General features: G+C 35.9%; 15 protein-coding genes, 1 long non-coding RNA gene and 2 other non-coding genes across 22 annotated transcripts; 9 read left to right on the top strand and 9 right to left on the bottom strand.

The window, feature by feature from the left end:
- Positions 1–7,638: 7,638 nt before the first annotated feature.
- LOC122312923 (germin-like protein subfamily 1 member 13) lies at positions 7,639–8,639 on the bottom strand. The gene is made up of 2 exons (XM_043127598.1): positions 8,497–8,639; positions 7,639–8,289 (listed from the first exon to the last, which is right to left on the bottom strand). The coding sequence occupies exons 1-2, from the start codon at positions 8,627–8,629 to the stop codon at positions 7,736–7,738; spliced, it is 687 nt and encodes a 228-aa protein (XP_042983532.1). The 5' UTR covers positions 8,630–8,639; the 3' UTR covers positions 7,639–7,735.
- A 16,513-nt stretch (positions 8,640–25,152) lies between these two features.
- LOC122312922 (germin-like protein subfamily 1 member 13) lies at positions 25,153–26,245 on the top strand. Its single transcript, XM_043127596.1, has 2 exons — positions 25,153–25,348; positions 25,556–26,245. The coding sequence occupies exons 1-2, from the start codon at positions 25,216–25,218 to the stop codon at positions 26,107–26,109; spliced, it is 687 nt and encodes a 228-aa protein (XP_042983530.1). The 5' UTR covers positions 25,153–25,215; the 3' UTR covers positions 26,110–26,245.
- Positions 26,246–29,378: 3,133 nt separating this feature from the next.
- On the top strand, positions 29,379–30,491 carry LOC122313243 (germin-like protein subfamily 1 member 13). Its single transcript, XM_043128071.1, has 2 exons — positions 29,379–29,596; positions 29,804–30,491. The coding sequence occupies exons 1-2, from the start codon at positions 29,380–29,382 to the stop codon at positions 30,355–30,357; spliced, it is 771 nt and encodes a 256-aa protein (XP_042984005.1). The 5' UTR covers position 29,379; the 3' UTR covers positions 30,358–30,491.
- Positions 30,492–31,424: 933 nt separating this feature from the next.
- On the bottom strand, positions 31,425–42,319 carry LOC122313242. Of its 3 annotated transcripts, none has more exons than XM_043128068.1 (16): positions 42,158–42,319; positions 41,914–42,023; positions 40,979–41,381; positions 40,670–40,847; positions 40,445–40,584; positions 39,173–40,055; positions 38,906–39,006; positions 38,568–38,712; positions 38,413–38,481; positions 38,279–38,324; positions 35,592–36,055; positions 35,330–35,409; positions 34,268–34,403; positions 33,455–33,647; positions 31,996–32,078; positions 31,425–31,883 (listed from the first exon to the last, which is right to left on the bottom strand). In XM_043128068.1, coding segments are annotated over exons 1-16 (3,159 nt in total). In that variant the 5' UTR covers positions 42,160–42,319; the 3' UTR covers positions 31,425–31,757. The 3 variants fall into 3 exon arrangements, with proteins under 3 accessions (XP_042984002.1, XP_042984003.1, XP_042984004.1); XM_043128069.1 differs by having other exon boundaries at positions 42,212–42,257; XM_043128070.1 differs by lacking the exons at positions 31,425–31,883; positions 31,996–32,078 and adding an exon at positions 32,101–32,847.
- A 2,714-nt stretch (positions 42,320–45,033) lies between these two features.
- LOC122313031 (pollen-specific leucine-rich repeat extensin-like protein 1) lies at positions 45,034–47,777 on the top strand. The gene has a single exon (XM_043127725.1). It carries the CDS (start codon positions 45,083–45,085, stop codon positions 47,438–47,440), a length of 2,358 nt encoding a protein of 785 aa, XP_042983659.1. The 5' UTR covers positions 45,034–45,082; the 3' UTR covers positions 47,441–47,777.
- Positions 47,778–51,725: 3,948 nt separating this feature from the next.
- On the top strand, positions 51,726–54,664 carry LOC122313030 (pollen-specific leucine-rich repeat extensin-like protein 3). The gene has a single exon (XM_043127724.1). It carries the CDS (start codon positions 51,780–51,782, stop codon positions 54,528–54,530), a length of 2,751 nt encoding a protein of 916 aa, XP_042983658.1. The 5' UTR covers positions 51,726–51,779; the 3' UTR covers positions 54,531–54,664.
- A 1,041-nt stretch (positions 54,665–55,705) lies between these two features.
- On the top strand, positions 55,706–62,403 carry LOC122313719. Its single transcript, XM_043128908.1, has 9 exons — positions 55,706–56,085; positions 57,317–57,514; positions 57,832–57,929; positions 59,291–59,378; positions 59,458–59,661; positions 59,741–59,997; positions 60,757–60,847; positions 60,966–61,182; positions 61,979–62,403. The coding sequence occupies exons 1-9, from the start codon at positions 55,891–55,893 to the stop codon at positions 62,185–62,187; spliced, it is 1,557 nt and encodes a 518-aa protein (XP_042984842.1). The 5' UTR covers positions 55,706–55,890; the 3' UTR covers positions 62,188–62,403.
- Positions 62,404–65,739: 3,336 nt separating this feature from the next.
- Positions 65,740–69,451, top strand: LOC122314097 (B3 domain-containing transcription factor VRN1-like). Its single transcript, XM_043129502.1, has 4 exons — positions 65,740–66,066; positions 67,759–68,449; positions 68,565–68,761; positions 68,867–69,451. The coding sequence occupies exons 1-4, from the start codon at positions 66,007–66,009 to the stop codon at positions 69,173–69,175; spliced, it is 1,257 nt and encodes a 418-aa protein (XP_042985436.1). The 5' UTR covers positions 65,740–66,006; the 3' UTR covers positions 69,176–69,451.
- A 1,825-nt stretch (positions 69,452–71,276) lies between these two features.
- TRNAD-GUC lies at positions 71,277–71,348 on the bottom strand. Its single transcript has one exon. It is a non-coding gene; the product is annotated as a tRNA-Asp (tRNA).
- A 1,508-nt stretch (positions 71,349–72,856) lies between these two features.
- On the bottom strand, positions 72,857–75,640 carry LOC122313732 (pentatricopeptide repeat-containing protein At2g15630, mitochondrial). Its single transcript, XM_043128923.1, has one exon. The coding sequence runs from the start codon at positions 75,291–75,293 to the stop codon at positions 73,353–73,355; it is 1,941 nt and encodes a 646-aa protein (XP_042984857.1). The 5' UTR covers positions 75,294–75,640; the 3' UTR covers positions 72,857–73,352.
- Positions 75,641–78,330: 2,690 nt separating this feature from the next.
- Positions 78,331–87,015, bottom strand: LOC122313578 (extra-large guanine nucleotide-binding protein 1-like). 3 transcript variants are annotated; one of them, XM_043128691.1, is made up of 9 exons: positions 85,426–87,015; positions 85,180–85,317; positions 84,984–85,088; positions 84,718–84,891; positions 84,172–84,348; positions 82,749–82,976; positions 82,350–82,513; positions 80,248–80,797; positions 78,331–79,833 (listed from the first exon to the last, which is right to left on the bottom strand). In XM_043128691.1, the coding sequence occupies exons 1-9, from the start codon at positions 86,482–86,484 to the stop codon at positions 79,657–79,659; spliced, it is 2,772 nt and encodes a 923-aa protein (XP_042984625.1). In that variant the 5' UTR covers positions 86,485–87,015; the 3' UTR covers positions 78,331–79,656. The 3 variants fall into 3 exon arrangements, with proteins under 3 accessions (XP_042984625.1, XP_042984627.1, XP_042984626.1); XM_043128693.1 differs by having other exon boundaries at positions 79,735–79,833; positions 80,592–80,797; XM_043128692.1 differs by lacking the exon at positions 78,331–79,833 and having other exon boundaries at positions 80,277–80,482; positions 80,592–80,797; positions 85,426–87,014.
- Positions 87,016–89,815: 2,800 nt separating this feature from the next.
- Positions 89,816–93,700, top strand: LOC122312791 (cold-regulated 413 plasma membrane protein 1-like). Its single transcript, XM_043127444.1, has 6 exons — positions 89,816–89,857; positions 89,948–90,022; positions 90,600–90,677; positions 92,814–92,899; positions 92,986–93,056; positions 93,326–93,700. The coding sequence occupies exons 1-6, from the start codon at positions 89,816–89,818 to the stop codon at positions 93,577–93,579; spliced, it is 606 nt and encodes a 201-aa protein (XP_042983378.1). The 3' UTR covers positions 93,580–93,700.
- Positions 93,701–94,349: 649 nt separating this feature from the next.
- Positions 94,350–100,697, bottom strand: LOC122314062 (probable CoA ligase CCL6). Its single transcript, XM_043129447.1, has 19 exons — positions 100,429–100,697; positions 99,895–99,958; positions 99,670–99,759; positions 99,513–99,569; positions 99,222–99,270; positions 98,932–99,008; positions 98,601–98,640; positions 98,416–98,510; positions 98,156–98,320; positions 97,084–97,194; positions 96,894–96,981; positions 96,731–96,797; positions 96,583–96,658; positions 96,385–96,499; positions 95,961–96,206; positions 95,671–95,810; positions 95,297–95,479; positions 95,094–95,213; positions 94,350–94,640 (listed from the first exon to the last, which is right to left on the bottom strand). Exons 1-19 carry the CDS (start codon positions 100,581–100,583, stop codon positions 94,593–94,595), a joined length of 1,986 nt encoding a protein of 661 aa, XP_042985381.1. The 5' UTR covers positions 100,584–100,697; the 3' UTR covers positions 94,350–94,592.
- TRNAI-AAU lies at positions 100,093–100,166 on the top strand. Its single transcript has one exon. It is a non-coding gene; the product is annotated as a tRNA-Ile (tRNA).
- Positions 100,698–103,546: 2,849 nt separating the features above from the next.
- LOC122313181 (RING-H2 finger protein ATL65) lies at positions 103,547–105,803 on the bottom strand. The gene has a single exon (XM_043127956.1). It carries the CDS (start codon positions 105,382–105,384, stop codon positions 104,146–104,148), a length of 1,239 nt encoding a protein of 412 aa, XP_042983890.1. The 5' UTR covers positions 105,385–105,803; the 3' UTR covers positions 103,547–104,145.
- Positions 105,804–107,489: 1,686 nt separating this feature from the next.
- LOC122313182 (CASP-like protein 5C1) lies at positions 107,490–110,357 on the top strand. Its single transcript, XM_043127957.1, has 3 exons — positions 107,490–108,475; positions 109,850–109,982; positions 110,069–110,357. The coding sequence occupies exons 1-3, from the start codon at positions 108,345–108,347 to the stop codon at positions 110,264–110,266; spliced, it is 462 nt and encodes a 153-aa protein (XP_042983891.1). The 5' UTR covers positions 107,490–108,344; the 3' UTR covers positions 110,267–110,357.
- On the bottom strand, positions 109,681–111,520 carry LOC122313183. Its single transcript, XR_006243312.1, has 2 exons — positions 110,417–111,520; positions 109,681–110,303 (listed from the first exon to the last, which is right to left on the bottom strand). It is a non-coding gene; the product is annotated as an uncharacterized LOC122313183 (long non-coding RNA).
- Positions 111,521–116,658: 5,138 nt separating this feature from the next.
- On the bottom strand, positions 116,659–118,456 carry LOC122312790 (leucine-rich repeat protein 2-like). The gene is made up of 5 exons (XM_043127443.1): positions 118,419–118,456; positions 117,731–117,802; positions 117,297–117,440; positions 117,120–117,191; positions 116,659–117,004 (listed from the first exon to the last, which is right to left on the bottom strand). The coding sequence occupies exons 1-5, from the start codon at positions 118,454–118,456 to the stop codon at positions 116,785–116,787; spliced, it is 546 nt and encodes a 181-aa protein (XP_042983377.1). The 3' UTR covers positions 116,659–116,784.
- Between the last annotated feature and the right edge of the window lie 2,763 nt (positions 118,457–121,219).

Here is a 121,219-nt window from a genome sequence, read left to right as displayed (position 1 = left end):
CTAACTTTTCTTGACTCACTTGGTCTCTTTCAAAAAAATTATGAATATATTACCAATTATTAAATAATTAACAAGTAAAAATTCATATATAATTAAGAAGAAAGCTAGGCATGGTGCATGGGTTTCAAATGGCGTTCGCATCGGTAATGATGATAATCTATATTTTATTTTCATAAGTGGCATCCAGTCTCATGTTGATCCATTCTACCCTTTACGGCCTATGATCTGCAACATCGAAGATTGAAAATAGGTTGTTAGGGTCAAACTGCGCCCTTAGCTTGATTAATGGCTAAAGCGGTACCATATACAGGCGTTGTGCGCGGAAGATATATCGTTTTAAAAATGTTAGATAAGTTTGTAAATGCCCGCTCTTTCACTCCATTTGAAAAAACAAAAGGGTATAAATATAGAATTTGTTGTAAAATAATATTGTTGTAAAATAAATTATATAACCACCTTGAGCTAGCCGACATATGCACAGTGCATAGTATCAACATAGTAACTGGCATAGTGAATGGTCGACATATGCACAGTGCATAGTGCCAGCATAGTATTGCATAGTAACTGGCATAGTGAATGGCCGACATATGCACAGTGCATAGTGCCAGCATAGTACTACATAGTAACTGGCATAGTAAATAGCCGACATATACACAGTGCATAGTGCCAGCATAGTACTGCATAGTAAGCTAGCATAATCCCCTTTGTACGCCTATATATATCGTTGAATACTTTAATAAATTTATAAGTTTCATAACTTCTCTGAACTCTATCTCTCTCTCTCCTTTTAGAAAGTTTTATAATAAATCTATCTCTCTCTTTCCTTTTCGATAGTTCTATAACACGTTATCAGCACGAAAGTTCTGACGATCTTGAAGCTAATAGTCCTCTACTTCAAGTAAGTCTTTCAATATATTTTTGTAGTTTTCAAAATGAATATGAAATATTAAACATACTTATGTTCCTGATTTATATATGTAGAAAATGTCAAATCTTACAAAATTGGAATTCGTTGCTCTTGACATTTCTGGGAAAAATTATTTATCTTGGATCCTTGATGCTGAGATCCATCTGGATGCAATGAACCTGGAAGATACAATTAAAGAAGGAAATCAAGGGTCCCTGCAAGACCGTGCTAAGGCAATGATTTTCCTTCGGCACCATCTTCATGAAGAATTAAAAACTGAGTATCTAACGGTGAAAGATCCACTTATTTTGTGGAATGATTTAAGGGAGAGATATGAACACCAGAAAACTGTAATCCTCCCAAAAGCTTGTCATGATTGGATGCACCTGAGATTGCAAGACTTCAAGAGTGTTAGTGAGTATAACTCTGCACTCTTTAAAATTAGCTCGCTATTGAAATTATGTGGTGAAAAAGTCACTGATGATGACTTGTTAGAGAAGACATATACTACTTTTCATGCCTCGAATGTGCTCCTGCAGCAGCAGTATCAAGAGCGAAAGTTCAAGAAATATTCTGAACTTATATCTTGTCTTCTATTAGCTGAGCAAAATAATGAGCTTTTATTAAGAAATCACCAGTCACGTCTTACTGGTTCTATATCATTCCCTGAAGTGAATGGTACTAGATTTACATAATTCCCAGAAGCGAATGGTGCATCTTTTCAAAGAAAAAGAGGGCGTGGACGTGGTAAGAAAAACTATAGAAGTGGAGGTCCTAGAAGTGACCACACTAAAAGGAAAAATAATAGATATACACCGTACCACCAGAAGTGGTTCAACTCAGAAAAGGGCAAAGGTCCTCAAAATAAATTTGTAAAGAAATATGAAGATGAATGCCATAGATGTGGTATGACTGGACATTGGTCTCGTACCTGTCGTACAGCTAAGCACTTAGTTGACTTATACCAATCTTCTATAAAAGAAAAAATAAAGAAATTTGAAACAAATTTTGCTGAACCATCATATGCTTTAAATTCTATAGATGGAGAAGATATTACAAGCCTTGATGTTTCTGATTTCTTTGAGGATTCTACTGTAGAGTTGATCATGGAAGTGTTCCTTTTTAATTAATGTATTTCCTTTATATTATTGTAAAATATTTTTATTCTGCAATGTTTTTTTTTTAGTAATAAAAGTTTTATATATTTTGTAGAATCATGAGTCTTATTGATGAACTTTCTATCTCCGAGATGAATAATAAAGATGTATGTCTGGTTGACAGTCCTACAACTCACACAATTCTTAAGGATAAAAAAATATTTTCAAAATCTAACATTGAGTAAAGCCTATGATCATACCATTTCCGGTTCATCGAATCTAATTGAAGGCTCCGGAAGAGCTTATATTGTGTTGCCTAATGGCACCAAATTTTGTATTAATGATGCTCTATTTTATTCACAATCCAGAAGAAATTTATTAAGTTTTAAAGATATACGTCGTAATGGTTGTCATATTGAACCATTAACGAAGACGATAAAGAGCATCTTCTCATTACTAAAATAATTTCGAGCCAGAAGCTCGTATTAGAAAAACTGTCTGCCCTCTCATCTGGATTGTATTATACAAAAATGAGAACAATTGAATCACATGTTGTAATGCACCAGAAGTGCATTGATCCCAAAATATTTATGACTTGGCATGATCGCCTTGGACATCCGGGATCAATAATGATGAGACGAATAATTGATAATTCGTATGGGCATCCCCTAAAGAATCAGAAGATTATCTTACCCAATGAATATCCATGCTCTTCATGTTCTCAAGGTAAATTGATTATCAAACCATCTATCTCAAAGGTTGTTTTTGAATCTCCATCTTTTTTACAAAGGATTCATGGAGATATATGTGGGCCTATTCAACCATCAAGTGGACCGTTCAGATATTTTATGGTTTTAATTGATGCATCAAGTCGATGGTCACATGTTTGTCTACTTTTCACTAGAAATGCTGCATTTGCTAAACTTCTTGCACAAATAATTAAGCTACGAGCACAATTCCCTGACTATCCAATTAAAACTATTCGATTGGATAATGCAGGAGAATTTACATCTCAAACTTTTGATAATTATTGCATGTCAATAGGAATAGATGTTGAACATCCAGTTGCCCACACACACACTCAAAATGGTTTAGCTGAATCATTGATTAAAAGGCTTCAGCTAATCGCTAGACCTTTACTCATGAAATCAAATCTTCCTATTTCTGCTTGGGGACATGCTATAATTCATGCAACATCATTAATTCGAGTTAGGCTATCAGCATATCACAAATATTCACCATTACAGCTTGCATTTGGTCAGCAACCAAATATTTCTTATCTTCGTATTTTTGGATGTACTGTATATGTTTCAATTGCACCTCCACAACGTACAAAGATGGGCTCTCAATGTAGACTTGGGATATATGTTGGGTTTGATTCTCCATCTATTATCAGATACCTTGAGCCTCTTACAGGGGATATGTTTAAGGCACGTTTTGAGGATTGTCATTTTGACGAATCCATTTTTCCAACATTGGGTAATGAGAAGTCGGTGCCTGAAGCACGACAGGAAATTACTTGGGAAAATAAAGCTCTTTCCCAATTTGATCCTCGTACAAAAGAATGTAATCTAGAGGTTCAAAAGATTATTCATTTGCAAAGTGTTGCAAACCAATTATCGGATGTATTTACTGACACTAAAGGTGTGGTAAAATTATATATTCCTGCTGTTAATGTTCCAGCAAGGATTGCAGTCCCTGAAGGACAAGTTGCCAAAATAGCAATAGGTGAATCTAAGATACGCCTGAAGCGTGGACGGCCTATTGGTGCTAAGGACAAAATTCCTCGAAAGAGGAAAATACAAAATGAATTTGGTACTCCTGAAGAGTCCATAACAACACAGGCCATAAGAGTAATTGATGCTCCTGAAGAGAGTCAATCTCCTGAGAAAGAACCTCCTGAAGAGGTATTTCATGAAATGTCTTCCCTTGAAGAGGGACAGGTACCTGAAAATAACGAGATCTCGATACATTTCATGAGTACAAGAGAAATTTTGAATAGAAATAAAACTGTTGTCGACAACATATTTTCATATAAAATGGCTCTTGACATTACCAGAAGTAATGAAGAAATTGAGCCAAGAACTGTCGAAGAATGTCGACGTAGAGATGACTGGCCAAAATGAAAATCAGCTATTGAAGCTGAATTAAACTCGCTAGCAAAGCGAGAGGTCTTTGGACCAATTATACAAACACCAAAGGATGTAATGCCCGTTGGATATAAATGGGTATTTATACGTAAATGTAATGAAAGCAATGAAATTGTGCGATATAAAGCACGACTTGTTGCACAAGGTTTCCTGCAGAAACCGGGGATTGATTTTGAGGAAACATACTCTCCTGTTATGGATGCAATCACATTCAGATATTTGATTAGTTTGGCAGTTATAAAAAGATTGAATATGAAATTGATGGATGTGGTCACTGCATATTTATATGGATCATTAGATCATGACATATATATGAAAATCCCTGAAGTATATAAAATGCCTGAAACTTCTAATCTGAGTACATCCAGAAGTATGTATTCTATTAAGCTTCAAAGATCTTTATATGGGTTAAAACAATCCGGACGCATGTGGTATAAACACCTTAGAGAATATCTATTGAAAGAAGGATTTGAGAATAATCCAATATGCCCATGTGTTTTTATTAAGAAATCAGATTCTGGATTTGTTATTATTGCGGTTTATGTTGATGATCTAAATCTTGTTGGAACTCCTGAAGAGATCAGAAGAACCGCTACATATTTAAAGAATGAATTTGAAATGAAAGATCTTCGCAAAACGAAATTTTGTCTCGGCCTGCAGCTCGAGCATTTGCCAAATGGAATTCTCATTCATCAGTCAAATTATACAGAGAAAGTCTTGAAACACTTTTACATGGACAAAACTCATCCCCTGAGTACTCCAATGGTTGTTCGATCACTTAATATGCAAAAGGATCCATTTCGTCCTTGTGAAGACAATGAAGAAATTCTTGGTCCTGAAATACCTTATCTCAGTGCAATTGGAGCCCTGATGTATCTTGCAAATTGCACTCGGCCTGATATTGCATTTTCAGTTAATTTACTTGCAATATATAGTTCCGCACCAACTCGAAGACATTTGAATCGCATTAAACATATCCTTCGATACCTTCGAGGTACGGTTGATATGGGATTATTTTATCAACATGGTTCAAATCCACAATTAATTGGATATGCAGATGCAGGTTATCTTTCAGATCCACACAGAGGTAGATCTCAAACTGGATATGTATTTACTTATGGAAATTCTGCTATATCATGGAGATCTGTCAAACAAACATTATCTGCTACCTCTTCAAATCACTCAAAGATCATTGCAATTCATGAAGCAAGTCGAGAATGTATTTGACTAAGATCAATGATCCAACATATTCAAGAAAAGTATGGTCTTCCAGTGATTAATGATAGCCCAACAACTTTATACGAAGATAATGCTGCTTGTATTACTCAAATTAGAGGAGGATATATCAAAGGTAATAGAACCAAACATATTTCACCTAAATTCTTTTATACTCATGAACTTCAAGAGAAAGGTGAAATTAAAATCAAGCAGATACGATCAAGTGATAATCTGGCAGATTTATTCACAAAAGTATTACCAACTGCAACATTTAAGAAGATTGTACAGAACATTGGAATGCGGAGACTTGAAGACCTTTTATCATGCACTTTTCAGGGGGAGTAATGTCTTGAAGACTTATACTGATTGTACTCTTTTTCCTTCGCTAAGGTTTTATCCCACTGGGTTTTCCTTTGCAAGGTTTTAATGAGGCAATCTTAAAGCATTTTACGGTACACATGAATATTGTACTCTTTTTCCTTCGCCATTGGTTTTTTTCCCACAGGGTTTTTCCTTGGCAAGGTTTTAACGAGGCATATTCATTATATGTGGTCATCCAAATGGGGAGTGTTGTAAAATAACATTGTTATAAAATAAATTGTATGACCACCTTGAGCTAGCCGACATATGCACAGTGTATAGTGCCAGCATAGTAACTGGTATAGTGAATGGTCGACATATGCACAGTGCATAGTGCCAGCATAGTACTACATAGTGAATGGCCAACATATGCACAGTGCATAGTGCCAGCATAGTACTGCATAGTAACTGGCATAGTAAATGGCCGACATATGCACAGTGCATAGTGCCAGCATAGTACTGCATAGTAACTAGCATAGTCCCCTTTGTACGCCTATATATATCGTTGAATTCTTTAAGAAATTTATAAGTTTCATAACTTCTCTGAACTCTATCTCTCTCTCTCTCCTTTTAGAAAGTTTTATAATAAATCTATCTCTCTCTTTCCTTTTTGATAGTTCTATAACAGAATTTACATATAAAAATTATTTTTTTATAATTTACTTTATTATTTTAAATGAATATGTAGCGCTTACACACTTTAATATTATATCTAATATTACTTAAATTTCTTATTTTTTGCCATAAAGTTGAAAAGAAATAATATTTACAATCATAGAGTATGTATGCACTGCACATTTCTTTTAAAAAATTTAGTAAATAAGAGGTTGATATGAAAAAATTAATTTTTTAATAATAAAAACTTTAATATTTTTTAAAAAGAAAGTACTGTATGGTACTTGCACAGCTCTTGACTGTGTTTAACATTATTTATTCATTTGTTCTTCCTGGAAATGTGTGAAGTCACCGCATATTATATTGTAGCTTCCGCTTACTCGAGCCATTCCCTTTTGACAGGGATTCTGTATTGTTTGATCAGTAGTTGCTCAAAGTTTTGGTCGATACTTGTACGTACCTCAAAGAATCATGAAAATTATATGCTGAATTTAAATTATTAATAGTGATTGTGATACTCAAGACTGATCAAAAGATGTTCAATGCACTGAATTCATCGTATTTTAGTAAAAAGAATTAAAACAGTAGCATTCTGTGTCGATTAAGCCATGGTAACCCTTTAGAGATGGGGCTTGGGACTCGGGAGTACGATCAAGGTTATCCATACGTAAATATGAAAGTAGCTGGATCCTAGATCAAGCCTTTGACTAATCCATTTATTTTCAAACACTGATTTAAACATTTTGATAGACCCAGAAAATCACTCAAAGGACTGCATGCAAGCAAAGTTGAAGAAGCGATGGCTGAAAAAAAAAAACTATACGAGTATTAAAAGAACCCAAAATGCATGTGGGTTTCTCGCGGAGTAGTACCACTAGTCCTGGTCCGACTACTCTGGCCGGCAATGCGTACGCCCAAGTAGTTTAGCTAAGATGGTGATGACAATGTTAATTTTTGTACGTACACATATGCAGGGATATGTGGTCTCTAGGACTATGCCCGTGTTCAACCCATTCTTTAACCAGTCTTTGAGCTGACAATAATTATTCTATTCGAACTTATTTTTCTTTGTAATTCCTTGAGAAGAATATCGCTATATAAGAAGTAAGCATATATATGAAATCGATGCCTGGAAAGCGATAAGCAAAACACTATAGTTTTCATATACGTGTGTGTGTGTGTATGCGTTGTTACCCTAAGAACCAAAAACAGAGAGAGAAAGAGAGAGAGGATAGTGCATAACTTAAATATCATCTCATTTCATTATAATTTTAATTTTTTGACGTTACAACAATCGAAACATAGGAAGTCTTAATTTATTCGAAGGAAGTCTTAATTTATTTGAACCATGCATGCAATGGATCGTTAGGGCTGTTACAAACATTTCTCTAATTGTTGTCTGACCAGAACTGCTTTTGAAGGTACCCAACCAAATTCTTGTCCACCTGGAAGGCCTTGGCGAGAACATCAGGATTGATTTTTGGGTCAGATCCAAAGATTGCCTTTGCAATGGTGATGACCCCAGGATTCTGGCTGCTCAAACCAGCAAAGGCAACTGCATTGGTGTTTCCCACATTAAACTGGAAGTGAATAAGACCAATTGGGAATACCAAGACATCTCCTGGGTATAGCGTTTTGGTGAAGAGGCGGTTACCGTCTCCATTGGACATGACAAATCCAACGTAGAGAGTACCCTCTAAGACAATGATAAATTCAGTTCCACGTGGGTGGGTATGGGGAGGATTCAAACCATATGGAGCAAAGTCAATGTGAGCCAAGGATATGCCTAGGGTGTTGAGTCCTGCTAGATTGTCCACATTCACAGCAGTGACATTCGACCCGAGAGGATTTGAGGTGTTTCTAGGAACATTTAGTCCCGAAAAGAAGAAGTCATTAGCTGTGGCAAGCTTTGGGTCATTCCAAAACTTTCCATTCACAAATACTACAAAAAGAAAAGTAGTGTATCATCGTCACAAATGGGACGTATAGACACTTCCCATAACAATTGAAAATAACATAAACGTACATATGATGCAGAAACTGAAAGTATAGTTACATTAATATATGGATTCATAACATGAGATAAACAATTGAAATGATTTCTATGTAGAACGTAATGATAATAATAGTAATGATAATGTTTACATACCAGCAGAAGCAGGATTCTTGACCGCAACACAGAAGTCCTGCAGAGGACTAGGGTCATAGGCAGAGGTGAGGGAGAAAGCCAAAGCCAAAAGGGCCACAGCTCTTACGAGGTACTTAGCTTTTATGATCTGCATGTTTGAGGCCGGATGTCTGTAGCTAGCACACTACAACAAAAAACATTTTTTGGAATGAAAATTTTCGTCTCAAAATATATAGATTTTGTCTCAAAATATAAATTTTCATCCCAAGGTCGTCCCAACATCACTGTCCCAGAAGATATATTAGGACGAAAATCACAATTTCGTCCCAAAATATATCTTTTAGAAAGATTTTGAAATTGACCTTTCGATACCGTTCGAACGATGAAATTTTTTGTCACGGTTAAAATTCGTTCCAGAATGGCGTTCGAATGCTTATCATATACCGTTCGAATGTTAATGTTTCTTTTGAATGGTTATCAAGATACGTTCAAACGATCAATAGAATTATGTTCGAACGTTAAAGGAACCAATCGAACGGTAGGAGAGATCGAACGGCGCTGATCAATGTTCGAATACTATGGTAATGACCTGCGTTTGAACATTTTTTTGAGCATCTGGTATCGTTCGAACGGTTTGCTCATTAATGTTTGAACGGTACATTATCGTTTGAACGGCATGCCCATTAATGTTCGAACGTGACACGGTCGTTCGAACGGATATTATTTTTATTAAAACCAATAATTATAAAAAAAAAAAAAAAAACTAAATAGACATCCATATTATTTGAAAAACATAAATTAGGAACTGTTTAATTACTCACAAAAGTTTTATAATAAGTGCGAAGAAATAAATAACCATGAGACTAGCATTGTTCATACATAACTAGATAATGTCATAAGCTAGATGTAAAAAACTATCAGTTGGTTGGAGGCCTGTACTGTTGCATAAGCTGTTGCATTTGGAGTTGCATATCTCTCCTGAACTCTACTTGTTCTTCTTCATGTTGTTTGAGGCGCATCTTCATGTCTCCTTGTCTCGCCAATTGAGCCTCTAACTCTTATTGTTTTGCAACCAATTCTTCAATTCTGCGATTCGCATTCTCTTGAGCTATAGAGGCAAACCCGGAAGAAGAGGAAGAGTGAGAAGGTTTTACACAGCGACCCAAACCCCTCAAATATCCTGAACGTTCACCCAGAACTTGTGTAAAAATCTCAACATCAGTATTTGAGGAATTTTGATCTGACGCAGATTCAGCACGCAGGGCAACCATTTTATCCTACACATAAGATAAAGAGTTAATATCATCATAAATATTCAAATATATTTATTTAAAACAAATTATAATACTTACATAATTTTCACGGGCATCAGGATGACTCCACTCTCCATTACGATTAGTATGTGACGCAGCATGTAATTTTGTCAGATCATAATTGGCATCTGAATCTTGCTATAATAAAGATTTGTTAAAATATAAAGTCATTATGATTCATATATTCAGTTAACTATATACAAATAAAAGAATAGCAATACCAATTTCTTAGAGAGGCGGTGGAAAGATCTTGATCCTGCATGATGAGTAATTTTCAATTTTGATCTATTTGTTTTGTTTATAGAACTTCGCTCCTGCATAAGAATTGAAAATATTAGAAAGCGAAATTAAAAATAGGACGACTAAAATAATTAAATTAATTATACCTTATATGATGGATCCTCAAACATGTCATAAAGTTTTTCCCAATCAGAAAGTTGCACATCTTGAAAATGATGTTGGCGTGCTTCTTCACTATTTTTAAACTTATTATAATGCCCATGACACCTCGCCTTATACTTGCAGAATGCATTACTCATAAGCTCTTCCACAGTTTTACGCTCCTCTCTCCGACCAAAATTTAATTCGAAATCATCCTTACAGAAAAAAATTTAGACAAAAATATTATCATTTATAATATTCTAACTTTAAAGTAAAATAAAATCATAAGTCCAATTAAATTTCGTTTATTAAACATTACCAAACAACGCTTCTTGATAAGGTCCTTAACATCTTCGAGGACTTTCTTCCATGAACTTGATGCCAAAGGTGCATAAATTCGTGTAAGAGCACCCACATGTGATGCAAGCCAAGTGCTAGTTGTCCTTCGCGTCCGGTATGTTTATCAAGAATGTTAACTTTGATCTTACCCACCTTACGATATTTTTCCAATGTCACGCATCTCGTAGTGCCTCGACCTTGACGAGATTGTACTGTGAAGTCATCATGATATATAACATTATAATCAATTTTCTATTATAATCTTAATTATTAACTTTTATGACTATTAGAATTTTACCTTGTTCTGTAGAGTCAATCTCTAATGGTGAGTCTGAAGGAGAGCTAGGAACAGGTGGAGATGGGTTGCGCACCTCCTTTCTCTTCGGAGGCATAATTTCAAAAAACTAATACAATATTCATTAAGTAAAATAGTGTTCATCATCACGTAATGTGAAAACATAATTCGTCAATCACTATCTGTATCAGTATCATTTGACAATTCAGTCTCATCTTCTGTAGATACTTCAGATGAATCAACATTTTGCTCAAGTGTCGCATCAACAATTTCAGCCTCAATATCTTCTCTATTCAATGGAATCATCTCATATTGGCTCAAATCCACAAACAAATTAAAGACGGGCTGACTCTCTTGGTATGCTTCTTGAGTAGAGGCATCATCTTCTTCTTCATCTCGCCCTTCTGCCTAAGGGATAACATCATATATATTTCTTGGAGCATATTTTTGTACTACTCGCCATTGATTTCCTAACTTCGGGTCATCTAAGTAGAATACTTGAGATGCTTGAGAAGCTAAAATAAATAGATCATCCTCGTACCATTTTCTTGATGTATTAATGCTCAAGAAATATTCATCATCACGGACTCCAATTCGAGGATTGCTTAAATCCCACCAATCACACTCAAACAGATACACTGCAAGCTCCCACAAATATTTCATTCCAATTATATCAACAATCACTCCATAGAAATCCAGATTTTCTCCATCATGACTTCCCTCAACTAGGACACCACTATTTTGTATTTTCCTATAATGATCTCGATCTATTGTGTGATACCTACTACCACGAGAAATACATACAGAATATCTTGTAGCCCGTCTCGATGGGCCACGAGCTAATGCATACAGTTCATCTGATATATCGTTTGGATTATTGGCATGCATTTGTACAACCTACATGTTAAGTAAAGCTTCTATTATATCAATAAAAAACAATCAATATTTTCTATTTGTATTGAATGAGTGTCGCATATGTAATGTCATTACCCGTTGTTCAAACCATCTCGGAAACTCCTCTTCATGTTTTTGGTCTATATCATTTACTCCTAGTTCCTTGAGCATGTTAATATGATCACTGAAATTGATGATTATCACATGTATTTTATATTCTTAGAATTTTACGAAAGTAAATGAGCGAATACTAAATTAAGAAAAGATTAATACTTACTTCAAGTAAATCTCTATCTCAGGGCAATTGTTCAGCACGTACCACTGAGTTTTCTCAAACTCTCTTCCACATAAGTCATAACCACGCACTGCACCAAGTGGACGTACTTGTTGGAAAAACACGAAAAACACATTTCGTTGTCTTGCTCTGTCAACGTCAAAGTTTCTTTCTGGCCGATCAAACCTAGTGTCAACTCCGTGGAAATATTTGGAACAGAAGGTATGCCACTCATCATCAATATATGCTTCTGCAATTGATCCTTCTGGGCGAGCCTTGTTACCAACTATTCATTTCAACTTTCTAAGAAATCGTTCAATGGGATACATCCATCTATACTGAACTGATCCTGCAAGTCGAGCCTCACGTGGCAAATGGACGGCCAGGTGAACCATGACATTGAAAAATGACGGTGGGTAAATACTTTCTAGCTTACACAATATTATGGGAATTTCCCGTTCCATTCGATCCAAAGCGTCTACATTTAATGTCCGTGCACATAAGTCTTTGAAAAATAAACCCAACTCAGTCAAAGCCACGCGCACGTCTCTAGTCAAGTACACACGGATACCAATAGGCAAGATACGCTGCAAAAGGTCATGACAATCATGACTTTTTAACCCAATTATTTTCCAGTCATTTGTTCGCACACACCTTGTCAAATTCGAGGCATAACTATCCAGTAATTTAATTTTCATTATCCACTCACAAAAAGTAGCCCTTTCATTCCTTGACAATGTATACCACCCAATCGGCATGTAAACGGATGAACCATTTTCTTGCAACTGCATTTCCGGTCTTATTCCCAACCACTTCAAATCCTTCCTTGAGTTTAATGTATCCTTCATTTTTCCTTCAATTGACATTAATGTTCCCAATACGGATTCTCATATATTTTTTTCAATATGCATAATATCAAGACTGTGCCGTAATTTTAACTTTGACCAGTATGGAAGATCAAAAAATATACTCTTCTTAGTCCAATTCAACTTAGATGTAGCTCGTTTTCTCTTTCGTTGTTTTTTACCAAATTCATTACAACCAACATCTACAAATTGTGCAAGTAAATCTTCACCAGACAAATATGGTGGAGGTTGGCCCCATTCAACAGTACCATCAAATATTTATGAATTTTCCCGCCATCTATGATCACCAGGTAGAAATCGACGATGACCTATGAAACATAATTTCCTCCCGTAAGTGAGCCATTCAGATTTAGTATGTTTGTTATAAGTTGGACATGCCATTTTCCCCTTAGTACTCCAACCTGACAAGTTTCCATAAGCTGAAAAATCATTTATTGTCCATAAAACGGCAGCATGCATCTTGAACGACTTGCCTGTTGATGAATCAAATGTGACAACCCCATTCTCCCACAAATCTTTCAATTCTACAATCAATGGCTGTTAAGTGTATGTCTATATCATTTCCCGGTGATCTCAGACCTGGAATGAGCAAACTCATCATGAAATATGGATCTTTCATACACTTCCACGGTGGTAGATTATACGGCATAAGTACGACTGGCCAAGTACTGTGACTAGTACTCATGTTCTCAAACGGATTAAATCCATATGTTGCCAACCCAAGTCTCACATTACGTGGTTCTTTTGCAAACTATGCGTGCTCCTTATCAAATTCCTTCCACACCTGGGAGTCAGCAGGATGTGATAAAATATCATCGTTTCTAACTCTGGCTGATGAGTGTCATATCATGTCTGCAGCCGTTGCACGTGACATATATAATCGTTATAATCTAGGTATCAATGGGAAGTGGCGTACTACCTTTTGCGGCACATTTTGTTTGTTAGATGTCCATCTTGATTCGTGGCATATGGGACATTCGTTCAACTACTCATTCTCTTGCCAAAATAATATGCAGTCATTCTTACATGCATGTATTACGTTGTAATCAAATCCAAGTCTTCGTTTCAATTTTTTTGCTTCATAGAAGTTACGAGGAAGTGTATTATCTGATGGCAGTGCCTCCTTAAGCAACTCGAGTAACATATTGACAGCCTTAATTGATAATCGGCACATTGATTTTATGTGAAGCAGTCTTACAGTAAATGACAACTTACTGTGTCTTCTGCATCCTAGATATAGCTCACGTTGTGACTCATTCCACAATCGTGCAAAAGTATTATAACCCCCATCATTTGAACTTGATGTGTCTGTGCCACCTTCATTCATAAACGTTCCCGCACCGATGTCACCTAACATTTCTTCCATATCCTCATCATACTCGTCTCCAACAACATTTGGTTGTACATCTTCATCGATCTCTTTTTCTTCATGTGGAGCATCGAATGAAGTTGGATATGGTTCTCCATGTAAGACCCAATCAATATAACCCTTGTCAATACCTTTCACAAACAGATGCTCTCTCACCAAGTCTATCTTATGAGAGCACAAATTCATGCATTCTTTACATGGGCATCTAATACATCCATCACTATCACATGTATCCAATGCAAACTCTAAGAATTTCTTAACACTTTCAGCATATACGTTGTAATTCTGAACCAAACGATCGCTAACTCGAATCCAACTCTTATCCATGCTGACTATCTTCATTATAAACAATCACGTGTGCATCAACAAACAAGCGTGTATCATGTATCAATCAAGAAGTATGCCACCTTACACCACGTAGTTGGTCCTATCCCATTCGGAATTGTAAGATCATAATCGCAAACCTATCCTCTATAATCTGTCACGCCCAACAAAATTTCTGCAGCATCTCCCTATAGTTCTCCAAATATGCTCGTATGGTTGTGTGCACCGACTTGTTAATCGTCGATACAACATCACTGAAACTGCATATCCGGAGAACAAGGGATAAATCTGCCAAAATCTTAATGCTGGACGTATAACAGATATAGATCGATAATTTGCGAGAATGATCTTACAATTCCAAACTGTCCACTCTGGACAATTTAAGAATTATCAATCTTTCAATTAAGGCAGATTGACAACTCTCGAACGGGTCCAAGGCTAATTTTGATGAACAAGCAATATAAGATATGCCAATATTTAACATGTATCAAAAACAATGCAACATATGTTAATTAAGTATTTATATTATTAAATAATTAGATAGTTGTTTTATATCTTTCAAAATATTTTATTAATTATAACTATTTGTATTGTAATTAACAAGCATGTTAATAATTATAACTATTTGTATTGTAATTAACATTCATTTTATTAATTATAATTTGAAATTTATATTTTAATTCAAATTCATTTGATTACTTTTAACTTTTAAGTATTTAAGTATTATTAAATCTCAATTATTTGTATTTTATTTAAAATTCATTTTATTAATTCAAACATTAAGTATTTTTGTGTTATTAAAACAAAACTATTTGTATTAACCTATAGTTGAATAATTCAACATCATAAATATTTAAGTATTATTAAATCTTAAATGATTTGTAATTTAATTCATTCTCATTTGATTACTTTAATCTTTTAAGTATTTAAGTATTATTAAATGTAGATTATAAATAATTAATTTTTAATTCAATTCCTGCATTTAAAATGTTAATTATTTTAACGCTGACCAACATAACGTTCAAATGGTGCTAGTCACCGTTCAATCTAATGACATACGTTCGAACGGCACATGAATACCGTTCGAACGGATTAATTCCAGATCACAGTCGTCTTCAACCTCCGAAAACCCCAACATTTACAGTCCAAATTACATCAAAAGACAGCAAACTATATGACGAACTCATTATAGCAAACGAAAACACTTATATGAAAACTAAAATGAGAATATATTTAAGGAGAATACCTGATTTGGAGAGATAAAGCGAAAAATCTACCCGTACCCAATGCCTAAAACTTAAATACTCTTCACCAAACGGTAAAAACAACCTCTTAATCTGAAAATATAAGAGATTGATAGAAGTTAGTAATATTTGAGAGCTGGATTGAAGAATAATGGCGTTGGTTGGAAGAAAATGAGTGTGGGAACGACTGGAAGTCGATTGGAACGAGTGCGAGATTGTGAGGTTCTGTCGTGTAAATATAGAACATTTACGTTCGAACGGTTATTTAATGAACGTTCAAACGTCAAATCGATTAGCGGAAAAAATTTCCCCCGCGAATTTAACGTTAGAACGTGAAAATATCCGTTCGAATGTTTTCTTATACGTTTGAACGGTTATATTAAACTGTTCAAACGTTAAATTATATTGTTGCTTATTGTATTTTTTTTGCACTATACTTTTAAATATAATAACTTATAAATATACTATAGTTTAGAGACATAGTAATATAACTATATAATATATAATCAAACATATATTATATAGTTTAGTAACATATATAGTATAAAATATCATATTACATCTAATATTATAGTCAAGTACATATATTAACCTATTATATATAACATATATATGGTATCATAGCATAGGGTTATATGTATCACATGCATATATATATAATGTTTATTATATTATATTATTATTATAATATTATTTAATAATAGGATATCTACTATTAATGTATATAGTGTCATCTATACTAGTATATATATATGATATTAGTTAATTTCACATATAATATATATGTTATATAAATACATGAACATAGTTTCATGTATATAGTAGTCTATATTATATTAATTATACTATATAATATAACTTATACTATATACTATATAATATTCAATAGTATAATATATTTTAATTAAATATAATATAATATATACTATATATATAAAAAATTATAAATATAATACATAGTGTTTAATAATATATAAGTGCATTAAATATATTGCATTTAATATATTTAATAGTTAAAATATATTATAATTGAATTAATTATTATATTTAATATAATTAATACCGAATATTGCATTTAAATAATATTTATTATCATGAAATTTGGATTAATTATGGATGGGTATTAATATTCAGTTAATACGTTCGAACGGTATTAACTTACCGTTCGAACGGTACTGCATATATAAGGCCCCCGACGTCACTTTCACGGAAGTTTACATCTCTATTTCCTCCATTCTAAGCCTCCAAACCGTCAATCTCCGCCGTTGAACGCCGTCTTCGCCGTCGTCAACAGTGCCCACTCAAAGCCTCTACCTCTAACTACCGGTATTTTTCATTTTTAAAGCATTTTACCGTTTAGATTTAGGTTTTTGATAGATTAATTGTTTAAGTTAGGGTAAACCGATTTATACATCAAAATAATCGGTAGATTTGTATAAATCCATGTTAGGAATGTTTATTTAGATTTCTATTGCATTTATTTTGGTGTAAAATCTAGGAAATCGAAGGATTCCATAGATTTCAATGGCCGAGTCGACTCGGCCTGGAATTCCGATCGACACGAATATCGTTCGAACGCTACTCATAGCGTTCGAACGACATAACGTAATGGTCGAACGGTCTATCTGTAACCGTTCGACCGTTACACAAATCGTTCGAACGGTTTTTTAATATTATATTTATATTAATATTTATATAATTAATATTGATATTGAGAGATATATTTATTTTTGATAATGTTGTTCATAATATCAAATATTATTAAATTGTTGTTTGTTTCAAACTACTGTAAATAGTTCTTTATTGTATTTTTCTTGTTAATGTTATATATCTAGTTTGTAATTATAAATTTCAGGTTGATTATAATGTCTACTTCTAGACCGACACGTAAGCGACGCAATCTTGGTGAAAGTAGTAGTGGTCCAGTTCGGGAGAGGACAGTTTCACTTGAGCAACCAGTGAAGATTTCTGATTTTCAGAGTCTTCTCTGGGAGGGTCATTCATAGGGCTGAGCACTGACAGAGTCAGAGTCGGTATCTGGGTCATCCGACTCCGACTCCGACTTTGTCGGAGGCCGAGTCCGACCTCCGACTCCGGCTCCGAAGGCTATATGCTCGGCTCCGGCTCCGGCTCCGGCTCCGACTTGTCAGAGCAGAGTCAGGACGGAGTCGGTGAGACCGTGGGAGGGCAGTGGCCCGTGGGCACCGTGAGATCACTGCGATGAACCAGATCTGCAACGGCATGGGAACTCGGGGCGACAGCCGTCGGAGGCTGGGGCTGCACGGCTGCGCCGTTTCGTGGGGGCTGAGTGCCGCACTGCAGTCTGCCGAGTGCTGAATGGCCAGAGACTAGAGAGAGAGAAAGAGAGACTAGAGAGAGAGAGAGAGGCACCTCAGTTACAACTCAAAATGGGATTTACGGGTTCACGGAGGGATGATGGAGGAGCTCCGGCACGGCACGGGTTCAGAATCTTCAGATGAGAGGTACGGGTTCACGGGTCAGTGAAGGTTGAGAACTTGAGATGACTCAGATGAGAGGAAACGGCAGAGGAAGAAAAGTGATCAGTGACAGCGAAGGAGGGGGGGAACCCTAATGGGTTGCACAGAAACGGCACCGTTTGGGGTTATTTTAACCCCAAACGACGCCGTTTGTTGGGGGGGTGGGGGAAGTGAAAACCCATTAATAATAGTATAACTATATATATTATATAAATATAGTTAATTAGTAAGTTAATATATAACTATATATATTATATTATATAAGTACTCCTCCAATATATTATATAAATATAGTTAATTAGTAAGTTAATATATAACTATATATATTATAGTATATAAGTATAACTATATATATTATATAAATATAGTTAATTAGTAAGTTAATATATAACTATATATATTATAGTATATAAGTATAACTATATATATTATATTATATAAGTACTCCTCAAATATATTATATAAATATAGTTAATTAGTAAGTTAATATATAACTATATATACTATAGTATATAAGTACTCCACCAATATATTATATAAGTATAGTTAATTACTAAGTTAATATATAACTATATATATTATATTATATAAGTATAACTATATATATTATATAAGTATAGTTAATTAGTAAGTTAATATATAACTATATATATTATATTATATAAGTATAACTATATTTATTATATAAGTATAGTTATAATTTATAATTTATATTTAATTTTGCTCCATTAGTTAAGTTAATATATAACTATATATATATTATATTATATAAGTATAACTATATATATTATATAATTATAGTTAATTACTATACATAGTATAGTAACTATATACTATACAAGCCCTTAATATATATATATATAGTATATATATAACTATATATTATATATTGACTTATAGTAAACTAGTAATGTAAAATATAAAATAAGTTATAGTAACTTATATAGTAACTTAGTTATGTAAATTAACTATATAAGGTATAGTAACTTATATAGTAACTTATAGTAAATTAGTAATGTAAATTAACTATATAAGGTATGGTAACTTATATAGTAACTATATTAACTTATAGTAACTTATAGTAAATTAGTAATGTAAATTAACTATATAAGGTATAGTAATTAGTAACTTATAGTGTAACTAATAACTATATTAATTTATAGTAACTTACTAACTTATAGTAAATTAGTAATGTAAATTAACTTATAGTAACTATATTAACTTATATTATTCATTATAATGTTTATAGATTATTATTTATTAGATGTTAATATATTGATAACAAATATTTTTATAAAATATGCACAATATCGGAGTCGGAGTCGGATCGGATCGGAGTCGAGACACCTCTACCTCCGACTCCGACTTCCAGGGGGGAAAAAACTCCGACTCCAACTCCGACTTGTCGGAGTCGGAGCGGAGCCGGAGCGGAGTCGGATTTTCGGATTTCTGCTCAGCCCTAGTCATTCATTGCCCTCAATATTCAATAATCGTGGTTGGGGACTTATCTTGGATGAACGGGAGGAAGCATGGGAGCCAGTCTCCTACATTGACATTGTGGCTGAGTTCTATAGAGAACTCGGCAGTTCCAGCGCAGATGATTCTAGGGCCTACAGGATCATTATCCGAGGAGTACCCATTGTATTTTCACGGGATGGACTTGCTGAGCATCTCAGTATTCCTAAGCTGCCAGATGCATATCCGAATGTGGTGCCTAGAGAGTCTGATCCTTCAGTTGAGGCAGAGACAGCTGAGAAGGAGGCATCAGTTTATACTGATGAGGTCGATACCCTTGCTGATCACGAGGTGAGGGATTTGGTTGTCGATCCAGATGCTCTACCGTATGACGGGACGAAGAGCATCAAACAGGCAGATTTATCTTCTTTCTTTAAGATATTAAATTTGAGAATTGCCAATAACATTGACTCTCGGCAGCACAAGACAAAAGTTGGCATTGATCAGACGAAATTTATGAAACCGGTCGCTCGTGGCATTCCTATCGACTTGGTGGGGTATATATTCGATAGGATTCGATCAGAATCTCGGTACATTTTGATGGATATACTACCATTCGGAGTCCTGATCACCCGATATCTACTATGTGTTGGTGTTGTGCCAGATGTTGCCGAGCGTAAACGGGAGCTGATGGGACCGATAAACAACACCACCCTCTCACGTAGCACGGGACACTCGAGACTGCATTTTCGTGCACATGTTCCAGAACCAGTTGATCCTCACAGAGATGCACAGCCGGGAGATCATGAAGTCTCAGCTGCAGCTGCTGAGACATCTACATGGGCCGAGGCATCAGTCCACAGTGTTACTCGTGAGGAGATGGCTGAGATAATGCGTGCAGCGATCAGCGATCAGACATCAGCAGTGATCGATGCAGTGCGTATGGAGATCCATTTTGCTGTGTGTGAGCTTCGTACAGAGTTTGTTGCCATGTCTATGACTGAGGTCACCATCAGTACTCGACTGACACAAATAAAGGAACGTATAGCTGCAGTCGAGGAAATGTGCAAAGACTTGGGGTCTTAATTACTTTATGATATATTTTATTTATTTATTTACTGTTTTTTGTATGGACAATATTTTGTATTTTTTAAATTCAGTATTTAAGTATGAAATAGTATTGTTTTATATTTTCTAAACTAATTCTTAATTTAGATTATTCATATTATTTAATTAACCAATTTTTTATAATTACTAGTTAATCTAAATATAATTTTGCAAAAAACTTAAAAAATTAAAACCCTGTCACCGTTCGACCGCTTCAAATAACGTTTGAACGGTAAATATGCATCATTCGAACGTTTATAATTAACCGTTCGAACGGTTTATCAATTTTCCTCCAAAATAATTTTGCCTATCGCGTCAATATTACATTTAAACGGTAACAATTAAACGTTCGAATGGTTAATTATTAACGGTCGAACGGTTAACTTATTTGGGACAAAAAATTTGGTCTCTAAGAATAGTGTTCGAACGCGTTCGAACGGTCTGGCATTAACCGTCGTTATTTTGGAATGAAATTCAAATTTCGTTTCAAAATCTCACTTTTTGGGACGATTTCCAATTCATCCCAAAGCAATTTCATCTCAAAAAATGATTTTTGTTGTAGTGGCACTTGCTCAATTTTAGGTTGTGTACTCTTGCTTGGATGAGAGGTAAGATATGTTGCATGGAAACATGTCTATTTATAGACCGAGGGGGAGTTTGCAGTATTGAACCGGTCAATATGTGCATGCTTTTTTTCTTTTCTTTTTTTTTTTTTTTTTTTTTGGGCATAGATAAGATCAACGAGACTTGGCAAGTCAATTTAATTAATTACATTAACTAATGCTTGCCGATATTGAAAACGCAACCAAATCTACCATATCAGTTAATTATGGAATGGTTAATTCATAATTTGATTTAATATAATTCGATCCATATCATCAGTTAACAATTGTTAACATTAAACATCCTTTAATTTAATTGAGTAATATTCTACACTTGTACAAAATTATTTTTTGTTAGATGGTTAGCGCGCAACTTGTATTTGATGTCATCATAGTTTGGATTTAAACCTTTGTATTTGTCCAAAACTGAATATTTTTCACATGATTAGGACAACTTATTTTTGACTAGTGATTTTATGTTTTTATGTACTGGCTAGCTAGCTAGCTTGTAGTGTTTTAATTTTGTCCAATTATTATGACTCTTTCTTCCTTACCCAGCTATGTTTTAATTTTTCTGCTGGCAAAAAAGACATGCATGGAAGGAATCAATACTATGCAATTAAGATTGTGCAATTAGAAATACAATTGAAGAAATCAAAGCTTCAAACAATATGGCTGGATGAATTTGGTGAGCATTACAGCAAGGAGGCTGTACGTAGTGTTATGCATGACTGTACGTAAAAGTTTGCACAGTAAAATATACTATATTGCTTGAACGGTATTTTCTGTGGAAGAAATTCCCGGCATTTACATATTTCTGGTGAAGAAGAAATTGCCACCCAGTATTCACCCAAGAGTCTCGTCTTAAAAGCACATTTGCGGTTATTTTTTTGGTGGTCGGAAATAAAACTTCTTGCGGCGACCATTGGTTTTTATGTCGAATATTCAATATAGTATCCGGAAAAATTACACTGGAAAAATTATGTTAGGCCAAAAGTGTAATTTTTCCAGCGACATTCTTTTGGCGCTTTCTACCGCTTTAAGTTTTTAGACGATAAGTATTTTTGGTTAGGGAGACTCGCCGCAAGTCATTATTTGCGACCAAAATGTTTTCCGGTCAGCGGAGAGCAAAGCTTGCCAAAAACAGTCATTTACAAAATAAAAAATAGCATTAAAACAAAATTCGTTAAAAAGTACACATCTATATTACATTTCAACTCAAAAAGACAATTACACAAGCGAGAAATTGAAATATATTACATCTCTATAGAACAAATTAACAACGAACAAAAAATGGCATGGCCGTCTACTAACGAATGACCATGGATCACGTGAGCCAATGATAGCCACAATATATGATCTATTGAAACGAAATTTATCTTGTTTGAACTGGTATCAGTGATGAAATTTTTTCATCTAAAATGATCAAATCTGTTTGAACACGTTAGAATGCATTCGAACGGTCTAGCTAGCACAATTTTTCTTTGGACGAAATTTTAAATTTTGAAATTGTGGGATCGACGGGTTTTGGGGATGAAATCGAGATGTAAATTTTTCTTCTCCAGTAGTGTTTAGGATGACCCTGTCCAGTCGTTCTGAGTCCAGATCAGGCCGGGCATGCATGTTCAATATTTAATGGTCGATCGATCTGATCCTTTCTCATTAAACTAAATATTCTATTATTTTAATTTGCTAGATAAAGTCTGCCCTGTTGATGCCTGCCTTGGAGGGTACTTCATTATTTATAATTTATTTGTTTATATTTCTTGGGATTTTATGGCTTTGTATAAGTAACGCTATACGTGTATATACAGCTTCCAATATGCTAATTAGGGATTCGGTATGTACTCTAGTTTTTTTTTTTTTTTTTTGTATTGTTTCTTTTCTCTGATCTTCAAGCATATGTTGTGTATTAGAGAAGGTATGGAATATTGGTCAAGAGCTTCTAATTAGTTCTACAAACATAAATTAGGTAGCTAGTCTTCTCTTTTAGCTAATCATGAGTAAACGAAACAACGATAATTTACCATCAAGCTATATAATATATATGTGTGTGATGAAAGACTTCTCTTTTAAGGGTAGTGCTAGTTGGCCACCCAGAAAGACATGATCGTGTGAGTATATTGTTGAAGAAAAATAACCACTCCCTTATCCATATGTGAGTATGCCCGGATAGTGTAATCTGATCAAGAAGTCTAATTAATTGAGTAATGTTAGATACAGTTGTGGAATAAATAAGTATCACGCAATCATTTTAAAAAATAGTAGGGTCCACTTTTAAAAAATTAATTTTTTTTAATTATTTTATATTTTGGTCTCTTATTTGCTCACTTTTTTTAATGGATTGCGCAGTGTTTATGGACTCTATAATTGTAAATATCATTTTTTTTAATTAAATGGTCAAGGGTTGCAGCAGCTAGCTAAGAAAGAAAAATGGTAGATACCATGCATGCATGTAAACCCATTGCATGATTTTTGAATAGTTAATTTCGACCCTAACAACCTATTTTGAATCTTTGAGGTTGCAGATAGGTAAAGGGAAGAGATAGGATCAACATGACCGACCAGATGGTATGCACTTCTAGAAAAACATAAATATAGATTATGATTACTATAATGTTAATGGACTATTGCAACTAGCGTACGTCATTTTGAATCCGGCCACCATATATGCCTTTGTTCTTAATTATGAACACTTATGTATAATTAACTTAATTAATAGTATTTGGTAATGTATTCATTTTATGGAAGAGAGCAAGTCATGAATGGCAGGTATCAAGAAAAGTTAAAAGTAATATCCAGAACAAGAATATACCAAACACATGCCTTTGGCACAAACGTAGTTAACTAAATATTGCTGGTTCAAACTAACAGGAAAAAAATAGTCAGTACAGATCATCACCAACAGACGATATTTAATTTTTCTATATATCATACTAGAGCGGTGCTACTTTGCCACTTGAGTAGCACCGCTCCATTTGATCGCTAGCCCATTTGGGCATTTTTATTTTTTGATTTTTTTCACATATTTTAATATTTTTAAATATTTTTAAAAATATAAAAAATATATCAATACACTAAAAATCACTTCCTTAATTATTAAGTAAAAAGAAATTGCTGAGCAGTCAAATGGAAGTCATAGTACTAGCTTTTTTCATCATAATATATACAAAAATATCTGCTCTATGAGTAAGAATATCAACTAATTGGATTTGGAGGACATGATCATATGTAACGTTAATATTTCTAGATTTTGAAGTAGATTAATTAATCAAAATTTTCCTAGAATGCTCAAAATCGTCAAAGAAGTTATTATTCATGCCCGAGAAAAAGATCAACTAATTACGGTCAACTTACATGGAGTTCATTTCCTGATCATCCATATTTTCAATTTCAAACATCGATGATCCTAACATCCATGAATAAGTACTATTAATTAGTGTTTTTTTGGTATTGGACCAAATCAACATTAAATCAAATTATGAATTAACCATTCCATAATAAACTGATATATATGGTCGATTTGGTTGCGTTTTCAATATCGGCAAGCATTAGTTAATGTAATTAATTAAATAGACTTGCCAAGTCTCGTTGATCTTATCTAAGCCAAAAATAAAAAAAGAAAAAAAGCATGCACATATTGACCGGTTCAGTACTGCAGACTCCCCCTCGGTCTATAAATAGACATGTTTCCATGCAACATATCTTACCTCTCACCCAATCAAGAATACACAACCTAAAATTGAGCAAGTGCTAGCTAGAGACATCTAGCCTCAAACATGCAGATCATGAAAGCTAAGTACCTCGTAAGAGCTGTGGCCCTTTTGGCTTTGGCTTTCTCCCTCGCCTCTGCCTATGACCCGAGTCCTCTGCAAGACTTCTGTGTTGCGGTCAAGAACCCTGCTTCTGCTGGTATGTAAACATTATCATTACTATTATTATCATTACGTTCTACATAGAAATCATTTCGATTGTTTATCTCATGTTATGAATCCATAGATTAATGTAACTATACTTTCAGTTTCTGTATCATATGTACGTTTATGTTATTTTTAATTGTTATGGGAAGTGTCTGTACGTCCCATTTGTGATGATGATACACTACTTTTCTTTTTGTAGTATTTGTGAATGGAAAATTCTGCAATGACCCAAAGCTTGCCACAGCTAATGACTTCTTCTTCTCGGGACTAAACGTTCCCAGAAACACCTTAAATCCTCTTGGGTCGAATGTCACTGCTGTGAATGTGGACAATCTAGCAGGCCTAAACACCCTAGGCATATCCTTGGCTCGTGTCGACTTTGCTCCATATGGTCTGAATCCTCCCCATACCCACCCACGCGGCACTGAATTTCTCATAGTCTTAGAGGGTACTCTATACGTTGGGTTTGTCACGTCCAATGGAGATGGTAACCGCCTCTTCACCAAAACGCTATACCCAGGAGATGTCTTTGTATTTCCAATTGGTCTTATTCACTTCCAGTTTAATGTGGGAAAGACCAATGCAGTTGCCTTTGCTGGTTTGAGCAGTCAGAATCCTGGGGTCATCACCATTGCAAAAGCAATCTTCGGATCTGACCCAAAAATCAATCCCGATGTTCTCGCCAAGGCCTTCCAGGTGGACAAGAATTTGGTCGGGTACCTTCAGAAACAGTTCTGGTCGGACAACAATTAGAGAAATGTTTGTAACAGCCATAAACGATCCATTGCATGCATGATTCGAATAAATTAAGACTTCCTATGTTTCGACTGTTGTACCATCAAAAAATTAAAATTATAATAAAATAAGATGGTATTTAATTTATGCACTATCCTCTCTCTCTTTCTCTCTCTGTTTTTTTGTTCTTAGGGTAACAGCGCATACATATATATATATATACACATATACAATATATGTATTGTATATGTGTATATATATAAATATATATATGAAAACTATAGAGTATTTTGCATATCAATTTCATATACTTACTTCTTATATAGCGATATTCTTCTCAAGGAATTACAAAGAAAAATATGTTCGAATAGAATAATTATTGTAAGTTCGAAGACTAGTTAAAGAATGGGTTGAACACGGGCATGGTCCTAGAGACCACATATCCCTATATATGTGTACCAAAATTAACATTGTCATCACCGTCTTAGCTTATAAACTACTTGGGCGTACGTGTTTCCGGCCGGAGTAGTCGGACCAGGAGTAGTAGTACTACTCCAAGAGAAACCCACATGCATGTTGGGTTAGTATTCGTATAGTTTTTTTTTCTTTTATTTTCAGTCATCGCTTATTCAACGATGTTTGCAGTCCTTTGAGTAATTTTCTGGGTCTATCTAAGCGTTTAAATCAGAGTTTGAAAATATATGGATTAGTCAAAGGCCGCCTGATCCAGGATCCAGCTACTATCATATTTACGTACGGATAACCTCAATCGTACTCCTGAGTCCTAAGCCCCATCTCTAAAGGGTTACTTTGGCTTAATCGACACAGAATGCTACTGTGTTTTAATTCTTTTTACTAAAATACAATGAATTCAGTGCATTGAACATCCTTTGATCAGTCTTGAGTATCACAATCACTATTAATAATTTAAATTCAGCATATAATTTTCATGATTCTTTTAGGTACAAGTATCGACCAAAAGTACTTTGAGCAACTGCTGATCAAACGATACAAAATCCCTGTCAAAAGGGAATGGCTCGAGTAAGCAGAAGCTACAATATAATATGCGGGGACTTCACACATTCCCAGGAAGAGCAAATGAATAAATAATAGTAGATATAATTACGAGCTGTGCAAGTACCACGCGGTATTTTTTTTTGAAAAATATGGAAGTTTTTATTATTAAAAAATTAATTCTTTTCATATGAATTCTCATATTTATTAAATTTTTTAAAAGAAGCGTGCAGTATTTATACAATCTATAATTGCAAATATCATTTTTTTTTTAACTTTATGGTAAGAAATAAGAAATTTGAGTAATACTAGATATAATCTTAAAGTGTGCAAGTGTCACACTCATTTTAAAAAATATTAAACTAAACTATTACAAAAATAATTTTTATACGTAAATTCTATATTTATACACTTTTGTTTTTTCAAATGGAGTGAATGAGCGGGGCATTTACAAAATTATCTAACATTTTTCAAATAATATATCTACCGCAAACAACGCCTGTATATGGTACCGCTTTTGCCATTAATCAAGCTAGCTAAGGACGCAGTTTGACCCTAACAACCTATTTTCAATCTTCGATGTTGCAGATCGTAGGCCGTCAAGGGAAGAATGGATCAACATGAGACTAGATGCCACTTCTGAAAAGAAAATATAGATTATCATCATTACTGATGCTGGACTTTCGCAACTAGCTAGCGAACGCCATTTTAGACCCATTCACCATGCCGTTCTTCTTAATTATAAATGAACTTTTACTTGTTAATTATTTAATAATTGGTAATATATTCATAATTTTTCTGGAAGAGAGCCAGTGATCGAGGGCAGGTATCAAGAAAAGTTAGAATCAGTCATATATATGTCGAACAAGAATATACCAAATGCCTTGGCATATATATGGTACGTGGTTGCTAGTACTTCTGGGAAATCATTAATTCAAACTACCACGTAAAAATATTCTGAACAGATCAACAAACACTTGATCAGCTAGCACGATTAAAAAAAAAAAATTAGCTTGCTCTATGAGATAAGAACAAATAATTGAATTTGGCCGGAGGCCAGATATGTGTGAAGCAAAGTTACTATATCTAGATTTCCAAGTACATTAGATTTTCCTAGAATGCTCAAACTGATCATAGAATTTCATGCCTGAGAAAAAGACACGGTCAACTAATTACATGGTCAAATTCGTATAATATAAATTGTATGGCTTAAAACAAATACCAAGAGCCTGGAATGCATGCGCATATTGATAGTTACTAACCTGAGTTACAACTAACTACGTAATTCACACAGATAGAAGACTGCAATTTACAACAAACTATATTCAACTTCACGCGCGGTAATTATAAATCAAGGCAGTCTGACCCGGCCCTAACAACCTATTTTCAATCTTTGATGTTGCCGGCCGTCGGCCGTCAGGCGTCAAGTGAAGAAATGATCAACAGGAGACTAGATCGTTGCCAGTAGTACTTCTGGAAAGAAAATATATATAGATCATTATAATGATAATTAATACTGATGCTAGCTGGACTTTTGCAACTACCTAGCATACGACGTCGTTTTAAATCCACCATCCATGCCTTCTTCTTAATTATGAACATTTGCTTATTATTTATTTACATATTGGTAATATATATTCAAGATTTTTCTGGAAGAGAGCAAGTCATGAGGACATGAGGTATCAAGAAAAGTTGGAATAATTCATATATATCGAGCAAGAATATACCAAATGCGTAAGTGGCAGGGTACGTACGTACGTAGTTGCTAGTTCGATCTGGGAAATCATTATTAATTCAAAATATATACCATGGAAAAATATTAATTACTTATGTGCAGAGAAACAAACACGTCAGCTAGCATAATACAAAAAATATATATTAGCTCTATGAAGTGCAGTACTTAATATTTCTAGATTTTGAAGTACATTGGATTTTCCTAGAATGCCCAAAATCATCGTCGAATTTCATGCCTGAGAAAGAGACACGGTCAACTTACACATACGGTCAAATTTTCGTGTTTATTTCGGATTGGGCCAAATCAACAAATATTTAATGATCAAATGAACATTCCATTAATTTGATTTGGTCGATTTGGTCGTTTTTTCAATATCCGCCAACATTAGTAATTAATGTTAATTAAATTAAATATAAATTAATTACCATAGAGAAGACTTACCAACTCTCGTTGATCGTATCTGTGATAATTAAGAAGAAAACATTAATACGCATAGACCCGTTCGGTACTGCAGACTCCCCCTCGATCTATAAATAGACATGTTTCCACGCAACATATCTCATCCCTCATCCAAGCAAGAATACAGACAACTCTCAAAGCTAGTGCTAGAGACATCCTCAAACATGCAGATCATGAAAGCTAAGTACCTCATAACAGTTGTGGCCCTTTTGGCTTCGGCTTGCACCCTCACCTCGGCCTATGACCCTAGTCCTCTGCAGGACTTTTGTGTTGCAGTCAAGGATCCTGCTTCTGCTTGTATGTAAACATTATCATTACTATTATTATCATTATGTTCTACAATAGAAATCATTTCAAGCATCTGTATCGATTGTTTATCTCATGTTATGAATCCATAGACTAATGTAATTATACTTTTAATCTCTACATCATATGTTTATGTTATTTCCCATTGTCTGTATGTCCCATTTGTGATGATGACACAGTACTTGTCTTTTTCTACAGTATTTGTGAATGGAAAGTTTTGCAAGGACCCAAAACTTGCTTCAGCCAATGACTTCTTCTTTTCGGGGCTAAACGTTCCTAGAGATACCTCAAATCCTCTCGGGTCGAATGTCACTGCTGTGAATGTAGACAATCTAGCAGGCCTAAACACCCTAGGCATATCCTTGGCTCGTGTCGACTTTGCTCCATATGGTCTGAATCCTCCCCACATCCACCCACGCGGCACTGAATTTCTCATAGTCTTAGAGGGTACTCTATACGTTGGGTTTGTCACGTCCAATGGAGATGGTAACCGCCTCTTCACCAAAATGCTATACCCAGGAGATGTCTTTGTATTCCCAATAGGTCTCATTCACTTCCAGTTGAATGTGGGAAAGACCAACGCAGTTGCCTTTGCTGGTTTGAGCAGCCAGAATCCAGGGGTCATCACTATCGCAAATGCAGTTTTCGGATCTGACCCAAAAATCAATCCCAATGTTCTTGCCAAGGCCTTCCAGGTGGACAAGAATTTGGTCAAGTACCTTCAAAAACAGTTCTGGTCAAACAACAATTAGAGAAATATTTGAAATGGCCATAATGATCCATTGCATGCATGGTTTGAAGAAATTAAGATTTCCTATTTTTTTCAATTGTTGTAATGTCATAAAATTAAAATTATATTGAAATAAGATGGTATTTAATTTATGCACTACCCTCTCCCTCTTTCTGTCTCTGTTTTTTTTTTTTTTTTTCTCCCTCTCTTTTTGGGTAACTACACAGCCAAAAAACGACTTGTTCATGTCTATGATCAGATGATATGAGTGCTTGAAACCATTCTACAATTGCACTAACCAACCGTGATGTTGTATGGCTTTCCTTTCTTTCTTTCTCAGTAGTTGCCACATCTCTAGCGAAACACCTCTCTTTCTCTCACGCAATTTTAAGAAGAGGGGCTTTTTTTTTTCTTTTTCTTTTTTTTCTTTTTTTTCCCAAGATGAAGACAATACCCAATTTTATTAAAAATATATCCTTGTGACGAAAAAGTTATGGTTCAAAAACATCTTAGGATTACAATATTAATAAGACGGTCCAAACCAAGTTGCAAAAAACAGATTTTTAACACTTAAAAAACAACTGTGTAGCCTAATTGGAAGAACTAAAGAGTATTTTGCTTAGAATGTACAATTTGTTGACTGATAGCATTTGATCAGACATCGATTCCATTTGCTTATTTCTTGGCAATATTTTTCTCAAGCAATTACAAACAAAAATATATATGTTCGAATAGAATAGATTATTGATAATTGTAAGCTCAAGGACCTAAAGAATGGGTTGAACACGTCCATAGTACAAGTCAGAATTTGAAATGAAAAATTCTACTCATCATCGTCACACCATACACTACACATAATTTTTTTATTTTTCTCTTACCAAATGTATATTATATAGATGATGGGTAGAAGAAATCAATTAGTTTAAGAAAAGTAAAACAAAAAAAAATTAAAAAATAAAATAAAATAAGTATGATGAATGATGTGTGGTAATAATGAGTAGCAAATCTCGTCTTTTCCAACAAATACAAGTATCACAATCACTATTCCTTTTAAGTCAGCATAGTTTTAGGATTTCTTTGGTACAAGTATCAACCAAAACTTTGAGCAACTACTTAATGTCTTAAAAGTTTTACATTACAAACGGTGAACCAGTAATATATGTCGCTGATTTTGTTTCTTAGTCTAAAACAATACAAAATCCCAGTCAAATGGGAATGGCTCGAGTAAGCAGAAGCTATAATCTAAAGCTAGATTTCTATACAAACTCTAATTCCTACGTTTTTGTACAGTTGGAATGAGATATACCCAAAGTTACTTCCCACATTCCCAGGAAGAACAAATGAATACTATACACAGCCATGCCGCAGGCTTATGCACACTGAAATACTCTAAAAACTGAAGTTTGTGAAAATGCATCGATCCTATGTAGGTCGTGAAATACTCATCTTCCCATGAACATCACGAACAAGGGTGGTCAGCTCGGGGAAAACAGATACAAGTAATAATTCTAGTGCTTCATATGCAAGGTTCTTCACACAGATAGAAGACTGCAATTTACAACAAATCATATTCAACTTCTTGGTAAGAAATAAAAAGCCTAAAATAAAGATTTTTTAATATAAAAATAAATCGGCATTGAGAAGGAATAAGAGGCTTGACCTGAGTGAAATAATATATGTCCCTCGCACAACGCCTGTACTGCTTTGGCCCAATCAAGCTGACTAAGGCAGTTGGAGCTCCATCTGAAAGACGTGGAGGTTAATGTCATCATCACATAACTCTGTTCACGTTACTAGTCTGTGCCAAGCTTGCTAAGAGTAGTTTGCCTATTTCCTAATATCTAAACCTCAAGATAATATGTCCTTCAATATGTTATCAGAGCATGCTCTATAAGATCTTATGTTCAGCACTTACAATCCCCACGGAAGTCTCTTCCTTTTAGCATTTTTTTTTTCTCTATTTATTTTACCTATAAAAAAAGAGACATTTTTTCTTTGATTTAACATTTTGCCATACTCGCATGTCTACAGTTCTTTGGTGGGGCTAAGACAAGGGTGGGGCTCTTAGTGGCTTGATTAACATAATTGGTCCTCTTCATAGAGATCATGACAAGGCAATGAAAAATAAAAGAAAAAGCACAAGACTCGTGAGGAATCTAACAATACCATAGATGAAACACAGTGACATGCATATATACCTATTGCCAATTCTTAGTCCTATTAGCTTATAATGTAGTCTGAAGTTTCCCCTTCAATTATGAGCAATACGTAAGAGCAGTTTTGCTATTGCCAAATATCCAAAGTAGAGCCACAATTTAGTTATCTGGTATAAGATGTGCACGTAACCAGATAGGAAAAACAATAAAATAACATATAAAATTTGATGTTACAAAGAAAGGCTAATCTTAGAAACCATAATGTATAGCCTCAAGATTTGAGCTCCGGAGATTCTACAAATCTTTGGTGTTGAAACAATCCCATAATGAGAAGCCTCTAGTAAAATCCTAAGCACCTACAACAAACAATGGTTTAAAAGGAAAAAAATAAAACAAATTGCTCATTCAAATATTTTCCCATGAACATTTACTTATCAAAAAATATATATATTTTCCCATGAACAGACATCCAAAATCCCACATAAAAATACAGTGCATTCGTTTACACGAGGGATACACATGCCCTAGAAATTAATTTAAACTAATTAATTAGAAAAGATCTCATTATGATTACTTGGGTCCCATTAAACTAGAATAGTCTGAAAAGACAATATAAAGTGAAACACAATCAGATTCTTAAGTGAAAATTAAATTTAAAAAAAAAAAAAAAAAAAAAGGAAAAAGAAAAAGAGTCGCTTAAGCCCAAGACAAGCAGTCACAACTTTCCTAGCATCAAATACCGAATGGCTATTGAGAAATCTGGAATTTATGATATAGACAAAAATAAAGCGAACAGTAAAACATAAGTATAAAAAAATAATAAAAACAGAAAAATCATTGCCTGGCAAACTAAGAAAACAATCTCCAAGCATATCAACCACAAGTCGCAAGATAAAGGACATTTCACAACTGAATGACTTCAAAAGAGTAATAATTTAACTATTAAAAGAGAATGTTACTCACCAAATAACATTTTCTTGACATCACTTGCTCGGCGAGCGGCCTGAAGTTGTTGTTCAAAAGACACCAATGAGGAGACCTTACTGCCACCAAATTGATTTGTAGTTTGAAAAGGTTTTTGATGAGGTTCGGCATCATCATTGTTACTTGGAGTGTTCCGTACTCTTAGGTAGAATGTGCCATCGGGCCAGAGAATCTGAGAGAGACAATTTATTAAAATATTTGCATATGGAATTTCATATTTTCTGGTTTTCCATCCAATCACAAAATGTTTAATGACAACAAATAATTTTGAGAAGGGACCCACATTTAAAATAATCAGAAATCTTAGAACAAGCAACGTGAAGCAGTAGCATGACTACTTCTCATCTCTGAGCAACTAAACAGAAATCTAATTTCAGCTTTAAAACAGAAAAAGGGCCTCAAATATGGTTATTACAGATTATATTTAAAAGGTAAAGTAGATAAAAGAAGAAAAAATATCTGATCATGCCCGAGGGAAATCTGTTCTTCAACCTCCTCATAAAACCATTAAAATCAATAGGTGTACGTAAAGGAAGAAAAAAAAAAAGTTCTACTGGATATTTTCTACATGTATGAAATTGTCAAAAAGATATTCTACCACCTCAAATGTCCAGAACCAGCATGCATATAGCTTTTTACAGTACTAGTTCTATCAACCACTCCAGAGCATTAAATTCATGCACAAACTTTCAGTTTGAAAGTCTACAACGAGAAGTTGACAAAAAATATTTAGTTGGTAGACCCATTCCAACAAAACGATGACAGTTATTATTGGTGGGGTTGAATCCTTACATCTTGAATCCATCGAATCCCTTGAGCAATAATTTCATCACTCCGCAACCAATGAATCTGCCTCAAGAGCCAGTCATCAATTGCATCTTCCATTATTAACTGTAATATTTGTTTTGATATCCAAAAAACCTGTCTCCTGCATCAACATAAATAAGTATTAAGGGCCAATCAATTGCAGTGATCAAATAGATTATAGCATCAGTGCATGTTATCATCCCTGATGCAATTACGTCAGCCCAAAAGACCAAAATTGCACAAAGGCCTAAATGATAGAGATAAGTATCCTAAAAGCTATTAATGATTTTTTATATACATGAAATGGGACAACAAAATGGTAATGCCTGGAACAAGATGAGTTTTTTTTTACAAGTGAATATCAAATCTAGAAAGATCAAGAAACACCCAGACCGGTAACCAATGTCTAACATAATCAAAAAAAAAAAAAAAAAAACGATCAGTTATAAATACTTCTCAGGTGGAAAAAAAATGGAATATTACAAATAAAAGGGAAAAATCCGAAAAAAGCACATCCCTCGGGAAAGAAAACAGCAGTGGAAAAAACCTAATTGAGAACCAAGCCAAGCTTGACGCACAGCATGAACATCATACCAACTGAATCATGCCCAAAGACGATGCTCAAGAGATTAAATGCTGAAGGTGATCACAGTGACACAAAAAGAGATCTAAATGAGGAATGTAGGAACCAACTACAAGAACACGCATGTGAGCACGCGCGCGCACACAACAAGGCAGATTCAGGGATAGAGTAACCATAAATAATACAGGCAAGAAAAAATTTTAAAGAGAGAATGCTACACCATCTGCTCCAAGCATTTCCAGAAACATCAACTCAGTGAAGAGCTTGAGCATGCTTCACATATACTCCAAAACAAATCAATAAAACAGAAAGACACTTGTCCCATAAAAAGGCATACAGCATGATACAATTTCAAAAATAATTCTGCAAACTGGAAGACAATGCATTAGTACAGCACATAAACACGTCTCCATTGTTATATGACACAGTTAAAAAATTCTGATTAAGGCACAGTAATTGCTCACCTCAGCCAGCCTCTTCTCTTGAGCTGAAATATATTATCGACTAGATTCAACAGAGGAACACTGACGTTAGGTGGAGTCCACTGTAAGAAAATCCAACCGTAAACAACCAGAGTGTTTTAAAAAACAATAAAAACACACAATGATGGCAATATTAGTTCGTTACATGAACTAGGATAGGTATTACGGAATATACAGGGTATCTTGGCAGTAGATGTGATTCATAAAATGGAAAAGAAAATGAACATGGCTAAACTCATGATACCTCGGGGGGCATTCCAACTGGGTCCTCCAACTGATCTGAGATTAAAGGGAGACTTCTTACTGGAAATCCACCTCCGCGTATTCCAGATTTCACCATTAAATCATGTCTCTTCTCAGAACTTGAGTTCATAGGCTCTTTGCTATGTTTGATTACCCGAGGTGGAAAACTCTTCGAATTCACTTCATTGTCCGAATGCCACCCACTAGCATTTACACTATTAACTTCCTCACGGCAATCATTCTCATCCTTGTGGCCTTCATCATTATCAGAAAAACTACTCGTAGTTTCTACAGAATAATGACTTGCAATGTGTCTATTTATCTCATCCACATTCCAGGGCAAGTTCCTGATGGTTGCTGAAGAAGCTTCGTTAGAGGGTGATGGACCAACAACTTTACGCACCAATCCATCTGAAACTCCTCTGAATTGACGAACAATATCATCCACCGCATCATCCACATTGACTGTTTGAATTGTCCAAATTAGAAACTAATAGTAAAATGTAGCAGAAAAAATGATAAGCAAAGGAAAAATTGGCACATTGATCAACATTTTGTTCATAGGAAAAACAATTATCGTCATGGACAGCTACAGAAACCATCCATGAGGGGTTTTAAGAAAATGTGAAGATGAAGTATTATGGTTCTACTCTCCTTCTATGAAGCATGTACTAAGAAATTAAAAGGAAATGCCGACGTTCACAGAAAGGCTCCCCCTCAAACAAGTAGCCAAAAAGCAAAAGAGCAGCACAATTTTGAACAAATGATCAGCCTCTCTTTCCGATAGATGGTTGATACCATCCAGGATAACCTATCTTTATTCATTAGTAACTATGTGTAAGGATAAGTAATGTATGAGATCACACACAGGGAATGAGAAGTTCATGATCTTTACAATGGTCCAATGGAGCTCCAATTGTATCATTAACTAGTTTTTTTGGAGTATAGGCCATGTGGTTTGGGCCTTCTATTGGGGCGTTATAAATGGCATCAAAGTATATCCCAACGAGAAATGTGGGACTTGAGCCGTACCACCTACGAAGGACAGGCCCGACTAGAATGTCAAGAATTTAAGGGAGGCAGATTATGATACCCCATATGATAAGGATAAGAGTAGATAGTGTATGAGATCACACATTGCTTGGGAATGAAAAATTCTTACTCTTTATAAGATTCCAATTATATCATTGACTAGGCTTCTGGAGTATAAGTCATGTAGTTTAGGCATTCCATTGGGATGTTACAAATGGTAGAAATGTGGGACTTGAGTCGTGCCACTTACGACAAACAGGCCTGACAAAGACGTCGGGAATTCAAGGGGGGGAGATTGTGATATCCCATTTGATAAGAATAAGGGTAAGTGGTATATGGAATCCCACATTACTTGGGAAAAAGAATTTCTTGATCTTTGTAATGTTCCAATGGGGCTCCAATTATATCATTAACTAGTCCAATTAGAGTATATGTCATGTGCTTTGGATCTTCCATTGGGGCGTTACAAATGGTATCAAATCCTATCCCAACTAAAAATATGGGGCTTGAGTCGTGCCACCTACGATGGACTAGCTCGACGAGGACATCGAGAATTTAAGGGGAGTAGATTGTAATACCCCATATGATGTGTAAGGATAGGTAGTGTATGAAATCACACATTGCTTGGGAAGGAGAAGTTCTTGCTCTTTATAATATTCCAAGGAGCTCCAATTGTATCATTGACTAGTCCTTTTGGAGTATAGGTCGTGATTTAGACCTTCCATTAGGGCATTACAAATGGTATCAAATCCTATCCCAACCAAAAATGTGAAACTTGAGCCATGCCACCTACGATGGACTGGCTTGACGAGGATGTCAAGAATTTAAGGAGAGTAGATTGTGATACCCCATATAATGTGTAAGGATAGGTAGTGTATGAGATCACACGTTGCTTGGGAAGAAAAAGTTCCTGCTCTTTATAATGTTCCAATAAAACTCTAATTGTATCATTGACCAGTCCTTTTAGAGCATGGTTTGGACCTTCTATTGGGGCATTACAAGATGGAAACCTGTCTATGTTAATAGAAGGACATGGGGAAATGATAAATGGTAGCGAAAGGGGTAGTATCGCAAATTGTACCCTAAATCATTATCATCCTGGCTACTGACAATGTTTCTTATGATAAATCTTTTTGTATCCTTATGAATGCTGTTCATCTTAAGAAGTTGATTTATTTGGTAGGTAGGAGTCATTCTTGTATAGAACCTATATCCCTAAGTTCATGCTATTCCCTCCACTTTCAGTATTGACATGTCTATTTATCCCCCAAAAAGAAGGAGGGGAAAGAAAGACGCACTCATATTAAGCACCTCTGATCATAAGCGTCAGTTCAGTCCCCATATTACATAATCAGCAAAACTCTTTCCAAATTACATATCAGCATTTCAACCACTGTCAGTATTTATTTATTTTTATTGACAACAACTAACACTTAATAAAACTTGTATCCATTTTCCCAGAACTGACAACAATCTATCAGCAGTCCATCAACTTTTATTGCACCATCAGGCTTATAACAAACTAACAAGCAATTCAGAGAGGTAACAGATATTGATCACCAGCAGAATGATTTGCATGCCACCACACTAAATAGTTACAACATAGACACAGAAATAGCTAGGGTGATACAGAAACCAAGAAGGATAACCACATACCTGCCAGGGTTCTCATCACTGAGGAAGATTTCCCAAAAGAGTAATTCTTCACAAAAGAAAAATGTTTTTAGGCAACATGCACACCAAAAAGCCTTGTCTAAAATTGATCTAACAAATTTCAAGAAGATGCACACCTTAGAGGACACACTCAAAAAATCCCACACTTCATGCTGTTCAGCAACATTAGCTATTGACAGGAGATCCTGGGAAAGACAGCAGATTAAGAGCAACAGAAATATGTACAAAATTGAATTCCTACAAGAACAATACAGCAGGGGCTACTTAATACTTGCAGATATTTATCAAGCTGAATGCAGCGCTGATGAACAAAAGCATCTTCTGTGCTTGATGAGAATATCCTTTTCGGAGGCAAATGTAGTGTATAATTAGGAATGTCTTTAAGATGCCGATGCAATCGCTCAAAATTACTGTATCTGCACAATAACAATATTGTCAATAGAACAATTAAACCTGGAGAAAAATCCAGATACAGGAGGACTGAAGATAATCTTGAATTCGTGAACTTCCTTTGCAATTAAAAGAAGCAGTTAGAGCAAAATAATTTTAAAATAATATAAAAACATACTATAGTAACCATGATAAAATTATGGCAGATGTGAACACAACCTTCTTTTGACAAACCAAGTCTTATTTTCTGCATCTGTCACTGCAATTGAATAAACTGCAAAAGATTTTGACCCAAGTTTCTCAAAATATGCTCCCATGACCTGCAGAGAAGTAGACAACACAAGAGTCAAGTTAGACTCTGGAAAGGCATTTATATAGCAAATACAAGAAAGCAACTTAATTAATATCATCTTTCCCGAGGATTTTACTGTGAGCTCAGTCTATAAGTTTTTAATCACACAACATTTACAGCAAAAGAATGCTCACCCGGCACTTGAGCTTGGGAACTTGTTCTTCTTCACTGCGAAGCACCACATCCAAAGCAGTCTTACCACTATACTCTCCACTGTGCTGGCCGAAACTGGGGCCGTAGAACTCAGAAACAATGAGCCCTCCATGTCCTCCTTTTGATTTCTTCTCTGTATCAGGTTGGGGTATCAAAGCAGAAGTGCTATTAGATCTCTTGAGCGGATGTTTATTTCCATCAGTTACAAGACTACTAGTATGCTCCAACACATCAAGAGTATTCCCTCCCTCGAAATAGAATTCCTTGTTAGGAGCTTGAGAGAAAGCTTCTTCAGCTTCATTCTCGTCACTTAACATATCCTCAACACTTAATCGATGACTTAGCTGCTTTATACCCACCTCATCTGTTCCCATAGGCATTTCATGCCTGTTGGCTAACATTTCCTTTCCCAGGTCTTTACTGGATACAGCACAATTTATTCCAGAACCCTTTCCTATAGGAGCTTGAGAACCTACTTTAATATTCTTCTGCTCTTTCTTTTTATAATTTCTTCCTTTCGTCCACAAGTTCTCAAGATTTTCAGGGGCAAGAACTTCAGTTCTTCTCTGGGTTGCAGCCGCCAGCATCCGTGCCCAATCAGCAGACCGGTATTTCGTAGGCTTTTCAGTGCTGTAATCCAAGGATGTTTCTCTTTGATTGCCAATTTTAGCCATTGTCATATCAGTCCCTTGATTAGAGGATAAATGCTTCCTTGAGGTAGAATCCACATCCTGTACACCCCCTGATGCAAGAGGATGATCATGAGGATGAGTTGCCTCATTGGTTGAATGATAACTACTCCTCCCTTTAAGGCTGTCATCTTTAGCAGTAAGCAAAAGGTATTCGATCAACTCATTGATGTACCTGATACATACATGTGTATTAAAATCTTACCCCTGAAAATTTTGAGAACAAGTGGACAAAAGGAAGATATTTTTTTCAAAAAAAAAAACGAACATATGTACAAAAGGATAATTTAGATACTGCGGGAATGTAAAATGTTCTACACAACCACTGTCAAGTGTCAAGTCCATAATTGTCTCCATGTATTTTTCAAGTAAAAAAGGCCACAATGACTAATATACACTGAAATCAGTTTATGGAGATTTTAAGATAAACAAAGCTTTTAAGCAACTTTTCTATTCTTTTTTTCTTTTTCTTTCCTTTTTCGTGTGTGTGTGTGTGTGGGGGGGGGGGGGGGTGGTTGGTGTTGTGTTTATGGACGCATTGAGCAAATCCTTCAAGAAACTTACGCAGGGCATGCAAAATTCATAATTGGTTGCACAACTAGGCATGTTACTAGTTCCCGAGCAATGGATCGAATCAAAGGAGACTGAGCTTCTCGTGGTCTTAGTACCACAGCCAATACTCCTCCTATCAGCCTTTGAAGAACCTGTGAACAGATACAAAACATCAAGCAGATTCAAAAGAAGAATCAAAGAGAAAAATGCATTTCCAGTAGAACACTCCACTCACACCTTGTACTCACTCTCAGGAGATATCAATGCTGGATGAAGCTCCTTAGAAGCTATAAGATGGTGTTTCAATCTCTCATCTCTCTCCTCAGAAGACAGTGTTTCCATAACTTCAACACCTATAGCAGCTTGGTTCCTTCTGAAAGTGTCCAAGTGATTCCCAATTAAATCAACTATATCCCTGAAACATTTGAGAGCCGTTTAATTCTGACATTCAAGTATCCAGCTCTATTGTCTACTGAAAAGCTTCTTAATGAAACAGATTCTGTTCTTGTACCAGCAACCAGTAAAGAAAGGCACCCAAAAAATTACCTTGTAAGCAACTCAACAAGATTTAACTCTTTAACTCTTCCCGAAATTTCACCAAGAGCGTCCATGACTATGGCATGTATATGCTGAGGGAACTCGCTGTCCGGTGTAATTTCTGAATACCACAAATCCACTACAAAATCCTTCAATATTTTATCAATAAAATCATTCATTGCAGCCTCAACAACAGGAGAATCGATTTTCCTTTTCCATTTTGGAGGGGGAGGCACAGTAGAAAGCCTTGAATCATTCACGGACAACTGCTTCTTCTCCAAATGAGATAAATATGTTCGTAGGCGAACTGATCGATCCTTCCAATGGAAATCAACCTCATTAAAAAGAATGCGCAGTGCAGAAACAAACAGAATTGCTATGGGTACATTCATCCACATTGATTTACTTGTATCTGCGAGGAAAATAAAGAAAGAAAGAGTTGATAGCAAACACGATACATCAACAGCTGAAGGAATGTAAACTATAAGTCCCGCATCGAAATTTTCAAGATGATTATCCGACCAGATTTTCACTAAACTGAGCCAGCTGAATGCGGATAGGAACTAGAAGTCATGAAATGCCCCACATAAGATTTTGGCTTGGCGGAGTCTAGTTCTTCACAGTTATAAAATTAAAAAAATAATAATAATAATTTAAAAAAGACAAATACAGACCAATGTGTGGTTCTCTCCCAATTTCTACCAATATATCAGTAACCAAACAAAGGATTAGCTATTTATTCTTGATTCCGAACTTAAATCGTAAACGAGATTTAGAATGGAATGAAAGCACATTGCAAAATCGAATACAATTTCCCCGCAAGATTTGTAGTATTTGATATACTGACGAGCAAATTAATTCACAAAGATTCTAAAAACATGAAGAAAAAAAAAAAAACTAACATGATTGATTCTGGCTTTCAAGAGCAAAATTGGCACACTTACGCGATAAGAAGTACGAAACGGCGAAGATACACAGAGCCCACCAAACCGTTCGAATTTTAGCCTCCTCGATTAGATCCTTTATGGACTCCATCGCCTTCATTCTCAAAACCCTACAAAGTTTTCGAGCCAAAAATCACCAGGGCAAAAACAAATAAATAACGAAGACCTATCTAATAAATAAATAACGAAGTGAATTTGCGCGAATTGGTAACCCCAAATATTCAGCAACGGAATTTATATATACATAAAAAATCTATCAGGGACGCTGTGTAAGATTTTAGTTGTATCGATTCGTTACACGACCGCATCAGCAAAAGAGTTTGCGAGCAACGGAGACAGATGGGTTGACGATTCCTTTGGACCTTTGGTCCTCAACGTCTTTTCCCAGTTGGTCTCCCCTAGAGAGAGATGGTAAAGGATTAGAGATGAGCATTTGCCACCTCAGCATATTCGAAAATCTTGCTGTTGGATTCACGAACACTGTAACTACTGTATACTAGCCCGCGGGCTCATTTTCTCTTTTATTATTGATTTTTCATCGCTTTTTAGATTTTTAGATTCAACTTTTTAGATTTTCTTAGAGTAACGTTAGTTAGTTGAAAAAATTATATTCATCATCTTTATATATAATATATCACACATTATATTTATTTCATTTTTTTCTTTTACTAAACATTTAATATAAGAATAATTACTAGAATAACTCAATTAGTTTAAGAAGAATAAATAAAAAAACTTAAAAATTAAAAAAAAATAATATATGATGTGTAAGAATAATAAATAACAAAACTTATTTTTTTAAAAATAAAATACGAATAATAAAAAACAAAACTTATTTTTTTAAAAATAAAATCCGAGAGACTTACATATTTTAAAGCTGTTCAAATCAATAAGTAAAAAATATTTCAACTAGTCATATTCATAAAAACTACAAGTAACTTTGAATTGCATGGTTTAACTTAAAAAAACCTCAATAACACTCAACAAACCAACAAAACACAATATAAGTAAGAATAATATTAGATATAATTTTAAAGTATACAAATTTCGTGTACTTTCTTTTAAAAAAAATAGACTTCACTATTAAAAAATAATTGTTTCATTTGGATCTTAAATTTTTATCAAATTTTTTTATATATAGAATGTGTGGGACTTAGACACTCTAAAATTATCAATATAACGGATCAATCAGCAAGAATTTATATAATAGGAAGATGAGATTGTTTAAATTAAAAAAAAAAAAAAAAAAAAAAGATATGGCAAAGAAATTAAAAATATTATTAGAATAACAGTGAATTGTGGAAACATAATCAACATAATTAAAAAATGACATCCTAGAAGCACAATAATACTACCAATAAAATTACATCTCTTTTCTATTACAATACTCAACTAAATTGTCATTTCACATGGTATGCAGTAGAGAGAACGGGTGAGAAATAACAAGGACTTATGGCACAAGAGATACTTGTAAAGTCCTCAGAGAGTGAGAAGGTAGTGTTTTTTATTGTAACGGTGTTAACTTCACCTTTGTTTTTCTTTTTCTTTTTAAATGTGTAATTTTTTATTTTATTTTGACAAAAATATTATTTCTCCTTTATATTTTTCTTATAAGTAAATTTATTTCTCTCATGTGAATTTATTTTTTCTTTTTATATCTAAGAACTTGTGGTAGCATCGTCCTTTGTAACGATCAAGACAAGTAAGTCCATCGGTCCAGATAGTTGTCCATGTACCAATAGAAGATTCAGCAATTACTGTTGCCCCTGCTTCTTCAGGTGGAACTCCAGGTTGAGGGCTTACTCGAAACGCTACCAATCATGTTCTTTCACCGCCACAAACTCAAGTTAAATTTAGGCATAATACACTTTTTAGTTATTGGGATAGTCCAAGTACTCTCTCTCAGATGCAAGAAACGGCTCTTAGAGATCTTTATTGCAACAAAAGCATACAATTATGTTAGAAGTATACAATAACGTTCGGCCAAGATGTAATGTTAGAAGTATTGAAATAAAAATACAAACACGAAACAACTGAATGTCATCCTAATTTTATGCGTGTCTTTGCAAAATAACTTCATATACATTCAAATCCACATCATAACAAAAACAAACAAGATTCGAATGCAACATTAATTATATGTTCGAATGTAAACTACGTTACATTTTAACTTAAATTAAACATTTGGCCGACATATACGAATGTTTAAATGTAATTATCTGGAGTTTGAATATTCTTCAATTTAAAGTAAATTCATCTTTAAATGTTCTAATGTTAAGTGATAGTAATTTAGAAACATTCGAATATTTGTTTATGAATATTTGAACAAAATGTGTAGACATTCGAACGCAAATGAGTAGTGTGTTTTGATCACAAAAATATTGACACTAACATAAAACTATTGTTGTGAAATTAGGCTTAATTAGGATCGAACTTTGTCACTCTAAAAACTTTAAACTTTGAAATAAGGGATCAAAACTATAGTGTAGCTGAGTTTGGTTGGTTTGGTTATGCAAAATCAAACTATTTCATCATATCTCATCTCATCATTATAACTTTTTTAAATTTTTACTCAAAATATAATAAATAATTTAACTTTTTCAGATCTCAAAATAAAATTAATATTAAAAACTTATATTATAAAAATATTTTATTCAACTTTTAATAAAAATATCTTATTTTATCTAAACTATGTAACCAAACGTGACCAGCACTTACGGTTTTAATGTCAAAACTCGAGTTAATATGGAAAATAATAAATATGGCATGTAAAAGTATTTATATGCCATCGTAAATGATCATTTGCAGCCTCAAAATTGGATTTCCCGATTTTGGAATGGAATAAAGATTTGAAACCAATTGGTTAAAGGAGGACTTGGTCAACTGCCAATTTTTAAGCTACGGTTTGTTGTTTAATATTACAGGCATGAACACCATAATCCTGAACAAAAAAAAACCTATCTTTAGAGTTGCTTCAAAACTTTTGTGGGTGTCTAAAACTAACCCACATGATTTGTCGGTACTAAAATTGGAGGTCGGTTTCCACAACCTCTCAATGGCTTGGGATTGTCAATCCACATCTCTCCTTACCCTCCTTATAATATCATTCTCCTCTTCACCTTCCCCCTTCCTCCTATAAGCAGCCTTGGGCCTACCAAGGTGGTAAGCGATGGCTGTACCTCTATCGAAGCAGGTCTTGGGCTGCTTTCTCTTATTTTCTTCTCTCTTTTCTTCTCTTTCAACCTTCTCTTATGCTTTGACAAACGTTGAGGCATCCTTAATTGCTCGCCGTCAGCTTTTGTCTCTACAAGAAAATGATGATGTTTTCTCTAAACTTGGCCTTGAGATCCACCATGACAAGAATTTTGCCAATCTAAGGCTCCAACAAGCTTATATTGCATTACAGGCATTGAAAAAATCTATCTATTCTGATCCTTTGAACACAACTCGTAATTGGGTTGGTACCCATGTGTGTTCTTATAATGGTGTCTTTTGTGCTCCAGCCCTTGACGATCCTAATTTGGAAGTTGTTGCCGGCATTGATCTTAACCATGCTGACATTGCTGGATACCTACCCTCTGAGTTGGGGCTCTTGACCGATGTTGCACTCTTTCACATTAACTCTAATAGGTTTTGTGGAATTATCCCCAAAACCATGTCAAGACTCAAACTTATGTTCGAGTTTGATGTTAGCAACAACCGCTTCGTTGGCACTTTCCCGACAGTCGTCCTCACATGGTCGAGCCTTAAATATCTCGATCTCAGGTTCAATAATTTTGAAGGGAAATTGCCTCCAGAACTCTTTGAAAAGGATCTCGATGCAATTTTCTTAAACAATAATCGTTTCAAGTCCAACATCCCCGACACAGTAGGTAAATCTACAGCTTCTGTTGTGAGCTTTGCAAACAACAAGTTCATTGGTTGCATTCCGCACACCATTGGCAACATGGCAAACACATTGAATGAAATTCTTTTCCTTGGCAATGACCTTGGCGGTTGCTTCCCCCCAGAAATTGGATCCCTTGGCAATGTAACGGTGTTCTCAGCTAGCTCTAACGAGTTCATTGGATTTTTGCCAAAAACATTTTCAGGGCTACAAAAGGTTGAAGAATTGGACATTTCGCATAACAGGCTAACAGGATACGTGCCCGAAAATGTTTGCAAGTTGTCTAGCTTGTCCAACTTCACTTTCTCTGACAACTACTTCAATGGAGAGGCTCAAGCATGTGTCCCATCTTCAAAGGTGCACAAGATATTAGATGACAAAAGCAACTGTTTTCCAGGCAGACCGAAGCAGAAGCCTACCAAGATATGTTTCCGAGAGGCGACTCGACCTGTAAATTGTAGCAAAATGTGTGGTAGCTCCTCTTCACATCCACAACCAAAGCCACCGGTTAGGAAACCATCACCACCGACAACTCCAAAGCCACAACCCCAACCATCTCCTTCTCCTGTAACTCCAAAGCCGCAGCCACAACCCTCTCCCTCTCCAAAAGGGCATCCTCCATCAACACCAAAACAACCATCGCCACCTAAATCTTTGAGCCCAAGTCCTAAGCCATCTCCCGCACCACCAAAACCATCTGAACCATCGCCTCCTAAATCTTCGACCCCAAGTCCCAAGCCATCTCCAACCCCGCCAAAACCATCTGACCCATCGCCGCCTAAATCTTTGACCCCTAGTCCCAAGTCATCTCCAACCCCACCAAAACCATCTGAACAATCGCCCCCTAAATCTTTGACCCCAAGTCCCAAGTCATCTCCAGCACCGCCAAAACCATCTGAACCATCGCCAAAACCTGCACCAGAACCAAATGACCCATTTGAAAGATACCCTCTTGAAAGGCTTCGCTCACCTCCCCCACCGGTTCAATCTCCACCACCACCACCCATAAACTCCCCACCTCCACCAGTTCACTCTCCTCCACCACCAGTCTACTCTCCTCCACCACCAGTCCATTCACCACCACCGCCACCCGTATACTCACCTCCACCACCAACAATTCAATCTCCTCCACCCCCAGTATACTCTCCACCACCTCCAGTTCACTCTCCTCCACCACCAGTCCATTCGCCACCACCACCACCCGTATACTCACCTCCACCACCACCACCACCAATTCAATCTCCTCCACCCCCAGTATACTCTCCGCCACCTCCAGTTCGCTCTCCTCCACCACCAGTCCATTCACCACCACCGCCACCCGTATACTCACCTCCACCACCACCACCAATTCAATCTCCTCCACCCCCAGTATACTCTCCACCACCTCCAGTTCGCTCTCCTCCACCACCAGTCCATTCACCACCGCCGCCTCCCATGTACTCACCTCCACCACCAATTTACTCCCCACCACCCCCAGTGTACTCCCCACCTCCTCCAATCCACTCTCCACCACCTCCACCAGTCCACTCTCCACCACCACCAGTGCACTCTCCTCCACCACCAACCCCAGACATCATCCTCCCGCCACACTTTGGGTTCCAGTACTCATCACCCCCTCCACCATTATTCCCGGGCTACTAACTAGCATAATATCATTAACATCTTTGCCTTCTTTTGCAATTTCCTTTATAGTTTCTGAATGCTATCTACACACACACACCCGTTGGTAAGTTAAAGGCCGAGCTTCTCATCACTTATATAATTTGAGCCTCCATTATCTTTTTATTCTCCCTCTTATTTCTTTTAGTTCCTTCTTCTCTTTCTTGTAACTCAGCGTGCTAAGTGCTTCTATGCGGATTATTGTTAGCCTGGTTTGGAACAAGTGCACAGCGCACGATGTTTCTTTTTCGTGTAAAGTTTTTCGTTTGAACCAAGTCTAGTATATATGGGGGTGGTATAAAACCGTTTTGCTGATTCAGTCATGGGCACTAATATTTTGCTATAAATATCCAGCAGTAGTTGATAATTAGTGTGTTTTAACAATAAAATCTCATAAAATCTCATATTTTTAGACCCAATTGCAAGTGCTTTAACTTACTACAACAGATAATTTTATAAACAATCCATTTGAAGCAATAGCACATGTAACTACTACTCATCTTTGAGCAACTAAAAAGCATACTAATCTCAGCATTAAAATCTAAAAAGGCCCCTTATACAAGGTTATTGCATATTATCTTTCAAATGTAAAGTAAGGGATAAAAAGGAAAATAAAAGTTCTTTCTGATCATCATGTATGAGGAAAGTCTGTTCTTCCATCCCCTTAAAAAAAAAAAATCATAAAAATCAACAGGTTTATAACTTTATATAGGCCAAAAAAAAAAGGTTCTACTCAATGTTTTCTACATGTATATAAAACGGTTAAAAATATTCTAACGCCTCAAATGCCATCTCTCTGCAACCATTAATGAAACTGCCTCAAGAGGCATGCAGTCATGACTAATTGCATCTTCCTTTGTTAACTATAATATTTATCTTGATAAAAATTCTACTCATCATTTCTACACCACACACCACATATGATTTTTTTTCTCTTATCAAATATATGGTGTATGGATGATGAGTGGAAGACTTCTTTTAGTTTAGCAATAATAAAACAATAAAAATAAATAAATAAATAATTAAGTGTGGTATGTAGTGTAAGAATGATGAGTAAAAGAACTGATCTTATTTTAATATGCAAATGACCCATCATCTGAATCAGTAAAAATAACTAGTAAGGGCCAATCTTTCCCATTGATCAAATGAAGAATAGCATCACTACATGCTATCATCGTTAATACAATTACATCATTCCAAAATACCAAAATGGCACATAGCCCTAAATTTTATAGATAATTAGAACCCTTAAAAGCTATAGATTATATATATATATATATATACGTACACTTGAAATGGACAACAAAATGGTAGTGCTAGGGAACAAGATGAATGTGTTTTTAGGAGAGAATAATATCAAATCTAGAAAGATAAAGCGACACCAACACCAGCAAACAATCTCTTATATAATCAAAATCAAGAATCAATTGGAAGTACTCATGATCATGAACTTTCATCATTATACATATATACCGTAAGTAAATTACTTTTGTATTTCTCTTTTATGTTTTTCCTACAAGTAAAGCTATTTCTCTTATGTGTGTTTATTTTATTTATTATGGTCCAAAGATGTTATTGAAACAAAAGCACACAACAATGTTACTAAAAGAAATAAGGCTTTTTGCAGCTAAAATTATTTCCAGTGACTGGTATTTTGTCGCAATAAGTCCCTAATTATTGTTGCAAAGCTTCATCTCCGACGAGTAGATGAATCACCGCAAAGAAAACCCCTCTTTTTCTAGTAAAAATTACTCAACACAAACAAAATTGCCATAAATAAGCAATTTTGCGATCAATTTTATTTGTGGCGATACACATTTTGCCGCAAAAACTCAATTTTTAACATTATAGTTCCTTTATTTCCGATGAACATTAAGTTGAGGCTAAAAACCCTTTTTGTAGACAATTTTAAAATAAATAAATAAATAGTCCCGATAAAATCAACTTAAAAAAAAAAAATAAAACTCAAAATCAATATGCCATCCATGGCGATTCAAGATGTCAGTGCTTTATTAGTTACAATTTCATTTGCGGCAAATTTAAATCACCGGAAAAAATACAAGTTTACCGCTTCTATCTTCCGCTACGGGCGCTACCCAATATTCTCTCTCTTCTTTGTGAGTTTTTTGCCGCCTATTCTCTCTCTCTCTCTCTCTCTCTCTCTCTCTCGTGCTGTGTCTTGGGTTCCTTATTTAATTCTAGCATGTTTATAGCTGATTTTAGGAAACCACACCTACAAATTTTATATTAATTTATTGTTCACCCATATGTACCCTTAACAGCACCCATTTTGGCCAAAAAAAACCATTCATGGTCTAAGTTAAGGCCAAACTCGAGTTTTAGAGATGCATTAATAGTTAAATATTACATAGTTGAATGTTTATTTGCCAACTACATGTACCTACACCTCATTGCATGTTTAGCACTAGTGCATGTTTATAGGTATCTACATTCTAGATGCATAAGTACAAGTACATAAAACTAATTTTGTGGTTTATCCCGAATGGCATCTCAGGTCCAACATAACGGTCATTGAAAGCAAAGAGTGCCAAAGACTCCTCTCTATATTGGCAAACCACTCATATTATCAAAGATATCCAGCATATCATTCGGCAACACAAGAAATAACAAATAGCAAAAATTCATCAAATTTGAAATTGATGTGCACACTCAATAACGCAATAGGCAGCAATCAATCTAAATTTTTACTACATACTTTTAAAAAATCTTCCTAAAAGCATTTTGTTTATCAATAGTGGAAATGATCCACTTTGAATCCTCATTGTACTTCAGACTTTTTTATAATACTAAGCATGTTTAATTAGGGAAAAAAACACTAATTTTGTGGTTTAGGGTTGCATCTAGATTAATGAGAGAGTTGTACTTGTGTGTTCCTATTTTACAATTGTTTTTAATTTTTAAAATACTTTTTCGGCGACATAGCTCCGCCGCAAATATCTATTTCCCATTATACTTATCCACGAATTAATCGCTGCAAATACTATTTTTCATTCTCGCGTTGTTAACCATGGTTTGGCACGCTTTTTTTCGGATTTATTCAACATGTATTACCATGACAAATATTCTGCAAATAAACAACTACAATTTTTAAAAATCTCTGTAACAAGGTTTTTTGAAAACTTTAATAGCGGCCATCCCATGACTCGTCAAATTCTCAAAAAATATTTGTTTGCAGTGATTTTCAATATTTTTCCGACGATTCAATTTCGCTGCAAAAATCTTTTTTTTTTTAGAAGTATATAATAATGATCGACCAACACGTAAGTAATGTTAGAGGCATCAATTGAAGCAAAAATAACATTAACGTACGTACATGAAACAAATAAATGTCATCCTAAATTTATGCGTTTGAAGTGTCATCTTTGGAAGATAACTTCAAACACGTTCAAATCTAACATTATGATAAAAATAAACAAGGTTAATGAAATGAAATACTGTACGTTTGAATGCAAACTAATTACATTTGAGAGTAAATGACTTCACATTAGGAGGTAAACTAATCAAATGTTCAAATATATATATATATATATATATATATTAGGGTCTAAACGTTTAATTACCTCGTATTCAATCATTATTTCATTTAAAAACGACGACGTACGAATAACGGCTAATACGGCATTTAACATTGGAATGTTATGTAATGGTAACTTAGAAACATTCAAATGTTTGTCTATGGTTGATTGTAATGTGCATAGATGTCAGAACGTACGTACGTAATTGGAAAATTTTAACCCTTTTGCTAAATGGGTTTTAGCATAACATATGCAGTCATTTTTACATATTTTTTATACACTTCATTAACGCGATAGGCTAGATCACTTTTGTTTTCAATATAAAATAAATATTTTAATTAATCACATCAATATAATATATAAAAATAATTATATGTAATACAACCCAACATTTGTTATTATTTGTATAAACAAGGCAGGCAGGCATATGCCATGCTAAAACTTGATGTCATGATTTTCGAACGATGCCAAATTGTAATCTAGTTGGTTAAAGGATGAGGGGACTTGGTCAATTGTTAGTTTTTTAGCTATGGTTATGGTGTTTGATTTAGGCACGCGCACCATAATCCCAAGTAGAAAATCTATCTTTAGAATTGCCTCCAAACTTTTGTGGGTGTCTGAAAGAGTCCCACATTTTTCGATGCTAAAACTAGATACCTATTTCCATAGCCTCTCAATGCCTTGTCAATCCACACCTCTCATCCCTCTCCATATAACAATCCTTCCCCTCTCCAACTCCCCCCTTCCTCCTATAAGCAGCCTTGGGCCTACCAAGGTGGTAAGCGATGGCTCTACCTCTATCAAAGCAGGTCTTGGGCTGCTTTATCTTTTTCTCAATTCTCCTATCTTCTCTTTCAGCATTCTCTTATGCTTTGACAGACATCGAAGCATCATTAATTGCTCGTCGTCAACTTTTGACTCTCCAAGAAAATGATGATTTTTTCCTTAAGTTTGGCTTTGAGTTTCACCATGACTCCAGTTTTGCCAACGAAAGGCTGCAAAGAGCTTACATTGCACTACAAGCATTGAAGAAGTCTATCTACTCTGATCCTTTAAACACAACTCGTAATTGGGTTGGTACCGATGTGTGTTCTTATACTGGCGTCTTTTGCGCTCCAGCCCTTGATGACCCCAAATTGGAGGTTGTTGGTGGCATCGACCTTAATCATGCTGACATTGCCGGATACCTACCGCATGAGTTAGGGCTCTTGACGGATGTTGCACTCTTTCACATTAACTCTAACAGGTTTTGTGGAATTATCCCCAAAACTATGTCAAGGCTCAAACTTATGTTTGAGTTTGATGTAAGTAACAATCGCTTCGTTGGCTCTTTCCCAACAGTTGTCCTCACATGGCCAAGCCTTAAATATCTCGATCTCAGGTTCAATAATTTTGAAGGGAAATTACCTCCAGAAATCTTTGAAAAGGATCACGATGCGATTTTCTTAAACAACAACCGTTTCGAGTCCAACATCCCCGACACAGTAGGTAAATCTACAGCTTCTGTTGTGAGCTTTGCAAACAACAAGTTCACTGGTTGCATTCCGCACACCATTGGCAACATGGCAAATACATTGAATGAGATTCTTTTCCTGGGCAATAGCCTTGGCGGTTGCTTCCCCCCAGAAATTGGATCCCTAGGCAATGTAACGGTGTTCTCAGCTAGCTCAAATGGGTTCATTGGGTTCTTGCCAAAGACCTTTTCAGGGCTACACAAGGTTGAGGAATTGGACATTTCACATAACAAGCTAACGGGATTTGTGCCCGAGAATGTTTGCAAGTTGCCCAGCTTGTCCAACTTCACTTTTTCTTATAACTACTTCAATGGGGAGGCTCAAGACTGTGTTCCTTCTTCGAGAGTGCACAAGATTTTGGAGGACAAGAGCAATTGTTTTCCTAGTAGACCAAAGCAGAAATCTAACAAGATATGTTTCAGAGAGGCGACTCGACCTGTGGATTGTAGCAAGCATTGTGGCGGCAGCTCCTCTTCATATCCACAACTGAGGCCACCGACTAAGAAAACACCACCACCTTCAACTCCAAATCAACAACCCCAACCATCTCCTTCTCCTTCACCTCCGGAGCAGCAACCTCAACCATCTCCTCCAATTGGGCATCCTCCATCAACACCAGAACAGCCATCACCGCCTAAATCTTCAAACCCAAGTCCTAACCCATCTCCAATACCGCCAGAACCATATGACCCATTGCCTCCTATGACCCCAACCCCTGAGTCATCTCCAACACCACCAAAACCATCTGACCCATCACCGCCTAAATCTCCTACCCCATCTCCTGAGTCATCTCCAATACCACCAAAACCATCTGATCCATCACCGCCTAAATCTTCTACCCCATCTCCTGAGTCATCTCCAACACCACCAAAATCATCTGACTCATCGCCACCTAAATCTTCAACCCCATCTCCTGAGTCATCTCCAACACCACCAAAATCATCTGAACCATCGCCACCTAAATCTTCAACCCCAACTCCGGAGTCATCTCCAACACCACCAAAATCATTTGAACCATCACCACCTAAATCTTCGATCCCATCTCCTGAGTTATCTCCACCATCGCCAGCACCTAGTCCAGATGATCCATCTGGTAATTCACCTTTTAATAACTTTCGTTCACCTCCCCCACCCGTTCAATCTCCACCACCATCCCCTGTATACTCCCCACCACCACCAGTTCACTCTCCCCCACCACCAGTTCATTCACCACCACCACCCGTGTACTCCCCTCCCCCACCACCACCAGTTCACTCTCCACCACCACCACTAGTTCATTCACCACCACCACCTGTGTACTCCCCTCCCCCACCACCACCAGTTCACTCTCCACCACCACCAGTTCATTCACCACCACCACCCGTGTACTCCCCTCCCCCACCACCACCAATTCATTCACCACCACCACCCGTGTACTCCCCTCCCCCACCACCACCAGTTCACTCTCCACCACCTCCAGTATACTCCCCACCACCTCCAGTCCACTCTCCTCCACCTCCAATCCACTCTCCACCACCTCCAGTATACTCCCCACCACCTCCTATGTACTCTCCACCACCTCCAGTGCACTCTCCTCCACCTCCAATCCACTCTCCTCCACCACCAGTCCATTCACCTCCTCCACCACCCATGTACTCACCTCCCCCACCACCAATTCACTCTCCGCCACCCCCAATATACTCCCCACCACCTCCAGTTCGTTCTCCTCCACCACCAGTCCACTCTCCCCCACCTCCACCAGTCCACTCTCCTCCACCACCACCACCACCAACAGACTCTCATCCACCCCCAGTACACTCCCCAACGCCACGAACTGCTTCTCCTCCTCCTGCTCATGTATCTTCTCCACCACCACCAACAGACTCTCATCCACCCCCGGTACACTCCCCAACGCCACAAACTGCTCCTCCTCCTCCTGCTCATGTATCTTCTCCACCACCACCAACACCGGACATTGTCCTCCCACCACATTTCGGGTTCCAATACTCATCACCCCCTCCACCTTTATTCCCTGGATATTGAATAGCATATTATCATAATTAACATCTTTGCCTTGTTTTTCAATTTCCTTTATAGTTTCAGATTGTTATGTACACACTCGTGTGTAAGATGAGGTCAAGCTTTTTATCACTTAATAGTATTTTGAGCTTCCGCTACCTTTCTCTTCTGTCTCTCTTGATTTCATTTAGTTCCTTTTTTAATTCTTTTTAATTTTTAGCGCGTATAATCTAGTATTTATGATGAGTTTCTGTAGTTTACCATTCAATTCTATTGATTCCAAATAATCCGATTATGTAAATACAATCAACCAATTAAGTGCATGCATGCATGCATGTAATTATCATATTAGCGTACGAATAGGTAAATCTCAAACATTTGAGCTATTATTTGCCTTGGTGATGGCTTAAAATACTTGTTAGTCGAGATCATGACCTTAATCTAGCTGCCGTGTCAAATGTTTGATTCCTTGATTTTATCAAATTTTAGATCTATTTGTTTTTTTTAAATTGATAAATAATGTCGATACGACCAAGTGATAAACCAATTAAGAATATGAATGTTGTATGGTACTAGTTCAACACGTGTTCTATCTCTAAAACATATATGTTTCGCACGTAATGTTATGCATGCTCTATCTCTAAAACATATACTCTTATATTTCTCCCAACTTCAAAATACGAAAAGCACGTCACTAAAATCCTTTTTCCTTCACAATCTCAACATATTTTCACTTCTTTCATTAAAATAACACAAAATTAAATAATTCACATAACATTTAAAAAGAAAAAACCTAATTGGGGTGGCCACGCAATCGGCCACCCACGAAGTGGTTCTCACAAATCATCTATTGGACAATCTATTGCAGGCCGCCTACAACGGTTGCGGCGGCCACACATCTCCGTGGGAGTGCCCATGTGACATCTTGAATATATTCATCTATCTTTTAAAAAAATAAAATAAAATAAAATATTTTTGTTTGGAGATTCAAATCTTAAACATTTATTTTGAGACGAGGAATAAATGTATAATCAAACGGCAAGACCATATATATGATGGTGTACTAAATATCCTCTCTGTGTAATATTATCAAAATTTTCCCGAGAGGTTTATTAAAGCGAACTGCTCGACCTAACAAAAGGTCAACATCGCCTTAACAGTCCTTCTTCATATTAATTTCTTCACGAAAATAGGCAGACGGCATCGTTTCTGTGACGTGAAGGTAACGTCGAGCCGAACCATATCGCAAGGTGCAGGATTCATTCTCCTACGAGAAAAATTCCCAAATTGATACCCCCCAAAGTTCCAACACAGCTTCCATCTTCTTTAGAAACAGCAAGATCTCCGTTCAGTTTGTTTATCTTTGGGGTCTCTACGAATTGAAATGGAGGAAGAGAACAAAGAGTCGGTGAAGGATGAGACGGAGACGGAGAAAGAACCACTAAAAGCGAAAGCGGCAAATGAAGCAAAACCAGAGCCAAAATCCGGTGGCGGAGGCGGTGGATGGGGCGGTTGGGGGTTCTCTCCTCTCTCCGTTCTCTCAGATCTCCAAAAAGCCGCCGAAGAAATATCTCGCAATGTGCGCATTCTTCTTTCTATTTTCCTTTTGCTCTTTTTTTTTTTTTTTTAATTTAAATGATAGGTGAACTCCCTTCTTAACTGTTTCCATTTTTGAAAGCTGGGGTTGGTTGGATGAATCGTTGAATAAACAGATCCAATTTTCTTTGTTTGTTTTTTATCAATCCGATTAGATTGCTCTAGGTGTTGTGGAGGTTAATGCCATGACGGATTTCGATTAATCTAACTGAACTTTGGGGGTTTTAATTTTATTAGTGAAGCACGTTTGCAGATGTCGGTGCTTATGGCAGTTGGCGAGAAATGATGGTGATGATTCCTTAATTTGGATTTGCTAATTGACTTCGTTGGAGGAGATTGGAACGTCCTTATGATCGAAATTTGTAATTATATGTTGATAATCTAAGTAGCTAATGAGGTTAATGCAAATGACAGTTGCTCCATAGACATAGGTGGAAGTTGCGATTGTGGTTTAAAAACCCAAGGGAGTGTGTGACAAGGAGTAAGTTCCCTGGCTTTACTTGACAGGACATTTTAGTCCATGTCGCTATTCCTGCATCCAGAGTGAATATTTCGATATGCATATCTAGATTGATGTGGGCTTTAGCTTCTATAGCAATGCTTCCAACGGGTTCACTTGAGAGAGGAAGAGTCTCTGCCTTACTTTTAAAATCTCTTTTCTGGAAACTTGCTGGAAATAACTCAAGCTCGCAGTCCAGATATCTTACATTTAGTTAGCTATATAGGTTTTTCAGTATGTTATTTTTGTTTCTGCTCGGTTAGCAGTAGTTTCAAGTTAGTTGAGTAGTTAGCCTCAACTTTATTAATGAGAAAAGTAGGTAATCTAGCTGGAAATGTCGCTTATATAAATCTCAATATGCTGTATAGATCACATTATTTTGATTAGAACTGAATCCTCCATTCCAATTGCTCTCTTGATTCCTTTGTTTACATTTCTGACAAAACTCAGCCAACCGAGTACTCTTGTTTACTTGCTTAGACAAGTTTCCCAGATTGTTTAAAAGTATAACTTCTTCAAGCTATATGCATTCATAAGTGTTATTTCTCATTCTTTCATTTCCCGATCCAGTATTCTTCTGTTCAGTGTCCTTGTTAAGGGTTGTCAAAGTGTCGCTTGTTCAAACATTGCACTTATTGATGCTATATTCTGCATGCTGCATTTTTTTTTAGAGTATTTGTAGTTTTGTCGATCAGTGCCTTGTGGATGGATGCAGGCTGCCACAGTTGCTCAGACAGCGGCAAAAAGCATCTCGGACATTCAGGACCCTGATGAGGTTTCAGAATCTTCTAAGGACGAAGGAGAGGTAGAAGACTCTGCAAATGAAAAGGAAAGTGAAGATGAAGTAGACAAGCTTCGGAAGTCTGCTTTGGATAAATTGGAGAAAGCTAGTGAGGAGTCATTCTTTGGCCAGGTAGGTCGGACATAAAGGTTTTTTGTTTTGGTTCCATTGACTGAATGTTGTTTGAACCTATAATTGGGGTTAATATGGCTTCCACATTTTTCCCTCTACCTGTATGCACATGTGAAGAATTAGTATCACTAGACATTGCTAGCTACCTTGAATTATACTTGAAACTATGCCAAAGCAATTGATTAATTTAGTTACACTGTTTCACCAGATGTGTATGTATTGCAATTCATGTATTTATAATTTAAATATTTTCTTTGCTTCATTAAGCGCAGATTATTTGAGTTTTTTTTTTTTTTTTCTTCTTCTTCTTCTTGCAGGGTTTGAAGGTTCTTGATAATTCTGTGGAAAATTTGGCCTCTGGAGCGTGGAATGCTCTAGGTAGTGCATGGAGAGGGGGTACAGATTTGGTTCAGAAGTATGTTCCATTTAAGTTGAATCAATAGATAATTTAACAATTGATCAATTATTGTTTTTTTAGTTAAATGCAATGACAGATCATTTTGCAAGCACAAGAGTGCAATCTGGTTATGGTACGGATTATAGTTTTATATGATAACAAATTATGGTATGGATTATAATTTGTAGTTAAAATGTATGTGTTTTAGCCAGAATGTGGTTTCAGTTCCTTCATAGGTTAAATGTTTGATTTCTGTTTTTAGTTTACAACCAGGGTTGGGGCCAGAAATTAATGAAAATGGTTATATATATCTTTGAATAATATAAGCAACATGAGATGTTCCCTTTTTAACTTCAATGTCTGTAAAATAAATTTTATTCTAAAAAATTGTATAAATAATAAGCTTTGGGGACGTAAAGATATGCAAAACTGTTTGGGCATTATCAAAATTTATGCATTGGTAGAATGATATTTCTCTATTTACCCAGCCGTGGGTAGCTTAAGTGGTAAAGGCGAACTTGTGTGCATGAGCCCCATGTCACAAGTTCGATTACCCCAAGATCAAACTGCTATTTAAGTGGGAGGCCATGGCTGTGGGTTGCTGTTTTAGTCTCTCCAGGGGTTAGGTTGCATGGGTGAGTCCTAAGGGCTCTGCTGTGGGGCAGTTCCCCTGTCATAAAAAAAGAAGAAGAAGATATTTCTCTAGTTCATGATGTTTGAAATTCATCATATATGTGGTCAGGATAATAGCCAATATCTGGGTCACAAAATATGGATGTGTATTGGGTGTTTGGTGTTATGCTAGATGTATATGGAAAAGAAAACATTGGGTATTGGGGGAAACATGAATCAGCAGTCACTTTTATGTTGAAAAGAAGCTTAGTAGTTTTGTATCCCATGGTTCTATGACCTTTTAGATAACCTTTTCATGGTCATATTTGGTATTGTTCCTTCTTTATTGTGATACCCCAATTTTATAGAAGGCTATTTAATGAAATTCCACGTTGCTTGAGAGGAAGAAGTTTTTGCAGTGTATAATGATTCAAAGGGACTCCAAATGTAATATTAACTAAAATGATTTTGAGTACAAGTGTAGATGTGGCTTGAACTTTTCCCTGAGTTTGTACAAATGGTATTAGGGTCAGTTTCAAAGTTTGAGATGAGAAACACCCCCCCCCCCTCTCTCTCTCTCCTGGCCCCAAAAAAAAAAAAAAAAGTAGAGGGAAAAGAAAGACCCTTTGACTTTAAGGTTTTTCATTTTGCACTTTCTTTTTTCAGCTCTGAAATCATTACACTGAATGTGACAGTCTCTTCCCATTATTCCCACCACAACCTACTTCATTTGATCATTGAATGTGATTTATGCTTATGTTTTTCAGGATTGAGCATTCTGCTGTGAACCTTGCAGAATCTATTCAGCATGGTAGTTTACCAGCAGCCGGATCTGTTGCACCTTCCATATTAGAGGTTTACATGATTTATGACCTGTGTTATCTTGCTTATCACTGTTTTCTGATTGCTTATTTCCCCCATCTTCAATTTACAGAGTGGTAAAGCTTTTACGGCAAAGGGAATGCAAGTGCTTGAACTCGTAGGAAAGGAGACTATGGATCTACTGATTACAGAAACTGGTATTGAAGTTGAGAAGAATTCTAAATTAGCTGAACAACAAATTAGTGAGGATCAGTTGTATGAGGAAGTGACATTTGATCGGTGCTTCTATATATATGGGGGTCCAGAACATTTGGAGGTCGCACCTTATCTTTGAAGTTAGATTTTTGTAGTTAATACAATAGTATTATGAAATTGTTTTACTGTAATACTAACAGGAGCTGGAGGCATTGTCCAATCATCATGCCCTATTATTTAACCGAAGAAAAGGAAAATTATCATCAGAACAGAAATCTGTCATGGATGGAAAGCTAAAACAGGTCCAACAAATTTTCAGTTTGAGTACTGAAATGGATGGAAGTGGTGTAGAGACAGACAAAGGTAAAAAAATAGAGACTGGGGATGAGGGAACTGGTGATGAGATGAAGAATTTACACAACTCAAGTGTCAGCAAGGCTGCTGATATGGCTGCGGGGTATATTTCTTTAGAAATTTTCATTTACTTAGATTATTATGGGTGTTGTACATGCTGCTCTGCACTTGGTGTGTTAGTTGTCTTGCTTCAGCTTGTGCTTATAGTTGTTTCCCTCTCATTATCTACTTTCCAAATCTCTCTGGCTGATATGATTGCACGTGGTAGTAAATGTTGCCTTATTCAATCCTTTAGGTCTCTTGTTTATTGTTTATAGACTTCTTTTTTTTTTTTTTAAGTTTTACATTTTCTGTAAACCTAGAGCATGGTCAAACTATACGGTATAACTGTTGTAAATCTGGCTGCTTTTACATGTCTGAATGACTTTTTGTGGGTTGCATTTTTGTAAAATCCAACTTTTGAAAATTTGATCACTACATGCCAATTACACTCGTGTATTAAGGTAATTGGAATTGAAGGTATCCCATCCATATGAAATGCAGAATTGAAGTTTTATTCAAAAGAATATGAGTCAATATCATATTAATTTGATGTTTGGTGTAGTTGTACACATAGGTTAAACATTCAGTTAAAGTGTGGGATAGGTGAAAGGTGAATCCTTGAGAAGTTAGACATGGTGCAAGAATAGCTAGTTTAACACTACTAATATTCAGTCTCGTGTCTTGTATTAGTAGACTGTAGTGTGTGAGGCTTTTTGTTCATTAATTTTGGTGATATTGACTGGGTTGATGTCAATGAAAGATTGAGAGTCATAATGATCTCCTTAAGCACCTTTTACACTGCAATTATCACATTCTGCAGGTTCACAAGTGCTTTAGCAGGGTTGGCCATTAATGATATGATTCAAAGGACTACTGGCAGGCTGGAGTCTCTTCATTCAGAGGGAGTTCATGTACGGAGATAGTGATGATGTTATTGGGGACATCCGAACTAAACATTTTCATTGTTGATATGACTTCATAATATTAAGTCGGTAACTAAACATTGAGATCATTATATATGTTTTGCAGAGGCTCTCAGAAATGTGCTGTTTTGCGGTGTCTCAATTGTTGATGCTTGGTAAATCCATCATAACTAATGCTAACAAAGTTGAGGATGAAGATGCTGATAAGAATATTGCTAATATTGAGTGGCCTGAGGATTCTGTTGAAAAAGCTAAGATAATCAGAGCAAAGGCACAGTCAATGACAGGATATGTGGAGGCTGTTTCCAACAGCTTTATTACAGGTTGGTTGTCTAGCACTCCATCCCAGCAACTGCACCTTATATTTATCATGTATATAATATATATATATATATATATATATATATTGTGTGGAGATTAAATGAAGCTTTTTCTTTAATACAATTTCCTGGTTGGAAAAAAAATCAGCTTAATCGTTTACCATTTATTATCTAATTTGTTACTTCATATGATGATGGGAATAGATGAGAGTACATAACTCTGTTTCCAATAAAATTAAAAATGATTTCAAAGGGCCTTAAATTATGTGCAGAAGTACCAATATCTTCCAAGCAAAACTATTAAATGCTAAAAAAATATTATTAAGAAATTCATGGTCTGAACAACAAATATAATTAACAATGAAGTTGTGGTTCTAGATTGTTATGGCATTATGAATTTTGAGACTGATATGTACTTTGACATAAATAATGTTTTTATTAATATTTGGGAAAAATATATTTTTTACTCCCAAAACTACTGCCATTTTTTTTCTAATTTGCAACTCAAATTGCCAAAACTATCAATTTACACAGTAAACTACCACTTTTAGCAATTTGCACCTGTAAAGTACAGCTTCCTGCAATCAAGATTAGCCTTTATGTTCATATTTTTGTTTGAAAACTAGTGATGTGCGGTAATGAAATGGCAACTGAGTCGTTGGGAATGTACATTCCTGCAAACCACAAAGCAAACTCTCTCTCTCTCTCTCTCTCTCACAGATGGAACATTAGTATAGTCGAAGTGAGTTTTTAGTGCTTTGAATATTTTTTGACAGTTGAATTTTATTTCATTGGTCAGGCATCTCTGATGTAGCTGAAGCTTATGCAGCAGCCATAAAGGGTGCCACCGCCGAGTCCCATGATGTTCTTCCACAGACTTCAATCCAGGAAAAAGCCAATGCCTTCTCTGAACATCTGCGTGCAGATCAGACCACAGCAGTGTGCAAAATCCAGGATGGGCTCGAATACTTATCTCATGTAGTCCTTTCAACCTCTGTGCCGTCTTGAAAAACTTTGATTCCTCCGTGACATGCCATTATTCGTTTTATTAGTTCTATATGTAAATAGTTGCAATTTAGAGTGGGTTTGACCCGCAATTTCATTTGAAAGTTTATGATAGGACATTGGAATTACACTCATCCAAGAATAGGAGATGTTATTTTCTGTATCTCCGCCAGTCTTCTGTGGCTCTTAAATGCTGAACTGAACATTATATTTTCTTCATGTTCTTTGTCTTGCTTTGGGTATCTTTCTTATAAAAATTAGGCTTTGCCCAAGCTGTAGGTGACTTCAGGACCAGGATAGAGAGAAGATTGCTCTGACGGGTCAATGTTAGTTTGGCTAATGCTTGGAATGTTTTGCTTGGATCCTTGACTGCTCGGGAGCCCTGTTGATTTATTTACTACCTACACCTCCAATAAGGACTATCTGAAAGGAAAATGCTATTTTGCTGCCCAGGCGGTACCGCTCAAGTGTACCGCTCGGGAAAAAAATATTTTTTTTAATTTTTTTTTTTTACTTAGTAATTAAGAAAGTGATTTTAAATATATTGGTGTATTTTTTTTTATTTTTTTACTTAATAATTAAGAAAGTGATTAAAAAATTGTGAAAAGAAAATTGAAAAAAAAAAAAAAATTTTACACTGAGCGGTAAGCCCAGCGGTAAAGGTGGGGGCGGCAGAGTAGCCCCACCCTTATCTGAAATGGCCTAAAACTCGAAATGCCAGATTAATTGCATCATGAGTCCCATGATGTTTAGTCATAGATACCCAAGAACAAAACATCCTTTCATTCATTTTTGTAAAAATTTATTGCATTTTCTATCCCATAATGTGAACTAATGTTCACAAGACAGATAGATCCATCATAAACATTAATTTGATCATCTGAACTCTACTGCCTCAAGTAGTTCAAGGAATTCCCCAAAAAGGAATGCGAGCCACCTCAATCAATGCATTGTGGCCTCGGTTTCAATTCCAATCCCCTGAACAGCCTGTAAAGATTACACCCAACAGGGCCACAAGATATGGACATTGGAATTTAAAAGAAGAAAAAAACACTTTTGGGACAACATGCAAAGATGTTGCCCACTGAAGTTTATATTAAACTTATGAAGGAAAGATGATATTGATTTTGGGACCACACAATATGCCAATTTTGAACATTTGAGAGAGAGAGAGAGAGAGAGAGAGAGAGAGGACAATAAAGATCAAAGAAGTCTAGAGAGATTTAGTCTAGAGAGGTTTAGATAATGAGTTGAGATGAAAGTTAAAAGTCGAAAAAAATATTGTTAGAATTTTTTTTAATGTTATTATTGTTTAATTTGAAAATTTTGAATTGTTTATTATATTTTTTATGAAAATTTGAAAAAAATTATAATGAATACATGAAATGAAATGTTTTTTATATTCAAACTTAGCTTTAATAATGGCAGCTAACACTAATCTTGATAATTTTTGAAAGTAGTCCTAGTGGCCATAACTTTGGCTTTGTTCATCAATTAATGGCAAAATCATTTTCATTACATGTTACTTAATTAAAAAAAATTATCCAAAATAGACAAATAAAAGTTGTAATCCATGATAGTTCCATATTTCTCTTGCTATTATACAAAGAGAAATGATTTGTGCAGTCGGCAAATACAGTCGGCGTGCAGTCGCTTTGAAAAAAATAAATTAATACGAGATCTATATGAAAAAAAAAATTTATTTTTATAATTTTTTTTATTCATTCTGTACAACCATGAAAAAAAAATATTTTTATAATTTTTATTTATTTATTCCGTACAGCCGACTGAGTCTAACAAAGCCCATTATACAAATGCTTGTTTTGTCATGTCAAGACCATCTTAGCCCTTAATTTTTAACCCTCTCCTCATATGTCATGTTACATGTATTTTTTTTCAGCAATACCCATGCACTTAAAACTCCCACTTACTCCAATTATGTAAATATTATCTATCCACATCAAGCCTAACTTAGATGATTCTAGTGCATAGTGTTTCATTTTCTTTTCACCTTATAATTGATTATACAAGTCATAGATTATTTCACACTCAAACCTCTAATTTATAATTTTTAATAAAAATATAAATTACAAAAAAAATCAACTAACTAAAATCTGATTTTGTTTGTTTTTGCAGATAAAGACTTATTAAAATATTGTTAGAATATATATTTTTTAATATTATTTTTATTTTAAGATTTGAAAAATTAAATTATTTATTTTATTTTGTGTGAAAATTTCGTAAAATTGAAACGATTAGATAAGATAAGAGGAGAATAAATTAATGATTGTGAAAATAAACGATTATAATACTCATCTCATGTGCAAATACTAGATAAAAATAAGAAAAAATAAATTCTATAATATTCATTATTGTCTGTAATTTTTTTAAATAATAATATTAAATTATATTTATAATTCTCTTTCTTAAATCTTTAAACTAAAAAAGAAAAAATAATCCAAAATCAAGAGGTGAGAAGGCTTAGCTCTTGAGTTTAGTTATGAGTTCACCGTAACACTAAACAGTTTCGGGCAGGACTGGTGGGTGCGGTTTCTTAGCTCTACCCACCCTGATCCGACACGTGTACAGTATTTGTTCTGCATATTTGTTGGGTTGAAAAAAAAAAGGAAAAGAAAAAGAAAGAAAAAGAAAAATATTGTCCAATAAGAATAGAATAAAGGCATAAAGGTTCCCCTTAAGTACTACTCTACTCCACTGTCTTTCTCCTAGTGTTTGACTCAGCCGCCCAGATACCATTTTTTGTACCGAGTTAGCTTGACTCTTCACTGACCAACACACGAGTTGACTCGCCAGACTAACACAAAGCAATGAGCCCTTTATTCAACCCAATTGCTAAAAACATCACATGATTCATCTCAAAGGTCAAAATAATACTTGGGATAAAATCAAAGGGAAATTGCATGCAATTATAATTTATTATTTATTAAAAATAATTCCCAAAATACAATTTATTTACAGACTCTGTTTATTAATATACTTAATATATGACAGATTTAGAAACCTTTCACACGAATTAATAATTTACCATTATATCAACTACATATCCTAACAATGGCCAAATAAAGATTCAAAGAAGTACATAAATTACAAGACCTACTTATTTATATTATTTTATTTTTTTAAAGTATTTTTCAAGTTTTTATTTGAACTATTTTAATATTATATACGTGTGCGCGCACGCGCGTGAGTCTTTCGATAATATATTTAATTTATATATTTATTATTTTGTTCCAATATTATCTTTGTAAAGTGTTTAACAATGTATTTTATGTTCTTGAAGATTAATTCTATAAAAGTAAAACTTTGACCAATTGATTCATGATTAAAAAATAACTGCTTTGACAAAACATTCACATAAATTAAGAGTAATATCAAATACAATCATGAGTTATACAAGTATTATATATTTTTTTAAATAATATAATTTATTATTAAAAGATTAATTTTTTTTATGTAATTCTTATATTTATTTTAAATAATACGTAACGATTAAGTATTCTATAACTGTAAAAATTATATATATACAAGTGAGAGAGAGAGAGAGATGAGAGAGAGAGAGATGAGGATGATCATAGATTCATATATATCTTTGGGGGAATTAAATGGGTTTCTTCTTGCTGTGATCTGGAGCCGACTCGGTGAGTCAATAGAAGCATAAACTCGTTCAACTTTTTAGGTCAAGTGAGTTGTGGGGGGGTTTTTTAAAGGTTTATTAAAAACGCTATTTGACTGCAAAGAAGGCAGTAGTGAAGAAGGAAGGAGAGCTTTTAGATCTGGAAGAAAGCCTCTGAGAGGACCATAATGCCACACCCTTATTTTCACAAGCTGATTCTCTCTTCCACAATCCAAGCCAAAGAACTGGTACCTTAATATATCTCTCTCCCCTCTCTCTAGTTTTTGCCTTTTGGGTTATGTATGCCCTTGGTTTTATATTTAGTCGTTCAGGGAGAGGCCGTATGGGTTTCTGTTTGGTTTCCTAGAATATTGCCTCTTCCATTTGTGCACGATTTACTGGGTTTATCTTCCTTTCTGGGGAGTTAAGCGATGAGTTGGATAAACTCCACAAGGGTTGATTGTGCGGTTTTGTGTTTTTTCTTGGCCTCGTTCCCAATCTTTTTCTAGAATCCTTTCCACTTTCGGGGGTTAAAAACTGAAATCCCGTTTGGTTGGTGGGATTAGAGCGGATGGAGGTGCGAAGTTAATTGGAATCCTCTAGATTCTGCTTCATGTGGTTGGTTTTATGACAATTTGGTGAAACCTATGAATTCGTTTTGCTCTGGAGAAAAACTAGGAAAAGGAGAAGGAAGAACGGAAGTTTTGTTTTATAAGGTTATTTGGCGTCAGCGGATTGATCATCTTTGTATCATTGAGAGCTGAATTGCTGAAATACGTAAGGTTTTGTAGTTTAGTTTTGCTCCATCTGGTTTACCTGAGAAGAATTTTCGGTGGAAAGGTATTTTCTTAAGATATTCATATTAGATGCAAAAAGTGAAGGAGTGCCTGAAACCAATGGAAGATGGTAGATTTTTCTGTGTAGTAGGAATTCCTCAAAAACGAAAGGAGTCTTAAAAACAAAATACGTTTCAGTGTAACAATCTTTGGGAAATATTTTCTGCTGGAACAAAGTGGGTATTGTGATTGAATACTGGAATTTCTTATCAACCAGTTTTAGGAACCAATCAGGACAGAATATTCGCATTTGTAAATTAACCAGGAATAAAACTCTTTTAAAATTTATAATAGCCCCTTCAAACCCAATTCATTTAATGCTTACCAGTTTTGTCTTTCATTTTACATGGCCATCGTCGAGCATTGAGGAATCAATCCAACTTTCAAGATTTACTTTCTGTGTTGAAAGGTAAAATTGATCTAAAAGACATGTCATCTGAAAAAAGCTAGCAAAATGAAGTATCTTGTACATTTTTAGGATAATATAATTCACTCTGATTGTTGCTGTACTTCTTATGGGTAGAACGTGTGGACTCAAATCTTGATTTTCCATGTCATCATTATGATTCTGATGTAAATTTTCACAATTATGGTAATTTTGAGGAATGATTGAAATTTTGGTTGTTCCGACTCTTTTGCGAGTCATCACATAGGAATCGATCACATGTAAGATGACATGAGGCCAGTAAATGACCGATTCTGCAAAATTCAAGTTTTTTAAGTACTTTGTGGTGAAAGTAGACATTTCTCATTGTTATTATGCCTGTGACACTATACTATTTTTCTTGGATATTTATGGATTCTTCATAATGATTCTATTTTTCCTTTGAAATGCTACCATTAAAGGCTTTTGGATGAGCTTTGGATGTCTATTATGCCATACAATCTGATCTTGTGGTGAATGGTGATATACCCAACTCAGTTCAATTAAGCCCGTCTTAATTCAGCGGGTTGGACTGCATGAATCCTATATGCCACTTGGTCCTCTTTAGGCTCATGTCCCCAATTACCTTGTTCATAGTCATATCTTTACATCATCTCCCAGCGTAAATCATGCATTTCATTGGAAAAAACAAGGCCTAACTTGATCTTTGATACATGCAGAGGATACCAGAAAATTTTGCCAACAAATTTAGGGATGAGTTTTCAGCTGTTGCTACACTCTCCCTTCCTGATGGTCATGTATGGCAAGTAGGATTGAAAAGGATTGGGAACAGTGTTTGGTTTCACAATGGTTGGCAGAAATTTGTTGAACGCTACTCCATCCGTGTTGGGTACTTTTTAATATTTAGATATGGAGGGAATTCGCGTTTCTTTGTTCATATATATAATTTGCCGGCTTCTGAGATAAGTTATCAGTCAAATGCACTTGGTGGCACCCATGGACTCATTTATGGCAATCAGTATAATGTATTTGAACAAATGGAAGATGATGACTCTGCTGCAATCATGGGTTCCTCCCTTCCATGCCTTACTAGCGGGCCTTTGAAAAATAAGCTGCTTGGTGAATGTGGAGATCAATTGACACCTAGTAGAAGTTACACTCCTCCCTCGCTGCAGAATTTGTTCAATGGGTCTCAACTTAAGAACTGTTTAAATTGGGCTGGTGAAAGGAACCCGCATCCTTCCAAGGGTGTTAAGAAGTCACCTGCAGAAACTGAACCCACTCGAAATGTAGGTGTTCAGTTTAATTCAATCGAGTTTAAAAGGTCTTTGGATGAAGTAAAATTTCAAAGTCCAGATCAAGAGACTCAGATTAAAAAAACCATGAGAAAAAAGCGGAAACCTGATCCCAGTAAGCTATTTAAAATTATAATCTCGTTTTTTTTAATAAGTCCTAGCCTTTTTTGTCTCTTGGTGTTAAAAAGAATTTAATTTTCTCATCAATGTTCTATATTTTATATATGCAGATGGGCAGGAGTCATCTGTGCAACATGAAGAAGTAGAAATGCGATTTAGATTTTATGAAAGTGCATCTGCAAGAAAGAGAACAGTAACGGCAGAGGAACGGGAAAGGGCTATCAATGCAGCCAAAGCATTTGAGCCAGCTAATCCTTTCTGCAGGGTTGTCCTGCGACCCTCCTATTTATATAGAGGGTGTATAATGGTGAGCTGTTGAAATTGATGTGCTAGACATTGATGTGCTAAACATGGCTTTATAATATCATAAAACGGTGTGCTTAGTTTTTATGTACTCTTTTTTCTCGTGCAGTATCTGCCATCCTGCTTTGCTGAAAAGAATCTAAGTGGGGTTTCCGGATTCATCAAACTTCAGGTTTCTGATGGGAGACAGTGGCCTGTCCGATGCCTTTACAAGGGAGGTAGAGCTAAGTTAAGCCAGGGATGGTATGAATTTTCGTTGGAGAATAATTTGGGGGAAGGAGATGTTTGTGTCTTCGAGACGTTGAGGACGAGAGACATTGTGCTGAAAGTTACCCCATTTCGTGTTCTTGACAATACAGGTCTGGTGGTGAACCATCCATTACAGCAAAATGTCGGGCAAACCAAATTTATAATTTAGTTGCTGGTAATCTCTAGTTTTACAATCTGTATCAAGCAACTTCACCTTTTAGAGTTACTGATCTCATTTGTTCATGTGGAATTTAGTTGCCGTTTAGTGTCCATAAACATTCCAAGATGGCAGTGGGATTTTAGTTTTCTTAAAAACTTGAACACAAATTTTCTGTCCGGACTAGGGTTGTAAATAGATCGTGCAATCTAGAGTTTGTCAAACTGGATCAGAACAGTTCATCCTTGTCATTCCTCTTTTTTCCATCTAAAGATTTGCTATTTCAGCTTGACGTTCTCCAGTTACTCATTATTGGTTTTGTTGTATATTAGCAGCTTCAAGGAAGAACTACTTCTAATGGGCTTGTATTTTTATTTATAAAAGGAAAAAAAAAAAAATATTGGTACTTCTTTCACACATTAGCTGGGACCTAATGCAAAAATGAATAAATCAAATCCAATAAGTTTTGCAAGATAGAAGTTATAGAACTAGACAACTAGTATTTCTTTTCCTGTGATGTGCCTACTTGAAGATTGCCATGTGATCAAGTTTTGTAGTTTGAAATATTGGAGTTTGGTCGAGAATTTTGACTGTGAGTTGAGTGCCTTTTAACGTTGGTTTGGGAAGTGAAATGAGATAAGATTTTTGTGAATAGTAGTAAAATTGTTCGTAAATATAGTAAAATAGTTTGAGTTAAGATGTTTTATAGTTTTGAGGAATGAGTGAAAAAAAATTAAATAAAAATATTATAAAATTAAAATATTTTTAGAATATAATTTTTTAATATAATTTTTATTTTAAAATTTAAAAAGAAAGTATTGTTTGGAAGTTTGGAAAAGTTGTAAAATAATTAGATGAAAGAGTTAAAATTTTTAAATTAAAAAATATTTGTATTTAAGGGATATTTGTAAAAGAAATAACGAGAAGTTATAAGATAGACCATTTCACTTGCCTAACAAGCACTAATGGTTTTGTTTTTTCAAAAGGTGGCACTACAGCGACCGATTTTGGATTCCGGATAGTGTAATTCATCTTTTTTTTTTTTATAAATTTTTTCTGCATTTTTTTAATAACTTTAAATATATATTTTTTTAAATTACAATATTATAAAAAACACATCTTAAGTAATAAAATAATAAAATAAAATAAAATGTGTCGGGAGAAAAGTATCAGGACACAGAGTATTTTCCTTTTTCAAATTGTCCCTCTAGCTGAAGGGGTTATCCTTTTCTACTTTCTTAGGATTTAGATGGTAGGATCGAATTTCTGGATGTTCCTCCCTCTCCCCGTTCTTCTACCTCTTTACCAGCATGATTCACTTTGCAAATAATTTAAAAAAAAAAAAAAATGGCAAAAGCACTTGCTGTCACTGAAAGTTGTATGTTATAATTTCGGGGCTTAAAAACCTTTTCAAAGTGACCATCAATGGCTCGTTCTTTGTGATTTTCCAATGATTAAAATTTAGGAGTGGATCGTAATGACTCATATTCTTCTTGTCATCATATCCTAATAATCTAATCTCCACAATACAATCCAATCATTAGCAAATCTTTCCCTGACAAAAAAAAAAATCCACGGAATTTAATTAAAATCCCACTTTCTTTTCCCTATTCTAAGAGATTTTAAGAGAGATTTTTTTTTTTTGGAGAAAAAAACTGATCCCTCTAATTCTAAACAGTATAGAATATGAAATTGGAAAATACTAGGTTGTCCCGTAGCCTTGCTTCTTGGGTTTGGTCCTTCCTGCATTTTAATTTTTTCAATGGTTAAGAAAGTAATTATAAGAAATTTTGTATATTTAAAAAAAAAAATACAAATACAGTAGGGACTACATGCAAGACAGCAGAGAGTAGGATCTTCCTGTAATATTTAACCATAAGACTTGGTGTAGCTTTCATCCTTGTGAGAAAATGGCATCAACAGTACCCAACAGAGGTTGAGAGGATGGCGGGTAGGTTTTGTTGAGAGACTGGTCTGTGCCATAGACATGGCAATTAGCATATGCTCCTGACGGACTTCGCAACCGCCCGCAATCGTTGACTAATATATTGCCGTACTTTCCTTCCCTAGTCTTGTGCTTGGTTCCTGAGAAACTCGGAGAAAATAGTTAACTCGCCGTTGCCGGGGATCGAACCCGGGTCACCCGCGTGACAGGCGGGAATACTTACCACTATACTACAACGACTTGGTTGCTGCCTTGATGCGACTTTAATAATAAAAATATAGAACTCTGTTTCAGCCGTTAACAGTAATTTATACTTTGTATATGAGTTTTGCTACAAGTCGCGTACTAATCTGTGTACTAATATTGATTTCTTCATATTTAAAATTTAAATTAATATTATTTTTAATAAAATTTATTTTTTGACCAATCACATTAAACTGGTGCACAAATTAGTACACAATTCTGCTTATAACTAAATTTTTCCTTTATATATTTGGGGAAGTAATTAACAGAAAAAAGGGACCCTACCATTGCTGCTGCTACCACCACTACCGCCATTGCCAACTCTAGAAGGAGTGCAATGTGCACTACATAAGGGGGCTGAGCTCTTTTGTTGGTCTTAAGGCTCACAACAATCTGGCCTCGCTAAGCCTTCCTGTGTCCATTGAGCAGTCCTTTGCAAAAGTGGTGAGCTCTTTGAAACTTCAATCACAAGGCAGAGGCAATGGTGGAGGAGCTCTATCTTCTACCTGTAATGCAGCTGCTGAGATATTCAGGATTTCAGCAATCATGAATGGGCTGGTTCTTATAGGAGTTGTTGTGGGTTCGGCCTTCTTCGAATTGAAGCACCGCGTTAGAATTTAAGTAATTTGGTTGGTTCATTAATATCATTAAGATCGGTATCTCTCTGACTCTTCAATGGATTTAGAACCGAGTCGTTTTGGTTATGTAAAGGGAATTAGCAAAATGAACTTCCCTTTTATATATTATCTCAAAGAGAAGAATAAAAATGTCAAAAGTTTATTCTCAAGTTGGTATATTTGCTATAGTTTACCTGGCAGAAAGATAAGAAAATGTCACAATAAAGCAAGAGGACTAGATATCTTAATTACGCCATGGCTACCTTGCATTCTCTATAGAAATACAAGTAGCAAGGAAGATTATAGCGTCGAATCTTCCAGTATTCACTCAAGGCCTACCTGTCATGGATTTCAACAGGATTGCTCCATGTGGTTAATCTATCCATATATAACTAGAGTACCTACCTCAGTTTGCATTGGTAAGGGGGCACCCTTACTGTCAAAACAAAACTTGAGTAGCGAACCAGAATTTTTTTTTTCTTTTTTAATAAGTTGAGCAGCAAACCAGAATCCGCACTGTGAAGTACTTTGCCATATCATATTTCAAACAAATAAATGAATTGTAAAAAAGCTTGTGCCCTTTTCATGTTTGCAAAAACCAATTCAAAAGAAGTAACATAATACTAGCAACATCGGCCATGCCACACATTACAGAATCATCACTATGATGATGCACTTGCTTCTGCTGTTAGACTTGTTCATGGGGCACTAATCCTTTCTCATCCAGAATTTGTTGTCTCTTCTTTCTCCTCCATTCTTACCTAGGGCAGAGACTTCGCTTTTAGCACGTCTATAATCGAACAACAGTATAAAGACTGGAATTCAGAGGGAGAGGGGAGAGGGGAGAGGGGCAGATGAAGGGGGAACAGAAAAATTGGAATTTGCCTAGGCACGGTAATCATCTAGTGACAGCATTATCTCAATGTTGGGTTACCACAAAGTATGACAAAACTTTGGAGAAATCATCTCTCTCAATAACATTATTCTCTGCCAAAATCACAGAACAAGTTGGTATTCCAAACAAAAGGAAATGAAAAGAATATTCCAATTTCCGAACAGAAACTTTGCTTCAAGAGAACACCTTTCTCCACTAAAGTTCAGAATAATGCGGAAAACTACATCATTATGAATCCCTAGTTCCCGTGAAGCTGTCGACTTTGGCAATCCTCTTGATTAAAGAGAGAGAGATTCTGTCACCGGATGTTATACCTTTATTATCATTCGTCCGAGGAGCTCTTCTGCATTGTCGCCTTCTTGGTTTTGAATAACCCTTGTATAATGGCATTTTAACCATAAAGGATGGGTTGAAAGTTGAAACCTAAACTTGCTTCAAGATATCCCCCTTCTCCGTGAAAATTCATAAGAATGTGAAGAAATATGTCGTTTATGAATCTCCATCCCCCGCGAAGTTATCAACTTTGCCAATCCCCTCAATTAAAGAGAAATAGGTGCTGTCATCCGGGTTTATACCTTTAGTTCGCATTTCTCTGAGGAGCACTTCAGCATGGTCACCTTCTTGGTTTTTGCACAAGCCTTGTATAAGAGCATTGTAAGTGAGAAGAGTGGGATTGAAACCTATACTCAACATCTCATCTCGAACTCTAAATGCATCCTTCATCTCCCCTTTTCTGCTATAACCACTAATGAGAGTATTATAACTAATGTGATCAGGCTTAATCGCCCTTCTCTTCATCTCATCAAGGAGTTCACGAGCTTCTTCAACTTTCCCCTCCCTACAGCGCCCCTGCATTAAGGTATTGTAAGTCACTTCATCAGGAGGAACCTTCATCCTATCCATCTCTTTCAAAAGTGAAAATGCACGTTCCATGTTACCATTAGCACAGTGACCATCAATCAAGGCATTAAACATTACAAGATCTGGCAACACACCTTTACGCTGTATCCTCTCAAACAAATCATCTGCCTCCTTCATTCTATTGCGTTTATTCAAAACATGAATAAGTGACGTATAGGTTACCCGTGTAGGTTCAATCCCACTAGTCAACATCTCATCATGGAGGCTAAAGGCTTTCTTTGCATTCCCACACCTACAATACCCATTAATCAAGATGTTATATGTGATGGCATCAGGAGCCATTCCCTTCTCTCCCATTTCCTTAATCATATTATCAGCTTCACTCATCCTAGCTTCCATAAACAACGCATGAATCAACAAATTGTAAGTCGACACAGTTGGCATTATCCCTTTCCTAACCATCTCATCTTTATAACCAAAGGCTGTTTCTAATTCCCCTTTATTGCAATACCCATCAATCAATGCATTATACGTCACAGCACTTGGGAACAACCCCTTCTCCACCATTTTACCTACCAGCCCAGATGCCTCCTCAAGCCAGCCCTCCTTACACATCCCACTGATAAGCGAATTATACGAATATGAATCTGGTTCCACACCTTTAACTTTCATGGTATTGAGAATCAAATGCGCGGCTTCAATCCTCCCTCTTGAACAATACCCATGGATTAACGTGTTATAAGTAACAACGTTAGGCTTAACCCCTAACCCCTCCATAAACCCAATAAACTCCTTCGCCTTCTTCAACTTCCCTTCTTTACACAACACATTAATCATTACATTAAATGTATACACACTTGATTTGATCCTCAGCCTAAACATCTCCGCATACAAAACCCACGCTGCCTGTGTTCTATTCAACTTCAATAGCAGACTCAACATCATATTACACGTCTCAATCTTAGGTAAAACACCCTTTTCCTTCATCATATCAAAACACTCAAAAGCCTCATCAGCCCTCTTCAAATCACAAGAAGCCCTTATCAACAAATCAAAAACAATACTACTTGTGATACTCAAATTATCACGCGCAAGCGCCAACTCATCAAATAGTCCTCTGGTTGTAGAAATGCCACTGGAAATGGCTTGCTTTAAGAGTTGTAAAGTGGGTTTTTGAGATGGGAGGCACGCGACAATAGCGATGGCGAGGCAGCAGGTTTTAACATCGAGACGATGGAACTCTATGTGGGATATGAATTCAAGTACAAGGTGAGGATTTTCGCGGAGATTGTAGAGGGCGGTGGAGATTAAAGAGGGGGTGAGGTTTGGCGCATGGTGCTTGATCAAATTCCACTGAGAAGATTGGATGGAGTTTTGAAGGAAGCGCTGAGTAACTGGTGGGGGGTTTGTAAGGTTGTCTTTAGGTAGGGTTTGGGTTTTCGGAGAGGAGCAGGGGTGAGGGGTAGAACAGAAAAGTGCAAGAAAGGTAGATGGGTTTATCGGGAGGAGGGTGCTTTTGAGCTCGTGTCGTTTGAGTGCTCGATAGTTAACTATATTGTGAGTCTTCATCACGATTACAAGATCACCCGAAAATTGCAGAGACCAGATAAGATGAGAAGTGGAGAGAGGGCAGTAGCTAGTGGCGTCCGGATTCTGCTGCCGCTGCTGCGCTTTTCACTTTCTGGGTTTGCTCTAGAATCCGAGAATCGGGGTTTATATGGGAGAGAACTCCTAGTTGGTACATAAACACAAGGCAGCAAGAACTAAGAAGCTAAGAAACGGAAATTGAGAAAGCGCAGCAAGTGGACTTCCAAACTATTTGGGCCTGCTGACAGTAAAAGATGGCAATGGCCCTTTGGGCCTTATGGCATGTGTCTATCGTAGCTTGAGCAGGCAGAGCCGATGGAAAGAAGGTAAAAACTCAAAAAGACTTGCAAGTTGGATCAATCATCGAGCCAAGTTGAGTCGAAAGCGATAGCAGAGCGAGTCCTCCGTCTTAAAGAAAGAATACTGAGGATGTTCTTGTATTATATTTTAAGTTTATAATTAGTTATTACAAAAATGCATTCTTATAATTTCTAACCCGGTCCCAAAAATATAATATAAGATAAAATACTATATATAATAGAAAACATAAATAAATAAATAAATAAATAATTATATATAATGGCTTTGTGGCTTTCGGTGGTTTTGTGGCTTCCTGTGGGGATAATAAAGATGACTCAAAACCGACCAGAAGTGGGCCCTTGCATCCATTATTTCAAAGCACACAGATAAAAATACAAAGCTAGCTAGCTGTATATCATTACCACCCATTGATCATGATCTAATGCATCAGCCCAGATATAATTAAAATCCCACACTTTCGTTTACACCTCAAAATATCAGCCATCCAAAAGCTTCAAATATCTTAAAAGAATTTTGACGTCTTCTTCAATATATCTCCTTCTTCTTGATCTTTATCTTCTTCTTTTGTTGGTGTCCGATCGAGGATTAATTCCAAAGCAGGATTTTGAATCATGTCTGCACCGGTGGTTATCTGGACTAGGGAGCTTGCCAAGCTGCGAGAGAAGGGTACTCGTACCATCATTTCCAATGGCTCGGACCTTGCGAAGCCTGAGTCCAGCCACAGTGTTCATGATCAACCCAAGGAAGCTGCTGCAGGGACCTCAACAGGTCTGGTTCAAGCTTTTGGTCTCTGGTTCAAGCGAGTACTCAATCCGCTTGTGGTGCTGCCGTGTTCCGAGGCTTCAGTTTCCATGGTTGTTGACTACTGCAGTGCTTAGAAATCATTCCCACCATTTTGTTCTACTGGATTTTGCCTCTTTTTTTTTTCTTTGAGCCCTTCGTGTGTAAAATGATGTGCTCGTGAGCCGAAGATCCATAAAGATGTGTAGATATCGCTCTTGAAATTCTAATAAAAGTAAATATGGTTAACATGCATTTTATGTGCAGAAAAAAATATCAAGAACAGTACGATGGCATGCATTACATTCATTCCATTGAGGTTGCTGCTTCTTGGTATATCTATACAACCTAACTACATAAACATATATCATACATATGATGTCTCCACAATCCATTAATTAAAAACGGTGCCAAAGTTTTATTCATATGATCATAGCTAGCAGATAATGATTATTAATCAAACTCATTTGATGATTACCATAAAAATTGGAAAAAAAAAAAATTAATCTTAACCATCAAGATATAGTATTATATTAATTGTGAAAACAATGAGAGAGACTCGATCATGAATAATACAACTTGTTCATAAAAATATCTCGGGAGTTCAATTATAATAAAATATCTATATATGGCTTGAATTCTAACCAAAAAAAAAAATATCTATGGTTTGAAAATTCAAACCATAATTTTCAATTATCAGTTGTAAAAAGATAAGTTATTCTATATTTTAATCGATGTATAGAATATATTATTTATATTATTTAAATAGTAAAATTTAATTTATAAAATTTAAATTTAAAAATGTATTTTCTAAATTAAATTATAAAATATAAATATTTTATTAGATGCGTTTTACACACAAACTTAAAATATGGTGGATTTGCTAGTTAGATTATAAAAGAGGAATCTAAAAATAGAAAGAATTAAAGAAACACCTCCACTTTTTTTAAAAAGGTCCTACAGATAATGTGGATTGGAATGGTATATGTGGATTCAAAAAGGGTTAAAAAAAAAAAAAAACGGGGCCGGTTTTGCACATCCTTTCCTGTTTTTACATGTGGCGTTTTGGGTAGAAAGTTCAAAGTAGTGCTAAATATTGAATATCGATTGCTGGTATGAAGTGTCAGTTCCTTAGTGGTGGAGGCCACGTGATTGCACGAGGATGGTAAAGCGAGAGGGCCGGAGGGACAAGTGGGAAGAACACGACGATCCTTTCCCCAAGAGACGACAGAAAACGAAGGGCGCCGTTGAAGCTTAGATTGTCTGATGGGTTGCGAACCATTTTAGTTAGTGTTCTGTCCTTTTTGAGCTTTTACTTTTAGCGATGAATGATGCGAATCCACGTTCATTCCTCCGCCCACCATCCATGCCTGCCAGCTGTCCAAAACCACAAAGACAAGTCTTCTATTCCGCCACACGATTCTCAATTACAAGGCACCAAGATATAATATTTTTAAATAATTACGAAAAATTTTATAAAAATAAATTTATAAATTAATATAATTTAAATTATAATTTTTTTTATAAAATAAATCTAACTTATTTATGAGTTTTCTAATTTTATGAAATCAGTTTACCATTTTTTTTTAATTATCTCAAACTTAATATTAATTTATGAGTTTTCTAATTTTATGAAATCAGTTTACCAATTTTTTTTAATTATCTCAAACTTAATATTAATGTCGGCACAAAGTAATGGTTTTCTGCCTGCGGAATGATTCTTCCAAATCTTGGAGGAATATTCTAAAGATCTAAGCAGTGTGCCACCACATCCAAGGTGCGCCCACACGACCAACCACGTATATCCCCGTTTTGAACACAGATTTCCTACGAAACCGCGACCTCTCTTCCTTCTTTCTCCTTCTATTTAAATCCCCACCAGTTTCGCTTCTCTAACTCATTCCACAGAAAAGAAAAGAAAAAGCTGAGAAAGAAAAGAAAAAATCTAGCACTTTGTTCTATACGTGAAGGAGTACTTAGATCTGATAAGAATGTCTGCAGTGGTGGAGACGTGGATGGGGGAGTTAGCAAAGCTTGGAGAGAAGATCAAGGCCAGGAAGCGACCATTCCTTAGAAAAGCCAATGAAGGAGAGAAAGTTGAAGAAGACATGAAGGAAAGCAGAGTTGTTCAGAAGAGAGACAGTAGTTGTTGTACTACCATGTTGTCAGAAGACACGATTTTTTTGATTATGGACCGTTTCGCACCCTGTTGATCAGGCCAGAGGTTCATCATGCATGGAACAAATTTCAGTGTTTTCCGATAATTTAAATGTAATGATGTTTTGGGGTATGTTGTAATTTTAAGTGGTTGTAGGAATAATTCCGTATATATTTGTTGTCACTTTCTCTCCGGCTAGCAATCTGAAACGATTTTCCTCTTAAGAAATCGTTTAGCTCGTGGTAACCACAGACTTGTTTCAATTCCTCAATAATATTTCTGGGATTTACCATTTAATCTCTTAGATATTGTTGGTGTTCGTGATATGAAATGTTTAAAGATCCGATTGATGCTGGTAAGTTTACAAGCCAATGAAGCCATACATGATTGGTGACGTTTTGCTTGACCCACAACTCCATCAATAGTAGAATGCATAGTTGTTTTACAGCTAGACACCATGCATTGGGCAGTAAGTAATTTGCTTTACAAGCAAACACAATGAAAATAGACAGAGTATATCTTCGAGTTGGTGAGGGAATCCTTTGCACACCACTATACAGGATTTGATTAGTAAAAAAAAAATTGAGTTCTTCTATTTGCAACTCGGCTTAAATACATTTGATTTCCACACTAGCTTATAAATGATGTGCAAGGTGAGTTTTTCACACTAATAAATAGATTTTTTTAAAAAAAATTTGAAAGTTGTCTTATAAATAAAAATTATGTGATATCAACGATGAAAATTGTGTATTTCTATTGCCGACTTATAAATAAAATTACTTTTTGAGATAGTTCTGTCTTACTAGAATTAATGCCTGTGATTTGGGTTCTCTCTTTTGCATTTTCATTCCAAACAATGAATGCGTCTAGCATCTTTATGGGGTTGCATTATGATTTTGCTGCAAACATGGATATCACAAAGTTCAAATGGTGGGTAAAATAAGATTATACTACTAATAGTGTAGAGGGAGGCAAATTATCTTTTCCACTGTAGTATTGATGGAGCAACGAGCATGGCAAGGAGATGGGAATGCTTTTCACCCGTACAGAGGATGTGGCTTGTTTTGTCAACACTTGAGCACCAGATTAGCTCAAGAAAAAGGTGGAGGGGAGAAGGAAAACCAACCATAAAATGTGTGCAAAATCCAGTGTACACATACTTGATTTTGAGTTCGATAGCCTCCTTTTTTCTTGTTTCTGTAATCCAACATCACAAGCAATGCATAGATAGGGGTAGGATATTCCCACCAAGATATTTGTTACCTAGCCAAAATATCACAGGGTCAGCGGAAGAGACAGAAAAAGGAACAATTCTTCCACTAGTCGTCTGCAAGGGCCCTGTCAACGTTTTCTAACTTTTTGAAAAAAAATCTCAGTTTCATACTTGAAGATATCTAAAACTATTTACCCAAAAACAGAAAGGTATCTTTGTCCTAATAACAGATTCTTTGTACTATTTCTCCTATTTCTTTGTCCTAATTGTGTATTTTCTATCGAGGCAAGCTCCTCATGATCTTTGTACTAATTGTGTATTTTCTAAAATTACAGATTCATTGTCCTATTTCTCCTATACTTGTTTGTATGTGCTTCTTTATACACACAAATTTGCAAAACAGTGCAAATAGAACAACGGATTGGAAGTCATTTTCAGGTAAAAGATCATGAGGAGGAGCTTGCCTCGATGTCGGTAGAGGACAACTCGTTAATGGAGTAGGGTTTTTCTTCTTCCCACAGCACAATCTCCCTTGCATATCTGAGAGCTTCATCAACCTTATCATTTTCCAACCCAGTTACTAACGAAACAAACAACTTCCTATCTGTGAGAGAACGGAACAGGGTCTTGAACTTCATTGCTATATAGTAGAAAGCATGTTGAGCCAATGAAGGGTTAGTGCTGTTGCGACATTTCTTGCTGGTAACAGGTTTGAAGTCATGAAACCATTCACATTGCATTAGAGGGGCATGTTCAATCTTTTCCCCCAGCAGGTCAAACTTGGTGAGAATCAGCAAGAAGTTCTTACCCTCAAAGGTCGGTTGAGTGACTACATTTTCAAAAAGCTGCTTGCTCGCCAACATCTTGTTGGTCGAGACTCCATTAGAGTCTTCACAATGTTGATCATAGTCAGTCAAGGCAACACAAAAAAGGACAATATCAGAGTCTTCAAACATGTCCAACCATTTGCAGTTTGCTCCTAAGCTTCCTCGATGTACTCTAATGAGTTGGTACCTGCAAATTCCAAGTAAAAATATGCCAAGATAAATAACAAAAGAAAGAATTCATGCAAATATCTGTCAAAACCTGTCCTATTCTCTATGGAAATTGCCAAACATTCAAGGTTTAGCGTAAAGAAGAAATGACATTGATTTGCTAGAATTACAAGCAAGTTACTGTACTGAAAAATAAAAATGACTTAAGGAAAAATAAATGCTGATTTTTTCTCACCAGCCTACTGAACCATGAAGCTCAAGTACATATGATACCCCATATGATAAGAGGATAAGGTAGGTGGTATATTAGATCCCACATTGCTTGGGAAAGAAAAGTTCTTGCCCTTTTTAATGTTCCAATGGGGCTCCAATTGTATCATTTACTAGTCCTTTTGGAGTATAAGTCATGTGGTTTGGGTCTTCTATTAGGATATTACAAATGACATAAGAGCCTATTCCAACCAGAAATGTGGGACTTGAGCAGTGCCACTTACGACAAATAGGCCCGACGATGACGTCGAGAATTTAAGGGGAGAGATTGTGATACCCCATATGATAAGAGGATAAGGTAGGTGGTGTTTGGGATCCCATATACTGGGGGAGGAAAAGTTCTTGCTCTTTATAATGTTCCAATAGGTCTTCAATTGTATCATTGACTAGTCCTTTTGAAGTATAGGCCATGCGGTTTGGGTTTTCCATTTGGGCATTACAATATCTGAGATGCAAAATAATGCCTTTGCTTTCAAGAATTATAGGAATGGACAAACAAGGATGGTTTTAAATTGAAGATCATGATATGGAAGGCCAAGTTGCAGTTTCCTTGAGTTTTAACTTTTGATTTATGGATCAATATGCATTCATACGAGTAAGAACAAGATTTTTCGTTGTTATGGTTCCCTCTGTATTGGCAGAATAGATTATCACGAAAAAAATATGGCTGCCAATGCTTCAGAAGTTTCAACCTTGACCATGTCTATCTATTGGTGATGAATAGGTCTTGATTGAAACTGACTTAGGCCTCATTTGGTTATGCAATTAAGATGAGATAAAATGAGATATTTTGAATAACAATGAAAATTTTGAGTTAAGATAAAATGAAATAGTTCGTAAAAAAAAAAAAATGTATTTGGATAGTGAGACGAGATGAAATGAGATGAGATAATTTTTCTTTTTTGGAATTTGAAAAAGGTTTGGGTCCCACAGTTTGGAGAGTACCCGAATCCTTGAGATTTTTCACTGTTCACTTATTGTTCACATCCGTTTTGTACTGTTCACTTACTATTTATGTCAGTTTTATGCTATTCATTTACTGTTTTGCACTTTTTACTGTCAATTTTATACTATTTTGCACTGTTTATTTAAGTGGATATTTTCGAAACTTAGAGATGAAATGCAACATTTGGATAGACAAAACTCTGGACCGTACAGCCCAGATGAGATGCTTTGGGCATCCAAACCGGCCTTAAACTGTATTGCCCAAAACAATTTCGCAGAAAATATGATTAGAGACAATGATGAAGGCCTTCATACTTACATGTGAAACATCAAATGAATAGAATAGGATAACCGACCTTAGTGACGGATCATGCTGATAGGCAGGGCTCATGAATTCATGTTGTGCTGACTTGGGAAATGAAAATTCCAAGCAAGAAAGGCTATTGCATGTTGTAATCCCCTCAGCATACAAGATGTCAGTTTCAGAGGGTTCGTAATCTTTCCTAGAAATCTCTACAGCCTGCTTTTGGAAGTTATACGTTAGAGATGAATGTTTAACTTCTACTAGTATAGTACTTTTACTGTTGAACAAGCTATTCTAGCGAAAAATGGTAATTACAACCAATGATCAGCAAGAATTCATCACAGGGGATTGAAATGATTTAAAAAGAAAAGTAGAAATAAAAAAACATATAACCTATTCAAGGATCTATGTCTTTGAAACTAGAGATAGGGACTGCGGAGCATGATCTCACCCGATCTAGGAAATAAGTGGCTGCTTTGGTTAGCATTTCTAATTCATTCCTCCGGTTGTATGTGGCCTGAATGGCAGCATCCCCCCACAATTCCTCAATAAATGGTGCATATTTACTAGCGGCAGCTGGTTCCAAACTACCCAACACCATAACTTGGAGAAGCCAATCTGAGAAAGCTTTCACTCTTGGCCCAACGGAGTAGATTGTTTTATCATCAGTATGTATCATCTGTTGCAAAAGGAATATTATACACACACACATACATTCTAGATAATGAAATTACAGGCGCCAATATGTTCGTGCTAAAGGTAAGCATCTTAACAGGTGAACATTGGTGTAACTTAATCAACAGCAATGTAGAATAACTTTCCGTGACAGAAAGTAAAGGATTTGCAACTCAGATGAAGCATCAAGAGAACTTGTAAAGAGCAAGGCACCAATCCACCGGAATAGAACTTGACCAGAGCTGTTTAATAACTAGCCATTTTAACAGACTTACTGTAAAACCACCAGTGATACACGTAACAATCACAGCAATGCATTTGGTGATGTCAACTACAAGCAATCATTTGACTCCACAGCTTCAAGCAGTAATGAAGAGTTCCAAAGGCAGAATATTTCCCAATTTCACGTCTGAATGATGGTTCATAAGGTTATATTTGAATCAGAGTGAACGCAAACATGCTGCTAAGATACAAGCTTCCCAATCACTAGATCCTAGGCTACTCCCGAACTGTCAAACCACTCTCTGACGGCCATTATTGGAAAATTTAATTAAGAAGCTATATTCTTGAGTCCATCCTTACAACTAGCCTAGGTACTTTCTCAAGGTCGTTTCCCTTCATTTATTTTGAAAATTTTATGAGATAGAAAACTGTGGAATTACAGGTGGAGAGGACTTAAAAGCATAATAATTGGATAAGAAAGGACGTAAACAAACAGAAACTCTCAGCGGAGACCATTGTAGAGATTCCAAAGCCTGAAGATAGTATGGGATAAAGTAAATGTTTCTCAATCATCCTGAAAAAGACTTCATAGATCCTGCTCTGTCCCTCCAGTCTACATCTATAGAACTTTGCAAAGGTAAGGAGAAAAGGGTCCAAGAAGTGTGTGAGAGAGAGCACGAGTATTTGTTGAACTGTAGCATGCCATAAAATTCTATTTTGCAAATCCAATATGGTTCTTTGCCTTGGGAAACCTTTTTTTGTTTTTATTGAAAGAAACAGTGCGGGAAACTTGTTATACAGACTTTCATTTCCCATCAGAAGTTTATTTTTTCAAACTTCAAATGGAAGCATGTAAAAACGAACTTTTATTCATCATAAAGATATCCTTAACATAATTTATGTGGATGAATTGGCAAAACGGTATAGAATGCAAGCATAACAGAAACAAAAACAGATAGAAAGAACCCTCAACATACCTGAAGTCCACACTTATCGACAACACATCTTTTCCTCTTCTCGAGCAAACTTTGTTCTTCAAATAGCTCACGCCCCACGAGAACCATACCGAGATACATAAACAAATTTCTTTGGATCACTAACTTAATAGCTTGACGTTCATCTTCAGAGTAAGGAACATCATATAGAAGCTTGGCCTAGTAAAAGCAAGTGAACAGGGTTCTAGTATCACCAAACATTAAGGCGGACAGTTTGACAACGGAAAATTGTTTAAAGAGTTGAACTGTGTCAAAACCACATTTTTATCCTGCATGTTACTTAAAAAAAGTTTTAATATTAGTGCATGGGAATATACCATCATCTAATAAAGATAGAATTACTGGTGCAATTCTCTAAGGCAACTTTTCCCTCATAATGCAGGAGGATGTCAAAATTATTACCATGGTTGAGTATCGATGGTGAAAAACTAAACTATGAGGTGTTCGGCAAAGTTTGGTTCATAGTACATGAACAAAAATTATATCACCAGTTGAAGATTAAATAATTCCCTCCATTATAATTTTTACCTGTTTATATATGGTACTCGAGCCAGATTTGTTATGACCAACTAATAGAAGTTTATGAATCGATTTCTGCATCACATTGCCTGGAATAACTCCATTCACCTTTTCTTCAGAAGGATTTTGATAATCAGGAGGAACTGGCAGGGACAAGACGGCGCAGACCAGCTTTGTTGCAGTCTGTAACGATTGTAGTTCCACAGTTACTATAAGTCTGATAAGATGTAATAGGTAAGACAATCATAGCAGTGCACATCACGATGCAAAAGTACCTTGTCCCATATTCTACCCTTTATCTTATTCTGTCCCTCCTCCTGGTATGTCCCGTCATCACTCACCCAAAAGTGAGGGCTTCCTTCACATGACACCCCAGCTGCCTGTAAATATTTAAAAGAACATATTTGATTCTGCATCCTCACAAAGCTCCATTACAATTCAAAAGAACCCGACTGAATCGAGTACACTAACCTTCAGCATCCAGAGCTCTTCTTTAGTAATCTCCCTACTGTTTATTAATATATTTGTATTTCCGTTGCTGGCATTTTGCTTGATGAGGCCCCCGACGTTTAGCTGGGAGCTAATAATCTGGGAAGGCTTTTTTCCTTCCTGTTCACTCAAGGGGCAACAGTTATTGCATTTTGATACGATAGGACTGGCTTTATTGTTAAGTAGAAGAACAAAGATAAAACTGAACATGTAGATTGCGATGCTCACCTTTCCCCATAAACCAGATACTTTATCATACCAAAAGCATCCTGGCCTTATATTCCTTGGTGGGTTTTTGCAGTTCTGCAACTGAACAAGCTCTTCCTGACAAAGAGGTTCGCCATTCACATAAACAAGCTCTGGTGCTACCTGATTCACTTCAGAGAAAACCTCAGCATTCAGTATCTGTTTAACTGCCATATCAGTGAGTAGTCTCTTAAGCAGCCTAGAACACTTTCCCAGCGTCCCTCTCCTAGCCTCATCAATGCTAAAACCAATGCAAGTAACACATTTCCTTCCTTCTGGCATTGACCCCATGGCTCTCAGCACACAATCATAACAATACTTAGCGCCACAAACAATGCAAATCTCCTTCTCCATGAACCAGTTTCCCTTAAGGCATCGATAGCATACTCCCTTTTTCCCGTTTCTCTCCACTTTTGGAGTCACGTGAATACTCTTGTCCTCAGAATGATAAACTTCTTCTTGAACTATCACGTCGCCCGATTCCGGATCACGAAATCTCACAATTGGTGGTGGCCTTTTGACATGGCGAGGAACTTCATCGTCGCTATCATCATCTCTGCAAGAAAAAATTCCAGAGGTACCCGCCGGCGAGCTAAAAACAGACTCCGTTGATTCCCATTTGGTTGGATTCATATAATTTTGAGAGCCTTCGCCCTTCTTATCATCATCAAGAACTCCAGAACATTCCATTGTTGCCGAATTTTCAATTCCATCCGATAAATTGGACTTGGGCTCATAACCATTATCACAAGCTAATGCACCGGAGGTATATACTATTGAAGATTTCTTGTACGAAGAACTGGGCTTAAGAATAGGTTGGATAATGGGGAGGGAGAGATTGTCGAACAGAGAAGCGGAAGAAACTGGAGCGGCAACAGGGATTTGGCTGGTGTCAACTGGGTTTACTAGGGGGATATCATAGGTGACAGGAGGGCCATTGTACTCCAAGGCAATTTCGTAATCGGTATTGATGTTTTCGTCATTATCACTGTCAGAGATTCCAGGCACAGCCGGCCGCAACTTTCTCAGCAGACTAGCCATTGTCGTCGGTCCAATTTAAGGTACAAAACGAAACAGCTAGGTCCAATTTCACAAAGCAATGAAATTATTCCAAGGATCCAGGAAGCATAACCATCAAGTTCACAAACCCATGACGCAAAACCACCAAATCGAGGCCCAAATGGAGCTTGACAAGAGAGACAGACAGGGAGTGTGTGTGAACTGAAAACTTCTGGTGGATTAAATCGGAAAGGAAGAAAATGGAAGTCGAAAAGCGAAGAAGAAGATGTGAGAGAAGAGAAGAGTGAGAACGTTGACTGCTCCATATCATTCATTCACATCGACGCGTATAGAGAATACCAGTAATTAATTGGAAAGACTCGGACCAAGAAGAAAGTTCAGCGCAGTGAAAAATGAAAATGCAGCAAATTACAGGCAGAAAATTACAGGCAAATTGCAAGACCCGGCCATCTCTCTCTTGGCCAATATTCTATCGTGACATGCAGCAAATTACAGGCAGAAGTAACTGCAATTTTTTTTTTTTGTTTTTTGTTTTTTCGAGAGATAGATATTTGCAACGGAGTACTAAAGTTTCGTATAAATGTTTTTTTTAAAGTAAATACGAAATTTATATAAAAAATTAATATTTTAATACTATTTTTCACTTTTTAAAAATAACTACTTAATATTTACGAACTCCATAATTATATAGAGTATTATTCTTTTTTTTTTTTAATGGGAATGATTCTTTCTTAAAACGTGATATTTTTAATTTTAGAATTTATAACTTTTAAGATATTTTTTTAAAAGAATTGATTAAATTTTAGATTCACACAAAAAATTTAATTTTTAAATAATAATCTCTATGTTTAAAAAAAAAAATTGTGCGAAATTTACAATATATATAAATAATAACAATGTTTTTTTAAGAGAAAAAGTATGGAGTTAGACATTTTAAAAATTTTATTTCAATTTCAATAAGAGCCTCATGCATTGTCACCAACCTAAATAAATAAATAAATATCTATACCATTTAAACTGACAATCTTATTTAGAATGGGCACATATCAAATCTAACACCTTAGATTAAGTATAAATTCATAAGTAATTTGAGTTTTTATTAAGTTATTGCAAATAATATCAAAGTCAATCCTTTTAAAAATTTGATTTCGTATTCATTATAATGAAACAAAGTCATAAAGATAAATAATTAGATTGTAATATTTCTACTCTACTAATATAATTAATTATATTATTTTTTTATAATAAAATAATTACTTTAATAAAATATATAAATAATATATAAAAATAATCAAGCATTAAACGCTTGTTATGAGTGGTCAAATCTGTCGTCTCGTTAAAAGGAATGCACGTGCCGAAATTCGGAGTCCGCAAGCAATGAAGTTGGTGATTGCGAAGTTGACTTCTGTTGCACACTTTTCTTCTTTGTTCACGAATCGTCCCTACTTTAACACGTGTCAGGCCGCTTCACTTAAAAGTCCATTAAATGGACTTCAGAAGCTCCTGCCGAATATTTACTATCGGCCTACTCATATCTAAATGGGCCTGTCACGACGATAGGCCCGCTGAAACTGATTCAGTGATTCGTATCTAGCTCAAATCCATTGTACACTACTACACAGTGAAGCGAGCTCATTTTCAACATGTTCTTTGCCACAAATTAGAAAAAATAAAAATAAAAAAGTTTCAATCTATCTTTACATTAGAGAAAGTTAAAAGGCTGGTTAAATTAAGAAATTATTTCATCTTATTTTATTATTATAATTTTTTTAAATTTTTATACAAAATATAATAAACAATTCAATTTTTTCAAATTTCAATTTAATTTTTTTAATTTTAAAATAATAATAATATTAAAAAATAATATTTTAACAATATTTTATTTAACTTTCATTTAAAACCATCTCATCTCATTGTCTAAACAGCCTTTAAGTTTACTATTGAGTAAAATGTGTGTTACAATTAATATATTATATAAATTATATCAATTTATAAATTTGTTTTTATAAAAATTATATGTAAATCAAGCATTTCTCTTTGCACTATTCAAAGATTTGTTAAATTCTTGTGGCCTAGAAAGTGATTCATCAACTCTAAGATTTTCATCTTTTTTTTTTTTTTTTTTTGTCTTTTATGTTTTGCATTAATTAAAATGAAATTATTATCAAGAATTTTCGACAGGGAAAATGATATTTGCAATCGATTGTTGTAAAGTACATAAGAGCCGCACAATCTCTTTAAAAAAAGGTGAGTAAATACGAGATATACATAAAAAAATTAATTTTTTAATAATAAATTCTATTATTTTTTAAATTAATTGTATAATACTTGTGCATTTTACGATTGTATATAACATTATTTAGATGAGTCTTATGAATTTGTTAGTAAAAATAAGATTGAAATATTTGAAATTAATAATATATATTAGTACGGTTTTGAATACTGTGTCATACTGGCCTAAACGATCGGTATTTACCTTGCTAACCGACACAAGGGAGGTAGATGTTTCAACTTTCGTACTAAATTCAAGCTGTACCGGTGTGTTTCAATCAATATTGGTTGATTTTTAATGTACCGGTCGAAATTAATATATTTTGTAATCAATGTAAAAATATTGACTTTTTCATAATTTTTAATCTAATTTTCAAATTTAAAAACTATTTTCTTAATTTTTTTAATCACTTTTTCTAAAAAATTAAAAATCAAATCCTTACTCAAATTTTCATAACGAAGGTAAGTGATTATTTTTGTTAATAGTTAGATTAAGAACTTAAAAATATTATTGAATTTTGTAAATATATATTTTAATTTTTTAAAAATTTGTATTAATTTTACTTTTAAATATAATTTATACATATATAATTAATTATTTTATATATAAACTATCATAAAACAATATCTAAAATAATATGAATATCCAAATATTTTATTTGAATATCTTAACCGAAATAGATTCAAAACTTTTGTAGGCAGCAATAACTCTGACAGGTTGGAAAGCGAGCCCCCCTAGTGTATAAGCGTTAGAGCATTGACAATGGACTCACCATAGGCCATTGCCATATGCACGTTTAAAATAGCCAGCATTTCTATAATAATTACCTGTAATGGCCTAGTCAAATTTTAAAAGTTTGACATAAATGTTACAGTAATTGTTGGGTACTCGCCAGACTTGAAGAGTTATTGTACCGAGTCCATGATTAGTTTATTATTTTTCTTCTACTGGCTTTCTCTTCTTTCCCTCGGTTTATCGTTTTCCCCAAAATCCCACAAGGTTTCCTCTTGGCTTCTCTCGAATGAAGTGCTCCCCCCATTCGGCCATCTTCGTCCCGCAGCCTCGAATCAGGTCCACCGGATGCCTTCTCCAGCAGACGCTGTCGTCTCCAAGCTGTCGACTGTAAGTCTCTCTTCCTCTCTCTTCCTCGCTCTTCTCTCCCTCTTCTCCGATTTACTGAGTATTTTTTCGTGCCCTATTTTGCCCAACTAGGTAGAATCACTTGACCGAATATCGGCTTGCTCCACGATTGGAAGGCATCGGTTTGCTCCACCATTCACGCCGGCGGTTCTTCCTCCACGAATCCGACGCTACCGTCGCCCCTGTTTGGGTAATAGAAATAGTTTTTTTTTTTTTTTTGAAGATGAAATAGTAGCAACAGCTTTTTGCTTGTATTTTTTCCTGCCTTGTGGAAATTATCTATTGTATTTTTTCATTCGTATGTACTTTAATTTATCTATTGTTCTAGTCTGAAATTAAATTGCTGAAAACAAAGAATCTGGATCTCGAGCTCTCCGCGTCTTTCCCTGACCTAGATTTCCTCTCGTTTCTAGGGCTTTGCAGATCTGTGCAGGCTTCGAGCTCTGCTGAATCCTCCCATAAGTGTTTTCAACCCAATTTTCTTGACTCTTAATAATGCTACTTCTCTGGCTTTGTATTTCGACGAAATAGGTTACGGTGTTTAGATTAAAGTTGAGGATGTGGATTCATGATGATATTAAAGTTGATGAATACAAATTTACTACAAATTGAAAAAATAAAATAAAAATCACTGCAATGTGATGAATGTTTTAAAAAAATTGTTTTGTTATGTACGCTGCCCGATGACTTTGATAAACCTGAGTTTTCGTCGGTGACAATTCAGTCCGATCTGTTCTATGGCTATGATACCCTCATGGAGAATGTATCTGATCCTTCCCAAATTGATTTTGCCCATCACAAGGTCTATACTTGTAACAATATACAAATCGAATTTATGCAATTGTGATGCTGTGCTATGTATAAAAATCAAATACATTAGTGTGATAGTTTGGCTAATTGATAGTGGATGAATTTTGGGTAACTCTTCAATTGTGATGCTGCCCTTTGTATGTGTTGTGTGCATTTCGAGTACAGTTTTTAATTCAATAAGAAGATAATCAAACCTGATTCTCATCCTGGATATGTGCTTTTGATAACCCAACTACTATAGCATATATGGAACTAACGTTACAGCTTGCCTGTATTTGGAGGGGTGCTCGTGGCTGGCCATGATCTGTTCGACTGATTTCCATGGCATCTTTGGTGCGTCTGAGTTATCTCTCTATGGTTACTAAATATGTAAAATTTTTACGAAGTGTACTTGTCATGTATTTGTATTTGCTTCAGGAAGTGTATTTGTATATATAATTGACAAAATATATACTGTTTTGCTTCAGAAAATGTATTTCTAAAATATCAAAAAAAAATTAATATTATTAAAATATATAATATAATATTATTATTTTACCTTTAAGATGGCTAGTCTAATGTAGACTCATTTAGCTAAAACTTGATACTATAGCTAAATTTTGGACTAGACCATTGCCAGTGTTCTTAGATGGTAATTGGACGATGCAAATAAGAATCATTAATTTTTAGATATTATATAATAATAATAAAATTTTATAGATTGCATTGCACTCTCATTTTATATCAATCGTTATTCTACTGGTAAACAAATACTTCCTTAGGTGATTTATGGAAGCTGCTACAGATTAATTTTTTAAAATTTTTTACATAATTTTTAAAAGATAAAATTTATAAATTTATTAAAAATATATTTGAAAAAAACTAAATCCAGTCTTGGGATACATAAAATATAAATACCATATAATTCTTTTAAAAAAATAATTAATTATTAAGAATTTATTTATTTTTCATATCAACTTTATATGTACTCAATTTTACATTTTAGGAATTGCGCGGTTATGGGTATAAATATTATTTCTTAAAAAAAGAAAAAAGAAAATCAAATTAGCGAATATCTTAGTGGCCCATGCTCTGTTGATTCAGATTCTGTTTCCTTTGGTTCATGGTCTGCGGATCATTCTCTTTCAGCGTACCATTTCTTTTCAATTTTTTTTCCTTATTTTGCTAATTTATGGGTCACTTCTTAGTTACTACCCCTCGTTCTTAAGATGTATTGAAGAGATTATTCAGTTTATATCATCGATGAGCTATGATCGGCCATGGGATTCAAATATGTTTTATAATAGGTGTGTTCTGTTAATGTGATTCTTATGTTCCAAGATCCTAGAATCGAATCTGCCAAAATCTCTCTTTCCTCATTTCATTTCACTAGAATGTTCAAGAGCAATTTTCATCATCGTGCTAGGATGTGTAACACGTTCTATTTCTTGCCATGGCATTCAATATTGAAAGATTTATGTAAAATAATAATAATTTTTTAAGACTACTGTTTTAAAAAGTGGCTGCATGATTGTATGTAGTATTATTCTGCTATTATTATCGGTTTAGACTTAATAATAAAAGCGAGGCTGCTATATCACCAACATGGTCAGACCCATAATAATAATTTTATGAGATTTCAATGTGGTACTTTGGCCATATCGATGCCATGAGAAATAGTCACCACCTTGGATTTTGTTAATAGACTATTGTAGGGATGAAGTTAGGATTTTTTTCTAGAGATCGATGTACATATAAAAATACTATTGTAGGGATGAAGTTCGGTTTTTTGTCTAGAGATCGAAGTACATATAAAAATACATATAGAAGCATGCGATTTGTTTATACTCAATTTATTTTGTTTTCATTCTATTGTGTGAACTGACTGATGTAAACATCTAGCCTGGGAACTGGGATCAACAAACTCTGAATTTCTTAAACTAAAGAAGTTTAGAAGCCATTTCTTAGACTAAGGTCCCTGAGCTTTAGAACCTATTTCTTAGACCAAGGTCCCTGATCTTCCGCAATTAATGTATGCAAAGCTTTCTTTTTTCTTCCTAGATCCCCAGATATGTTTTTCTAGTATATTGCTTCTGCTGCTCTGAGATTTTTGTACGGCCTAATTGATTCATTTCAATCTGTACTGTAGTTGTTGATTCCGGATCGAACAAATTGGAAAACAAACATTCTTACAGCTCTACTCATCCCATACATCTTCTTGAGCCGCATCTTCAGGTGATTCATTGTGTTATGGTAACACTTTTTTCAATGAACTCAAAATTTATCGTATTTTTATGCTAGAAGTTTATATGGTGATGCAGGGGAGAGATTGGGAGATGGATTGCTTTTGTTGCTGTTGTGTTGCGCCTTTTCTTCCCCCGCCATTTCCCAGGTATAATACAAATTTCTCTAGAAGTGTTGATTGATCATGTCTACGCCTTTATGCTGAATAGCAATAAAATCTATGTAAATCTTACTTGAGTTTTCAGTCTGAAAACCCAACTAGCTAGTTCACTGTCAATTTTCCCTGATAATGTCATGTCTAGGAAAAGTCATTTATTCATTCTCATATCAGTTCCAATGGATGTCTGCAATGACTGCTAGCATGAATCTTCTGCCATGCAACCAAATAATTAGTCCAATTCTTTTTCATAACTGCAGATTGGCTAGAAATTCCAGGAGCGTTGATTCTTTTGATGGTCGCGGCACCTAACTTGATTGCAGATACCTTAAGGGACAGCTGGGTTGGGGTGCTGATATGTCTTGCAATAGCATGTTATTTGCTGCAAGAATACATCCGGGCATCTGGTGGGTTCAGACATTCTTTCACAAGAGCCAATGGCTTATCAAACTCGATTGGTATAATCCTTCTGTTGGTCTATCCCGTCTGGGCACCCGTACTCGATATCCTATAGCTTCACTCTTAGCAGCTTCGAGGTGTGTGTTTTTAGCGAACCCTCTGTCTTGTATCATTTGTTTACAAAAACCTACAAATTCATTACCATTGTTGTGTTATTCAGATATGTTACCATTTGCATCTTCATAAATCTGAATGGAAAAATTGTGTTTCATCCGTTGAATTTATAAAAGAACCGCGATAAGTTTCTGTTCTTTTACTTCTTTTAGGTACACTTATAGTGGTATGTGATTTTCAGGCTTACAAGTGTTTCAATGGTATTTTTGTGTCAGTACTTTTGTAGCATTGTAACGTGGACATGTCACATTTTGCATCATTTTATCGCACACAAAGAAGCATCCACACACCAAAATCCGTTTTCTTTGTATGCAATATTTGTTAAAAGCTTGGTGTTTAGGTGGTAAACTTGATTCTGCACCTTTTTAAGGTACCTAGGAAGTCCTAATATTTCACTTTCAAGTAGTTTAAAGCAGCATTTTCATTTTGGTTTGTTCTCAAACTTTCCATGGACAAATTATGAAAAAACGGCAGGCTTTAAGTTATCATTAAAATACGAGCAATAAACCCACATATCGGTATATGGATTTCTTAAGACCTTATAGCATTGGAGATATATATCTTTGAATCAAATCTGGCCTTACGTCGGTGCCAGGCTTGGCAATTGCAAACGTAAGTTGTTTTAGGAGGTTTTTATGCTTTGCCAACGCTAAGTTTTATAACTGCAGAGAACAAAAGTATAGCTGATATTCATCAAGCATAAGAAAAGGAGAAATATAACTAGTTTAGCAGGGACTTGGATTATTTTTCATGCTATAATGTTTCAAATGGTCTTGTTGTATATAAACAAACATGGACAAGGATCAGCATGCCAAGTAAATGTGAGTAAATATTCAATCTTCTAGACTTCTCATCTAAGATGAACAGGAAAATAGATGAAGTTTTTGGGGAACTGCCACAAACTGGGAGCATCTGGATTCCAGGATGTAGCTTCCAAATCCTGCTTTCACGGTTTCACCCCCTTATTCCCTTGGCTTCACTGTACAATTGATCAACCGTGTCCTGTAGATCAGTGATTAAAAACTAAAATGTAAGGAATGATGAAGGCCTTTGGGAAGATGAAATTTATGAATGCCAGCCAAAAGACATTGTCTTATGAAAGGGCTTGATGAATTACTTCAAAAAATCAGGTCTTGCATACCTATCTTGAAGTACAGTCCTTAAATTATGCACATGGTGCCTTTTTGGACTCTGCTTTTGAAATCAGGTTCACGTTCACAAGAGCATTAAAATGCCCTTGAAACTTTTTTATTTAATCCTTGTTGCTTTGTATTGTAAATAATCAAACTGTAACTTAATCATAGTATATAGTCTGAAGGTTTTTACTAATTTGGAAAGATGGGAACTTTCCCCACTTTTGCTAGAGAAATATGGAAAAGACATATCTTGCTCGAGTCCAGTAGAAAGTCATAGTTAATAGTGGGCCGAAAAGAGCATAAGCCAATGAAGCCATACCTTGTAGTACTTGAGCAATTGTGGTCTCTTCAATTTGAATGTTGGAGTTATCAGATCCCTTTCCATGTCAAAAGGATTTGGTTCCAAATGAACTGCTTTTAACATCTCAAAACCTCGAAGCTATAGGAATGTCTTTCAAGTCAGATGAGAAGACATAACTCGGCATGAAATTAGCAACAACCAACTGAAAAATATATACATACTTGATGTTTGTGACCGGTGTTATTAAGTTCATCCACAATGTATTTCCTTGCCTTCAGGTTTTCACACAATGAATTGAAATCACCAGTCACATGATGGTTTACTGCCCAATCCTCTAGTGCTTTTTGGTCAGGGACTACCACAGCTACAAGAAATGACTCGAAACTGTTTCCATAAACCCAAATCTGTGTGACCAAAGAAAGTTAACGGCACTTGTTAGACTGGATAAATGTTAAAATTTTGTGTAAACTAATAGAGGAGTATGCAGACCAACTTATACACAGGACACATCTATTCCAAGGTAACAAAGAATTGAGTGTTACAATTTATGTAGATTTTAATACAGTGAGCACCAATGTGGACTCTGGCAACATACCGATGTTATGAGAGGACATCGCAAGTACGTGCTTTCAATGTTCTCTACAGCAACATATTCACCTTGAGACAGCTTGAATATATTCTTTTTCCTATCAATGATTTTCATTGCTCCATCAGGCTGCCATTCTCCTATGTCACCTGCAATTTTCTCAAAAATTAACCCCTTAACGTTCATATACAGTTTTGGAACTAAATTTAGACATCTTATAGCAGGTTAAAAGGTGACTAATGTGTCGTATACAGCCTTAGTATATAGTTTGTCACTGCATGGTACTTGCAAGGTTCTACCTGTATGAAACCATCCATCAACAAGGACTTCATCGGTAAGATCTTGTCGCTTGTGGTAACCGGAGAACAATGTTTTACCCCTCAGGCAAATCTCCCCACGTGGCAGGCTGGAAAGTGCATCATATCCCATTTCTGGCACTGACTCAAGCCTGGCTTCAATGGTTGTGATTGGGATTCCAACGGTTCCCACCATAGTAAATACATTGGCAACGGATGTAAAACACCCACCAACACTTTCAGTGAGACCTACCATGAACAAACATCGTAAGTTGATAGACTTCCAGAAAGCAATGTATGATTCGAGAACAGTGTATCATTTTCTTGAAAGTAAACAAAGAAGCCCTAGGTCTTAATGTATCAAATACAAAAGTCCCGTATACAAACATCTGCTAATAATTAAGCAAAACACTTGGGAGCAACATACCATATCCTTGGGATAAAGTTGAATTGGTGACTCTCAAAAACTCCTCCACATGCCTAGGCAAAGGTGCAGCACCTGATAACATGATACGAACTCGCCCCCCTAATGCTTGTTTAATCTATATTGATTACCACATAATTAGAATCTTAACTATATATTACAGAATTGAATCACAAGGACAGGAATCCTATAACGACCGACTTTATCAAAGATGAGCCTGTCCAAGAGAGGTGCTGCTTTGTCATGTGGGAGACCCTTCTCTAGATTTCCCAACTTGCTGTCATGGGATTTAATGTTAGCCAGGCAGTAGGGAAGCGAAATAAAGTGCAGTGTTTGTAGTTAAACGTACTAGTTATAAGCATATTGGAACAATGTCTTCCGTACTGCACCTCCAGATGAGATTTTCTTTTCAATCCCTTTAAGCAAAAATTTAAGACCAACATTTAGAACAAAAAAAATTAAATATACATACTTGTATAAATAAAAAATAATTCATTGACAAATGAGTATACCATTGTATATACGATCATAAACTCTAGGAACTCCACAGAATATGGTTGGCCTCAGTTCCTGGATGTCCTCCATCAGAAACCTGATGTCCTGCAAGTTCAAAGCAAGTTCGAAGTCAGTGTATAGAAGAGTTACAGCCGAACAAAAAACACAAATAAAGAACTCATTGCAAGAAATAAGTCTTTATCTTACGCCTCGCCAAAATCCTATAGAGCAACCTTTGTAGATGGAGTAGCACTCCATTATCTGATCATAGACGTGGGCCAAAGGAAGGTATGAAAAGTATGAATCTTCTTCTGTAGCCTGTAACAGAGAAGATCCTATATCAATATCATCATGTAACTGCCACCTAGCTTCATGATCCAAATGATTCTCATCAATGAATAATTGGAGAGGTATCAGTGATGTTACCAATCTTAGTGGCTTTCTTCGATGCTTTCTTTTTTTCTTTTCTTTTCTTAGGAAGACTTAAAACTATGACCTACAAACCGCCCCAATTGTTGCTTTTCAACCCTATGACCTACCACATCTAGATGATCTACTTTAATCTAATTAAAATAATCTTCACCAGATGCTCATCTCCACAACATTACTAAGCCATGAACACATGTTCATTCTATATACACGGTATTGAAAAAGTTTTCCATCAACTTCAGGATGACAGAGTATAATATGCACCAACCTAGATTAGAGCACAAGCTAAAATCCAAAAACCATAGGCCAGAGGAATCTTGAAAAAACTGGAAGGAAGAGAACTCAAAGATTTTCTCTGCTCTGAAACAGAGACAACAGTGATTTCAGAAAAGTCGATTAACTCCACATGAATGCAAACCATAGCTCCTGAATTTCATTCTAAGCGGGCCCTTTCTACACCAGTCTTGATACAATAGACGATGAAGACTTTCTTGTCATTAGAATGAGAACATAAATTTACTATTTGGAAAAAGTAATACAACAAATAAATTACATCAAATGTATGTTCTATAGAAAGTTATTTGCTTTTCGATAGAAACCATCTTAGCGATTTATGTTGAAGTCACAGATTAAAATCTATTGACTTGGTTTTCTTCAATCCTAAAGTCATGGAGATGAGAATCTGGGGATGACTATTGACACAAAAGATATGATCACCAAACTAAAGACATAATGAACCGAGCATGGCAATGCATATGCAAGAGCTCTGAACCTCTAAGCAATATTAAAAACAAAATGTTACAGAACCATTGCTCTTCAAGAAAATGATTTTGTGTTTTGGTTGTTTTACCACTTTATCTGTTAGGAAAAGTAGGTGCTCAATCGACAGTACTTCTGCCATTATAGCCTCATTTGTAAGAATGACACCTTTTGGTTCTCCTGTTGTTCCACTTGTATACATTATTGTACAGACGCTGGTCTTCTGCTTTGGAGGTAATTCACAGTTCAAAGTTCCCTGAAATTGAAGGACCAATCAAAATCACTGTAGGAAAAAAAGAAAAAACAAAAGAGCATTCATTATGCAGAAAATTTTCTGGATAGACGTCCTACCAACTTAGAAAACTCTTCCCAAGAAAAGCAAGATACCCCCAACTCTTCAGCTTCTTGCTTTTGTGTGCTCGAAATATTTGAAAAACTAACAATAGCTGACCAAGGAAAATGCATGATTACCTCACCCTAGAAATTGCACCTTATTTTCTCAAGTATATCAGACAGAAGACAACTGTTTTACCTACTTTTTAAATTTGCAGAACACCTTGGGAGGCATGATAGAATCTGCAAAAATAGTCACCTCTAGAGTGAGAAAAAAAAAAAATTGCCTGAACAAGATATATCGAGAAATGTAAGTTGCAAACTGGCAATTATTTTAATTCATGTGTAAAAAATAATTAGTTTTGAATAAAAATGAATAAATATTGAGCATGTGCATGCACAAACAGAGCCCGAAGACAAAGCGGGAGAAAGAAAAAGTGCTGAAGAGTTGAGCCAACAAACATAACCATATCAAGCAATTCTTTAAAGAACCTTTGTACCAAATTTAATAAAATTGACAGAATGAGAACCTACAGCGGGGATTTTATTCTCTTGAGCGAAAGCTATTGAAACTTCAGCGTGGTTGATGATGAACTCCACAGCATTAGCACCTGTGATGAAACAAAACCACATCAAGTTACTGATCAAGAAATTCATGATTTAGTAACCCAACCAGTGTTCTATAGCTCTAGCACATTGATTGCCACAGGGACGAGTTTGGGGGGGAATCGAACAAAAGGTGCAATGGCTTTTGCATGGCGTACCACAAAAATTAAGGAAAAGAGAAAAGAAAAGAACAGAAGAGAAGAGAAGGGAAACCATACCAAGCGTGTCATATAGCGGTACAAATGTCACGGCCTGGCTGCTACAGGCCTGTCGACAATAACACATGAAAGATATCAAAGATATAAAACCCAAATTTGGCATGTTGAGGAGAATTAGGAAGCAATATACAAGGTGGAACCGACTGCGCGCACCATTCGCATGAGTAAATTTCTATTTAAAATCTTATCAATCTTTGGACAACTTATTGCATTATCAACATGGAATTTGTGACATGATCAAAAGATTGATATATAAGTATGAATGCATGCATGTACACACGAATGGTATACCTCCATTGCAGTTATCCATTCCGGACAGTTGGATCCATATATACCACAGCGATCACCCTACATATGCAAAACGCACAAGTACTTAAGAAAATGGATTTTCAGGTAAATTATGTCAACAGAATATTAAAAGAAATTATTAAGGAAAAGAAAAACTAACAGGATTGACACCAAGGCTCCTCATGGCGGAGCCCATGCGGATGGCTGCGTTGTAAACCTCCTGATATGTGAGCCATACGTAGGGAGCCACCTGTGCGAAATCCAATCAAAATCTCTCTTAGCATAGCAGTTCAAACTTCCCCCAATGAAAATTCTTGAGCTTACGCCCGCTTTCATCTGAGTTTTATTAAGCCGGATGGTGTACGAAGAGTGAGTTTAGTTGTACCTTTGAGTCGGTGGTTTGACGTCGACCCAGCATTGGACTGCTGGGGCTTCTCTTAGCAGAGTCACTGCCAGCATAAACCGAGTTTCAGCGGATAATAAATTGCTGAGAGCTATGATTAAGACCATGCGAAGCGCGACGCGGACTATTATTTTAGTATATTTTATCTATTAATTGAATATTTCTTTCAGCTTAACAACAGGCCTATTAGCTCAGTTGGTTAGAGCGTCGTGCTAATAACGCGAAGGTCGCAGGTTCGAGACCTGCATGGGCCATTTTCAAACGTGTTTTTCAGCACATGCCTAGTCCTATAAGCTTAGTTTTAGGCCATCTATGAATGGCTTCATTTTGTTATACATCTGCTTGGACGCGTACATTTTCCCATTCCCATATTCTCAAAAATCAACCAATGGCCAAATCCATGAAACACAATAATGCGGTCCAGTTCTTGAATGGATTGTCAGATAAACATGCAAAAGGATGCTAATGGATCGGATCATATAATATATAGAGAGAGAGAGAGAGAGAGAGAGATACCTGAAGAATTGCCAGGGAGATTCCAACCCGGCCGGCAAGTCCAGGAGACCATCTTTAGCATAAATGCACCTATACACAGGCCCTGCTGACGGCTTTTGATGGGTCGCCGGCCTTGATTCCTCAACCTTCACTGTATACATGACCTCCGTCGACATTGTAAGTAGATGAAAATATGGTGTTGAAGCTGCTTGTGATGAAAGCAAGCTTTGCTGAAAGAAAAAAAGAGTAGTGAATGAGGGAGTTGAAGAGGTGGTTGAGCTAAGGCAATAAATAGCCAGCGTTTATGACTCCCTCCTTTAGCTGTTTTTGTCTGTATATGTAGGTGAGTTTATAGACGTGGTAGATCATGGTCATGAATGGATTATATTTTATTTTTATTTTTTAATATTCTTGAATATATATATATATATATAATATTTCACATTATATCATAGACATAATTACTACGTCACATGAGCAAGTACCTCCTATTTTTATGCGGTCTGCTTAGCCACTTATATTTTTTAAATAAGATTTTTGAATTTTAAGATTAAATATTAAAATATTTTATTTTAATATTATTATTATATTAAAATTTAAAAAAATTAAAAAAAATTAAATTATTTATTATATTTTATATGGAGACTTGAAAAAATTATAATGATAAGATAAGAATTTTATATTTAAGATAAAAATTTTATGTGTCCAAACAGTACCTAAATAGATTTCACTTAGAAATAGAGAAATTCTTTGTCGATCTTTAATTAATATTATTCTTTTGTTTTTATTTGATAAGATCAGACAATCATAGACAACTTAACTACTTAAATTTGTGATTTACACAAAAAAATTATATTATTAATTATGAACCATACTATTTTTTAAATTGATGCATAGGATTTGGACCCCGCATGACTATCAAAAATACTACTCAATAATTAAAGACATAATCAAAGTTTGAGTGGTCCAAAAAATGCAACAATAATTAATTGATATTTAAGATTAATACACCAAGAAAGATATTTTAATTATTCCATGGATGATAAACCAACAATTCCGCCTTAAATGCAGTGCATGTGCTACACAGTCAATTATACTACAGAAGAACAACTAGCTAGGACACATGATTGATTATGTAGTAAATATTCCAATAAATGCTCCTCCTGTATATACACTCTATTATATTTCCACTGTCATAATCATTTTAAATTATTTACACGAATTGTTATTTTTTTTAAATTATCATAAAAATTTAAATATATATCAATCTATTTAATACATTTAAATATATTTTAATACGATTTATAAAATATTATTATTTAGATATCAATTGAGATGTTTTAAAATCTCCACCTCAGCGCTCAAACGCAGCTTTAATTTTTAAAAAGTTCCGTACTAACAAGAACGATACGTAAACACACTTGGACTTAGCCGAGCAAGATTTTTTTAAAAAATAAAATAAATAATTTATAATATTTAAAATTTAGAATTTATATTTTCAATTAATTATATCACGTGGAATATCTAATAACGTATTTTTTTTCTTGAAATTAAAACATTTAATATTGTCTCGATTTTATCTCTATTAAGTCAGGACAATGGTTTCTCGGATTTTAATGGAAAGGGTTTCTGGTGGAAGTTTATGTTAGGACAAATTTCTGAAGCAAAGTACCGAATTGACGGAAAATCTTAAGATACGGATGTCGGATAATGTTTGGCCGTTTGCAGTTGCGTGTAGTACAGGCTATTTGGCAAGTGGGTGGCTTTTCTACTCAAGAAATTAAACAACCCAGATACAGGTAGTGTTGGGTACGAAAAATGAAAGAAAACTTTTCTTTATAAGATATGAGGATAATATATCTAATAAAGTAAATTTAAAAGATTAAATATGATAATTTAAATGATGTAGATGGTTTATTTTACATATAAATTTTGCTAATAAAAATTTTATATAAAGTCAACTTTTTATACTCATTGTACACTCTTGATATAATTGGTTGTATTATTATTTTAATATAAAATAAAAATTTTAACCAATTATATCAGTAGAGCACGTAAAAATTACATAAAAATGATTATATGAAAAATAACTCATTTTATAATAGACTAACTTAAATACAAAAGTATATAAAAACCAAAAAATGGAAAAAAAAGGGTGAAGAGTCTTCGTAGTCCAATATGTGGTTGTGCTAATATCATTTGTCTTTTGACATTTGGAAAAGCTATCAGACCTTAAAACTAATGTCCAAAGATTCATTAGTGGGTGCACCACCTGGTTGACAACATGAGCTCCAAATACCAAAAGTGAATTAAATAAAAAATTTATTTTCAATAAAAGAAAATAAATGGTCAAGCAAACCAGAGACAAAGACATGCATGCAACCATATTAATGCAAGTTTCACACCATCGGTTTGAACTAAAGACATTAAAGTCTATATCTATCTACTTAGTAGGCTACATAATGAGAGACGGCCTTTTTTGCATTTTCCTCTCAAACTCATCTAATACCTGTCCATTCAAAAGCCTCCCTTCTTGGTAACCAATCCCATTATAAATAATATACACACACATATATACATGTTTTTCAAATAAATTCAACTACTTTTAAGAGTTATTAAAAGCGACATGTTGGTTGTGCCACCACGCCAAACAAAACAACCAACCCATTTATTTTTTTTATTTTTAATGTATGAGTCAAGTAATGTATTTGTAATCGATGTTTGGATTGTGTTTTTTTATTTGTGGCTGTTTTAAGAGGGAAGGGTTAGAGACAAGAGCCATATATTTCATGGCACATGGGTTGGCCCAACGGTGCTGATGATATGGGTGGGGCTAGAGATTTAGCGAGACTAGGAGTAGGATAGGATAGGGGTTGGGTTTTCATCTGGGCCCATTTGAACAGCTTCATTAGGCATCATGAGGCTCTCATATTAATGCTTAAAAATGGGCTTGGGGCGGCCTAAGACAGGATGGATCGGGGTTAAGGAGCCTCTCCAGTAGGAGCCCAATATCAATTATTACCTTCTGCACTCTCTCTCTCTCTCTGCGCAATTGGAGTCCCATTATAGTAAGGGCAATAATTTTTCAGTCTCAAAAAATGTAAGATCATAGATAGTATACGTCTCGCAAGTTTGGCACTAAAAAAAATGAAATACAAATCAATGCATATACTCTAAAAAGAACAACCAGAATAACAATTAAAGTCTACTAAAATCTCATTTTAGAGCAAATAATAGTTATTTCCGGACATGATGAGAGTAAAGTCTCCTACACATCAACATGGAATATTTACTCTGATTCTTGACTTGTAGGCAGATCGAGGATGTAGGATGGACCGGTGGTAGGCCGTGCGCCCACATCACCAAATAATTGAGCAGCCTCGCCTCCATCCTTCCACATGGGTTGAGTAACTTGTGTCGGTAAATCCGAAGGAAAGAAAGAAAAACCCCAATGGAAGGGCTTCCGAAACGCGCACAACTCCCCCCCGTCCCAATAAGTCGTTCCCACGCTCCCAGAGAGAGAGAGAGAGAGCCCTTAAATATTTAGGTCTCGTCAATTTTGTAATAAATGTTCAGCCCAGTAAATTAATGAGTTTCTACAAATTGCCAGACCGCCTCATTAAACGCTCTCTTCTTCCCCCCCCCCACCCCCTCAATTAATACTCTCTGTCCCCATCGCTTTGCATTTCTCCATCTCCGACCGTTCATCCCTTCCACGTGTCCTTTTCCCCGCTCTTGCTACCTCCTCCCGTTGAACCTTTCCGGTGACAGCAGCGCCTCGGGATCCCCACACCTCAGCCGGCTCGACGAGAACGCTCCTGCCCCCGACGACCTCATAAACATCGGGCTCGTCATCGACTTGCTCCTCCTCGATGACCACCCTCCTCCTCCTCCAACTCCTCCTGAGCCCGTAAACCTCACCCTCGACTCCGATAATGGAAACAATCCCCTCCGTCTAAAGAACGGCGACTTCATTCCTCTGTAGTACCTGAAAGAGAAAACCCGAGGTTTCGTCAACGATCCGAAAGGCGACATCCGTTTGTTCCAGAAGCTTCCTCTCCGGTACCGCCAGGGTGAAGCTGTTGCTGGTTCCATGACCATCCTCTCAGATGTCATACTCCTTTCAAATCCGAACGAGTACGACCGTTTCAACAAGAAATCTCGGCCGTTGAATCTATCCTCCGAGTTGTGGTTGTAATTGTAGTTATTGTTCCTCGTCGGTGACTGCTCTTCGATGCACTGCGTTATCTCCGAGACTGAGCTGTGAGACTCTGGCAAAGCTTCGGTGAGAGGCTCAAGCGTCATGCTACGTAAGATCGTTTCGTCGAGGCTCGGTCTGATTCTGGCTGCCATCAGTGGAATAAACGGAGACTCCGAACGGAATATTCCGGCGCGGCAGAGGGGACAGTTAGCGTGAGACCTGAGCCAGATATCAATGCAATCCACGTGGAACGCGTGGGAACAGAACGGGAGCGTACGGACGTAGTCGCCGTCTTCGAACTCCAGGAGGCATACTACGCAGTCACGGCGCTCTCTGTTGGATTTGGAAGTATAGATTGAGAGCGGGATGGTCTTGATGATGGACTCGTCCAGACCAAACGGGGAATAAACGTGAAAACCGTCGCTTGCCTCGAAGAAGGGCGAGTCGTAGGGCAACGAGTCCAGGTCCCCCGAGGAGGAAGGAAGGAAAGACCGGGCCCCACGTCGGCGCCGCCACTGCCTACATCGGCGGATGATACGGATGATTGACGGAACGACGTGGCGCGAGATGAGGCGGGAGTAGGTAACGACGATGAAAGCAGCGGCTACCACCACCACCATCGCGATCAACGGCGGACTGAACTGTAGCGGCAGTCTGGGCGGGGGGGACATTGATTGGTTGACGAGAGCAGTAGCAGTGGTGGCGGTGGAGGGGGCAGGAGACGGGGCCGACGGATGATCAACATGAACAGGTGATTCGGCCGGAACCATCATCATCGTGATCGGCACGATCGTGGAAACGATGGTGTGGTTGAATGAGTGGACTGACGGTGGGTTTAATGGGGGTAAGAGTGTTGATACTCTCGGGAGAGTTTAATGTTTAATGTTACGGGGTTGACTGGATTTGTCCGTGTCTTCACTGTTTTCGTCGAATGGTTAGCGGGAGGCAACACGTCAACGTTGGTGAATTTACTTGTCAGGTACAAGTACACACACTTTTATTAAAACTTAGCCACGTCATTTACGGTGGCGCGTGCCATCAGGATACTCGCAGCTTGTGGGCGTTACGGCGGTGAATTCGTTCATGCTTGTCTGTGGCAAACTGGTAACGACGTAACGTGGTTTGGCTGCGTCCCTCGTGAATTTTAGGAGCCTTTATGTTATGCGGGAGTGACCCACATTTTTATTATTTATTTTTTGGGTTTCTCCGGCACCATTTATTGTCCCTCTGTCGGGCAATAAGATGGGACGGAAAAATCTTGTGGGGGCTATGCTAATGCAGCGCGATGTCCTAAGTCAAAAGTCTAATAGATTTGTCAAGATGCCGTAATTGCCTTAATGACGTGATCCGATATGGATTCTTAAATGTTGTTCTGTTCAAAATCATCCTGGCTTTCAAAACTATTATTCAATAATAATAAATAAAAAGATTCCTTCCCAGATCTGTTAATAAATAACAAATCAGTACGTTAACTAGAAAAGAAAAAGAAGAAACTGCAGAAATTGAGTAACCAGAGTGATTTTTGTTGGATAATATCAATTTATGGGCAGGTGGCTAATGGAAGTATCCATCAATCATCATGGAGCATGGACCATGGCCACCGAAACATATTTGGGAATTCTTTAGTGGCGAAGTCTGGAGGCTCAAGATAGGTTGAAGATTTTATAGTGGGAGAATTGTGCTGTCGAGTCCCTGCTAAAGCATATCGGTTTTCAGAATTGTGGAGCTATTGCTAGCGACTGGAATGGTCACATATGAACTTTAGATTCACCCACAAAAATAAATAAATAAATAAACAATAAGAAAATAGGCAGATGAATGACATGCAGTACATGGAGAGGCAAGGTCAGTGAACACTGCCTGTAGTTTGCCCAGGGGAGGCTGGGCCGATTAAGGCAGGGCCCAACCTTGAGAGCTTTATAATTATAACAAAGGTTTTTGGGCCGAAAAATCAAAGGGGTTTTAGGCTTCAAAAACTTTCTGATTTCCGATCAATCGAGAGAGAGATCATGATATGCCTACTCTATCGAAATCTAATGTATTTCCAAAATTACCATAGAAGTGAAGTAGCCTCTTCTTTCTTTTCAAATTTCCAGAGCTTCCCATTGCTCAAGTCTATGATTTCAAATTAATTCATGGTTTCACCCTTTTTAAGGAAAATCAGTACATTTGTGTACCTTTACTACTACTACTAAACTTTTTCTGGTTCGCAGTCAGTTGGGAAGATAGAAATTGGCCTGCGATGGAAAAATCAGGCCAATGGAAAAATTGCCCTCTCTCTCTCTCTCTCTCTCTCTCTCTCTCTGTTTTAATTCGTGGAATATTATTGTATGGCCAGCGTTTCCTCCCAGTAGATCATACTTGTTTAAGCCTATCTATTATCTACAGGAAAAGTCGGTCCATATTATCTTATGGATGATATTTCATTGGGTCTACTTTGTTATTTGGTGGTAAGCACTGTATTAATCCTTGGGCGTGTGACAATAAGCCTTCTATCCAGAGTGGTCCAGTGGATACTAATGAAACAATTCATTTATCTCTAGGAGGGGACAAGCCTATGACATTTCACTTCCGCATTAACATGGGAACCTTCCTGTCTTGACACGTGGCAAACCCGCAGCCATCCCTTTAAACTTTAGAAGCATTGGCTTATATTTTCCTATGGTCATTCATGTATTAATTTGACTGAGATTTATGCTTCTTTATGTATAAAAACATTTCAAATGCCATCCAGTTGGCCTCATACCCATGATACCTCCCATTTTCTTACTGATCATTAAACATAATTAATAGGAGAAATAGGATTAGGCAAGTAATTAAGAGGTTTTATTATATGGACATTGTTTAATCATAATGTATAAAGTGATATAAATTGTCTTGCGTACTGACTTATAAATAGAATAACTTAGTCAGTAAAATCATTTGTCGAGGTGTTAGTTATAAACGCCGATTGATCTTACCTCTCTCCTATTTGATTATCATACATTCAAGTTATGCCATTGTGAATCCATGGGACAAAAATATTTTATCTGATTGGTGCAGGTAAAATTAGGCAAAAAAGAAAATAAGTGGTACTAACCTATGGCTGTTGAAAAGCAACCTCTTAACTTGAAGGAGGGAGCTAGAGCATGATAATTAAAGAGTACCAAGATCACAAAAATGAAAAAGCATAAGCCAACTCATTACTGAATCCCAAGCCACAACACAATCTCTCCAACCAGACTTGCCACCCAATTACAGTGGAAAGCTAGAAGTTTCAAATCCCCACATATAATTAAGCTACATCATTCAATCAACATAAACACCAAAAAGCTTTACACGAGTCGAAACTCCCACCTGAAAACTTGCCGGAAAACTGCTGTCAACTGTGTTTGTATGTCAGAGAGAGAGAGAGAGAGAGAGAAGTCTTTGTTGCCGTGAAGTAAAGTCGACGTTTCCTCACACCATCACTTCTTCCACATCATTTTCTTCCTTCATTTGCAAAATTCTGATGCTCTCATAGAAGAGAAAAGTAAAGGCCAAGAATGTTGCGCATTTCTTAGGAATTGTGAGATCATGTTCATCATTAATCCTATACCTCTTGTTTTTGTTGTCATCAAAGTCCCACTTCAAAACAAGAATGACAAGCTTGGGGTGTTTATGGGTGGGAATTGGAAGACAAAGTGGTGAGCCTATTTAAGGGAAGAGGCAAAACCAGATATAGAAGAGGCAGATCCCATGCAACAAGGCCATACCCATGGATGAGGTACCTGGCTCTCTGGGGACCAGCACCAGCTTTTCTTTGAGATTGGGCCAGACTATCTTTTCCGCTGCCTCTCTACTTTTCATGTCTTTGGGTGTCGAATTCTACAGCTACACCGCTTTCTGGTAATTTTTCTTTTGGTTTCTCTATTAAGTACCTCTTTCTATATTTTTTATTGTTCTTTTTTTCGTCTCAATCTGCACTACCCATGTGAAATATATCTTCAGTTCATACTCGGGTTCTTACTGTAAGTAATCTAAACACACTCTTATCTACTTTGTTTCTTTCCCCAACTTTTCTTTTCCCCAATTATATAACCTTGGAAACTCTCTTGATAATATCGAGCTATCCATCGATGAACCCTGCTTTCTGGAAATGGTTGCTAGTGGGAAGAATAAAAAAGGGTGCTTTTAGTTTTTCTGTACCATTGATCTTACTCCTTTAACAGTAGGTGAATGGTGCCTTTTAGTTTGTCTTCCCTAATTTTCAGAATCCTCTCCCGGAATGAGACATTTTCAATTATAAATGATAAACTATATTCCTTAGATTTATGGTGTTGCCAGATTTTAATGCCAAAGTTCTACGAGTGAGGGGTGCTGATAAAAAAAGGTCGATCAATATCAACCATCAGTTTGAGCAGCTTTCTAATGATTTTTTAAATTTTCTGCTGTTATCCAGGCTACAAGTACATTGCCAGTCTTATCATTCTTGCTTAACTTAGAGCTTTGGTCAATCCAATGACGGATAACCTTCCCCAAAAGACACTGTTTCCAAAAGAAATTTGGAAATTTGAACCATTGGTTAATTTGGTTTGACCACGTACGAAAGCAGGGCACATTCGAATGCTTAGCCTTAACATAAAGATCTTGATTTGGAATGGTTCTTTCTGCATCCTATCGCTTTTAAGAAAAGTTTGACAACCTCTTAGTTTAGTGCTAATTTGACTTGCTAGGATTATGGTTTCATTCGATTCTATTGGGATCCCTTTGTGAGCACCTAGCCACCAACTGTTGGCTTAGACATTTTACATCAGCAAACCAACATGGTTGACGATCCATCTGGTGAATTATATTCACTGGTCGCAGGTGATTGCCTCAGAATCTTCTATATTCCCTTTGTCTTCCATCTCCTTTTGTTCTGATTACATCGACTGGATAACTCATTTCTCATTGTCTGTTTCAAGTTTAATGTTTCCAGTCCCATTATCTTCTTCCATTAGCTCTAGAAGATAAACAGGTGAAAATATCTGCAATGAATCCAGTGATTCTCCAAGCAAGTAACAGGTCCTAAAACTTAGAAAAGCAATTTATAAATTACAGGCACTTGAAAATCCTTTAAAGAGTCTTCCGGGATAGCAGATAGCAGCATATTTTTTTCCAGCTCTGAACGATGATGAGCAAGAACATAGGAATACATTTTGGAACAGTATACTACCAATTTCTTGCTGTTTCTTATGTAATTACTAATTTGAATCTTCATATGATATACAAATGTTACAGCTACTTGGTAACAATCATGGGTTTGGTTATACCCTGGAGTTTCACTTTAGCCCTGGTGGATGGATACGCTGTTCTGGTTAAATGCTCTATCCGGCAGCCGGGTATACTGCTGATCATTATCGTAGGAGATTGGGTATGCAGCATTTGAATAATTTGCGAGGTCTCATAAGATAGAAACTAGGTTACAATTTGATACTAACTCGTTATATCTCATAACAGGTATTATCCGTTCTCACACTGGCTGCAGCTTGCTCAACAGTTAGTGTTGTGGACTTTCTCCTCCAGTGTAATAATGGGGCATATTGCCCACCAAAGTTTTGCAGCAGATATCAGATATCAGCTGCCATGGCTTTCTTGTCATGGCTTCTGTCTCTGGCTTCAGCTCTATTCAATCTCTGGTTACTCCCCTCCTTGTGATTTTGTCACTAGAATCTTGATTCTTCCAACTCTGAATCTTGTACATAAATAGAGTCCGAGTTTTAATGGATGGAAGTTCTCAGTGGTACAATTACAAATTGTAAAATGTTGTCGAACATTTATGGTACATAAAGATTGTAGAGTGCTTACCAGGAAAATTGCTGATCACGTGAAATGACCAAATCAAGTCCTCCATCCTCCCCTTCTCACACCCCTTTATCAAAACCTCGTAACTCTTACCTTTTGCTAGTGTCCTTTGGTATCAAATCAAAATTCTCTGCTCCATCCCTCAAAAATCTCCAAAGCTTCATAAACCCTACCCCTAAAGTCAGTCCAGAAGCACCAGCTCAACCGTACGTTGAAGCCTCTGGCCTAAAACCCTTTCTATAAACATCCTTAATACACATGCAACGTTACCCAACTCTACGATACCCATGGTCAAGGTGCTTATAAGTCACACAACCAACACCCACGCCATTCAATCCCATTTCTCTGAAAAATTCTTCAGCTTTCTCAATCTCTCAAATCTAACAAAACCTTACCACTAGTAGTATTATAAGCCACAACATCAGCCTCCATCTCCTTCCACAACTCCTCAGCCTCAATCATCCTCTCTCTTCCTCGCAATAGGCTGCTATCAAAACGCTAATACCAACGACCATTTGGAACACAACCAAATCCCCCCATTTCATTCCAAATCATCTCCACCTTCTCAGCCAAACCAAGCTGATAAAAATTCCCCATTAACGCATTAAAAGTATGCACATTGGCCCAACTGTAAAAGCCCTTTTCGCATTGCCCTCAAATTCATCGCACACTAACCCAAAAAGTCCCTATAAACCTCGTACCCGGCGTACCCACCTCCACACCTCTAAAGCCACGAAATCAAAGAATTCAAGGAACTAACTTTCAGCCTTTCAAGCTAATCCCACTTGACCTTCACATTCTCACAATCTCAATGGCAATCTCCAAACAAGCTTGAACCAACAAAATCAAACACAAGGAGCAGACCCACACCATATACACGTCTTAACAAGGCTCTCAAACGCCTTCACTGGCTTTGATACGAAGTTATCTTCTTCGAATGGCGGCCCGAATGAAGCCTGGCAAGGGCCTTGAGGCGGGCCCGGGTGAGGATGCCGATGATGGTGGGGTAGGTGAGAAGATTGTGGTTGCACATCTCAAACCCTCGGGTTTGCGGCCCATTGTGCATCCGACGTAGCAGATTGGGCCAGAAGAGCGATAGAGCAATTGCATTCTTACTTATGGTTGTGGTAGCTGTAATTAGTATTAAAGTAATTTGACAGTCACTTGAAAAAAAAAAAAAAAAAAACCGAATCACGAGGAGGAAGAGGCACTGAGTGAAGACGAAGCGCAAGCAAGTGACAATGCTCCCAACAACTTGGAGTCCAAGTAGCTCACAAATCATTCGCATATATATGGGATGAGAAATGCTACACATTATCCTACACCACATATTTTATATATTAAAATATTATTTTTTATTTTTTTTATTTTTTATTTTATTTTATTCTTATTAAACTAACTAAATTATTCTATTTACCATCCACACACTACATATTTATTATAGAAAAAATAAAAAAAAAAATTAAAATAAGTATGGTGTGTGAAGTGTGAGGATGATAAGAAGATTTTTCCATATGAAATATTCTAAGATGCTTCTTCGTTTGAAAGGAAACAAAATAAAAAAGAGAATAAGAATTGGACAACAAATTAGATCTCATTCCTATATTCTTTGTTCCTCTAACATTAAGCCCTGTTGACCACTGACCAGATCTAAATTATATGATAAAACTAGTTACAAGTATAATTAATATGTGTATCAATCTAATGTGATTGGTCAAAAAATAAATTTTATTAAAAATAATGTTAATTTAAATTTTGAATATGAAGAATGAATATTGATACGCAGATTAGTATGCGACTGTGCTTGTACGTTGCAAAACTCAAATATGATACTTTATAAATATTAGGGGTGTAAAAAAAATCTGGTAAACCGGAAAACCAGACCGGACAGAACCGGACTGGACCGGTTGTGCCGGTTTTGGACCGGTTTGGTCCGGAACCGGTTTCCATAAATGAAAAACCGGTCAGAACCGGTCCGATTTCAATTCCGGTTAGTTTTGGACCAGACCGGACCGGTACTATTTATATATTAATATTATATATAATATGTTTTATATTATATATAATTTTTAATCACATAAAAAATAATCACATATATACTAATACTAATATTCTAATATAAACTATAGTTATACTTATACTAATATAGTTATACTAAATCATCAAAACTAATATTAATATATAACTATACTAATAGTCTAATATTAATATTATTATATTGTCTAATATATTATATAGCTATAACTAATACTAATATATATATACTAATACTAATCATCTAATATAGGATTATAGCAGATTTTTTTTTACACTAAATTTCTTATTTTAGTTTTTATTTTATAGCAGTTTTTTATATAGCAGAATTTTGTTTATATAACTGATTTTTTTTATAAAACAGATTTTTTATATTAGAATTTTTTTACATAGCAGATTTTTTTTATAAAGCAGATTTTTGATAGCAAAATTTTTTTATATAGCAGAATTTTTTTGTAAAGCAGATTTTTGTAAATGGTAATAGATTTTTAATAAAACAAAATTTTTTAAATCAATTTTATTTTAAACAGAATTTTTATGACAAATTTTTATTTTATTAAAACCGGAAAACCGGACCAAACCGAACCGAAAACTGGTAAAACCGGAATACCGGTTTAGGAGGAAAATCGGTGCGTAATCGGTTTTGAAAAATGCAAAACCAGTACCTATCGGTTCGGTCATAGATTTTGTCCAAAACCAGACCAAACCGGACCGGTTACACTCCTAATAAATATGATATTTTCTAGAAAAAATCTATTCATAATTCATTTTCTCATCATCTTATGATGTGTCATTAAATGATAGGTTTACAATTAAAATATAATAAATAGTCTCTAATCATCTAATGTCATATCATAAAATGACGAGAGAATGATAAGAATTAATACTCTACTTTCTATCACATTTGAATCATCTAATTAGTTTGGATGGACAAGATGTTGGCTTTTGGTCATAAAAAAATCCATTCAAGTTCTTATCTAAATATATATATATAGTAGTCTAACAAAATTTATTACTTTGTGTATGAATTTTGTAAGTAACATTAAATACTCAATAAATATTATAAAATTTACTTTATTTGCCTATTTTTCTCCTGCTTGAAATCCTCAAATTCGCATAAGAACTTGATCAGGGATCTTAGGAAACATATAATTTAAAAATAAGTCAGGGTGGTATTTGTTACAAGTTAACATATGCATGCGATTAATGTTGCGCAATTAGATAATTGGTAGTGCTATTCCAAATGATCAGTATATATTTATATTATAAAATACATTAATATTAATGGAGAATCAGTTCCATATAATATGTGCGATATGGTTCATTAATTTTGTGGAGCCACCCTGTTCAAAGATACCTACAAATTAATGGATGAGATTGTCAACTATATTCATCAAATTCCTTATAAGGAATTTGTTCGTTCTTCTATATATTCTACCCCAAATGGATGTTTATTATATACATACAAAATATTGATCTTGATCATCCATATTACTACATCTCAGAATTATACGAGACCGCGTATATAATAAAGTATATGCACATTTAAGTAAAAAGGCCATTATTCCTCGTTAACAATATTCCACTCAATGTATATATAGAGTTTTGCTACGTATAAGTAAAGTCATGTACTAATCTACATAACAATATTGATTCCTTCATATTCAAAATTTAAATTAGTATTGGTTTCAATAAAATCTATTTTTTGACTAATCACATTAGATTAAGATACATATTAGTATACAGTTATGATTGCAATTAAATTTTTCCATATATATATAGTGGTTGATAATTAAGAGTGTTGGGCCTAGGCCCACTGGCTGGGCAAGGAAAGAACCATGGACGAGTAAAGACTCGGTCATGTGAGGTTTTGTTAGGGACCTCGGTCTAGTCCCTAAACACTATGGTTCTCTAGATCCGCTTCACCCAACTATGACCGATGAGCCTATCCTTCTTGCTCGCCTTCTTACTTGAGTCTAGACTTGAGTGATGAGATTTAGTGAATATGGATGATGGGTGTCTGTGGTTTGTGAATTGGATCTTGGTGGGATGGTATGGTGTATGGGATGATGATGGTATGGTATGGTATGATGATAGCCGAATGGTGTGATTAGGCTATGGTAAGCGCCTCTTGGGTGGTATTATGGTAATTATGGAAGTGAGGCTAGGGTTTAAGATTTCCTAAAATATAGAAAATCCTTATGGAGGTTAGGGTTTATGGTAGGAAATATAGAGGCACTAGATCTAGTGTAGATCTAGGGCTTTATGATGAAAGGGGTTTAGATCTAGGATTATGGAAGGTATATGGATGATAATATGGTGATGGATTGATATGGAAGTGAAGGAAATATGAAGGGAATAATCCAACAAGGCTAGATCTACTTGGCAAAGTAGATCTAGTGTATTGGGATGATATGGGGCGTGTGATATAATGTTAAGTGCAAAAAGAGTAATGCAAATAATAAGTAAATAACAAGATTGAAACTCAATAATGGAAAAGAGAAACAAACTTGCTCATAGATTGATAGATGAAGCAACACCCGTCCACAAACGTCAAGGTGTTGAATCTCTATTTGGGATTCACATGGGTTACACTCAAATAACCCAAGTGCCAAGCACCGAAAGAGATCTCAAGAACAAATAAGGCCTTGTTTGTTTATGGGGATAAAACACAAAACTTTAAAAATTTTTCAAAGTTTTCGTACGGTAAAATGATCTCTAAAAACAAACACTCATTTTATATCTCAAGTTTTCATCTCTCCAAATCTCACTTTTTATCTCAATACTACTCTCTCTATTAATATATTTTAAATATACTGTACAATGACATGATATTTCACTGCAGAAAAAAAATGTAAAGTGCACTAAACGGTCAAAAAGCACTCCTCTTCCTGTACTCATTACTGATATTTCTGAAAAAGCACTTTTCAAACTTTTTTTTCCTGATATTTCTCTTCCCATACTCATTACTTGGAGGAAGAACACCACAACAACATTGCAGAAAAAAAATAAAGAAAGTATACCGAACTCTTCCCATACTTTTTTTTTTTTTTTTTTTTTTCACATCTTCCTCTTCCCGAACGGTCAAAAGCAATTTCAGAACGAGGCCCATCGTTTTCCTCCATTGAAGCACGAATTCGATGGTGACTGGACAAGACTTGATCAAAGAGAGTCACAACTCCACACTTCTTATCCCTTCTTCATTCTCGATCTACTGCCATCTCCAAAGAAACCCAAAAACCCACCATTGCTGTATTTTGGATGAATCACAGTGAACCCTCCAAACCCTTATATTTCTCAGCCAGCCCCCCACGGTGGTTCTTTGTTTGCTTGGGTATGTCCATCGGAAGCCACTGTTCTTGAAGCGGATTGATTTTATCAGAAGCCACTGTTCTTGAAGCCGATTGATTTTCCTACTCTGTTGCACATTGTCGTGCGAATCTCTACTACATGGTTGCTCAGAATATTCATCCTATATTGTGACCAAATTGTGTGCCAAATCTTGACAGTGTGTGTAAAGGATATGTTGTGCAGCTGAAAGACGGAAAGAAGTGACCGACGTTGGAAACATAATTAATAAGCTCCTGTCATTGTAATAGTGGAGAAGCAGTCGTGTGTTGAGCCTTGTTGTCTCTTATAGAGGAAAATGGTCTATAAAATTGACATTCATAACCAGAAAGCAGCCACCCCTATGAAGATCTGCAAGCCTTGCTCCCGTTGCTCCAAATCTGTCATTAGAGGCCGAACCCTCCATAAGTCGAGCACAAAGGGCCCTAAGACACGCTCATACCAGGTAATTTTGGTTTGCCCCCTTATTTAATTTTCCAGTTTATGAACTCTAATTTATGCATGTATTTATCTAATCTGTGTAACTTTTGGATGCAAGATTTGTTAATAATTTGATATTTTATACCCATTGTTTTATTCATAAAAACCATTTGGTCTTGATAATTGGTTAAATGGGCTTGTTGAATTTTTTTTTTTTTTTAATTATAATTGGTTAAATGTGTTTAGTTATAATGATTGAACAAGTTAGCAAGTTGATTTGGTTGGCATTGTATAAGTGCCAAGAAGAATAGGAATAGGCAACTTGTTACTATAAACACCATTTTAACTGTGGTCAATACAGCTACTTTGGGAGATGAAGAATTTTTTGGATGTTAATTTTTACAATTCACAATCAATCAGATGTCTTAGTTACTCACTGGCATATATATGTATGTGTGAGTGTCGGGAATACACATTTTAATGTCCTTACATGGGACCTTAACATTCTCTAGATGACCAAACCCAACATATAACTCATTTGGAAACTCGGTTATTTGAGACATTTCATGCTATCCTTTAGGCAATGATTTGTTCCATGCCTTGGATGGGGGAAAAGAAGCAATTAGGAGATCACTGTGATCTCCAAGTACTCTATTAAAAGTAAATAGCCTGGTATATATATCTGATTTGGTCAAGGAATAGTGTGATGGTAGGTACCTTTCCATTGGGAATGTGGCAAAAGGGCCATCTACAGGAACTGTTCCACATAGATTGTTGTTCGAAACATCGCTAAGCATCAATAATTCAAAACAGGAAGTATACTAATACAATCAGTAACAGAAATTAGGAAATCAATAGACTCTTTTTTTTTTTGTGGTTTTTCTTTTTCCAAAATCAAACTTACAAAACTTTGAGGTTAGAGAGGTTGGTGAGCTCCCTTGGGATTGACCCTGTCAGCTTGTTGTTGCTTAACCGTCTGTATCATTAATTCAAACCATATCAAATGACATAATCATGCAAAAAAATAAATTGTGAAGTTCAAAATCTTCCAGCTAGTCAATGGAAATATACCGGTACTTACAGAAATCTGAGTGACTTTAACTTGGATAAAGATTTTGGGATTTCTCCTTCAAATCTTTTTTCATACAAATCCATGCTGACAAGATTCTTCAACTTACCCAATGCTTTTGGGATTTTACCTCCTATCTCATTCCTATAAAGCTCCCTGCAGCCCATTAAAGATTTTACACCCAATTAGTCAATTACTTTATTTAATAATTATAGTCAGCTAGGGGAAACTTGATATTAAGATTTCTTCCCTAAATTGGGACTGCGTTTAATTTTCCAACAATCTAATCATGCGAATTGAGCTAACTTATGCAACACGATAGAATATATAAGAGTCAAAATATAAGTTCTTTTGTTTTTCTTTAGTTTACCTCGGTGAACAGACACAACACAAATGAAAGTTCAAAACAACTTTTGGAAATGCTAAAAGAGAATATCAATACATACAAGTACTGTAGATGCTTGAGCTCGCCAAGCTCTGAACCTAAAGTCCCAGAGATATTAGAATTGCCCAAATCCCTGAAATTTTAGAGTAAACAAGAAATTAATTGCAGGAATCAACCACAAACAGGAAATCAGGAATTCACAAGGAATTGGAAAAAAAAAAAAAACCCAAGCTTCTTATCACAAGGAATTGGAAAAAAAAAACACAAGCAATTCACAATTTTTTAGCTTCTTAACACATTCAATCAGATTCATTTATTTAAAAAAAAAAATCAGATTCATTTATATATATTTTTGTATTTAAATGTCAATTAGAAACAATTGTTTCATATTATTGATGTTCTTATACATGCCCCACTTCTTTTATATATTTATTTTAAAAGTTTTTTATTGTTCTTCTCTAGGCATTTGCTTTTCTTATGTCTAGAATGATTGGTTAAATAGGTTTGTTGTTTTTCTTTTTTTAGTTATAATTGGTTAAAAGTGTTTAGTTATAATGATTGAACAAGCTAGCATGTTGATTTGGTTGGCCTTGTGCATACAGTAGCCAAATGGATGTCTCAATATATAGATAGATACCAAAACATTATCATCAGGCTGTAAAATTAATGAACCAGTGTCGGAAATTTTCACATAACGTTTAGATGCAAATGATTATTAGTATAATTTTATTTCTATGTTTGTCTCATACTTCAAATCCTTTTTTACCTCGCCACTCAGCCATCTCATACTTCCAAGCTGTCTACTATTAATAATTTGTCTAATAATTTTTAACAACCTTATTTATTTGTTAGCGTTACTACCTACGCTCGTCTCGACTATCTTACTCTCGCCAGGTATGGCCCACGTCTCTAAAAAGCAGTTTTTATTTAATTTTCTGTTTCAAAATTTTCGAGATATGTTTTCTTACCTCGTTTCCAAACCATATCTAATGTCATATTATTAGCATTTTTTCATGGACACCGATTCGGAACTTTCACACGTTGATCGTGAAATATGGGGGGACGACATGAAGGACAAGTTCATTAACATGATGTACGCTGACACCCTTAGCGGTTCACTGAGGGCTGGAAAGATCACAGCTAGGGACCACACAAACTATGCTGCACGCCTTACATCTCTAGGCTCCAAGACGTATGATGCGACCCAAGTTAAAGGAAAAATACATAGGCTGAAGCAAATGCAGCATCTTTTCACTGACCTGATGCACCAAACTGGTATGTGATGGGACCCCAATACCAAAACGGTTTTAGGGAGCGACCAACATTGGGCAAATGCCATTAGGGTAAGGAAGCTCTAACCATGGGTTTTATAATATTTGTCAATAATCCCATTAACAATGTTATAAAGTTAGATAATTATTGTCGCCTTAACAACTCTCTAATATATAGATATTGACCTTTTGACCAGGCCAACCAAAAATTGAAGAAGTTTCGTACCTCTGGCTGTCCACGATATGCAAAGTTGTGTACAATTTTTGGTGCTAGCGTTGCCATGGACACACTCCACCACGCGTCCACCGAACCACCGCCAGATTCGGATGATGAGGCGTGTCTTGATGCAGAGATGCAACGTCGGGGCCCGTCACTTGGCACCCAATCCGGTGGGGATTTCATTCATGATGGCTCGACGCAATTTTCCATGGACATGGGGCAGCCATCGAGTCGGTCCTCCCGACGGCGTCAAAAGGAAAGGGCAATCGACAAAACTGATGAGGAAATATCGAAAATGTGTGCAGTGATAACTCGTTCCTATGAAGCACGCCGAAAGTCTTATGAAGGTAGAGGGGAAGCATCAGGGGAAAAGCGAAGTAGAGGGGACGAAGGTGGCTTGAATAGTGATTCAGGTTGGAGCCCTTTTCGTCAGTCCATTGCCATTTTACAGGCATTTGAGCCCCCACTGCCAGACGATGTTTTCTACCGTGTGTTCGATAAGTTATTGAATCCCATGGTTCAAGAAGGATTTCTGGAGATGGATGATGTCCATCGGCGAGCGTGGGCTATGCAATGTTGATCTTGTGTTGGTTGTGCATTAGGCTATAGATAGATCATAGAATTAGTCATTGTGAGCTTATGCATTTTCATTTACGTTGTTATGTATTGAGAGACAACTTATTAGATTATGTTTTACCGGTTGTTGGTTTGAACCTATTTGGACCTGATGCACTTATGTGATGTTATTTCGTATGTTGGTTTGATTACTTATGGGCCCTTGTGATATTAGCTTTTGTTGTTTTAATATAGATTGTGGACACATGTAAACTTTCTTTTTTACATGTAATTGTTAATGTTAGAGATTAACAATTACATGTATCTTGCCAAAATTGGAAAATTAATATCAAGCTACTACTTTTCTTGTGTCTTGTATTACAAAATTGTAATCTGACTTCTCTAATTATTTGCCTACGGGTAGTTGTAGATCTTGAACGTGATCCAGAGGGCATCAATTCCTGTGAAGTTCTATCAAAGGTAGTTTCATCAAAAAATAAGGTAAGAATCTTACATCCGGTATTTTTTATACTATCGTGCGAATTTTCTGTTTTATTTATCATTAGCCACTCTTCTTGTGTTTGGTATTCTTGATTTATTAGTACAATTCATTGTCTAGAAGTAGAGAATGGATGATAACAATGGGCAGACTGAAGGGAGTGATAGTGATAATAGTAATAATCTCTTGGAGGTAAGAGATATCCTAAATGTAACTAGGATACTGAGAAGCCGACGAAGAAGGAATCACCCAATGCCACAACATAATATAGGCCTCCGCAAGCATGAATATATTATAGGAATCTTAAATGGACATCCAAAAAACTGCAAGGATATGTTTCGGTTAGAGGTACGCACATTCCGCGCCTTATGCGAAGCGTTACGTAACCATAACTTATTACGTGATTCTAGAAGAGAAGTGACGGTGGAGGAAGCTGTGGGTATGTTTTGCCTACTTGTGGGCCATGGAAGTGTCCATCGAGTTGTTGGGGATAGGTTTCAACATTCCACATAAACAATTAATAAATACGTTAGGCGGGTAATCAAAGCATTATGTGAGGTTGGGAGACACTTGATTGTGCCAACACATAGGGACAGCGTGCACCCTTATATTTCTACCAACTGTCGCAATTATCCGTGGTTTAAGGTAAGGCATAGTGTTCAAACTTCCTATTAGCACACAATATGTTTGTGTCAGGCATCTAAGAGGTAGTTTATTATTAACAGATTTATTTTTTACTTGATAGGGTTGCATTGGTGCGATGGATGGTACAATGATGAAGGCTGTCGTCCCAGCTGAGTTGCGTGAGGCATATCGCAATAGATTGGGGCGAGTCTCCCAGAATGTGTTGGCCATAGTTGATTTCGATATAAAGTTTATATTTATATATACTGGATGGGAGGGCTCAGCCCATGATGCCCGTGTCTTACACCATGCAGCAAGTGATTCATAAACCCGTTTTCCATGGCCACCTGAGGGTAAGCATCTTTTTTTCTTTTTTCTATT

This window comes from Carya illinoinensis, chromosome 6 (assembly GCF_018687715.1).
Source record: "Carya illinoinensis cultivar Pawnee chromosome 6, C.illinoinensisPawnee_v1, whole genome shotgun sequence".
Taxonomy (NCBI): Eukaryota; Viridiplantae; Streptophyta; class Magnoliopsida; order Fagales; family Juglandaceae; genus Carya; species Carya illinoinensis.
The sequence above is the reverse complement of the archived record's forward strand: the minus strand, read 5'-3'. Positions and strand labels throughout refer to the sequence as shown.

What these genes read in the sequence shown, in the direction of transcription:
- LOC122312923 (XM_043127598.1), bottom strand. Translation starts at nt 8,629, where the DNA reads ATGCAGATCATAAAAGCTAAGTACCTCGTAAGAGCTGTGGCCCTTTTG. An exon ending in CAAGAATCCTGCTTCTGCTG is followed by an intron (nt 8,290 to 8,496) that starts GTATGTAAACAT and finishes TTCTTTTTGTAG; the next exon opens with TATTTGTGAATGGAAAGTTT.
- LOC122312922 (XM_043127596.1), top strand. Translation starts at nt 25,216, where the DNA reads ATGCAGATCATGAAAGCTAAGTACCTCGTAAGAGCTGTGGCCCTTTTG. An exon ending in CAAGAACCCTGCTTCTGCTG is followed by an intron (nt 25,349 to 25,555) that starts GTATGTAAACAT and finishes TTCTTTTTGTAG; the next exon opens with TATTTGTGAATGGAAAATTC.
- LOC122313243 (XM_043128071.1), top strand. Translation starts at nt 29,380, where the DNA reads ATGTTTCCACGCAACATATCTCATCCCTCATCCAAGCAAGAATACAGA. An exon ending in CAAGGATCCTGCTTCTGCTT is followed by an intron (nt 29,597 to 29,803) that starts GTATGTAAACAT and finishes CTTTTTCTACAG; the next exon opens with TATTTGTGAATGGAAAGTTT.
- LOC122313242 (XM_043128068.1), bottom strand. An exon ending in ACTTGGTTTGTCAAAAGAAG is followed by an intron (nt 38,713 to 38,905) that starts GTTGTGTTCACA and finishes GTTATTGTGCAG; the next exon opens with ATACAGTAATTTTGAGCGAT. An exon ending in ACATATATTATTTCACTCAG is followed by an intron (nt 31,884 to 31,995) that starts GTCAAGCCTCTT and finishes TGTAAATTGCAG; the next exon opens with TCTTCTATCTGTGTGAAGAA.
- LOC122313031 (XM_043127725.1), top strand. Translation starts at nt 45,083, where the DNA reads ATGGCTGTACCTCTATCGAAGCAGGTCTTGGGCTGCTTTCTCTTATTT.
- LOC122313030 (XM_043127724.1), top strand. Translation starts at nt 51,780, where the DNA reads ATGGCTCTACCTCTATCAAAGCAGGTCTTGGGCTGCTTTATCTTTTTC.
- LOC122313719 (XM_043128908.1), top strand. Translation starts at nt 55,891, where the DNA reads ATGGAGGAAGAGAACAAAGAGTCGGTGAAGGATGAGACGGAGACGGAG. An exon ending in TTGCACCTTCCATATTAGAG is followed by an intron (nt 59,379 to 59,457) that starts GTTTACATGATT and finishes TTCAATTTACAG; the next exon opens with AGTGGTAAAGCTTTTACGGC. An exon ending in TTCATTCAGAGGGAGTTCAT is followed by an intron (nt 60,848 to 60,965) that starts GTACGGAGATAG and finishes TATGTTTTGCAG; the next exon opens with AGGCTCTCAGAAATGTGCTG.
- LOC122314097 (XM_043129502.1), top strand. Translation starts at nt 66,007, where the DNA reads ATGCCACACCCTTATTTTCACAAGCTGATTCTCTCTTCCACAATCCAA. An exon ending in CAATCCAAGCCAAAGAACTG is followed by an intron (nt 66,067 to 67,758) that starts GTACCTTAATAT and finishes TGATACATGCAG; the next exon opens with AGGATACCAGAAAATTTTGC. An exon ending in AAAGCGGAAACCTGATCCCA is followed by an intron (nt 68,450 to 68,564) that starts GTAAGCTATTTA and finishes TTATATATGCAG; the next exon opens with ATGGGCAGGAGTCATCTGTG.
- LOC122313732 (XM_043128923.1), bottom strand. Translation starts at nt 75,293, where the DNA reads ATGAAGACTCACAATATAGTTAACTATCGAGCACTCAAACGACACGAG.
- LOC122313578 (XM_043128691.1), bottom strand. Translation starts at nt 86,484, where the DNA reads ATGGCTAGTCTGCTGAGAAAGTTGCGGCCGGCTGTGCCTGGAATCTCT. An exon ending in AAGAGCTCTGGATGCTGAAG is followed by an intron (nt 85,089 to 85,179) that starts GTTAGTGTACTC and finishes AAATATTTACAG; the next exon opens with GCAGCTGGGGTGTCATGTGA. An exon ending in CAGCATGATCCGTCACTAAG is followed by an intron (nt 80,798 to 82,349) that starts GTCGGTTATCCT and finishes TGGAATTTGCAG; the next exon opens with GTACCAACTCATTAGAGTAC.
- LOC122312791 (XM_043127444.1), top strand. Translation starts at nt 89,816, where the DNA reads ATGCCTTCTCCAGCAGACGCTGTCGTCTCCAAGCTGTCGACT. An exon ending in TTCTTGAGCCGCATCTTCAG is followed by an intron (nt 92,900 to 92,985) that starts GTGATTCATTGT and finishes ATGGTGATGCAG; the next exon opens with GGGAGAGATTGGGAGATGGA. An exon ending in CTTCCCCCGCCATTTCCCAG is followed by an intron (nt 93,057 to 93,325) that starts GTATAATACAAA and finishes TCATAACTGCAG; the next exon opens with ATTGGCTAGAAATTCCAGGA.
- LOC122314062 (XM_043129447.1), bottom strand. Translation starts at nt 100,583, where the DNA reads ATGTCGACGGAGGTCATGTATACAGTGAAGGTTGAGGAATCAAGGCCG. An exon ending in GTGTTCTGCAAATTTAAAAA is followed by an intron (nt 98,511 to 98,600) that starts GTAGGTAAAACA and finishes TTCCTTGGTCAG; the next exon opens with CTATTGTTAGTTTTTCAAAT. An exon ending in ACAGGCTCATCTTTGATAAA is followed by an intron (nt 96,500 to 96,582) that starts GTCGGTCGTTAT and finishes TAATCAATATAG; the next exon opens with ATTAAACAAGCATTAGGGGG.
- LOC122313181 (XM_043127956.1), bottom strand. Translation starts at nt 105,384, where the DNA reads ATGATGATGGTTCCGGCCGAATCACCTGTTCATGTTGATCATCCGTCG.
- LOC122313182 (XM_043127957.1), top strand. Translation starts at nt 108,345, where the DNA reads ATGGATGAGGTACCTGGCTCTCTGGGGACCAGCACCAGCTTTTCTTTG. An exon ending in TACAGCTACACCGCTTTCTG is followed by an intron (nt 108,476 to 109,849) that starts GTAATTTTTCTT and finishes CAAATGTTACAG; the next exon opens with CTACTTGGTAACAATCATGG. An exon ending in TCATTATCGTAGGAGATTGG is followed by an intron (nt 109,983 to 110,068) that starts GTATGCAGCATT and finishes ATCTCATAACAG; the next exon opens with GTATTATCCGTTCTCACACT.
- LOC122312790 (XM_043127443.1), bottom strand. Translation starts at nt 118,456, where the DNA reads ATGAGATGGCTGAGTGGCGAGGTAAAAAAGGATTTGAA. An exon ending in GAGGTAAAAAAGGATTTGAA is followed by an intron (nt 117,803 to 118,418) that starts GTATGAGACAAA and finishes CTAAAATTTCAG; the next exon opens with GGATTTGGGCAATTCTAATA. An exon ending in TTAAAGTCACTCAGATTTCT is followed by an intron (nt 117,192 to 117,296) that starts GTAAGTACCGGT and finishes TTAATGATACAG; the next exon opens with ACGGTTAAGCAACAACAAGC.